This window comes from Topomyia yanbarensis, chromosome 2 (genome assembly GCF_030247195.1).
Source record: "Topomyia yanbarensis strain Yona2022 chromosome 2, ASM3024719v1, whole genome shotgun sequence".
NCBI lineage: Eukaryota > Metazoa > Arthropoda > Insecta > Diptera > Culicidae > Topomyia > Topomyia yanbarensis.
In genome coordinates this window covers 25,267,878-25,389,773 of record NC_080671.1, presented here as the reverse complement: position 1 = coordinate 25,389,773, position 121,896 = coordinate 25,267,878, and the positions used below count along the sequence as shown (strand labels likewise).

At 38.2% G+C, this 121,896-nt stretch overlaps 4 protein-coding genes across 4 annotated transcripts; 2 read left to right on the top strand and 2 right to left on the bottom strand.

Moving 5' to 3' along the window:
• Positions 1 to 3,162: 3,162 nt before the first annotated feature.
• On the top strand, positions 3,163 to 73,239 carry LOC131678906 (ATP-binding cassette subfamily G member 4-like). The gene is made up of 7 exons (XM_058959336.1): positions 3,163 to 4,378; positions 51,006 to 51,120; positions 70,731 to 70,920; positions 71,147 to 71,531; positions 71,592 to 72,089; positions 72,328 to 72,584; positions 72,640 to 73,239. Exons 1-7 carry the CDS (start codon positions 4,057 to 4,059, stop codon positions 72,982 to 72,984), a joined length of 2,112 nt encoding a protein of 703 aa, XP_058815319.1. The 5' UTR covers positions 3,163 to 4,056; the 3' UTR covers positions 72,985 to 73,239.
• A 5,101-nt stretch (positions 73,240 to 78,340) lies between these two features.
• Positions 78,341 to 78,769, bottom strand: LOC131679363 (uncharacterized protein K02A2.6-like). Its single transcript, XM_058960076.1, has one exon. The coding sequence runs from the start codon at positions 78,767 to 78,769 to the stop codon at positions 78,341 to 78,343; it is 429 nt and encodes a 142-aa protein (XP_058816059.1).
• A 24,430-nt stretch (positions 78,770 to 103,199) lies between these two features.
• LOC131682977 (ATP-binding cassette sub-family G member 4-like) lies at positions 103,200 to 105,484 on the bottom strand. Its single transcript, XM_058964806.1, has 6 exons — positions 105,240 to 105,484; positions 105,063 to 105,186; positions 104,432 to 105,006; positions 104,133 to 104,374; positions 103,905 to 104,073; positions 103,200 to 103,840 (listed from the first exon to the last, which is right to left on the bottom strand). The coding sequence occupies exons 1-6, from the start codon at positions 105,451 to 105,453 to the stop codon at positions 103,239 to 103,241; spliced, it is 1,926 nt and encodes a 641-aa protein (XP_058820789.1). The 5' UTR covers positions 105,454 to 105,484; the 3' UTR covers positions 103,200 to 103,238.
• Positions 105,485 to 114,419: 8,935 nt separating this feature from the next.
• LOC131679278 (ATP-binding cassette sub-family G member 4-like) lies at positions 114,420 to 116,668 on the top strand. Its single transcript, XM_058959983.1, has 5 exons — positions 114,420 to 114,753; positions 114,817 to 115,115; positions 115,173 to 115,766; positions 115,826 to 115,991; positions 116,046 to 116,668. The coding sequence occupies exons 1-5, from the start codon at positions 114,657 to 114,659 to the stop codon at positions 116,645 to 116,647; spliced, it is 1,758 nt and encodes a 585-aa protein (XP_058815966.1). The 5' UTR covers positions 114,420 to 114,656; the 3' UTR covers positions 116,648 to 116,668.
• The last annotated feature ends 5,228 nt before the right edge of the window (positions 116,669 to 121,896 follow it).

Here is a 121,896-nt window from a genome sequence, read left to right as displayed (position 1 = left end):
TAGGCTGTTAATACAAATGCTACAGTTTTGACTATTTTCTGATCGGTTGTATTAAAACAAGTTATTTCGTTATTTCTAATGGAAACACCGAAATATCGGTACACGTACATCGAAATCTTAAATATTCGAACATATTTATCCTCATATGGTAACCCTGAAATGAGCATTTAATGAAAGTGAAACAATTCATTTGGAAACAGTAGAGAATCGGATGTCCTTGTACCGTTATTTCGCTATTTCCTTTAGATATGCCAAAATGACATATTTCAATAAAACCTTTCAGAAATCAGTAAAAATTGCAGCATTCGTATTAACAGCCTACAGTGTATGCTACTTCATTACGGTAATGTCACTGACTAGGGTTCGTCGCGGTGCGGATGTGGGCGGTAAATGGATTGTGCGCACCGCAACCGCAAAAAAAAATAATAAAACCGCACCGCTTACCGCAACCGCACTTTATTTACCGCACCGTACCGCGCGGTAATGCGGTAAAATTTTGATATTTTTAAAAATAGTGTTGAAAAAATGTATATTTGTGTAACTATATTTAATAAACTGTTATTCTTATTCACACGAAATTTAACTTTAAGAGACTCCTCAGAATGTAATGTTTATGAAAAAAATCAACTTTTGCATTTTCTATTAATAAAATTCCGTGCATTTTAAGGGCAAACATTATACATTCAAAAACGTTCTACTGCAGTAATAGGAAAACTTTTATTTTAGCAACCCTTCAGTTAATTGAAAAATGTAAAATAAAAATGTAATAAGAAATGAAGTTGCATATTTTTTTCTTCAAATTTTCATATTTTCATTGTTTCTGACATATGAAAATGAAATGGATGATTTTCGCATTTACGTGGTAAATCACCTTTCATTCTTAAAGGAATTTCACAAAAAAAATAAAGTCGAAATACCAGTACTTCTATATAGTAGCGCATATATTCCAATACAGTGAAATAAAAACATATTGTATTTCATCAATAAGAACGACGCCATTTCATCTAATCAGGAGTCCGGTCTCAACCGGTACAGCATTATTGAACATTGGAAAAACTGCAAACAATGTATGATTTGTAGCATACAGCAGAAATGATTTTTAAAAATAGGGGGTTTTACGGACAAAATATCTCAAAACTCTAACTTCCGCGTTCATCGAGAAACAGATGTATTATCATTCAAAAACTAAGATTGCTCCCTTTAAAAATGTATGAAGTGTAATTTTCTAAAGGCTAGTTCGAAAGTTCTAGCATTTAATGTATTTTCATGTAATATTTTCACAAAGAGCCAATGGCAAAAACTTCAATTGAAGTTAACGGGAGTCAAACTATGTGGTATTTGGCAAAAAAAAATCTTAAAAAAGGCTACAAAATAGTCTTAATTGAAAAATATTAGGACTTAATTTGGTTTAAAATTATAGTAAATTCAAATGGAAGTAAGCGAATGATTTCCAGTCATTCGTCCAATAAAATTGACTGCAGAAAAATTCACATTGAATTTTCACAGCAATCAAAGAAGATAGAAATACGATGAACGAATGATAGAATAATCATCCTAATTTGGACACCTTATTTTGGACGCTTTCATACATTGGTATCATTTACTGCCAATAGGGATCCTTAGGGGTGTGCGGATTAAGGCATTTTCTGATACAGATTAGTACCGTGAGTTAATATCTCAGTCCTTTTTCAATCTTTTGGCCCGAAACTATTGAAAAAACATTTTTTAGTTTGTTTCCTTTTAGGACAATAACACATCCAAACCCATGAGACTTGCACGACTCCATAGGTTGCCTTATCAGATCTACCATAGTTTGCAGATTGAACTTAGGATGGCAGGCTGCTAGCGGATTGACAAAGTTCCAGATAATGTTGTGTGGGGTGCTGTCCCGGTTAACAATGAGGCGAACGAGATATTAGCAGATACGTCATTTAGTAGGACAACTGTCAGTTTGCTGGTTGAATTTAATTTGTTTTTTTTTTTAATTTAAAAATCACTAAAGAATAATTAAGGTTTAAGAATGATATGAGTGTACTCGTAAGGACACTCGCTACCAATACATATGAAAAACTGGCACAATTTTTTCAAATTAAAGATCCCTATTACTCCAAATTCGTTTGGTTTGATGAAGATAATTATATTCTTTGGGTAAACACAACCCAGTCCCAGCATAATTAGTTCATCTCTAATTCCTTTAAATTAGTCAAAATTTACAGTTGAAAAATTGATATCGAAAACGATTCATAATTCCACGATTTCCAACAGAAATCGAGAGAAGTGATATACTTTTAAATTGGATTTAAGAGTAAAAATTTATTGTTTTCAAATGATCTAATAATTTTGTCTCTATTTGAATCTTGCATTTTATGTATTTGAAATGGTTAGTTTGTGAAGTTTTTCTTAGAAGTATAAAATAACTAGTCCAAAATATGTCGTAAAAAAATAGCGTCAAAATATTTCGGAAACAACTAGATTTTCTTTCGTAATAGCTGTTTATAAATTTAGAATAATCAAAATTATCACTTAATCATTTTTTTTTGCGGTGCGGTTGCGGTAAAACCGCGCGGTAAAAGCTCTTTCCCGCACCGCATCTGCGGGAAAAAGTTTCTTACCGCACCGCAGATTTTGCGGTGCGGGTGCGGTAAATATCGCGCGGTTGCGGTAATTACCGCAACCGCGACGAGCCCTATCTCTGACATTACCTATCCATATTTCTAATCCAAAACAGAAAAATTGTTCTGGAACCTAATAAATGCATAACCTAAAGCGCTTTAAAGCAACACTTTTGTGAAATCCCGACAAAAAACAAAATTACGTCTTTGTCCAACGAGCTTTCTGTCTCGTTGTGATACTAAATTTTTCCATTGTGAATAATAATTATTATTAAAAAACGCAGTACTAATCAATGAAAGCGAAACGTAACGACACCCTACCCCAGTCACTCAGGCCAAACCCATTTTTGAGTACCAGCTGATAATCCGCACTCACTTTGTTTCTTCTTTGTTCTATGGCAGCAAATGTTCAACAGTTTGCTACGATCACCGCACATCTGCCGTGAACATTACAAGCACAAACCAATACAGTGCAACGGATGGACGGACGGTATCTGTACGGGTTTGTGTTGAGACTAAGCAGCCAACAACCGTCAACCGCAGCAGGCTCATTCAGTATTCATCGTGAGTCGGCAGTGAGTGGATCGTGCGGAAGTTGCGCGCGCGTGGTTTGTCTCTTAAGAAGCACGGTCGCCTCTCCTATCTAGGAAGACCCTTCTTGTTTTTTTTTGTGTCGTCTGTTGTCTGCATGTGCATCGTTGCATCGACCACCCGTCAGGGCCGTACAGATGGGTGCGCAATTGAATAAGTAATTAATAAATGTGTGCGACTTTCTTTTGTTTATCCGGTGCAGTGATTGGTTGATTGACATATGTCTCTAAACGTCATCACCGAAGGGTGCTAAGAGTTTGTGTAATGTCCTGAATCGCAAGCGTGTAGTTCTAATCAAACAATTTCTTATCGCTCGCTTTGAATCGAATAGAGTGCAATCAAATTCGTTCAGTCGCGCAAGGTCAATCATCTACAGCTGTGACCTAGTTCGAGTGTGATGTTTCCTGTGTGTAGAAGATCGGAGGCGATGAAAAAGAGAGAAGCCTTCGTACAGCCCCACGGTACCGGTTTTCAACAATCGTAAGCGTGGGTTTAGCGAGTTACCGACCGACCGCGACCGCGGGATCAGGTTTCTAATCCGTGAATCGAGTGACTTCGCGCTGTGTACGTGAAAGTAGTATTCGTAGGAAAAAACCGCCCAAGAACGAAGCGATAAGATATTGAGTTGTTTTCAGTCTACTACATTTCGTATTCAACCGTAAAGCGAAGGGTTGTACTGAATAAAAAAGGGGCGAGATTGTTTGAGTGAGGGAAGCAGTGTTTAGTGAAGACCGGAGGATCTATTTTTAGAATCCGAAGCCGTGTCATGCGGTGAGAAAATTTCGTCGCGCATGTTTTTGCCATTAGAGAAAACGAACGAGTGAAAGTTCAACATCCGCGCGTACGCCTCGACATGGCTGAAGCGTACGAGATGAACAGTGGCACTGTTAGTAGCAGCAGTCCGAGCCAAAGCAGCCAAAAGGATACTCCGTTAGAGGCGGATGAACATCCGCGCGATAAGGAACTTCATCTGATGGAATCGGGAACGTTGGTCCAGAAACGTCCACATACTCTCCAGCTGACACCGTTGAAGATTCCCACACAGTCACAGTGTAGTCCTGGTTTGGGTGGTTCATCGACAGCATCCTCCCTGGTGGCGGCTAGACTGTTCAAACCGGTTACCATCAGTTTCAAGGATTTATCGTATTCGGTACGAACCGGTATCTTCCGGAAAGGTAGGTATCGGTAGCGGGCCGTGGCGTCGTAGGTGGGGGCGGGTTTTAAAGCGGGTGGTTCTTTCAAGGGGATTAACAATCTCCACAACGTATAAAGCTTCACTTATCCGAGAAATTCAAACTATTGAGGTAGATCTTTTTCAGTCCAATAGTGTCCAATACAAATTACTAACTACGTTCAGTATGTTCGAGAAAATGCCATTACTCTATTATAGGCAAATTGTGTTTCTCTATGCGCATAATTATATTCATATGAGTTACTGTATAGTAGGCGTGAAGTCTAACCGTGATTTATGGCTAGACAGTTGCGGTGGGAATTATGTTTTTGACTGTTACTGAAAACGACTGCATTCGAAGCGCAGCAGTATTAAGTATCGATTTTGTTTGAATATTGTAAAACCTTCCGACAGCTGATGGATCGATTATCAGTCATTCAATCAAGCTGACATTTTCGAAATAAACTTCGTTGTCGATAGTAATGCATTCTAAATAATTTTTTGCCTGCCGGAAAATAGTTTCGAAATTTGCTCAACTCAGTTACTACGAGGTAACATCGAACTTCTAGCTGCTAAATGGGTTGAGTTTTTGGTACAATCTTTCTTTAAAGTCGGATGAATTTTACCTAATCGTGGTACTCTTGATTTGAGACAATAATTTTGGTTCTAATTTCAAGGATGAATGCTTGGTGGTCGCTTGTCTTTGAGTATGATCCACCCAGATTGACTTGCTAATCAAATTTCTGAATCAATCACCAGAAAACAGTCGAAAAATAAGTAAATGCTTCGCTTTTTTAAATTTGCCTATTGAAATCAATCAATTGACAAATTATTTTTCATCATTTTTGAATCAAAAGGCTTTCCGTGTATTCTTTTTAAGAAGGATTTAGCGCCATCTCGTTAATTACTTGGTCCGTTACTAATGAGATGCACATTAGTGGATGTAATTATCTTCTATTTAATGCCAAGAAAGAAAAATTACATCATAACAGTATCCGGTGGCGTAGCAAAATGTTTGAGTTGGTGGGGGTCGGTTTAGATTTGTTTGATCGTTTTGAAGTAGATGCTCATTTAAACATTTTTGGTCGTGTGGCGTTCGGCGGATTTAAGTATGCCACAAGAGGTGACAGAAGTTTCAAAGCCATTGTGTATCTCCGTACCGATGACTGAATGATTGTAGAGTCTACAAGTATCACGAGTCTTGCCCGTGTCAAAGAACACTCTCTTTCACGCATAGTGTACATTTTTCTTATCGCAAACCGGGCAAGTCAATTTGCTGGTAATGCCTGTTACATCTGTCAGAGTTCGCTATAAGCGATTATAAAAATATCTGTTGGGTTCCTTCTAGATTATTTGCGTGAGATGAAACGTGTACTGATATCCTCAATTAATAGAGCAGCACAAATTCTTCAGCATAAAGCTAAAGTAACTATGAGTCTAATTCGTGATCTGCAGGAAGGAAAAACTCCCGAAGATTTGGTTCAAGAACTTCGTCGATGAAAAATTGTTAATCCCTATGTCTCGTACATGCTTACCTGCGAATAATTTAATTGACGCATGGTTGGGTAAAACAACCTCACAATTCACGAAATTTGTGCTGTCGCAGTCACTATGAAAAACGCATTTTTACCGCATGTTGAAGCATACTCTTTTGATGTTTTTGAAAGGATAGCATCTAACAGTGGGAGAAAGGGACTTTTACTCCTAATCGAAAGTGACGTAAATGCACATCACATAATTTGGGGCAGTTGATATATCCATTTAACACTCAATAATCCCAAAAATCCATATAATCAATCCGGATAACACCCTAAATTGGCACGGTGTGAAAATTTAGGGTGAAAATTTAGGGCGTTTTTCTTTTTGTTCAGACAGTATTACGTACGAGTTAACAAATTACCTGATGTCGAACCTCGTCGTACTTTAATATTTACATGTTTCACTACATACCGGCTCATACCATAAATCCACATCTAGTTTTGCAATGATCAACTGACAGTACTACAAGAACGTAGAGATTTCGAGAAGCTCCTTGAATTAGTGATATCACTGGTCTAGCGTGCAGCAACCCAGCTGCTGTTGACACCACGACTATTTCTCTCCGGATAATGCCAGGGAGGGTATATGTTCCCCCGAAGCTACACTCGATACTGCGCCCCCGTAAAATTTCCGTTTCCGGTCAAACGACGGACAGCATAGCTCCAATTTCGTTACCGCCACACATCTAGCGATCAGCAACCCAGACCCTGATGACACCACGATATTTCCCTCAGAGCTAGGAATGTACTATCAGAATGTAAGAGGACTACGAACAAAAATTGACGAGTTGTTCGTGGCTGCATCTGTTCTGAGTTTATTGTTCTGACTGAAACTGACTGAACGACGATATAAACTCGCAAGAATCGTTCGGTTGGACACATACGGTATATCGCAACGAACGCAAAAAGATTACTTCATGAAAAAAGTAGGTGGTGGAGTGTTAATAGCAGTTTCTAATCGTTTGGCATCGAAACAAAAATAAAATTACAACAGTCTGGAACAACTCCGGGTAAACATCAATAGTCATGGTACTATAATCTGTGTAGGTATTGTGTATCTTCCTCCTGACTCCAACTGATTCAGATAACATAAACATTATTCAGAAGTATATCGATGCTGCACTTGATATTGCAAAATAACTCCCCAAGCTTATCATATTCTATTTAGCGATTCTAATCCACTTGGTATTGCATGAAAAAAAATTTCATCCCGGTTGTGCTTATGTCGACCCCTCTGACTCAGTTTTATAGAGCCTAAGTCCTGCTCTACTAGACGGAATGTTTCTTCTGAATATGCTGTAAATGTGCATGGTAACAAACCATCGAAATCGAAACCTTAGACCTTGTGTTAATTAATGAAGAAGTATCGATGAACTGTCACGTACATCTGGCGGATAATCTGCTATTTGGCAATGACTCACATCCCCCTCCTCTTCTTGTTTGACTGACATGCTCACAGCATATTCTTTTCGATGAAATGTTAGAAGATTTCAGCTTCAGCTTCAACAAAACTGATTTTGCCGGACTTAACCACTCACTGCAAACTATTGGCTGGGTGACCATTAGAGTGGCTCGACATATCTTGAGCGTTTTTTCAAAACGTCATATCTGCAATGAGTTACTCTCCAGTCATACACGATTGTGGTCACAAATGGTTAGATGGGGTGAAGATATTCTTGCTCCCAGCGGTATTACACTCACTTGTAGTTTTCCTTACAGGACATTCCATGTGAAGATTCCCTCTCGAGAGGAGTGGTTGTCTGGCTTTATGGAAAGACAACAACAAACGCAAGTGGTTTGTTACACTGATGGTTCTCTGATGGAGGGACGTGCTGGTGCTGGTGTCTACTGTCGTGAAATGAGATTGGAACAATCTCACTCACTAGGTAGATACTGTACTGTATTCCAAGCAGAAATCTTTGCGATTATGTGCGGGGTGCAATCGGCCCTTCAACTGCGTTTGTCCGGCAGAGTTATAAACTTCTGCTCCGATAGTCAGGCTGCAATCAAGGCCCTTAGCTCAGACAAATCCCGGTCCAAGCTAGTGATCGCGTGCCGAACCCAAATCGAAGAACTAAGCATTGTCAACACTATCTACCTTGTCTGGGTGCCCGGACATTGCGGTATTACTGGAAATGAATGGGCTGACGAATTGGCCAGGGCAGGTTCAGCGATTGACTTCGTTGGTTCTGAGCCCGCGCTGCCAATTTCGACAAGTTGGGTAAGGGAAAAAAATACGGTCCTGGGCTTCGTCCGAGCACCGCAATTATTGGAGAAATCTACAAACGTGTCGACAAACAAAGGCGTTTCTAGAACAACCATGCCCAGTGGTTTCGAAAAATCTCTTACATTTTTCGAAGCTCCACTGCGGCATGCTGACCAGGGCTATAACCGGCCACTGCAAACTCAATTATCACATGGCAACTATTCAGCGCGCTGAGTCTTTTTCATGTGATCTTTGTGAATCCGACTACGGAACCTCATATCATCTGATATGCAACTGTCCAGCGGTAGCGCAATTGCGATTTCGAGTCTTCAGCCGTCCTTATATAGACGAAACCATGTTTGGTCGACTGAAACTCAGAGACATACTAAAGTTTCTTATCCAATGTGGTAAAGAGCTTTAGGCTTATTCGCAGGCAAGTTGAACTACTTGTGAGTTTAACTTATCTGTTGTTTATTTTTGTTTTGTGCTGTTATTTTTCCCACCCTTCCAATTCTACTTCCCCACACCTCATTGTCCTTTCCTTCCGCTCAGGAAATGATGAAAACACACGGCAAGGCACAAATCCCCGACTATGTACGGGGAACGTGCCATTTGAGCCAATATATTCTGATTCCTGATTCTGATAGATCTTGACGTTTGATGACATCCTAAGACAGTTTGCATCAAAAATACGAATTCGATTTTTGAATATTCCAAGTGTCTTTGGTGTTTTGCCACAGGTAAAATTGTTTGTACTTGGGCCGCTTTGCGCAACCCCTTAACATGTCTGATTGAGCCAAAATTTGGAAGGTTATAATGCTTTGGAGGTGTGTCTGTTTATGAAATTCCTATACATGCCATAGGCACCCTCATATACAGTCTCCTAAATAGATGCTCGCTTCGTCGCCTTCAAGCAACTAGCGTCAATCGTTTTTTATGAATATATAGTTCAAGATTTGCTGCTAGAATTTACGTGATATGAACGACTTTTATACAACGAACGGGCTTCGGTCGAATCTCTTGAAAATAGGGTTGGTCTGTATTTTCCTACCAAAGGAACAAACATTCTAATAAATTCTTCGGATTGTTGTGTGATAGAAGCGAGTTGAATTCCCTATTAAATCATCAGTTCAGTAGACCGATCTGCACAGCTTTTCCGTCAATCTTCAATTTGCAATTTTAGTTCCTTTTTGAGTCAACTTAATAATTTAATTGTATTCTGATAAATTTATTTTAAATGGGAAACTGTTGTTAGTGTGTGCTTACAATATTGTAGGAAATAATAGTGTTTGCTTCTTATTTGAAGAATCGGTAACGATTTGACAGCACTTGGCATACTAGAAACCGGAGAGACCGTTGCCTACATTCTATAGTTTTAGATAAAGTTGATTCGTATCGTACGCAATGAGATTTTTTTTTCTTTTTGCACAGAGAACAGATGGTTTATCATATATCGTAACACTTAGTTGCGGCTTGAATGGAGTGTGTTAAAAAAATACTCTTATCTTGTGGTCCTACTACCCAATTCTCAAACGATTATAGATATCGGACCATAGGCGGCTCCAGCTGGCTGACAAAGGAGGGGCACGCCTTTCTGACAAAATATTATTTATAGACCATTTAAAAAATAAATACATTTAGAAACTTCGAATTTTAGAATAATTTCTTAAAACAGTTCATATTTCGGGATTGGCGACTAGTGAATCAAACACCATCCTTGAATGAAATAACTATTTTTTATAACTCATTTATTCGACACGGCTCATTGCGGTGACTTAACGAAGCCGATGGTCTTTTATATATTTACAAAATGTAACCAAAAACAAAACCAAATGTTATTGAGTGTTCGTCGGATTTAGTACGTGCTATACTTACTATAGCTTCTTTCGCGGCGGGGACACACGTGTCTTGTCGCCTGCTGCATCATGAGGTTCATTTACTTTTCTCTTATCATTCAAGTAAAGATGGGAAATCTGTTCGCGAGCGGTTCAGGAGAACTGGTTCTTTAAATATAAAGAGTGAACGGGAGTTCCTTTCCAAAGCACAGTAGTAATTATTTAATTTACTTCGACATGAATTGGCCAGTTCGCCTAGAGCAGGTCGCCAAATTAAAGGGATTAATTTTAAGGCGAACGAATGACAATGAACTGACCTACCGTCTCGCAAACTGTCATAGATGCTATTTTGTGGAAATTGGAAATTGAAGAATAACGACATTCAAGAAGAATAGAAAAATCCCTCTCACTCCCAATTTCTGTCATTTCATCATACACAACTGGGCAACGAATATATGTAACAGCACTGAGAACTGACATACAAGTAAAGCTTTCAACTTGTGTAAGAAATAAAACTGTCGCTTTGAAATGACATCAGCGAGTAGCAACTTGCCACTGGTCGGCGCTTCGATCGGCCAACAATCGCTATACGGGACTTGTGTGCAAACTTGGATACAATGGTGACTCACGCATGCGAACCTGTATGCGATTGTGATTTTCAACATATTTTCATTTAAATATTTACACAGGTTTTTCGGGAAAGTTTGTTCTAACTTATATGTCTGTTCTCTGTGGTAACAGTTCGATTGGCAAACGCTCAAAGAGAGTTTTCGCTCCAAAATTATTCTGCATATGCCTTCCGGCCTTTCCAGATCAGACTTTCGACAATCATTCGCTATGTACAATTAAAAATACAACTGAACGGGAAAATGGTTCATGCGATCTAGTTCTTTTTAAAGAACTATTCTGCCCATCTCTAATCGGTAATGCCGCGTTCGTGCTCACGATAAAATTTTTTCGTTGCTTTTTGCACTTACAGGTCACAAAAGCCGCGCTGAAGACGCTGGCTGTTGATGTTGGGGTGCTTGATGCTGTGTTTTCAGTTGAACAGTAGCCACAAATTTGGCAACCCGGTAATTGTAGTTGGATTGATTTGCCATAAATGTATTGGCAATTGGTTGTGATGTATTCATCTGACTATCTTCCGCTTAAAATTTTTACATTATGTCCCGTTTAATACACAGTACTTGCACATAGAAATTAGACATATTCAGGAAAAAGTTTCAAGTATCAGGTGAAACGGATTCTACATCTCAAAATTATGACGTGTATTTTTTATTCGGTTTAAAGGGGTAAGCGTTGATAGCTCATATAACTGTACCTCTAAACTGTCATTTTCCATATACATGGGAATCTTAATTCCAATACTGTAACTTTCAGCCACGTATTTTAAGTTGTTCTGAATTGAATAGGCATTGTTGGACAGGTGAAGTAAGGTGACATTCATAAGCCTAAGCTCAATTTTCACTTCTAGAAAATATTCTGAAATATGTTAATGTCAGTTTTTGTACTTTTACTCTCTGCGTTTTCCAAAAGAAATTCTTGTTTTTCATTTTCTTGGGAAAACAATTAAATTGAGTACTTATTTTGTTATCATCGAAATATCTCAACAGTTTTTTAAATATTTGCTCTCACAGTGCACTGGTAGCAGATCTGTTTAATGACAAAGAACAATTCCTTGCTCTCGATTTTGATCTTTTAGTCGTTCACAACATCAAGTTTAGTTTTCAATTTGCTATCAGATTTTACTCAAGTACGCCTACAATATCAAATATAAATTCTGAATTTCCAAATAACAGTGTGTACACTGTACAGTTATGTTACTATATTGCTTCCGTGTATGAATCCTGATATACTGTTTAACTAATAAAAAGGTACAAGACCCATCTATTCAAATTTGAGTCACTTTAAATTATTAGCCTTGGAATTCCATTGATTTTGGGCAGATTCCTCGTTCAACGGAATGCAGATACGCGAGAAACTAGAATTTTTGTGCTCATCTCGGCAAGCTTTTAAAAGCCTTCTATTGTTTGTTTACACTTTTGCTTGGTTATTTATTTCACAGTTTTAAACCAACATGGTACCGAGTTATTCCTCATCTAGGAAAAGAAAACAAAAATAACTGTGAATAGTTGCTCGAAAAACCTTCAGTTTCGACTCGGGAACTTAAATTATCCTGAAAGTACTGTGGCTCGAGTGATTAGAAGTACAAAGAAACCCTCACTACTGCCATCCATTCTTGTCAACTGTGGTTGAAGGTCATTCGGAAAATCAAACCTGATCTCAATAGCTTGAATTATGGTTTGGCGAAAAAATCGACGATGAAGTCTATGGAAATTTCAAACAAATTGGGGTTTAAACAAGGCTCCTGCTCACTGCAAGGTTCCTAGGAGATGCAAGTTTTTTTTTCGTGGGTAAGTTCACGAAAAAAAAAGATTTGGCGATGGATCTGTACCTTTAGCAAGAAAACCGGCTATTTTGTGACGGATTAGACTGTGAATTTGGTAATATTTAAAAGGGAGTGCTCCAATAAACGGGTTTTACGCTTCATTATTTTCATGATGGTCCAGTCATAGTCACCTGCCATAACAGTAAGGACGTGCTACCAGTCCCGTGCGCCGGAAATTCTCAAAGGAAGGTAGGGTTTTACGTTTCTTATAAAAGAAAAATACGAAAGACCCACGGCTCCGTGAAGCTAACGCCTTGAGCTGTGCCAATTAAACGAATTAAAAAAAAGAAAGGTACAGAAGTTCTTCAACTCTAAAGATTATTTCCGAGCCGTGGAGGGCCGAGTTTTGCGTACCAATCGATTCAGCTCAACAAATTGAGCCAACAAACATCGCTGCCTGATAGCTTGTGGTAGTATCGAATTTTTACTGCAGTAGTTTGTAGTAGTTCAGTCTGCCAACTTAACCTAAACCTCTTGTTTACCCTAATCCGCATCCCCCGGATCCATCGTTAGGTGTTACTTCAGGATGGATTGTGCTCCTGCTCTTTTTATTTTATCGTTCATTGCGATTTTTTCTAATTCTTCTTGGGGCGACTCGTACCTATTTATATGCTAGCTGGCGCTGAGAATTTCTCGGCGGCGGTATTTCTCTCGATATCGATGCCCATTTTCGTGAGCCATATAGCTCTCAACAACTGCGACGCAGATATCATCGGCAGTGAAATTTCTCTTGACAACGGTAACCCAATCTTCTACGACTTCATGTGGCTCGTTCGTGTTTTTCCTTATCTCCCGTTGCTAGTTCGCTGACCAACCTTTGCTGTGTCTACTCACAACTATTGATATTATCGCATCTTGTCGAAACAGGAACCGATTCGGAGATGCCGATCAGTTTGACTTACATCCCTTTCCAGTTACCCTGGTAATATTTTTTCCTTGATTTCTTCAACGGCTTGTTTCTAGAGTGTATAAACTCAAATGACATTTTATGATTCAAACGGCTTGCAGTATTGTTTACTGTTAAGACATTTTTAAAGGTGATTATTCTAAATCCTCGTAGGATGGGTTTGAGCCCCCAAAACCTTTCCAGTGCGCACGGGTTGCGTGCTACAATTGTTCAACAGCATAGGAGTCATTTCATCTCAAACTAGCGAAATCCGCAAAATTGTTACCTTAATAGAAAAATCTTGAGCGATAATGAAACTCGATCTGAAGATTAAAGGAGCAGTCACCAGCGACATCGGACAGATGGAGAATTGATGGAGTCGGTTAGCCGAGGCAGTGACTAAAAGAAGGTGTGCACTGACTGATGTCAATGAAAAATGAATGCATATTTTTAAGAAACAGACTAATTGTTTCAGTTATTCCCTTGAGATAAGCTCTAATTCTTTATGTTCCAACCTTAGATACCATCAAACTTCCAACTATCAATTTTTATATGAAGCTGATAAAATCAGGGGCTGATAAAATCGGGTCTCCACTGTATTACGTCAACATTTCCTACCCTAAGAAGATGGTCGTGGTCGGCAAGGGCGATTCTCATGCTATTGGTTTACTGTACTCAAAAGAGATAAGTTCATTCCCATGTATTCTACGAATAGCACCGTGCTTCGCAATGCAATGCAGTTCAGTAGACCGATCTACGCATACAGTCTTCCAGGCCAATATTTTGTTCGTCGCCTTCAAATACCAAAGGTCAACTGATTTCACAGTCTCCCGAAAAAAAATTCTCTGTCTGTCATCTTCAAACACCTGACTTTGAATGATATTACGGACAAATCTGCAGCGATCTTATATTTCAAATTTCACAAAAATATACGTAGTGTTCTGTTGATGCTCCATATCGTTGGCATTGTCCGAAATAGGCCGAAAAGTTTTCTGACACTTAACTCTACAAAAAAAATTGAAATGAACTGGGTAATAGTTGCAAAACTCGAAGATTTGCGAAATTGATTAATAACCGGATCGTGTAAAAATCCTGGACCATTTCAATATAAACTGAAACGTTGGCATCGCTGGTCGTGAGAATGAGTGTTACAATTGAAATACCCAAGGTAGTCTACGAGCTGCCACGTGTTGTGTTCGAATCGAAAGGATGTTGAAAGCAGATGGTTAAATAAACCATTACAAGAATTCTTATTCATACACACCTGCATCCGAGATCGCCATTTTATTCAATATGATGCTTATGGGTCATTCCACGCTAAGTGATCAAGGCATGTGTAATCGACCTTCACGGATTTGAACCAAATTTGGTGAAATTGTTCATCTAGGGCCAATATATAAAACCCAAATTTTTGTGTCAATTGAACCATCCCTCGGCTCATGAGAGGACCCCCCTTTTGACAAATTGCCAAATCTCTTGATTTTCTTTTGATCATATCTCTGGTTCTATTTAATCTAGAATCAAACCGCAAGTTGGCTTTTGAAGAAAATTATTCAAGGAGTCTAGAAAAAATACTAATTTTTGGCGGCAGTGCTGCCAACTATGCGATTTTTTCAGTTAAATATTAAAGATTAATTTTTCTCCCTATACATAGGGTAAGGTGGGGCAAATCCGACCGTTGGGTAAACCCGACCCCCCTCTGTTACCAAAAATCAGAAGCACTACGCGAACTAATATCAATGTTGTCGTGTAGAGTATCGAAAATGATCATAATGGTGGTATGACAGTATTTTATTAATCTACATTGAGATGCTCATACGACAAAAAGTGTGTTTTTACAACTCTTGATTTGACTTTTGTGCATCATTGACTACAGGATATTTCTGATTGTTAAAGTGATTGCATAATAAATGTAAGTGGATTTAAATTCTTTGATTTAAGTCCTACAAAGTGCATAGATGAATTTAGTTCAACCTTTTTCATATATTTTTTAATGGAATCGTAATGAAAAATGACGCGGTGGGGTAAATCCGACCGCTTTTTTGCTAAGAAAATTTTTATTTATCAAATTGAAATATATTTTTATTGTTATTTATTATTTTTGTGCAAAATGGTTCATAATTACAAACGAAAGACACAAAAACGTGATGATTATAGTATTCGTCGAGCAATTGCTCCGATGCAAATGGGAATATCATTACGTGCTACTGCTCGTGATTTTAGCATTCCAAGATTGATATTGAGCTCCATTCTCTCCATGTTACAATTCAATAACACAACATTCATTGATATATCATTGAAAAACCATAAAATTTGAGTAATATCTGCACTAAATCAACCAAAAACATAGGGGGTCGGGTTTACCCCATCATTTTTAAAAACAGCAAAAATGAACATTTTTGTAAAGCGCTTGTATCTCAAGATATTCCGAAGATCCAAATAAAATGCTATATACTGAAAGTTGCCCAGGGGTCTAACCTTTAATTTGGTATATAAAACGACTTGATTCGATGTAAAATGAGCATTTTACATCCATAACCATTTACTAGGTCGGATTTGCCCCACCTTACCCTATATTTTAATTTTTAAAATTCTAATGCTATCGTGTTCCTCAGACATTTTTACATAAGAAACACTTATAATCTCAATATAATCTACCGTTTCGGTGGCAATTAACTGACCTTATTCAATTGAGCTGATCGTCTAATTGAAAAGATTTGGCCTTCGATGGACACGTTCCAGGTCGATCATGTCGAAATGGTAAACAACGCTTTTGCTAGATTAATATCTGTTTACCGAGCTTCGATCTGTAGGTTTCTATCTCAGTGAACCCGATCGATCAAGGCTTTTCGGAACGGTCGTTGTTCAACGTTTGCTCGACCAACCAACGTAAACAAGACTCCTCGTCTTTCCGCATTCGCAAGTCAGTCCTCGCACGTTCCTCGCACATGTGTGCCTTCTCACCAAGCGCTTAAAACGAAAACCCTGTCCCTCTTCTAGCCGAGGTAATGAAAAGTTAAAACCGCCACCAGCGAGTGCGCGTGCCGAATGAGCAAATATGTCAGTTTTGTTCACATTGACGACGAACGGAAATTCGAGTCATTCTGAGGGTTACTATTGAAATCATATCGCTTCAGAAGGTACTCGACACTTCGTATCAGATTGGAGCAAATGAAGAGAGATACTCATCTTTGGGCCTGACCCACTTTCAGCTGGTAAGACCAGCACACTGACACTACCTTTGAAGTGGTCCAAGGCTCAAAAGTAAAGTGCGCTGAAGTCACGTGTCGTGCGGGTTGGTTTGAACCGGTTCTAAGACGGTGCTAACTGCGAGATCAACCGCTTTCCCAATTGCGCCACTTGTTTTGTATATTTACATATATGAAAATGTATTGTACACGTACGTCTCTAAAGAGTCTAGTAAACAAAAAGGGGTAGGTGTCTGATGAATCGATAAACACGTATCTGATTTCAGCTGTTTTGTTTCATTTTGAATTAAATTTATTTTCAAAGTAAGAATGAAGAGTTTATTTCAGAAATTATATCAGCTGCGATGATCTCGTAATACTATGTTCACACTACAGAGTTAAAATACGTTATAATAATTAGCAAAAAAATGTCATCAAGATAGTGTTAAAACATGTTTTAACTCGCAGTGTGAACGTAGTATAAGACGTTACTGATCAGAAAATTTGTTGGTTGTTTCTTCTTTCTGATTTGTCGATTCGGTCCAACGCCAACTGTGATTTGTCAAACAAACGTCTCATGGAAAAACTTATACTATCCGGTTTTAGTGTATCCCGCTTATTACATATCATAACAGCGGTCAATATCGTCCAAGATTTTGACAAAGGGTTGTTCACACCATCTATCCAGCAAGGGGATGCCATCCTGCGTTAGATCAATGCGATGGGCGTCTGTTCAATGAACACCAACACTCCTGTCATGCTGGCGTCTAAAACTATTGCCAAAATATAGAATGTCTGAGATGATAAACTTAATAATTTTTCGCTAGATTGTTTGTATTTGATATCTGTGCCAGTATTGGCCTTGGTTCACTATAAACAAATGCCCATAGTTTTGTTTCATCTTGTGCATGTGTGTATAATGCTTGAATGAAGGGGAATGAAGCCAAATCTATTTTTTATTTCATTCAAAGATTTCGATATTCAACACCATTATATGTTTGTCTGCAATGGGAAGCAATGCCACAACTACCAGAACTAAAACCAACGTATGCCTCAGTGCTCTTCTAACCGCATGAAGGCAGCTTGATCACATCAAACAGCTTCGATGATCGTTTAGGCGGGAATTGCGACATACATAGTTTGTTTTGCTCCAAATTCAAACGTCAATACGGGCTCAATTCAAACAACACTGACACATACGGAGAAATCAAATTGAAACGATTTGGTGCACAGATGGAACATATAGTAGGCCATGTCAATAAAATATATAAACTTCCGGCAACAGCTGATTTGTAAAGACAAACTATGATGCCGTCTGGTAAGATCATTACGATGAATGAGTAACGGCAGTCTACTTTCCTGGTTTGAGATGAAGCAACGCCTACTTGTTTTAAAATTGACAAATTCTAGCACTCGTAATTATTTTTTGTTTCACCCAAACTCGCTCGGTTTGAATGTATTTGCTACATAACACAGTAACAGTATTGTCGCTACCAAATAAAAACTTCTCTATTCAGGGCAATGTGCCTATTTTAGTCTCATTCCTATTAACACTCTACTCATTTAAAGTTGTAAAAAAAAGCAAAAAAGCGATTTTTCGGAACTTTCGGCACTAAATTTTTTTACGCGGTCATTTTTCAACCGATTTTAAATAGTTTGAGTGTTTTGAAAAGAAGAAGAAATGATCTTTCCAACGATATGCTATGTTATGTTGTTTTGTTAAACGTATACAAAATCCGACGAGTATGTTTCTATTACTTTTGGGTAAGATTCTATTGTCTTTTCGGTAACAGACCATGCAATTGCGCATTGAGGTATTAAACTCATATTTCCGCAAAGGTAGTAAACGGTGGAATGAAGAATTTCGGTTGCTGTTCATGTATGTGCATCACACAATCAAACACTTTTTCAGTATGTGTCAACCTCGGCTCTGTTCGCATGTATAATAATTCGGTCGATTTCTAAGATAGTATTAGTACCGAGTCAAACCAACCGGAATCCTGGCGGATATCCAACCAAATTCAGGCTGGAATCTACCCCAATATTGGCAGAACCAGCCCGAATTACGGATTTTTTTACTGGGTAGGTTGGATAGCGAAAAAAAATTTTTTAGGCAGTTTCCGGAACCGGCCTAGTTGCCAGATCCGACAGTTTCCGATCCGGACCAGTTCTCGGATCCAGACCAGTTTCCAAATCCGAACCTCCCGGATCCGGACCAGTTCCCGGATCTGGACCAGTAACCGGATCCGGACCAGCACCTGGATCTAACCCATATCCTTTTCCCCTTTCCAAGTCCGGACCTGAACCAGGCCCAGACTTGGTGCTTAGATCCAGACAAGTGTCTGGATCCGGACCCTCGGTTCGGACACATGGATCCAAACCATAGGTCTTGCTTCCCGTAAATGACGGAAAGGACTGTTCATGTTTTGTGCAGTTGCTATCTTGCTGTTAACGTCCGTGATAGAAAAGAAATTTCAATTTAACACAGGCCGAAGTACCCCACCACTATTCCGAGTCGCTATTTTCTGACTGTGCTTTGAAGCTAGCCGAGTGTGAGCCGATCTTCAAATACGGAATGTGTCGTGTAGAAAAATCAAACCTCGTCTTTATCCCCATTGTGTTTACTCCGCTTGAAGCGCAATACAATGACAAGCGAAGTGCTACACACTTCCAGACAATCCGACGCGTTAATATTTATTGAATAAGAATTGATGAAACATGAGTGCGACGCAGAGAAGATTTGAATGTGTTGGTATTGCTGTTTAGGGAATTTTTTGTTGGGACCGTTTTAGCATGAAATGTCTTGCTATTAGAGCAATTTTTTCTTATTACCGTAAAAGTATTACGGCCGAGTTTTGGGTGTACTAAGCGGTTTTGGAACAACAATATGAAAGTTACCATTAATTTGCTATTCTTTCATTAAAAATATGAAAATTGCTCAACATTTTTATTAGAAAGCGTCTTCGTTTTAATTAAATTTAAGGAGATCAATTAATTCCGGTTCCAACGATTTATTTATGATCAAAATCGTTTGAAAAATGGCAGTTATTATTTTTTTTCCAAATTAGAAACTTGCTCGCAGGATCTTTTAAGGGGACTGTCTCATATAAAATTTTCAAAAAACGATTTTTTTGCTCGATTACTCAAATGTATGTGTGTGAACTTTGAACATGAAATTGGAGAAAAAACCGAAGGTATAATTATAGCATCTTATAGTGCGAGACAATACCTCACCAACCCCTTAAGAGTTCATGCGAGTAGGTTTCTAATTTGGAAAAAAAATAATAAATCGATTTTGATCAAGCATAGATCATTGGATGCTTAACTAAATGTTCTCCTAAAATTTTTACTAGAACAAAGAGGTTTCCTAATAAAAATGTTGGATAATTTTTATATTTTAAATTAAAAAAATAGCAAAATAATGGTATCTTTCATGTTGTTGTCCCAAAACTGCATAGTACTTTTAACAAGAGAACATAACATAGCATACCGTTGCGTTGGAAAGGTAAATTCTTCTTCTTGCCAAAACACTCAAAAAATTAAAAATCGGTTGGAAAATGATCGCGTAAATTTTTTTTTTTGCGATAAATCAAGATTTTGAGGGCAAAAAAAAAGAAAAGGACAAAATCACTGTAGCACCGTGTAATGAATGTACTATTTCTCAAAAAATATTAAGAAAGTTCACTTCAAACACAAAATAATGTGTTAGTTCACTTCAAAGTACAATTTTTCACAGCGTTGATGTATTTACCACTTTGATTATGCGTTGCGTTCAACCGTGAGATAGATGTTAGATTATATATGAATACACAGATCACCAAATAATCCACCAAATAGTGAGATAATAGATTTCTCATATAACTCAAATTCATATTTTATTGCTGGCATCACCGACAGCAGCTACATTGCTTTCTTCTTATTCATTTTGTTCGTTTGATTTCATTTTATCTATTTTATTCGTTTCAATCTTACGATTCATTCTGATCAGTTTGTTCCTTTCATACAATTTATTGATATAATTTATTTAACTTATTTTGTGCACTGTTTTCATTTTATGCATTTTATTGACTTTTTGCATTCCAATAATCTGACATTTTTTTTCAGTCATTCAATTTATTCATTTCACGCAAATAATTAATTTCACACAATTTTATTTATTTTATATTTTTTATAACTTTTTAATGTCGTTTTTTATGATTTAGTCATGTATATTTCTTTTATTCTTTTTATTCATTAAATTTATTTTGTTTAATTTATTCATTATATTCAATATATTGATTTTATTAATTTTATTCATATAATCAATTTTATTCGTTTCATTTCATTTGTTTTGTTTTATTTATTTTATTTGTGGTATTTATTTTATTCACTTTATTCGTTTCATATATTTATTACTGTATTCATTTCATACAATTCTTTCATTTCATTTAGTTTATTCATTTTATGGTTTTTCCCCAGTTTATGCATTTTATGCAGTTTCTTCATATTATTTATTGCAACCCTCTTGTTAGCTTGCAACAAATTTTATGCAATTAATTTTATAACTTTTTAATATTGTCAAATTTTGCATTTAGTGAGCTGAACTAGTTTGATTAATTTATTTTTAAATTTTGAATTTTATTAATCGTTCTACTCATTGTATGAACTTGAAACCTTTTTTACTTTTTTTGCCTTATTAATTTTTTAATTTCATTTGTTTTATTCACGACAAACATATTATTACGGCTGAAAAACCAACTGTCAAAATTCTCTTTGAAAGGAAATTTCAGACAAACAGTTACTCCAGGGGCGACGCGTGGTTCCATCGTCAACCTGTTCAATATACCACGAAGACCCTTAAAACGTTACAATCGTCTCTATGAGACGTTTCTGTTCAGCTGATTCTTTCGTCGTCGATTTCATCCAACATCCAACGAATAGGACCAATGAAAAAATGTTCGTTGACAGAAAATTTCGCTGGAGCTGACCAAAACAAATTTATTGTCAAATCCCACCAGTGAATTGTGAATTGTGTAGAATGTTTAATTTACCGTAGAAAAAGAACAAAAAATATATAACATATCCGAGAAGGTTGCCACTTAATTAGAATTGAAAAAGATTTCTTAACAGAAACATAAGCAATACAACCATGTATAACCTTCCGACAGTTGCGCTAGTGCACTGAGTGCACGCTGCTCTGAAAATCTAGCGAAATCGTCTTAGAGCACCTGGGGCTGCCCGTTCAGTGAGACGTTTGCGCGACAGGCATTTAACATCCACACGTTCATGATTAGAACAACGCCTGATTTGACTTTTTCTGTTTTACACATTCACTAAATATATTTTTAGCATGTGAATGCAAAGATCAAGCGATTTCTTTGACGCAAAAGTGGGCGGTTCATTAATATAGTTGAACCAACCAAATACATACGCGCTTGTAACTAGTATGTCCCAGGGGCAGAAACATCTTGTTAGGCTACCCAAGAAAAAAAAGCGTTCGACCAACAGCTATGAACGTACGGCGCAAGGTGTTCGAAAATTATAAAGCGTTTTGCACACAGCTCCAACGCCCATATGTACATCGCAGCAATGCACGCTGATTCAATATTTGATTTGAACCGGTGCAAAAGAGAATAGAAAGAGCCTCACCCATGACGCTCACGCTGCTATTCCAGCCGTCGCTCATGCAACTGCTCCCTCTAGAGCATGCGGTGAGCGTACGAGATGCGTGCATATTTGTGATTGAACCGGTCATAGGAAAGCACTGCTGGAGACGCTAGGTTGATTTATCGTTCAGATCAAATTATCGAACTTCAAAGTTCGAATATTATTACTTTCATTAAAAATAGTTTACGTGCTACTGCTTTAATGTTAACGCAAATTTGGTTTTGGGTCGTCTGATTGTTCCTACCTGTTCAGTGAACAGGTTGAACGTACCGACGCGTCGCCTCTGAGTTACTCACCAATCACAGATGTTGGTAGTAGACGAAAGAGAAAAGTTTTCTCTTTCATTAATTGCTATGAACTGTGTTTAGCCAGTAACGGTTTGTCCGGAATATCCTTTCAAAGAGAGTTTTGACAGTTGGCTTTTAAGCCGTAATCATATGTTTGTCGAGTATTGATTTTCTATAATTCATTCAGTTTGACGTTTTATTAGTGCAGGACTCGAAACTGTGTTCATCCCACCTGTGGTTGGGTACCTATTTCGCATAAGGTCTGCAAACTAAGGAACGATCCAACAATGATATGCGTAAGAAATGTCTCATCTTACTGCTAGGAGGATTAAATCGGATTTTTTTTAACTAAAAGCAGTAAACCTTCAAACTTTCGCCCTGTCGAGAAAAATTGAGCTATCTTGGAGCCTTCAAATCCCAAATTTTTGAAAGTAAAATAACACCATAAAACTACAAAATTCATTCTTTTTGTCACTAAAAATATTTTACGAGAAATCTTTACGGCCAGTTTGTGTGAAACGATGAACGCAAAGACAAATTATGAGCCACTTCCCTTACGAACAAAGGCTTGAGTTTTTCATCTTAGAAAATCCCAATGACCTCGACTGGGATTAGACCTAGAAACACTGGGGTAAACAGCAGTTAGGCTTATTATTTAACCTCCGGTAACTTAAGTAGGTGGATTATTAACATTATTCAAAATGTATTATTTAGTTTATTTGCTACGTCTTCCCGAGCCGGTCCTAATAAACGAGTATACAAAACGTCAATTATTTAAATTCCATAATAAAAACCCACATCAAAAAACTAAATACGTACGAAATGGGATAAATAATAACAAAGAACCGTTACATCTATTCCTACTACGAGGATGAAACATTAGTGAACCTCAAGGCGATATAATCACACATAACCAACATTATATCGATTGATTTTAAGATTCGGCGAAGTGGAATGTTTATTGAAAGAGAACATGTGGCTATTTTCGAAGCAGGATGTCGACTCCATGCAGTTTCATCACATCAGAAATGTTGTTCTGCGCACAATCAAGAAGTTCCAAAAATAAGTCTAAACGGGACAATGTCACTGCGTACTATTCTATCTCCCCTGGTTCATTAACTAGCGAAGTTAAGATGGCTGTCATACGCTGATGAGGAAAATTCAACACGTTAAACCCAACTTATAATGCATAGTCAAACGGTGTACTTGAACGAATCCTTGACAAATGTATTTCCAATTCTAGTTAGCTTAGTTTGACGCAAAACATAGCATTTATGGCATCTTCTACATTCTTTAGCTTCAGTGCTATTGAAAGAACTCCGAAAAATTTAATAACGATTCAAACGAGCAACGGTCAAAATCAACAACAAATTATTGATTCTACATTTTGCCAGCATTGTGAAACTTTTTACACATAAGAAACTTCACGCTTAGTTTACGAAAATCACCTTAAACACATAATGCAATACGACGATTTTTTTTCTAGTCTAGAAAACGTTCAAGAGATGGACGGTAAACCTGCCCTACTTCATCATTCCTCTTAGGCCGGGGCGTTCTTCATTCTTAAACAACGTTATGCAACTATGAAGATCGGATTACCACATGTTAATTCTGTCAGGTTACTACCACATTATGCAAATGTTATTAAGAGAAGCCCCACGCAACATCTATTATTTCTAACCTTCAAATGTCCTGCTATCTTTCCAATTGCCATTATAATAAGTCCCTTTTGAAAATGTTGGTGTCTAATGCAAATCTTCTCTGCGCTATGCTGCTTTATCATTTCAATCGCTAGTGACTCTACCTCAGAGTGCGCGGGAATTATTTTTTAGGGAATTTTTGATCAACTCAAATTATTATCTTGCGCGTGTAATGCCACCTGGTGGCGCTATCTATAACTAGGTGTAATCTCCATATATTTTGATGCTGTTTTCCATACAAAGCTAATTGCTGCTCAATATGCCTCAATTTAGAAAGAGCCTTATGTCGTTTTCGTTTTTGACAGTGGTCTACACCGGTGTAGTCGGTCATTCAAACTTAGGTGTAATCAGTCTGTCTCTTTTTTGCACTACACCACTGGTGTAGCACCAGATAAAAACGAAAACGCTATTAGAGTGGCATGGGGAACAATACTCTATAATGCAGTGCAGAAAAAATTTGGTAAAAACTATTTTTTCTCCATTAGGGGAACATGGGGAGACTTTACCAAGCGTAAAATTCTATTTTTGGGTACGGCGTCTTCTAATCGGTTCTTAAAAAAATTTCAAAAATATTTTTATAGTTGTTTCGATCTTTTAAGGCAATTTTAAAAGATTGGAATGAAAAATCCTTTCCTCATAGAAAATATTCCGTAATTAATAAATTTGCATTAAATGATGTAATTTTTTATCAAACTTTGTATGGACATATCTACTCGACTAATTACTATTAAAGTACTCATATATCATCTTATTCCTCATGAAGCAGTGAAATGATTTTACATAGATTGGAACATTGGTATAGTTATTACTAAAATTTACATGAAAATGACTTGACCAATATTTTATAGCGAGACTTGACCAAGAGACAATAAGCTAAAGAAAGATGGGAAATTCCTGATATTTACTATGCTTTGGTATCTACTGATAATGTTAATCACGCCACAAAAAAAATCCCACATTAAACATAAGTCTTTAGGGACCATCCATAAATGACGTAGCATTATATGGGGGAGGGGGGAGTTTTGTATTTTGTGATGATGAGTGACGACAGGGGGGTAGGGGATCATGTCATGCTACGTAGCTTTGTTAAAGGGGAATAGGGGTTGATCTGATGTCACGAAAACCTTACCCGTTTCATCTAACTAACATCTTTTTTTTCAATATATACGCGAACGGAGGTCTTAGTGGAATGTACGTAATGTTTCAAAGATTTTCTTCCATTTAATTCCACTATGTTTTAATAAATTTATTATGCTCACTTGGCTTGGTTGCCATTTTCACAATATATACGCGAACGGAGGTCTTAGTGGAATTAAATGGAAGAAAATCTTTGAAACATTATCTTTTTTTTATTTTTTTTTTATTTTTTACGGTGACAACAGGGGGAAGGTTTCACCATGAAGCTACGTAATTACCAAGGGGGGTATTTAGAGTTATGTGACGAAATGCTACGATGGAGGAGGGGGGTCTTAAAAATCACTCAAAAAAATGCTACGTCTTTTATGGATGATCCCTTTATATTTCAGTATTAATAAACAAAGTTAGAAGTAATATGACTGATTTCGTGACGTGTGAACATGCAATGTAAGCAGTTAATCATTTAAAAATAAATGTGTTAAAAAAATTCAAAATTTATGAAATGCAACCCTTCTATATTTTTAACTGGTTCCCAAGGATCTCGACAATATGGAAAAAGAAATTACAGTATGTTTTATGTCATTATTCTTTGTTGTGATTTTTCTAAATTCTCTTGGTCAGGTCCCCGCAGAGGGGAGACTTGACCAAAAAACGGTCACAGAAAAACTTTTACAACTTTTGAAAAATTAAATTTAAAAATTCTGCAAAATATCATAGGCACGCACAATAACTTTGCACATTATATCTCAATGATTTTTGAGGGATTGGAGGCTTTTTTTAGAGATTTATGCAGGTTTAGCTGAAAACCTGGTCAAGTCTCCCCATGTTCCTCTAAGTACAAAATCGTTTAAAACCATCTTCACATGAAGAGCACAAAACATATAACACCCGTTAAATGATAGGGGCCCCTTAGTTCAACAGTGCCCAAAGGCCCCGAGTGGTCCTAAGACGTCCCTGAGGAGACAAAATAACGAACGAACAGCACGAACTCAGAGAAAATCAGGGTATAATTGCCTAGAGAACTAAATGGCTCACGAAAACGGGCATCGGTATAGGGAGAAATTCCGCCGCCGGAAAACTCTCAGCACCGGCTGGTTGATAATTTGGAACGAGTATCGTGAAGAAGGATAAGAAATCCTGCGAATATGGTGGTAAAGACAAGTAGTCCGTAATGTTCGGCATCCCTGGATTGGTTCGTGTCTCGACAGGTAACGATATTTGAAACTGACCTGAGTAGGTCAGTTATACCATAAAGGTTGGACAGCAAGCAAGAAACAGAATTAATGGAAAAGACACGAATGATTAACACAAAATAAATAGAGCAAGAGCACAATCCTGCTTGAAATAATACCTCGGAAAGATAAGGATTGGGAGGACCAAGGGGTTTAGGTTTAGTCGGTAGGCTTACTTCAAACCACCACTGTATGACTGCGACACTATCATGAGCCAGCAGGCGGTGGTATCTGATCGATATTCCATCTCGATAACAGACGTTGTCCCAATTTGTTGAGCCAAGTCAACACAAGACTTAGCCCTCCGGGGCTCGTAAAAAATCTTCATCGTTTGAGGGTTTCTATATCTTTCAAAAAATCAAAACCCTTCCCTTAAGAATTTTCTGCCCACGTACCTGCAAGTATTTCACAATTTTCAAGCATTTCTGTTAAACTAATTTTTAGGAATACAGCAAATACTAATTTATATGCATTCCATCTATTGTAGACTGAGTAATTATCGAAACAATTTGAGACAAAAGAGGTTTGTTACCCTATGCTCAAAATTACGAGATCAAAAATCATCTCGTCTATTCAAAAAGATTGTGAGTTCCAACACTCCCAACCCACACTCCGAACCAACCAACTGTCCGTAATTAACCCATCTGCCGTTTCGCAACACTGTTTTTTTTTGCGCTTTTCTGTTCATTTTGGTTCATAATTCAATTCTCTGCCTAAATCTAATCTTTTCGTGACGGTGCTATTTTGGGGCGCTCCTGCTACAGTTTAGCGCGCTGCGCACCAAACGCGTCTTAGCAGTATGTATTGTCAACACTCGCGAACACGCGCGGTGACTGGCGTGGCGGCGCGAATGCATTACCATTTTAACCTACGGCAGAGCGCCAGAATGAGTGACTCGCGGGTGAACGACCTTTTGATTAGGGTAGCGCGTTTTCAAAAGTTTCCAAATGTTGTTGGGGCTGGGTGTGTTCAATGTAAATATTGGAACAGCGGAAGTTTTTTTGGTTTTGTTCTCGTATATATAATGTGTGGGCCGAATAATAACATGATGGCATCCTGGGTAAGTTTTTTCGTAAAAAAATATCGCACGATCAACGATCATTTCGCACATGTGGTTAGCTGCCTTCTGAGTAACTCTGGTTCATAAGTTAAACTATTAGCAACAGATAGACACTATGAGCTAGCTGAGTTAGCGTGTATGCAAATGATTTGACTGAATGAATAAGCTACCCTTTGAAAAATCGTGGGACTAGCAACAACTAGACAAATAAATCTCAAATATTGTGATTAAAAATTCAGTCTGTTATTATCAAGCGCAAATGTAATAAAAATATGAGAAAGGGAAAACGCTAAGAGGCCCTCTACAAATGAGGTTTCAAAAAATCTATTTTTTCGCATGTTTTACGCAATTAGTTTAGTTTTCCGGGAGCTTTGAAAAGGGCTGCGCGCTGTCTCCTATAACTCGTCTCCGCAGGTTTCCCAAACATCGTGATTGGAATGATATCTCAGAGAATAATTTATCAATCGACTTGGAAGCACTTGAGAACCGCTATCGTCTGGCATGAGGCTTTTTTTTTTTCAATTTTGCATTTTTATAAAACTTAGTTTTTTCTAACCAAAAACACGCGAAATTATTTTTTGCTTTAAACTAGAACTTGAAGCCTTTGGTCAATATTTAAAAGAAATTATTTACAAACAAATGGCAAAGAATGTTTTATCGAGCAAAAAAATGATTTCAAGATTTAATTCATTTTTTAATTTTTTTTGTTAGTTTGAAAATGAATCAACCTGTATTTATTTATCTAGTCGGTATTTACACATAAATTCACATCATTTCAAACATATCCTATTTTAACAAGGAACAAACATTTTCTTTTGAACACATTCACATTAGTTTCGTCCATAATATCTCTTGGCAGTGTATTGTGTATTTTGACACTTTGAATAATAATGAATATTGTATGGATGCTTGTTAACGAACAAGAAGCTGCCCTTATGTCATTTGCAGTTCGAGTGTCATACTGGTGAAGGTCTCTACCCTGTACAATTCGTGATTGCAGCTATTCTGGTGCTAACCTTCTTACCACTTTATGAATTAGAAGTAGGGTGAGAAGTGTAACACGTTGCCTCACCGAAAGCCATTGCACTGCATCTAACATGGTTCGAATTAATGCTCTTCTGTTGCATCGTAGAACACATCACTATGTTTTGCAATTTCTGGTTTATTGGCAAGGAATATTATGGAAGGACAAATATCAAAATGTGGTGATATCAATGTTTTGTACAAATAAATCAAATTCCACTGCAATCATTCTTTGCATAACCGACACAGAACTCTTTAATAGTGTAGCCGAGGTGTTTTTTGAATTTAAGATTTTCATCCACTATCCCTCCTAATTTCACTGACATGGTCAACCACATTAGTATTCAGTTTAACATTAACACATTCACTGTTTGATGATATTTCCCCAATCAACAAGTTTGTATTTTGTTTTCAACACGTTCAGTTTCAGTTTTTTTTAAATTTTAGTCATGAACTCAAACTTTATAGATCACTATTAAGTTTTTCAGTAGCAGCAAAAGCATTTCCTTGTTCAATAAATAGCATTGTATCATCCGCAAACAAGTTTATATTACACTGCTTTCGAGCTCTCTCCATGTCGTTAATGTATAAAATAAATAACCAGGCGCCCAACACGCTTACTTGTGGGACACCTACTGAGGTTTTCTTAGCGACATATAGTACAAAATTTTACTTGATTTTTTAGTTTCGTGGATCCAAATAGAACGAGATTCCATACTTTCTCAGAGTATCCACCAATCTCTTTCGTGAAATCGTTTCAAACGTTCCTATTAAATCTAGAAAAACAGTAAAAAGTATTTTCTTTAGGCATTCTTTCCACTTATCCAAAACAATATTCAAAGCCGTTTCACTACAACGGTTTTTTCTGTAATCCGGACAAACGAAATTTAATAGGTGTTCCTTAGCAATTAATTTCCACGATTTTTCGTAAAGAAGAAAGCATGTCTTTGGCCTAAATTTTTGAGAAATGGGTTTGACGGTATTGCAAACATCATCAAGCATATTTCGTGTATCAGTGCTAAAGAACCTCTGACAAACGTAAGATTTTCTGGCAGACGTACATATTCTTGGAAGCGCCATTCTGAAACATTAATTTTGACAGAGGAATCTGCAGTTTTTCAGAAAGGAAATACAACCTGTTTTATATTTTGGCTATCCTCAACACAAAAAAACATTATAATGGAAAAAAAACAGGATTAAAGTAACAAACAAAATGACAGGTATGTATTTTGGAAAACTTGAGGCTTCCATGGTTTTAGTTTGGGTAAAAACACAGATATTTAACAAATTCCTGACCAATAACCAAAATGTTTTTGCCTTTCTCAATAGAAAGGTATTGCAATTGCTCTGAAAACCGACTTTTTAACGGAGGCCCGGAGGGCCGAGTGACATATACCATTCGATTCAGTTCGTCGAGTTCGGCAAATGTCTGTGTGTGTATGTATGTGTGTGTATGTATGTGTGTGTGTATGTATGTGTGTGTGTATGTGCGTCTGTGTGTGTGTGTACGCGAACACAATCTCACTCACTTTTCTCAGAGATGGATGAACCGATTTTTACAAACTTAGTCCCAAATGAAAGGTGCAACGTTCCCATAGGCTGCTATTGAATTTCTAATGGATCCGACTTCCGGTTCCGGAATTACAGGGTGATGAGTACGATCACGCAGAAAATGTCGATTTTAAGAAATTCTGCAATGAATGTATAATGGTGAAAATGTTTCCAAAATGTGACCACAACTGCTTCAATTTGTAGTACTAGGTCATTAACAGCCATTCAAAGTCTCTTTGATCACATTGGCCACCATCATCGGTTCCGGAAGCCCCGGCGGAAGTATCCAAATTCAGACTAACAGTCACATCGGTTTCTCGGAGGTGGCTAGACCGAATCAACCAAACTTAGTCTCAAATGAAAGATGTTGCGTCCTCGTAAATGGCTATTAAATTTTATCCCCAACCGACTTCCGGTTCCGGAGTTACGGATTGTGGCGTGCGATCACATAGCAAATTGTGATTCAAACCGATACCCCGATGGAAGCAAAAAAGGTAAAAATTTCGCTAAAATGTCTCTCAAATAACTTAACTTTGCAGTTCTAGGTCACCGACGGCCAAACAAACTTTCGTTGACTACATTGACCACCATAGACGGTTCCGGAAGTGCCCGGGAAAAGCGGCCATCTTTCAAAATGTACGAACTCACATCAGTTTCCCTGAAATGGTTGGGCTGATTTTCACAAACTTAGTCCCAAATGATAGCTATAATATCCCCACAGAAACGTCGAGATTTTATGTTATCTCGAAATTTTTTATTTTTTTTATAAAAATCGACTTTTTGGGACTTTGCCGATTTCGCACCTTTTTTCAGTTCAATATTACCGTGGCTGTTTTTTCTTTTTCAAAATTTTAGAACTCGAATAATTATATATTTTCCTGTATATAGTTGTCATGTGATGTATAATAATAAAAAGTAATATATGCATTTAAAAGTTTCTAATGAATATAAACAACGCACACATTCTCGTGATTCATGATTGAGAAAGGCACAATTGCACCGCTAGGTGGATTAAAATAGGTTTTTTCCGAGTGTTTATTTCGTCATATTTTTTTACATACCTAAAAGCCTACTGTATAACGTGGCAAAATAAAGAGTATGTTAAAAATCGTTTAAGAATTTTTGCATGGATGCAAAACGGTGGTATTTTAATCAATATTGCACTTCGTTTAAAGATGGCGGAGTTTAGTGACTTTTGAAATCAGTTGGTGATATTTCGATTCTAAGCGAGCTCTTGAGATCCATTCATTTTGTTAGCAAGAATTTCAGTTTCTGCCGGAATAGAAATAATGGTTGTTTTTAAATATTTTCACAATTTGCACGAAGTGTTGGTGAGGTAAATTTTGGTAGTGTTTAATACCTTAGTTGGCACGTGAAGAATGTTTAAAATTGTTTTCAATACGAAAGATAAATAGTTACTCGAATCTATCAATATGACCGGCACAATAATTTCAATACCAGGAATGTTAAACAGTCGAAATATAAAAGATGCCTGTAGCGCATACCCTCAAATTCACACCCATTTTCCGTGATTAATTTAATTAAATCTAGGGTAAGGCTATGGTTGATACGTGTAACCATTTTCACAAGGGCATTTTTAACTTCTTTTTAATATTTTCCGAGCGTATGTCTTCAATAAGTTTTAAATTGTTTTGATAGGGCGGAGTGTAGAGCAAAAACAACATTATTCGTTCTATGCCAGTCAAAAACTTACCAGGTACAGTGAGACATGCCAAATCCGGCCAAAAAGTGTCGAATCTTGATAAGATCTTAAGAAGTCACGTTTGGAGGCTTCCAAGTGGATTTGTCCGTTGACAGATCCAGATGTGGCAAAAATAATTAACCTTCCGGAAGTCGCGCTAGTGCACGGAGTGCACGCTGCTCTGAAAATCTAGCGAAATCGTCTTAGGGCACCAGCGGCTGCACGTTCAGTGAGCCATAAGCGCGACTTCCGCAGGGTTAATATTTTGCCACATCCGCAGATCTCTTGCAAAACAAGGTTAGTCCGTTACCATTGAAACTTTGTATATGTGTTGCACCAAAAATGTCTTTGTTTTGTTAAATATAAATTGATACATGAATCGAAATGTTGGATTGACGTTTGAATTGATTCAATAGTTATGCAGTGCCTTATTTCCTGCCGCTGTCATGCTCTTTAACAGCTTGATTCCATGAGATACGGTGCAATGGGCGACTTCAAGCTGCTACCGATCAAATATTACCCACACAAAAAGAAATTATGAACGGTTGAGTGCGACTATTCTTTAAAGCGTATAGTGTATATCTTTATAGTGAATAGAATGTATTCATATTCATCCTAAGGGGCCATTAATAAATGACGTAGCATTTTTTGAGTGATTTTTAACCCTCCCTCCCACATCGTAACATTTCGTCACAAACCTCTGAATAGCCCCTAGTAATTACGTAGCGTGACGGTAACTCTTCCCCCCCCCCCTTGTCTCCATAAAAAATTGAAAAAAATGAAGAACGATGTTAGTTAGATGACACGGGTACCCCCCTACTCCCCCAGTCATCACACTTCATCACAAAATACAAAACTCCCCCCTCCCCCATATAATGCTATGTCCTTTATGGATGGTTCGTAAGTGCCCAAAATCGAGGGGCCCCTGGCCCTGGCCCAGTGTGCCCGTGCATAAAGACGGTACTGCTATGAATGAAATGTTTGGTTCGTTTACCTCGTCATTCGTTCTCCCGACACAGCGCATTCAGGTTCGGATTGCTTTGGTTGATGAAGGAATTTATGTTTCCTCTGCACTCAAGCATTCGATACTGCATGAAATTTTAGTCAGTTGGACAGTTAATGACACGGTGTGTTTGGTAGAACAAGTTGATTCGAAAAAATCGGCATCTCTAAAACTTCAGTTTGTGATAGAATCCCTCTTTCATTTGCAACCAAATGTAAACTAATCGGTCGGGGGCTCCAGAACAACTTTTTATTTTAAAGACTTTTTGTTTGAAAACTTAGGTTTCGCAATAAAACTGTTAAGTATAGCTATAGACATTCAAATATTACTAAAATTAAGAATATGATGGGCAATTTTAAATCGATATTTTAGAAAAAAAACTACAAGGGGCAGCCCTATGGGGTTGCACGAACTGTAGACGTAGGACTATACTACTTAATGTAAAATATTTATTTTCTTAGTACATAGTGTGTGGGAAAAAACACCTGGACCGGTGAAGAAAAATCAAAGTTTAGACAACATAATCACATCTCTTGTGTAGACCAAGCTTTCTAGTTGCTCTCAAACAGATCCTAAAAGTTTAAACACCCATGGATAACCCCAAGCAGCCCTGCGTTATGCAACACTTTGTGCAGGTTGATTATACCAGTTGCAAGTGGGGCCAAATTCACCAAGTTCCGTAAAATTTCTTTTAAATTACAGAATTGATAAAATTGCTTAGATGAGCTAAACTAATTTTTCAAATCCTGTTTTAAAAACTGTCCTTGCGTTTAAATTAAAATGGGAAGCTTATTATTACCACTACATTACTTAATTTCAAGCGCAAATAGCAAATACATGTGCTAGTTAAACCAATAATTTACTGGCAACATTACAGCGGCATTTAGGACACAGTTGGAGCGGTCGCCTGTTGGACGACACAGGGTAGCGTCCCTCCACAGCAGGCACGTAGCCAGAGGGGGGGCTAGGGGGCTAAAGCCCCTCCCGAAATTTTTCAAAAATAACTTTTAACAAAATTTGTAGTTCATTTGGTTTGAACAAATTATTGAGAAAAAGTTGAAGAACGCTATTTCTAACCACCAAAGGCAATGGTCACGAAATTCAATGTGCTTTATGCTTTTGCTCGTTCCAGTGCGAAGCGAACGACAAAAATAGTAACTTTTATATTTTGTGCCTTGTCTGAAGAATAAAAGAAACTGTTACTGTAATTGTAATTGTAATCTGTCGAGATCAGTGAGTAGCAGAAGCTAAAAGTGGTGCTCCAGCCAAATACGGTGATTATAAAATTATTGATGATTCGCATAGAACCGAGCATCCATCATGTGTGGTACATTTCCTGAAGGTGTAAATGGAGGTTAGACTTTCGGAAGCCGCCTTTATCGAGTTCTATCATGTCAGGCATTTAGTGTTCCACAATTTAGCGCAGATGAAACCATTAATTTCGAACAACTTAAAACACATGGTTGTGTGTGACAATGCTATAATTAAGATCCTCCTGTATATGGACGATGAGAAAATGAATGTTCCGCTACAAGATCGGATACCGCTTACTCGCAGATTAATGTCACATTTGGGAGAAATGGAATCTATTTGGAAGGGCAATTATTGAGGTCGAAAAGCAAGGAAGATATTCTCGAACATAAAGTAGTTACTAACTACGATGATGACACGGAAATGTACAATAGCGAGATAGAAATGAACAACTCCCCCCCCCCCCCCCCCCAAGACATAGTTGGTGAGGAAAAAAATATTTCCTCGCCTCGTAAACAGGTTTCCACGTGCAATGGCTAAGCGCTTGCGACTCACGACCGCGTTTGTTATTTTTAAATGATAAGTTTTTGAATTGCACGCAATTTTGAATTTCTGTATTAGGTCAGTGCACATTGTGCACTCTGTACTGTGCTACACAAAAAGTATTTCAATTTGTCTGAGAACGATTCAGCCGAGAAGACAGTTTTTGTTTCGTGTCATTTTAACGCAATACCATTTTTATTGACGCTTCATTTCATTTTTACGAGGAATTCGTTCCGTACTAATACACTGTTAATCCGTAAATCCGTGATATCTGCAACAAATGTGTGATAGAAAATTCTTTTTAAAGTGGTAAAACAATAGGCAGTCACGAAGCGCGGCTAAAATGTTGGGACTGATTGAATCTATAAGCCAATAAGTTGGGATAAGTGTTTCGATTTTATGTCTTTAGTATGTGACAGTCTTTCGTTCTGTTTTTGCTCGTCATGGAATAAAATGAGAGAGATAACGTTAAATAAGAGAGAAAAGAGACGAAAAAAAAACGAAATCGACTCAAGATCACGCTTTTATCTTTTCTATACACTCAACACGAGTGCTTTCGGAATCGCGCTCTGATCTTCTCATTTCGTCTTCGTTATCCGTACACCTTTGATGCGTTAGGTGCAACAACTTTAATTGAAACTTTTTCCCAAATAGTGGTAAATCAAACTTGTAATCAGACAAACATTACAACTTTTTTCAAGAAGTCATACATCTCTTCCAATCTTGATGATGATTGTAAAAAAATCAAGAGCTAATTATTTTTATTCAAAAACAAACCAATTACTGAGCAGATTAGTGTCCACATATTTGTTTAACGAATTGACGAAAAGTTTTGCAAAAGTTTCACAGGAAACAGATAATTTGCTGTAATTTAAAAACAGACAACTCTGAAAGAAAGCCTCTTCGGCAAATTAGATGTGTTGCGGCACAGCATCATTTACGGCCGCTCTATTCGTTCATCGTTCATCATCATCAACCGATCCAGGCCGGCAGTGAGCACTGTCTCACTTACAAAGATGGGAGAAAATGAGAATGAGATCCAACCGAGTTGCCAGTCGTCGTGTTTTCTATAATTATAAATGAAATGAATATTGTATGAACAAAAATGTATTTGATTAGAGAAGCAAATCGACCCCCGCCGTAGGCGGCCGGTCTTCTGGTGGTGATCAAATAAATAAGTAGTAAGGAAAACGGACCGCAAGTTTTTATTTGTTATAGCCGTTTTAACGTTTTCGAACGGATTGTCATTTCTTCGGTCTTGCGGTAATTAGCGGTCTTAGTAGCAACCTAATATTCGACGAAATTTTCAGTCTATATGCCCGATCAAAAGACTAACCAGGGAAGCCCAACGTAGGTCCTAGTTGCTGACGAAACAAGATGTAAGTGCGATGTGTTCTCTTCCATGTGCTTGCTTTCAGCAAGTGATGCTGAAATTATTAAGCTCACCTATGTTTATAGTTTCTAGTTATTTTGGTAGTGTCATCAATGTTATATTTACCAAATTTAACGTAAATTAGAAGCATCAACTAATCAGTGCTAAGTAATTTACTTTCGATTAATGAACAAGTTCTGAGCAGTTTTGCTCAGTAGATTAAATTCTGGGTAGTTTCCATTAGTAGATTAAATAATTGAAATATATATTTTACATTGTCCAAAAACCCATGAATTCCGAAATAAAACCTTCAAATGTTCAAATATAATATTTACTTAAACTAGGTAATCTTCTCAAGTTCCAACAGTTTTGCAAGATTGCTGAAAGTCAATAGAGCTAAGGTTCTTATTCTTGCTTTGTAGTGAAATCAGTTGTTTTTTGCACTCACTTTACATTTTGACTTTTACTATAGTTTCAGGGATCTAGGAAAATCAGTCTACGACATTTTTAATTCGTATGTCCAATGATATAAAAAGCATTTAAAAAGAATCTGTTTAAATAGATAAATAGATAGTTATTCTCAGTTGCCTGATAATATTGTCTAAGATAGTCTTTAACCCATTTCCCACGAGAGTCAAATGAAAAAAATGCGTTTTTCTCAGGATTGGTATGAATACGACATGATCAGTAACATTTAAATTGAAAATTTTATAAAGTTGAGTTAACGCAAATTTCGGATGAAGTCACAGAACTAGTAATAGTAACAAGACGCCTGATCATGAAAATAGGAGTTGAACCTATTTTCCGCATCTACAAATCGCCTGCCTTATCAGAAGATTTGAAGCAAATTTCGACATTCACTTTGTTCGGATATTCTTTGCAACGGTAAACTTGGATTTCACACTGATATATTTCTATCCATGGAGACAACCTTGACGTTGGTTTCGTTCTTCTGATTAGCAAATGCGTGGAAAGTTTCGTGAGACTGGTTTTTGGATATTTTTCTACTCATTCTAATTTTGCGTCGTCTACACCTTGTAGACGTGTAGTCTAGAATGCATAGCATTTTAAAGCAGCCCTAAATACTTTTAACATTCATTTTTGCAACTAGAGAAATTTCTAACTTGTAAATTAATAATAATCAAATTTAGTTTTTCGATGCACTATAGCTTTTCTTGTAATTGACAACATATTTTTAGGATTTTTAGTGTCCATTGTCTTAGTTTTGGAATTGTTTTCACTAAGGACTTTTCATAATTACATTCAGTTTCCAGTGACTATCTCAAGTCAACAGAATTAGTACATTTATGCAATATTTTTTAAGCCCCTCCCGAAGCCAGGATTTGGCTACGGGCCTGCTCCACAGCCAGTGTAACGGACTTCTAACTCAGCTACACTGGCTGTAAAAAACACAGCGCAGCGATCTGCTTCGCCAGCCGTTCAACAGGGAACTGAGCGTGTCTGGCCAAGTCCGTTCTTTAAATAGTCGATGATGACGTCATTCACAGAAGCGTTGCGCGCTAGGTACACCAATCCGTCGTACAGGGCTTGGGAAGCGCTATCTTCTGTCTGTTAATGCGCGATATTTTGACAAGGTTGTATATTATTTAATTTTTTAATGCTATGATATCAAAAATCTTTGGGTTTATCTATTGGAATCTATTCTTAGAAGTATTTCGGGGCGATCTGTGCAAAAAATTTGAAAATTTATCGTGAGATGGCTGAATTATATGCGTTTAAAATTGGACCACTTTTCGTTACATACCATTTTTGTAGAATTTGCAGAGTGCACCCCCATATCGAAAACAAAGACGTAGTCCTACGTCAAAAGTTCTTAAAATTTTGTCTAAGTTTTAGATTTGTTACTATGTCTTAATTGCTGCAAGGTTCTACTGTATCGATTTTGTTGGCTATTTTCGGCAAATTTAAGAAGGAAACGAAAGCAGTGAAATTGGAAAACGGATAGGTATTCTATAGCGAATCAGTTATAAACTTAGAAAGGAAAACTAAATTTATTTCTTCTTTTCATTTCTGCCATCGTTCTGGAGGATGGCTGATATAACCTTAAATCAACCTCCTTTTCCATCAACATCTTGTAAGATAGCGTTTGCTTAAATTTAATCCTTTATATTTGAACAAAGTCGATTAGATATTTAGTCATTTGAGAATCCTGGTTGACCGATTCAAAATTAGTATAAAAATGATGGATAAAAATATAACTCTATGATATTTAGGTTCAAGTTTGTTAGCTTTTTGGAAAAATTGGATGATTTCTGTTTGTCGAACGATATACCAACAAGGCTTTTCTTGTACTCCAGTCACAGTTTCGCTTTAAAAGGAACAATTTTCACATAACCTTGGAACGAGGTGTCAAAGCGTATTGTCATAATTATCTTTAAAAGGAAATTCCGGAATCGCTATACGCTGAACAGAAATTGAAATAGTCAATGAGAAATAAAAGTTTTGTTTATTGTACGAAAATAGGCAACTCAACATAAAAGTAGATATTGAAAATACCAGCTTTACCCGAAAGAGGTGTTGCTATAACTGTCTCCAGATTCTGGATAAAGTTTTCAGTTTTCCTGGTATACGGTCTCCGCTCATGACTTATATTATGCGAGAAATCTTCAATAAACAAACTTAAATTATTAGGATAATTTACTGAATGTATGGTTCAGCGCAATGCTTTCTTGTTCGTTCACTGTTGTGATCCGTGTTCTGCGAGTAACGCTTCCGGAATTTCTTCTTAAAGGGAATTATGAAACTTGGTTTCGATGCCATTTACTTAAACTTTGTGATATGTGTTTCTTTTGGAAATAAAATGCGATTTGAGTGCAAGCGAAACCCTGCATATTTACATTCTGATGAATAGAATCTGCCCCAAAAGCTATTAACCCTTTATAAGGCAGTGGCAACTATATTGCCACCTATTCGTTTCGTTCACAATGCAGGAATATGAAGTGAGAAGTATTCCAATCTTATGAACTCTACTTTTTTTTTATTCATTTCGTTTATTTGATAGGCACAAATGCGTTAGCTTGGCGGTGCCAAATTCTTTTGTTTTTACATTTTGAATATTTTAAAACTAGGAGGTCAAAATGTTGAAATATTTTTTTTTAAATAGAAAAAAATTACAGCTATCTTAAGACTAGAAATAAGATTCTATATACAAGAGAGGGGACAAAAGATTTTTTTATGAAAAATTTTAAAACAAGGAATTCAATAGTAATAGTTTTTTAGGAAATATTTACAGTTATCTTAAAACTAACAATATAGTTTGGTACACAAAAGGGGGAACAAATATTTATGTAAAATTGCACCGGTGTTTTAAAACTAGGGATACCATTCTATTTACAAGATGGGGGACAATAGTTTTAACTAAGCGGTAAAATTACAACTATCTTAAAACTAGAAATACGGAATACAAATTTGATTTTTTATCGGAGACTTATGCTTGGTCAAGATATTCAGAGGGGGGCTTATTTCCAAAATCGGTGTAGAAGCAGTTGTATCAAGGACAGGGGAGAGAAGGCGTAGATGGTGACCAGGAGAGAAGAGCAAAACTTGCAACTTTCGGACAAACGGGAGATCAGCGAAACAAATTAGCGTCTCAGTCTAGTAAGTCGTCGAGTATCGGATTGGCGGATGGTATTCTTCGGACCCGCGGGGAATCCTTCAAAAGTCATCGGACCTCGAGTCGCTCTCGCTTGAGTTTCCGTAGTGGTAAGGGCGACGGCGGTTACATAGTGGCAGTCTGGAGCTGATCGGTTCCACACGGCAGGAGGAAACTTCCAAAAACGAGAAATAAAAAGAGAGGGGCTAAATTGGGATATTTATCGTTTTTATGAAAGTATAAATAACGGACATATAGGGGAAATCACGATTTGCCAGCATATCTCGGACTGGGACATTGGGTGGTCTACCTCGGGCCCGAAGGGAATACTTTAACTGAGACCTGGCGTCCAAATACCCGGCGCATACCCAGACAACGTGCTCGATGTCGTGATAGCCCTCGTCACAAGCGCACAGACTACTCTCCGCAAGCCCAATACGCCGCAAATGCGCATCTAAGGTGTAGTGGTTGGACATAAGTCGGGACATTACACGAATAAAATCCCGATCCACATCCATCCCCCTGAACCAAGGCTTCGTTGATACCTTTGGGATAATGGAATGTAGCCATCGTTCAAGTTCACCATTGCTCCACGAGGTTTGCCAGCTGTTGTGTGTCCTCTGACGACAAATACTAAAAAATTCGTTGAAGCGGATTGGTCTTTCGTATATGTCACCATTTAATGCGCCCACCTTTGTTAATGAGTCGGCCTTTTCATTGCCCGGGATAGAGCAATGAGAGGGAACCCAAGCAAAGGTAATCTGATAAGATTTTTCAGATATCGTACACAAGGACTCCCGTATCTTCCCCAGGAAATATGGGAATTGATTTTTGGGCTTCATCGAACGAAGAGCCTCGATAGAACTTAAGCTGTCCGAAATGATGAAGTAGTGAGCTGTGGGCAGAGTGTCGATGATCCCAAGGGTGTACTGAATTGCAGCTAACTCTGCGACGTAAACTGAAGCGGGATTATTGAGCTTGAATGAAGCGGTGATAGTATTGTTGAATATACCGAATCCAGTGGACCCATCGAGATTTGATCCGTCAGTGTAGAACATTTTGTCACAGTCGACTTCTCGGAATTTATTATAAAATATATTGGGGATCTCTTGTTATGAAATCTACTTGTTAGGAGTCTGGCAACTCTTGTTATTACTTTTTATTGAGACACACTGAAAAGTGCCAGATTCGTGAAGAATTTTTTGAAAAATACGGCGATTTCCTTTCGGACAATAACATTAGCTCGGTTTTGAAAAAATACTCTAGAACCATAAGTTGGTGATGCAAATTTATAAAAACAACTATTTTTAATCCGAAAATTTGGTTTATGAGTGGTACAAATTGCAAAGAAAAAAAAATGAATAAATAAACGTCTATAATCTGTGGTCTCATTTTTCAACTTAACCTCAGAATCCAGGGGTTATTTGCTGTTCATCAGGTAAAAACCAGTAAGCCACCTTAATTTCTTTTTGAATTTCTGATCCAGCTCGATATGTCTTTATATTTGCAACAATCTCGTTGGAAATACATCAAACATTACAAAGACTGACGTTTTCTAGCAGTATATTTTCAAACCGGTTTTTATCACGAAATAAATATAAATATATTCTAAACTAAGTGAGTGAACCGTGCTTCTATTAATATAACATTCATTAATAGCCCCAAACGCTGGGCCTTATTAGGGGGTAAACGTACATACCTACCACTCAAAGTTTTTTTCTTTTTCAATCATCTTTCTTTTAATATTGAAAAGGACTAACAAAATTTTCAATCACAAGTTGCAATGAAATCTGTCATTTGTTATAATGACTCTTATTATCTGATTAAGTTCATTCAAATAGAAAGTTTTGAATTCAAACCAGTTGTATTTTACCAGGCAGGATCTGATCAGGAAAGAAGGTAATTTTAGATTACAATAGACCTCCCCTATATTGAAAATAGATATTATAAAGAACACACGAATACATGATCGAAAAAATAAAATCTGTTTACTATTCTAATTAACAATTCTCTATACTTCCATGTTTATAAAATATTATCGGCACCCACGAACCGACAGAATCTAAAAATATACATTTTTCCGTTTAAATGGGACTTTGTAAATACTTAAATTCTTCTGAAAACACTGTTCAACTGAACCCATCAATTTTTTGTGAGTCCTTGCAATACGACTATTTAATCAGTAGGCCCCGTGCAAATCTAAAATCTGATCAAATGTTAATAACTTTCTCGAATGATTTTATATCAATTTATGTTATTCTACAAAGTTTTTGACAATGAAATTTTTCATCAGATTTTTGATTTTAGTATTATTTGAATGGCTATTGCACCACCTAGTCGCAAAAATGTGAACTAGTATCCTTGTATAACCTAAGTTTTCAAACAAAAAAACTTCAAAATGAAAAGTTGTTGACCGATTATTTTGCGATCGCTTGCAAATGAAAGGTAAAAGTCCATTCTGTTGTATCCTGAAGGATGCCGATTTTTTTAGAATAAAGTTGTTCGATGAAGACACCCTGAATGAATGAGGGAGGCGGTGAATCTGAATGTTGGTTTCGGTAGATATAAGCAGAAATAGGTATTTGATTTTGAATTTTCGCAGCACTTGACCATTTCTAAATAATGGAGCAAGGTTAGTTTAAATAGAAATATGTTATCTCAAAGTACACGCTATGACTTAATGGCAGTTTAAAAATTAGTATTGCTAGACAAACCGTGAACACACTGAAAATGAAAACAGCTACAGTGTAGAATCGCAACGAGACTAGAATTACATTGCCATGATAAGCAGATTATGTCTATTGGTTACGCAGAGATGACCTATAATCTACTGATAACATATATAAGATTCATGGAATTTACTAGAGAACAGACTCGCCATTTATACAATATTCAGCATTAAGACTGGTCTCAATTAGTGTACCGCATTATTACTTATTCTTTAATTCAAAGCTACTGTAAACGCCACAATGAAAGAATTGTGAAGTGTTTAGATTATGCTAAAATAGTAAAGGGAATTTTTACTATTCATTAACACCAAACTTTTAAACATTTACAATATCCGACTGAGCGATTCGGTGGCGATTTACTCACTTTTGCGTCCACTCTTCATCAGCTGGACCTACGAACGACCTTACGTCGGTCGTTGTAATTCAAATTCAGATTATCGTAGCGCTCAACAAGCACGGACGGTAGACGGCTAACTATATAAACGACGTAGGTAGATACTTCCCCGATCTCACTTGTTGAGTTGTATTCAAATTAGAGCTTCCTTCCTTCAATGGCAGCAGGGGCCTTTGCACGAAACATTCAAATAAGCTCCCGTCGTCAGCACTTGAACGAAATAAATGAATTCAAATGTATGTAAAACCATGTTTAATCGAATCAAATCAAAACCGATCGTGCCACACGGCAGGTCAAAACACCGAAAATCTAAATTGTGAGAAAGTGAATCAGATCTGTCAGTGTTCAATCAAGCGAATGGAATTCTTGATTGGAAGGTTCAAGCGTTCAAGAAAAAGGAATAGAAAATCCCTTTCCGAAATCAGGTTTCAAGTTTCGTTTTCCCTTCTCGTGTCTATCGTGGTCAGACGTTTTCGTTTTTTTTGTTATGTTATGTTTATTTGACCGCGTAACTAACCTTACCCAATCATGTTTACATTACAGCCTACCTACCTACCTACCCGCATGCCTACCTATGATTGTGGTGTTGGCGGATAGCTTTGTTGCATTTTAACTTATTTCGAAGCCATGCCTGCTGGGTTTAAATGAAGAAAAAGAAACACGACACGTCGACGTTTTATTGACCACCGGTTGCTGCACTTTGTAGAATGCATGGTGATTAGATTAATTTGTCGAGGGTAATTTATTGCTTTATTAGATTCGATTGGTTTGTGTAGATTTGCTACATTGTTGCAGATAGGATGAGTGTTTCGCTTCTACAATGTACCGAAAAAGGTTATCGGTTAATAAAAGAGACATTATCATTACATATCAGGGAATGTGCTCATAAGATATTTCTTGCGGTAAACTCTCATTTGATTGTAAAGCTATCTTTGATACGTTGCTGTGACAAAAATGAGAGAAGACGCAGTGATCTAATGGAGTCTAAAGTCTATTTTTCGCTGAAAATAACGAATGCTAGTAATTATACTGACTCAGTTTAGACTGAAACTAAAATCCAGGAACCTAAGACATATAACAAATTGACCAAACTACCAATATTTTGCTTGAACAGAAACATGGTAAATATCGTAAAATCGTTAGAACATCTACAGTTCAGCATTGACCATCAGCCAACCTAATTTTTACTTGGTTAACGCTTTCGCGTTCCGCACATGTCTTGTTAAAATTGTTATCAAAATTTAAACCAGTACGATTGTCATCCCAGACAAACCGATAAGAGACTTGGGTGTGCATAAATAACACGTACTCGAGTGCAAGCGATATGATGTGTGCGATAAGTGTTTGCGCTCAAACCCCTGGGGCCCCGCTATAAAGATCATGCCTATGGTCATTACCTAGAATTTAATATGTGAACTATTTATCAGTACACTATCCCGCAGGCTTGCCATATAGATTTATTGAAATAGTACTCTGGTTGTATTTGCCTGAATTTTAACTATAATGTTTGTTCCAGATGTCCGCAGAACAAACGTCTAAGTTAGCTAATTACGAATTTAAACTGACCAATAAATGTTTGCTTGCACGTGAATAAATATTTACGGTTGATAATAATGCCTTGGTTCAAGCCGCTAAAGTGCAGTGCCTCACCTAGGTGCTATCGGACCGGATCTGGCAAAAAGTGCACCACTGATAAAGTTAACGATGAAATGCAGAATTCAATACCGTTAAAACTAACGAACGTATCGATTCAATGGAAATAAGTTGCAAGTATTTCGTTGAATTCAACGTATTAAGTGATTGTATACCTTTGAACTTTTTTTCAAAAGGGCGCTACCAGCATTTGCATCATCCTACGAAGAAAAATCCTTCGCAAACTGCAAAGTAAATGTGAAATTCGCTAGCGTATTTCAGGTTGAACCGTCAAAAAGGAGTAACTAAACGTTTCATCACCTACAAGAAAGTTATTTTTACAGGTCACGCGTGCTCGTTTTGAATCATTCGATGCTCACTTGTCAAACAAGCAACCTGTTGACTGTATTGTCCAGATAGTACTAGCAGCGGTAGACGCTATGAATTTTCGGCAACATTGGAATATACACACACTCGCACCTAAATGACTCAATCAAATACGGGTAGTTCACAAATAGTGGTGCCGCGTGTCCGTTGTAATCATTCGTCGCTCGAATATTAAACGAGCAACATCATGACTATATCGTCCGGATGGTACAATCGTTCATGTACATGCAGGGTTTAGAATTGCACGGCAGGGTGGGAGTGCACGACAGACTGCACACAGCAGGGAAATGGAAGCAGCTTTACACGGTTTAACTGTGTGCGAGGTGATGCCGTCACTGCCGATAATACATAGCGTCTACCTCGACTATGAGGTACCGGCAGTGGTGGCATTGACTCATACACAGTTGGACCCTGTGGGGCTTACATGTTTTTGATTTGCAATGTTTTTGCCTTTCTCAATAGAAAGGTATTGCAATTGCTCTGAAAACCGACTTTTTAACGGAGGCCCGGAGCGCCGAGTGACATATACCATTCGATTCAGCTCGTCGAGTTCGGCAAATGTCTGTATGTGTATGTATGTGTGTGTATGTGCGTCTGTGTGTGTAAGCGAACACAATCTCACTCACTTTTGTCATAGATGGCTGAACCGATTTTCAACTGAACTTAGTCCCAAATGAAAGGTGCAATGTTCCCATAGGCTACTATAGAATTTCTTATGGATCCGACTTCCGGTTCCGGAATTACAGGGTGATGAGTACGATCACGCAGAAAATGTCGATTTTAATAAATTCTGCAATGAATGTATAATGGTGAAATTTTTTCCAAAATGTGACCACAACTGCTTCGATTTGTAGTACTAGGTCATTAACAGCCATTCAAAGTCTTTTTGGTCACATTGGCCACCATCATCGGTTCCGGAAGCCCCGGCGGAAGTATCTAATAACAGTCACATCGGTTTCTCGGAGATGGCTAGACCCAATCAACCAAACTTGGTCTCAAATGAAAGATGTTGTGTCCCCGTAAATGCCTATTAAATTTTATCCCTAACCGACTTCCGGTTCCGGAGTTGCGGGTTGTGGCGTGCGATCACATAGCAAATTGTGATTCAAACCGATACTTCGATGAAAGCAAAAAAAGTAAAAATTGCGTTAAAATGTCTCTCAAACAACTTAAATTTGCAGTTCTAGGTCACCGACGGCCAAACAAACTTTCGTTGACTACATTGACCACCATAGACGGTTCCGGAAGTGCCCGGGAAAAGCGGCCATCTTTCAAAACTAGCAAACTCATCAGTTTCTCGGAAATGGTTGGGCTGATTTTCACAAACTTAGTCCCAAATGATAGCTATATTATCCCCACAGATGTCTATAAAATTTCGCACGGATCGCTTATATGGTTCCGGAAATATAGAATGAACCGTCCGGTCACATATGAAATTCCCATATAAGCCGAAATTCATTTTTTTTCAAATTTCAGAAATCGAATTCATATTTTTGATGCCAAACATCTTTAAAATGCATTAAAAATGCGAGATTTTATGTTATCACGAAATTTTTTTTTTTTTTTGTAAAAATCGACTTTTTGGGACTTTGCCGATTTCGCACCTTTTTTCAGTTCAATATTACCGTGGCCGTTTTTTCTTTTGCAAAATTTTAGAACTCGAATAATGATTTCATTTCTTGTATATTTGTCATGCCATGTATAATAGTAAAATGTAATATATGAATTTGAAAGCTTTTAATGAATAAACAACGCAAACATTCTCGTGTTCATGATTGAGAAAGGCACAATTGCACCGCTAGATGGATTAAAACAGGTTTTTTTGGATTGAGTTCAACTCTGCAAGGCGCGACGTGTGTGTTGCGCTAGGATAAATTAATTTATTTTTCTGCTTGTGTGTGCGTTAGGTTGTTACATGTTTCAGCGGTTTGCAGGTGATGAGCCTATTGATCCTCAGGTTTTATTACTGAGGCATCTGATGACATGTTTCTGTAGAAAGATTTTGGTTGGCGATAAAAGTGAGCTATATTAGAGCAGTTTCAGTTTGTTTCATAAAGTTGTGAAGCTAATTGTAGCGATTCTTGGTAATCAGTCCAAGGGTGATGCCATCCGACCAAGATAAAGCACTGATTGGTTTTGAAGTAAAATAAGGTTTCAATATAGTTGCCCTGTTTCAACATTTTCGGCCGGAATTTTACCCGAGTTGACGTGACTATCTGCTGTTGTACTGAATTAAAACATTAGATATTTGCGCTATCTGATTGGAAATATGGATAACAATTTTGTAACTAATCCTGTACAATGTACATTTACTGAAAATAACAGAGATAATGGATTTTCTGAAAGCAGTTATTATCTGCTCGTACAATTCGATTATAAGCAAGCCAGACTAGCTCCACCTCTTTGACGATGGAAGTTAACTATTTTCGTTCGATGGCCGGCCCCTTTAGCTTTGAACGTAAACTGAACCATTTACAAAACCGTATGCAAGTGCGACATCATTCGTGTATTCAACACTCTTGCTGGCTACCCCAACACGTTTTGTCGGCCGAATCCATCGTTTGCTGAGAAAGGGTCACTGCGCCGAGCATGCACCCGTCTACCTGGCAGCAGTGATGGAATATCTCGCTGGCAAAATATTGAAGCTGGTAGTGAATACTGGCCGTGATAACAAGTAAACTAGGTTCTGCAGCTGGCCATTTGAAATGACGAAGAGCAGGCCATTCTGCTGCCTAAGAAAACCGAAAAGACACCGAAGAAATCGGCTACCACCGGAGAGAAGAACAAAAACGCTGCTGGTGGTGGCGAGAAGGAAAAAAGATGGGTAGTTGATATTAGAGACATAACCGGAGTGAAGTAGAATACACTAGGCTGTTAATATGAATGTTGCAATTTTTATTAAATTCCGAAATATCGGTACACGTACTTCAAAATCTAAAATATTCGAGCATATGGATTCTCATAACCCTGAAAAGTGCAGTTATTGAGAGTGAAACAATTCAGTTGGCAACAGTAGGAAATGGAATTAGCAAATTCCATTAGAAATATAGAAATCACTTATTTTACTAAAACCATTCAGAAGATAGATAAAATTGCAGCATTCGTATTAACAGCCTAAAGTGTATTCTAATTCATTTCAGTTATGTCTCTGACATTACCTACCCTTCTTTTTTTATAATGACGCTATGGTTATGTAATGTATGTTTTTTGTTACATTAGATTAATTTGACACGGCCAATAGCGGTAGCTTAACGCATCCGTTGATTTTTGTGATATTAACAATATTTAAAAAATAAAATACAAAAACAACAAATATTATTGATCTCGTGCCAAGGGGTGGGTCGCTTAGAACAAACCGAGTTGTGCTTGCAAATAAAGGGTGTGATAGCCTGTGCCACAGTGTGCCAGGATGTGCCACAACGTTCAATGATTTTTCCAGCATTTGGCAACATTTGTGTGTTGAACAACTGTCGATGACAGTTTATTTAGTTTATTCACCGATAATTTGACGAAGACGTTCATTTCAAAGCAAATATTAAATGCATCTGGTGGTATAATTGTCTCGAAAAAAGACACCTGTTGAAGCCGATGTTTGAAATATGGTGCGAAAAAGAGTAGCTACATTCCCGAGCAAACGATAAGCCCATAACACCCCCATTCCAAATTCATCCCCATTATATGGTATTTTGATAGTGTTTGTAATGGAATGAACCCATGAAAACAATATCGCCATGGTCCGGTAAATCCCTCGTAAAAATCATATTTTGGTGTATCTATGATTTATGCTGTTTTCATGGTTGTAAAATTTATAACGGACCATATTCATGATCTTTTTAAGGGGTTGTATGGTGCTTGACCCCATGAGAATTCGCTCGAGTTGATAGCTGCAGATAATTAATGTCGCATACCACATAAACCATTCGTCTCCATAGTGGAGTCCCATTGAAAACAATCTTTTTAAGGCCTTTCAGTCTTGCGCAATTTGGAATATTTGCAGTCTCATGGGTTTTCGGTAGAACGCAATTGAAATGAATAGTTACAATTAGTAAAATTTCTCTACTCACGACATTACTGACTTGCAGGTTGTTCGTTCTATATTCGCCTTCTAGTGGGGTCTACAAATGTTATAAAAAATATTTGGTTAAATAGGCGGGATTACTTACAATTTTTTATGCCTCCATCCTGTGTTATCATAGCTGATATAGTGTGCACTGATATAGTGTGCATGGTACATTGTTCTATGCGACTCACCCCTTGTCTCGTGCACACCTTCTTTAGCGACAGAGAACCATTTATCTTCTCGCCTACTGCGTCAATTAATTTTCTCCTGTCTTTCACGTTAAAGCTGTCTTGCTGCTCGCAATCAGATGTTCTTCCCTGCTCCCTACACTTACGGGCGATCAGTGTAAATTCGTAACTTCCTCGCCGATGTTACTTTCAGTTGATTTTGGGTTATTGGATGCCGCTTTTGCAGTTGTTGTTACAGGACTTGCACATAGCGGTTTGCCCTTCATGGATGTATAACGTGTTTTTATTTAATAGTAATTCCGTGAGTTTTTATTTTATAGTCAAGTCTTTGGATCCGCATCCTCCCCAAAAGAACACCTTTAGGAATACCAGAGCAAATGTTTCTGCAAGTATCAAGTGTATCGGATTCTACTTCACCGTATTGCAACATGCATTTTACGATTAGCTCTGACGGGGGACGCGGTTATAAGTCATGTAGTCTTTTCTACATACACGGGAATCTTAATTCCAACGTTGTCACTTTCAACCACGTTGCTTTAGTTGTCCTGCAAAACGAAACGTTCGGCTTGGACTGATGTATTGAATTATATCGTTACTATATTGCGAACATGTTACTGAAGATAAGCGACTTCGTTAAGCCTAAGCTCCATTTTCACATTCAGAACGTATTCCACTTCACGAGCTTTTTCATCAATTCTACTTATAATGACAAGAGGAAACGCAATGTTTCCTTTGTTTTCAAAATAATGCACACTAGATCGCTGTTGTGCTATCTTATGACAAACGACATTTTGTTGTGAACTGAGTTAGATATGCCGCATTACTTGTCTGAAAAATCTCTACTAAAGTAACGTTTTCAAAATTTTGAAATTCTACTTGGTTACGTAGATATAGCGAGAAACACGATGAGAAATTATGAGTTTTTTGCTTCAAATCACTGCATCTAGGGATCTAAGGAGTTCAAGTTATATTGAAGCTTTAGATGTTTTTATGTGTAAAAATGTCTGAGGAACACAATGTCATAAAAATTTTCACAAGAAAAATACACGAGTTGTGAGAAAAACACAGTTTAAGTTTTAAACTGGAAATATAGCATATTTGGCAACATTGTTACCAAAAATAACTATTTTTTCTAGATTTCCTGACTCATTTCCTTCAAAATGCATCTCCCCAATTGTTTGTAAACCAAAAGATATGAATAAAAATAAAAAATTGATGATTTTTTTCTATGGAAAATTTTCCATGCACTATTATGACACGTCATACAAATTTTGTCATCAATACACGACTATGACAAGTGTGAGGGCGACTTTTGTTTACATTCATAGTAAAAACTCGCAACATAGTCAACCGATTTTCGTGATATTTGAGAGTTTCATGCAGAATTGATAGAAGCATCAATTGTCTTCTTTGGATTGTTTATACCATTTATAAGTTTCAAGATATTCAATCTCAAACTTTAAAAATCGTTTTTCTCGAAATGTGCAAAATGGCGCTTGTCATAAGTTAGCACAACAGCGACGAGATGGAGAAGGTGTTATTTATGTAGTTGTCGTTCACTTGGTTCGATTTTGGGTCTGACTCAGGCGGAAGTTGAAAGTTGACTGATAACAACAGTGTGTGCAATTTGTTGGAATAAATGTTTTCATTAATCTTTAAACATTTCACTAGATGTACCTGAAGCTCAAGTCTATCTATAAATATAAAAGTCAATGTGTGTATGTATATGATTTATGGCCTTGCAAACGGCTCAACCGATTGCCGTAAAAATTTATACGTAGTAGACATTTTTTATGGAGCGTGTTTGTGTTCTATTGGTTAGGGATTATCTGCCCGCTAGATGGCGCTTCGGAACAAATTGTGTTTTGCTTCTACTTCGTTGAAAGTCGCAGCAACGCGCGACGGGTATTTGCTAGTATTTCATAAAAATGGACCATTTGGATCAATGTTTCCCCTTGTTTCTTGCAGGAATTACTCTAAAATTTTACAACCATTTCTACAATTTATGTTTACTTTCAGGCCGAGATATACTGAAAAACATCAATGGAGAATTTCGAGCCGGTGAGCTGACGGCCATAATGGGACCCTCTGGAGCGGGGAAAAGCACGTTGCTAGACATCCTTGCTGGTTATACGTAAGTCTCACATTTGATAGTAATAGAAATATGCTTCGAAATATCAACTTCAAATACGCGTCTTTGGAATGGTAATCGACTGTATCCACTTTAAGGTTGTGTTTTCGGCCATGCAGTCTCCGAAAATTACAAAACACTATTTTTCCTATATCCGACGTTTCGGTCCGTTGGAAACCTTTTTCAAGGCCTGGATAATTTGTGTTCTGTGGTCCAGTGTCTTGTTTTGCAAAAAAGCGTTTGTTTTTGCCTGTACAAACGTAGTCACTTCGACCGTGCCAACATGACTTTTCGGATCAAAACGATCGTCCTATTCTATCTCTGAATTTGGAACAACCATATTTCAAGCAGCTGATAAATTGTTTAAACTTTATCAGCTATTTATAATCAGTTTCAATACATGGTTTACCGTAGTGGGCTAGCTGAATATAGAAGTGGTACATATCAATCTGACCTTGGTAGATGCCCAGCGTTGTATGATTTGGGATAATGGAGTCAACGGAAATGGTCAGGTAGGGAGGACTAAGATGTGCCAGCCACACGAAATTTGTTGAAATAACCAGTAGAAGATTTTTCCAAGCAGCATTTCCAACGTTGTCTTGTTTGATGAAATTTTGCATATTGTTTTGTCTACTGAAGCTTTCTATCTTAGTTAACTCATGAAACGTTGTCAGGACAGCATTGCGCACATGGTGGAATTGCATTTTGGAGTTTTCCAGAAGCTTAAATCGTGCTCACTTTTAGTAATTGTTCATTCTCTCGATTCGTAGGTCTAACAACAGTTTGTTAGAAGTCAATCAAAGTGATCTTCTCCTGCAAGGCTTCTTCTTTTTTCTGTATCTCATTCATTTTCACGATAGGGCATCGCAATTTTTTTCAATTTTCGCAATAATCTCTCAACATTGCCCTGTATTTGCTTAGCACCAATATGAAAATATCCAATTGAAATTTCAAGAATTCAACATTGGTAGGTGGAAAAGTTTAAAGTCGTCGTCAAATGATGGTGTCGTATTTTTTTTTTAAATAATTAAGTCATCCAGGTAGAGTAAAAATAGGAAAGGATCTAGATGACTGCCCCGAGGAATTCATCGTTTCACCCCCTAACAGGTACGAATGAGGTCAGTTCAACAAAGAACTCCAAGCCTGTCTAGCTTCGAAACCGGTGGTTAATTTATTATATCAGTTTCGTTGGGCAGAAACATTAATTGTCACTTGAAATTTTGTTGTAGATCTACTGGAAGAACTCTGCGTCAAACCATGTAGAAATAGTAATAACCATATGGTGGTCTTTAGGGTAAATGCTATCATTAATTTCTCTGGACTCGAATAGTGGGCCAACATGTGGACTCGAATAGTGTGGCCAACAGTGCTTCGTCCAATTACACTCCACGCTTTCCGCACCAGTTTTGTTATTCTACTTCCTAGTAACGAAGTAACTTTATTGATACTAATTTACGCACAGTTAATCGAGTGAAGGCCGAGCAATTTATTATGCCCAATATGTTTAAAATAAGCAAATCACCCTGTTCAAAATCAAGTCAATGTTGAATTTGTGTGTGTTGGAACTCAGTCGGTGCTATCACACACAACTGCCTGATCGGTTACTCCGAGAGGCTTCATTCTTTTCTCCACTACCGTAAGCCTACGAGAAGCGTACAGATTCAGTGACTCATCACAGTAGGCAACATAATCTGCTACACTACTTACGGCAAACCCTGTTGCTTTGTTTATGTTCACTGCATGCTACGATTTATCGGCAGCGCTGTGCGTGTGCATGAATGCCAAAGTCCGCACCGATTGCGAACAAGTACGAACCACCACCTTGCGTGAATATTGGTGAGTACCCCATTCAACGCGAAATGGAAAGTAGGCAGGTACATGTGAACGGACTGGTCGGTACTCAAATGCACCGAAACAGCTGATTGCTGTATTTGAACGGAGTTTTTTTTTTTGCACAACTTTCAAGCTGTATGAGTCAACGTCGTTGGGTGGTTCATTTCAGTGCAACTGCACTGGAGGCCTCGTATCATTGTTCAAATCAACGAAAGAAAAACTCAATGAGGCTGATAAATGGAATTTTGCTTTAAACATTTCCCGATTGCAACCTGACAATCACTATGTCATTAGTGACAGATAGTACCGTTGATGTCTAATCTCGGATCAATACCAGGAAGAACACAGCGATAATGCCATTCTCACCACTATCATCAAGACCATTCGAGGATCGTTTCTTTGTTCTTCTCGTTTGGACAAGTTAGTCACGCGCAGTCCAGTTTGGGGTCTGCCAGTGTGAAGAACCTTGAATTCCCTGACTCATGCTATAAAGGCCAGATGACTGGACTGAGGTAAGTACTCTGTTTTGTTTACATGATATCCAACCTTTCTGCAGTCGAACAAGCAGTGAACAAGGCACAAAGAGATTGACTCCAGCAATCGAGCAGTCCATACTAATTGCTAACCGATCTACAACTACAGGGACTACGATTTAATGTGGCAACAGACAGATGAATGTTCTTTTTTTCTGGCACCACATCAGGAGCATGGAATGTTTATACTTACATACTGGGAAGCTCTTTGTGCAGTTATTCAACCTACATACAGATAGAAAAGTTCAACGATCACAAAGCGGCCCTGCTCCTGGAAATGTTTCTTAATCAATCATCGTCGTTTGTTTTTTTTTTAAAACACCGAGCAAAATGCTTCGTAGCTGCCTACAAACAACTCTCGTGCAGTTTAAGGTTACTGATTGTCGGACTGATTTTCTGACTTGGAACATTGCACATTTTTTTAAAACTAGAGCTGAACTTGTTTCTTTGAGAGTTTGCTTGACCTAGCCTAGCACATGAGCGTCGATTGTTTTGTTCGACTGAGGCACGAAGCTGCTCGAACGGGTCATTGCACTGAAATGCAATAGCAGAAACAACAAAAAAAGTTCAATAAACGACCAACGATTGGGCCAGTCAACAGCAAAGACGACGACGACGAATCGAGATAAATGAGCTGGGTGGTACATCAGCGCAAAGCTGATGATGTTCGACCTCAATGAGAAGCGTAGAGTGCTTATTTGATTGTCCTACGTAGGTTTTGTGTGATAGATGTTTAAATCTAATGTGAAGTAGTATGGGTGTTATAGTTATTTGCGGCGCCAGTATGGCATCCGAAGGGAGTTTTGCTTTACTTTTTGGTAGTTCTGAAAACAGAAAAACCCGGGGCTATTCGGACCTACCTAAGCCAATCGCCCTTTTAGGTGGATAGATATGAATAAAAAAAATTGCTCAAAGGGCCTAATTGTTAGTTTGAAACCTCAGCTACATTTTGGAGCCATAAAAATTCATTTGCACCTCTCCATGGCAGCGCTAGGCGACGATTTGCAAAACATTACGTTTTCCATCCTTTAACAATGTACGAGTAATTCGTTGTTTTCCTATTAAATATTTCTTAGGAAGCAGAAAATAAATAAATTACGTTACAAAAACATAATCTGGTTAGTCACAGCTGTCGATTGGAGCATCATGTATTTTCTTTGCTGTTACGTGTGTAATCATCTGCGTACCCGCGAACCGCTGAACGGTGTTTGATGGAATAAGGGCACAGTGGCTCAAAACAGCCTTTTGAGGTACTTAATTCATTGGAGTCAAAACTGTCCATATTAGCGATTTCACGTATTCTACAATGTTTGTGTGTGTAAAAAGCGCCATCTTTTGGTAATATTATTTTTTTTAAATTGATCATAGTAGGCTACGGAAAATTTAACTTTTGAACCGAAAGAGATAGCGCTTAGTTGTCGTCGACAAAGTTGTAGAGGAGAGTATTTTTATAAATTTTGCAGAAGACCTGTTGTCTCTGTCACTCATAGTAATCGAGTTATGAGAAGTTCTCTATGGTGAACTCCTTCATTTCCTATTTTTACTTATAACTTTTTTATTTCTGATTTCTCGCATTAACAATGTTCTAAGGTATTTTTTATCATCATAAAACACACAACTTTTCCGAATAGACCAGATAGTTGTGAATGCTGTGTAAAGACTTATAGCTGATTTTGATTTAATTTTGGCCTGTTTTTGAACCCGTGTAACTTCACTATCGGCAAAAATTGTAATTATACTAACAATTATTCTGATAGGACTAGGTTTCACCTACAAAACGAAGGTAAAATTGTTTGTCCATAAGCACCCGTTCAAAAGTTTAATACTTTTGAAAACTTTATGTCTGGCCCTCCTGAAGTCGCGTGAATGGCTCACTGAACGAGTAGGCGCTGGTGTTCAAAGACGCTTTCGCTTGATTTCCTGAGTGACGCGCACTCTGTGTACTAGCACGTCTGCCGGAGGGTTAACACTGATATTTAATGATTTTCCAATGGGTGATATACAATTTCATCTCGGTCCGATTTATACCGCATGAATTTTAGTTTCAGGATATGGATAAAGAAGTAAAAGATACACATTTTCAATATAATTGCTGCATTAACCGACTGGATATTTTCAAATATTTCAGACTTTGGGGCAATTTTATGCATCATCTTTTTTGCCCTGAAGCTAACATTCATACGATAATCTGGACCGAGATGAAATTGTATGTCACCCGTTGGAAAATTATTCAATATCAGTGTTAACCCTCCGGCAGACGTGCTAGTACACAGAGTGCGCGTCACTCAGGAAATCAAGCGAAAGCGTCTTTGCCGATTTTTGCCGATAGTGGAGTTACACGGGTTCAAAAACAGGCCAAAATTAAATCAAAATCAGCTATAAGTCTTTACATAGCATTCACAGCTATCTGGTCTCTTCGGAAAAGTTGTGTTTTATGATGATAAAAAATACCTTAGAACATTGTTAATGCGAAAAATCAGAAATAAAAAAGTTATAAATAAAAATAGGAAATGAAGGAGTTCACCATAGAGAACTTCTCATAACTCGATTACTATGAGTGACAGAGACAACAGGTCTTCTGCAACATTTATAAAAATACTCTTCTCTACAACTTTGTCGAAGACAGCCAAGCGCTATCTCTTTCGGTTCAAAAGTTAAATTTTCTGTAGCCTACTATGATCAATTAAAAAAAAAATAATATTACCAAAAGATGGCGCTTTTTACACACACAAACATTGTAGAATATGTGAAATCGTTAATATGGACAGTTTTGACTTTAATGAATTAAGTACCTCAAAACGCTGTTTTGAGCCACTGTGAAGGGGTCCGAATAGCCCCGTACGCTCATTTCGCACATAAGTAGTGAGCGTCTTAAAAATATCAGTGTTTTCAACCAAACAAAAATCATTCCATAAAATAGGAGCCTCAAGCTTTCCAAAATATGTGTTATTTTTTTTACTTTTATAGTTACGGTTTTACCATTATGGTGATTTTTGTTTTGAGGATGGCAAACAATAAAACACGGTGTATCTCCTTTCTAAAACAACAAAGAATTAGATTCAGCTGTCAAAATTAATGTTTTAGAATAGCGGTTCCACGAATATGCACGACAGTCAGGAAGTCTTACGATTTTCTGAGAAATCGAGACGGTCGGAATTACCCTATCGGTCTTAACCCTAGAACGTTGCACTGGGGTACAAATGGACCCCACGCCTTCTTTGGAGCGGTGTGAAAACGAGAATTAGGCATATACCGACCTGGGACCCTAACCATAATTCAATTTAGAGTTCCTGGTAAGAGTAGGAAAAGATGGTATAGCTAGTTTGCTTATAGCCTTCGTGGAAGCAGGTGTCAAAGTTGGCGTGGGGTACATTTGTACCCCAGTATACGGTTGCCGTTAGTGTTTCGTCAGGTTTCGTGCTGTCAGTGGAAATGTGTTTCGGGACAATACCAATTTAAATACTAGTTGTTTTACTACGTAAGCAACAATTAGTATTATATAATCGTTTTTAATCATTTATTTAATTAATTTAATTTAATTTTGAAGCGAAACAAAATATCGTTCTCATTTTTGCTGATTTTTATTGTTTTGTTCTTTATTTTTTATAGTTTTTCAAAGCGATGGCTCGCAAGTATAATTTGCGCACAATAACTGCTGTCACCGTAGCTTGTGTGATACCAATAACTGGTCCGAAATATTTTTTTCATTTCAATTTCCACCCCATTTCTTGGTATTTTCCAAAATCCGATTTTTAAACTTTTACTCTTTAAAATAATAGCACTTTTTCGAAAATATCGAAATTACATTTCATACCATTTCAAGATCATTCTTTCAACTTTTAGAATCATTTGATTTTTTTCAAATCGGTTGAAAATTCGCAAAGTTATAGTAGTTCTTGTGAAAAAAGTCAAAATCACGATTTTTTCGCTTTTTATTTTATTCAAACCAATTTGTGATCATTGACTCAATAAATTCCGTACTTTCACTTAAACAGCTGTTTTCAGAATTAAAAATGAAGAAAATGATGTATTGTACAATTCATTTGTTTCCATTTTCACCTACGAAAATTGCGATCAAACGCGTGGGGTACATTTGTATCCCAGTGCAACGTTCTAGGGTGGAAAACGCAAGTGCAACATTCTAGGGTTAATAGCCTCGGGTTCCCCTACCACTTTTAATGTTTTTTTCGCAATGATTTGGTGCTTTTTGTTTTGCTTGTTTGAATTAAGTACATTTTCTCGCTATTCGTCGTTATAATATTTCGAAAACGTATTGTTAGGCACCTAATAAGTCTCTTGGTGGCCGGACACCCAAAGGCTTCTAAAATCTTGAGCTATGTGAGAATTTCAGCCGGTACTATTGATCAATACACAACTTTGAATTACCAGGAGTTGTGGGAGGTTTTTCTGGCTACATGCTTGGCATTCTACTTTCTACCGTTTCTGATAGAGTTTATTTAACCGATCTATCCGTTAAGTCCTGCGACGTTCTGTCCTAGTTTTCCATGCTGAGTTAGTCCTAGTTTTCCGTTCTAAGTTTATAACTGGTTCGCTCTAGAATATCTATCCGTCTTTCAATTTCATTGCTTTCTTAGTCTTAAATTTGCCGAAAATAGCCAACAAAATCGATGCAGTCTACCTAGAATGCTCTTGTTTCACATGCGAGTGGAACAAAGGTTCTTTTAGACATTCTTCGAACTAGTTGCTTCAAATATCTAGTCAGACATCCTGCATAGATAGATGACCACATTATTACTTTACTGTCCTCTGACTTGTCTTTTAATTTATATCTTCCTTCGTATTTCTTCAGCTTTCAATTTGACTAATCTCTCCTAATAATACCCAGCTGATGTTAAAATGAATGTCGAACATGATCCGTCATCAAAGACTCCGACTTTCAATTTAAAATCAAGCACATTGAACTCGGTCGCACCATATCCGATCTTCTTTTGCATCAAACGTGACTATTCAGCTGCGGCTAATATCTCGAAAGTTCGCCCAGATAAACTCAGAATTGTGATATTTTGTCTAAAATTGACATTACTGGCGGCAACTTTCTATTAGGAACTACCGCGTCTACATGCCTGCTCACAAAGTTAACATTGACGGTGTAGTCATCGATTCGAACTTGTCATGTGTGTATCTAGTGAAGCACGGAGTGGGCTGTTTCAAGAATCGTTTGCTCCAGTGAGCGAAGGTTTTGAATGCCAGTGGTACTGGACGGAACAAATGGTATGTCTCTTCAAACTTGTATCAGGCTACCTTTAGCGGGACTGCTTTTTATTTAATTATGTCTTCTTCGACAAGGATCATCTGCCTGTTCGGCTGTTTATTATGCTTATTATGCATTGCAGTATTGCACTAGCTACAATGGATCTTTGCAGCAATAAGGCTCGGTGGGACAGTTGCGCAGAAATAAATATCTCTTGCATTAGATATTCTAAGAAGTGTACATTTTGTGGGGAGGGTTCATATGATCTATTATCACGCCCAGCGTATAAACAGCGCCAGTTCTCTTTTGCCGAAATACTAAAAAACTATCGTCGTCGAGGAAACTTCAATTCTCTCGGTACGGCATGGGGTTGTCTTCTCGATGGTAATTAATCTCGTTTACTTCACTGTACATGATCTGTTCTACCGTATTTATCTGAAACTGAGAAAACGAGTGATAAAATTTTGCAATAATTCTTGCTATTTTTTTAAATTTTGAGTCTTGGTAGTTAAGATTTTTGTATCGTACAATTCAAATACGTTCGTTGTTTGTTTTTTATCCACTTAACATTTGAGTATAATATCGTTTATTATGAATAAATCTTATTGGGACTGCCTGGGCCGTAGCGTGGTCATCGCGCACCTTTGGTGGAGTCTTAATTAAGTAAATACCAAAGAGGCGGTTGGTATTTACTTTCACTCTCTTTTTTCAGTTCGATATTCAAACAATTGTTTTGTGTGTACCTGAGAATGGCGCTCCAATCCTGACTTATTTTATGACTTATCTCCATTTATTTTATAAAGCAACTCAAGATTTCAGCGCCCCTCCTAAGGCTGACACCTTTGACGGGGGCTAACCCGACCAACCGCGCACTATGGGTCTGCATATGAGCACCAATCCTTGGTACCAAATTTAATCTATTTTTTGCGTTGATAAATTCAAGTAGCTGGTGGGGTTGGTAAAAAGATTTTAGTGAGCCACTAAAATCGGTACGAAAAACTAAAGTGTGTTTTATAATTTGCGATAAAAAACTCAATGTGTTTTGCTTTGCCATTTTCGAGAAAAAAATGTTTTCTTTTAAATGAGTTAGAAAACATGATAAAAACTTCAATGCCCCCTTAACATTATAATGGGGATGAGCCATCGAATTCCCCTCCCCTAGGTTGATGGGTTTTGACGGTATTGCAGATATCATTAAGCATATTTTGTGCATCAGTTTTAATGAACCTCTGACAGACAATTGCTTTAAGATGGTTATTACGTTACGCCTCTATAGTGGTGCATCGAAGAGACCGAGAGGGCTTATGGGGAGCCTTTTTATGTTTTGTGTTTTTTTTCATACTTTGCACCTGCCCAAACTAACGATCAACCATCAAAGGAATGTAAAAGTAGAAGCTCATTAGTGTTAATCTTTGTAGTAATAGTAGTCTCCATAGTCGAATGGGTGGAATGGAATCAGAACTAGCATATATGATAGTATAGTTGGTACTTTATTGTTTCGCATACAAATTTGTCTTTCTTAGGAATCGTTGGTCACTTTTGCGGTGTTCAATTCGATGAGATGCATTCGGAAAGATCGGATCAGATGCATTAAGTTTCGATTAATATACCGGCGCACGTGATCCGTCCATTCCCGGTCAGCATACTATGATAAAATTCCTGTGGAATGCAATTGTCGTTAATAGCAAATAAATATGATTTGCTACCATATTGATGTGTTTCCTAGACGGGTTGAAGAAGTTTGTTTGTATGTTACATGTGTTCTCTTTATTCACCTAATTAGTTTGGTTTTGTTGTATTTTTATTAGTTTGCTTTTCCACTACTCCTGTATACCAAAAATAAGTTCCTACTTTATCTCTGTGCATCTTTGTTTGGCATGTAATTTGTCTTTTTTTTCTATATCCTCAATTAGACTCATACTAACGCTCACTAACACAATCAATTGCATATTCTCTCATATAAACTCACAATCTCTCATTCCAAACGTACAAACGCTCGTGTTCATCGCGATAATACAAACCTGGTCATACACACGAACATGCAGTTTCGATCACCTACACATCCCTACGCGCACAATCTCGCAAATTATAAAACGCCCTGAAGTCAATGTGTTAGCACTTACGGATTTATAAACGCGGTCTCGAGTGCGAAAATATACTCCCGCTTCCACGCGACCATTTATCGGTTACGCTCGGAAGCCACTACTCTCGGTGGTAGGAACCTAGGTTCGTGTCTTTGGTTTGACCATGCTCAAAGAAATAAATGGCGCACCTATACACCAGACATGCCGGGATCTCTTGTGCTATGGTGGAACTCATTCTTTTCTAGCATCTGAACTGTACACTAATAATCAAGCATCAGAATCGCAGTTCGCGTATATATTTAAGAATTCACGCGAATATGTAAATAGCCACACACGAATTTATAGACTTGAAGTTACATATACCTTAGCACATGTGGCACGTGCAATTAAACACGGTAACATATAACGATGATACCCTTAGCGATCATCCACGCATACCTACGCCCGTGATCTCGCAAACACCCGTGCTCGCGCGATCATGAATCAGTAACGTTTAAAAGTCCTTAACTTGGTCCTACCAGCCTACAGGCTTCCACTTACAGGTACAGGTTTCCACTTGGGCCAATCTAATCACTCTTTTCTAGCATCTGAACCGCAAACTGAAGTACCTGATGCACGTTCCGCACGTTCATCCAAGAACATTTGCGAATGGCCACATGGTTATGAAATCGAGTTTTGGTGGGTGACATTTCCCATCTCGTCTGCAATTGTAGTGAGTGATGCTGACAGGGAGCCCTTCCGAGAACCCAGCTCTACAGCTCCAGTCGGGCAAATCTCAAAAGAAAAAGTAGGTATGAGTCATCGTATTTAATTTCTTTCTCGGTGACACTCGATAGCACAAGGGAATATACGTATGACCACACAGTTATAGAACCACATTAGTACAGGTTAAAATGCTAACGCTCCCGCCATAAAAACAATGCACACAAAAACATACAAACGCCCGGTTGTTTCTCCATAATTCAAACCCGGTCGCAAAAGGCGATCACCATCATAAAAATGGCCCGACGATAATGTCAACGTGCTATCATTTACGAATTTATAATCGCGGTATCAAGAGCTAACATAAAAACGCCCGCTCGCGCTATCGTATCAGTCGTAATCGACTGTGAGCTTCCAGTCTAAAATACGGAACTTATATACACTAGTGTCATGGTGCCTTCTTCCTTCATCTCAACCGTACATTCAAAATTAAACGCGAATTTGCAAACGACTGCACGGTTATATAGATGAAATCAAACACGCGAAGTTATACAATCGCTAGCAAGTGCGACATTGATACACCCACACGATCAAACAGGTTAACATAGAAATGTTTGTGCCCTTCTCGATACAACAAATCTGATCAAACGTGACCATCCGCGCAAACCTGCGCCAGAGATCTCGCATACTCAAAAGTGGTCCGATGAACAATAGAGTGACAGGAGAAAAAATGACCCCTATCGGCCCACCTCTGAGTCGATTCCTAGTCCCACCAGGAGTACTTGCACCAAATTTGAAGCAAATCGGACAAGTCTAACTACCGGACCAACGTGGCTGAAGTTTGTATGGGAATTTTCAACAATTTACATGGAGAAAACCCACTAGCTCGCATTTTCGCCACTAGGTAGCACTGTATGCATCGTATTATCACAGTAAGTGAAAATAAGAAAGATAATTTCATTGTCTACAACTATGTCGAAGACTGCTAGTCAATCCGGCATTGTTAAAAGAAGTTATTAAACTTTTAAAGAAGTGCTGTCTGAGTCAGTTTTGCATGGGGCCTAGCAGTGCATGGTTGTGTATCAGTACTCGAGTCACACGAACTAAACATTTTTGTGAAATAATCGTTAGGTTTAGCTCAATGGTATGTTTACAAGAATTATACTAAATAATACGAGTAACGCCTTGGTTAAAAAAATTAGTTCCACCTGTTACCGCATAGAGGGCACCAACACTAACTTTTCAACGGAGAAAGATAGAAATTTGGTGTCTTCTACAAAGTAGAAGACACCAAATTTCTATCAGGTATTTTTCAGTATTTTTCAGTATTTCATCCGAACATCTTGATACTCTATCTCTCTTCTATGAAAAGTTAGTGATGGCGCCCTCTATGCGGTCACAGGTAGAACTAAAATTTTCTAAGCAAAACATAGCCCTTATTGTTTAATACAATTATTGTAAACATACTATTCAGCTAAATCTAACCATTATTTAACAAAAATGTATAGTTCGCGGGACTCGAGTACTGATACACAACCATGCACTGCTAGGCCCCATGCAAAACTGACTCAGACATCACTTCGTTAAAAGTTTAAGAACTTCTTTTAACAATGCCGGATTTACTAGTAGTCTTCGACAAAGTTGTAGACAATTAAATTATCTTTCTAATTTTCACTTACTGTGATAATACGATGCATACAGTGCCACCTAGTGACGAAAATACGAACTAGGGAGTTTTCTCCATGTAAATTGTTGAAAAATTCCATACAAACTTCAAGCACGTTGGTCCGGTAGTAAGACTTGTCCGATTTGCTTCAAATTTGGTGCAAGTACTCCTGGTGGGACTAGGAATCGATTCAGGGGTGGGCCGATTGAGTTTTCAAAAATTCATCATTTTTCTGGGCAGTCTAATGAACAAGTTAATATGATAGCACTTACGAATTTATAAATGCGATCAGGAAACAGTTTCGTGCGGAAACCTCTATCTCTAATCCTAGCAGCCTAGGATTCCTTCAGTCTTTGTCTAAAAAACAACTCATGTATACCAGAGGTCTTTGAGCGCGGTGACCGGCTACTCTAGTGATATGAAGGAACTTGCTTCTTTCTAGATCTAAATGGTACACTCAAATTCGTGGTTATACAAACTAATTTCAACGAGCGAAATTACATACACGCGACACACACGCCTACGTGATCGAACCCGTTTAACATATTAACGCTCGAGCCCTGTACGATAACGCAAGCATAATTACAATCGCGAACATGCAATTTACACAAACCTACTTATGCGACATCGCAAACATAAAAGCGCCACTGTGATTGAGTGAACGTTTTAATATACACGAATGTACAAACGTGGTTTCAAGTGAGTATATACAAACGCACATTTCCATGAATCGGTCACGCCCGAAAGCCGCTATCCTCAGTCCTGACAGCCTAGGTCCATGCCTTCAGTTGGACCATTCTAAAAATTTTAATAAAACATGACGCTCATGTTTCATGGTGACATTGGTGATAATGCCGGCAACTCTAGTGATATGGAGAAATACATTCTCTTTTAGCATTTGAACCCTATACTCAAATTTAAACATCAGATTTAAACATGAATGCGAAATTACATACACACTAGCAAAACACATTAACAAACAAACGCTCGATGCTTTCGCGATCATCCACGCACATCTACGCCCGCGACCAACATTACAACGCACCGGTAATTAGGTGAGCGTTTTAGCTCTTATAAATTAAGCACTTAAAATTTAACCCTTTATAAGGCCCACCCGAGTAGAGTCTGATATCAAATTGAGAACTAAAATTAATGTTGTGATGTAGTGGGGAATGATTTCTCAGGTTGTTATCATTTTGGTCGTTTTAACGGTTAAAAGATCAAAATCGAAAGCAGAAAAATTGCACTATGACATCAAACAGAAAACTATTTATGCTATCAGTGAAAGCAAATTGAACACTAATTGAGATGGTGAAATATTTCATTGATAGCAAAATAAGTAATCAATGTGATGTTTGTCAAAGAAATAGAAACAAACATTTTTTTCTAAAAATGTAAGCACATTAAAATGAGATCAAAATATGATGTCATATCTGAAAAAGTTTAAACTGATATCAAAATAAGATTTCAATTTGATGCTTGATATCAAAATATGTTGTATATTTGCTGTAATTTTGATGTTGGACTTTGCTCGGGCAGAGTTTGAATGTTATAAACCGGATTGAAAATTGTTGGAAAGGAAATTTTTTTCAAAAAATTCCGCTAATCTGACACTTTTCACTGTATCTCAATAAAAGTAATAAGAAGAGTTGCCAGACTCCCAACAAGTAGATTTCATAAGATTGGAACACTTCTTACGTCACACAGTGGGACCAATCCAAAAATTGTGGGACAAAACCTGTTTGAGGCCTTAGATGTCATTTTAGAGCCAGCATTTCTTCGTAGGATATGTTCACAATATTATTCTGCAACTTTTTAAATAGAATATTTTTTGGTTTGACTAAAGTAGAGTACCCGAGCAAAAAAATGTTTTTCAAAAAAATGTTTTAGAGGGTCGATGTCTTCAACAAAGTTGTAGAATATTGTGTTTTGAATAACTTCTTCAAAGATACCACAAACATCAGACCTCATTTTTGAGGCAAAATTGTTGTTTTTTGTAAATATGACCAAAAAATTAGTTTTTCGATATTTCCATGCTAAAAACCTTAATTGATTAATTTAATCTGTTCTACAAACTTTCAGGTAACACTAAAATACAACTTTTTGTTGAAGAAACTAATACCCTAAAATTAATATTTTGCCTTCTAAAACTATTTTTCATATAAATTTACTCTATTTTCATCAAAGATTTCTGTTTTTAGGTGCACTTTTGTGCAGCCAAACTTTGGCTATTCCGATACTCTATTATTCTTAGAATAAAATTAATACTACATAGAAACAGGATGTAGTTGGACGCAACCATTCATGTACGACGGTTTATAACATAAAATGTGTTTATATTATTTTTAATTTATATGCATTATTAGCTATTAACTAAATCTTATATTTTTCAAGCACTAACAAGCATGTAGAACATATTGAGTCGATCAATTACGGTTGTGGAATGGAAATGGAAAAGTGAAAAAATAACATAAATTTTGAAGTTAAACTGCCAAAGAACGATTTCGGCTTAAAAAATAAATCTACAGTATGTATAAGGTATTTTCAACAAAAAATTTCGAAATTGAATATTATACAACTTTGCTGAAGTCCTCTACCATCTAAAAAAATAGAAATGATTGAATTATATTGTGAATATTTTTCCAAAGACACCTCAGGCCTCAAATAGATATTGTTCTACTTTTATGAATTTGTAGAACTAACCATATTGGTTAAACTAAAGTAGAAATCCCGAACTAAAAATATCAAATTTTGTTTAAATGGTTGAGGTCTTCAGCAAAGTTGTCAAATATTGTATTTGGAACAATTTTGTTGAAAATACCATTTATTTATTTATTTTTTGAGTTGAAATCGTTGTTGTTTGGCAGTTTAACTTCAAAATTTATGTTATTTTTTCACTTTTCCATATTGTTACCGTAATTGATCAACTCAAAATGTTCTACATGCTTGTAAGTGCTTGCAAAATATAAGATTTTATTAATAGCTAATAATGTATATAAATTAAATATAATATAAACATATTTTATGTTTTAAACCGTCCTACATGAATGGTCTCCTAAACAATGCGTCCAACTAAATCCTGTTTCTATGTAGTATTAATTTTATTCTACGAATAATACAGTATCGAAATAACCAAAGTTTGGCTGCACAAAAGTGTACCTAAAAACAGAAATCTTTGATGAAAATAGAGTAAATTTATATGAAAAATAGTTTTAGAAGCCATTTTGATTTAAGGTTATTAGTTTCTTCAACAAAAAGTTGTATTCTAGTGTTACCTGCAAGTTTGTAGAACATATTAAATTAATCAATAAGGATTTTTAGCATGGAAATATCGAAAAACTGATTTTTTGGTCATATTTACAAAAAACAACAATTTTGCCTCAAAAATGAGGTCTGATGTCTGTGGTATCTTAGAAGAAGTTATTCAAAACATAATATTCTACAACTTTGTCGAAAACATCAACCCTATAAAACAATTTTATGAAAAAAAAAAATTTTACTCGGGTACTCTACTTTAGTCCAACAAAAAAATATTCTATTTAAAAAGTTGCAGAATAATATTGTGAACGTATCCTACGAAGAAATGCTGGTTCTAAAATGACATCTAAGGCCTCAAATAGGTTTTGTCCCACCTTTTTTGGATTGGTCCCACTGTGCGTCATGTTCCTGCGTTATGAACGAAACGAAAAGGTGGCAATATAGTTGCCACCGCCTTATAAAGTGTTAAAGTTAGAATAAAACACCAAAGGGCGCAAAACTGGGCCTTTGTCAATGGCACCAGAAGACCGCGCTACGTTCCTGGGTAGTAATATAGTTTGGTCTTAAACAAAAGGATATGTTTTGAACTATTATCATATTTTTCTCGTTTAGATGATTTGGAACATGGAACAGATCTTATTGGAACAGCAGTTTAATAATGTAACCCGAGACAGTTGGAGCCGGAGCCTTAATCAATATTTAGCGGATGGCTTCAGCGCCACTCCCGAAGGAGACCATTCGCCTTGTTCGGTTTGCCCAGCTATTGAGACCCCTCCTACGGGCGGGTACCATTTGTTTCTGAGTACTGGCTCCAGAATGGTCCAACTGGACTCAGGTACCTTGATTACCAGTCTGAAAACATTCGCTAGAAATCAACAACAGTATACAAAGAAGGCCTCAGACCGGTATAATTAATTAGCTCTAACGCTTTTTATCATCACGGGCAAAGATCTACTCAAACACAAGGTCCCCAATCGTGGCCGATTTAGGAAAGGTGGAGTCGAAGGAAAAAGGAGTCAACTCTGCTCGCTAAAAAAACGGAAACGACCGAAAATCGTGAAACTACCTATACCAGAAAATACCAAAAAATAGTTTACTGCAAAAAAAACGGTTTAATCACTTCAACTCATAATTCGCTTACAAAAAATATTTATTTCACATTTCGGGTCTCGAACCCAGGCCTTTCAACTTGCTAGCTAATTTCCTCGCAGCGCGCTAACCCACATGGTCACTGCCTATCCTGTCTCTCTCCCTTCCCAAAGCATATCAAAAATCTAACTACCTAACGTGGTGTTCATCCGCAAATGAGTGGCTCAACTTACGGTGCGTGCATATACAGTCGGCGTGTTTGCGTGTAATACAGCGATTTCATCGCTGACCTAGGATTTTCACGGGGTGGGAAGAATATAACCGCCGAACAAACAACTGATAATCGGGTTTCGAACCCGGGCTTTTTGAGCTTGTCACGGAAACGCTGTCACTTAGCTCACTGAACCGGCATTTGCTGGTTTAAACAAAATTGATCATGCGCATGTCAAAAAAAGGAAATGAGTACTCACACTACCATGGTTTTACGTGGGTCGCTCGAAAATCCAGTCCGCTGGAGATGCTGATCCGGTTGCCACAAACGATTTGCCCGGTCGTTTGCTGGCAGAGTCTGACCTGATGGAGGTCACTGCATTACATGTTTCCCACGTGGGTTGATCGATAGTCGGTGCCCAGCCACTGGACGTATGCTGGCAACGACGCTGCTCCCTAGCTAGCGCGAATTTGACGGTCGTCGCTCTTCCGGATGGTTCACCGGGAACTTTGTAGCTAGATGGCGGGGTCAGAAGCGGTTTATGACGGATGATGATCGGTGTGACGGGATGCTGCAGCTTCAAACCTGCACGAAAAACACGCATCCAACGACAAGTTGGAATTAGGGCACGCACTGCACTGGCCACCATTTGCACCTTACCTTAATTCGGGAATACCGACTCTAAACCACTGCTTCGATATGCGGGAAGCCACTTAACTTGTACGAGTTAGAACTGGGAAGGGAAAACTAATTACTGGCAAAACTGATATAGAGAATCTCACGATTTTTATCTTTTACCTATAAAACCACACCGAGGCGCGAGAAAAAAACTAAACCACTCCTGCCTCTTCCACGATCCAGAACAAAGTGAAAAATCAGATCTTTGGAGTCCTCAGTTTAAAGCATGAGTCATATCTTCGTGACCGGAACTACGCAATCGTTCACGAAATTACGCAAGTTTCCCCGAAGCCTTTTTTGTATACGGCTTCAATTTCTTTTGAATATCCCCAGACCTCGATCCTCTACCACCAAATCCCGGGTGCTGCCGAATGGCTTTCAAAACCCAGAGACAAATAGTTTCCCCTCCACTATAGCTTATTCTGCGGTTAAAGGTCGCAGAAAGGGTTATCTCAAAGCGGGGCGACGCCTGCGTCGCGACCACCCGCCAAAAGTAACTCGACTCCAACCACGGCTGGATCCGGTGGGTGCTCAACCACTCATCTGACAGTTCATTCGAAGGAACTCCAACCAACCACTCACTCTCATTCACATTTCGGGAGAAATTACAGAAGCTTTTACCCATGCTGAGCGGACCAGTTATTCGAGGGGCCGCTCGATATTATTTACATTCATATCGTAGTACTACAATAACAACATAATATATATATATATATATATATATATATATATATATATATATATATATATATATATATATATATATATATATATATATATATATATATATATATATATATATATATATATATATATATATATATATATATATATATATATATATATATATATATATATATATATATATATATATATATATATATATATATATATATATATATATATATATATATATATATATATATATATATATATATATATATATATATATATATATATATATATATATATATATATATATATATATATATATATATATATATATATATATATATATATATATATATATATATATATATATATATATATATATATATATATATATATATATATATATATATATATATATATATATATATATATATATTGGATGTGGCAAATCAAGGAATCCCAATGCTAATGAATGAGAAAGGCCTAATTGCACCACTAGAATAATTAAATCAGGTTTTTCGACAAATCAAGCGGGAAACACTGGACCCTGATATTGCGTATGTCCGCGATTTTCCACCTTTTCTATCACGAATCTCTTCGAAATCATCTCGGGTTGTGGTGGATCTCCACGGTCACAATTTTAGCTTGCTCTTTTTAGGGTTAACAGCGTTATCAACACCTGGGAAGTAGTTTCGAAAGGTTACAAACCTAATGGACTCCACCAACATGAAGCTGGTAACGAGCTTATTGTAAAAGAGCTGTTACAAAACGTGTAGTCGTTCGTTGTGCTGCGGATTGTGAAGCACAGCAAAATTTCTTTCTTCGGTTAAACTATTGAATGTTATCCGCACAAAATTTTGTGTATGGTGCTACTGTATAAAAATGACTTATGTAAACTTAAGATTCGTTTTCAGCTTCAATAAATGTTCTATTTCGCAATCAGAAGGACACATACGGCAATATTAAAAATCAACGACCACTGTATAGTGGGCAAAAAGCGACCCCCAGAGGGAGTTGATTGGCCGCTGCGAGATTTCTATCATATTGTATGTTTTAAAAGTTTAAAAGGAATTCGATTAGAAATCAAACGCAAATGGTTTAGTTCACTGCTCGTATCTGTGGCCAAAGTTACGGGGGATTGAGTACTCCGGGTATTAGGCAAAAAGCAATACTCCGGGAACTCAAACCCCCGTAACTCTGGCCACAGATGGATGCAGTGAACTAAACCACTTGAGTTTGATTTCTTATCAAATTCCGTAACTTTTAATAAATAAATTATGATAAGAATCCCGCAGCGGCCAATTAACTGCCTCTGGGGGTCGCTTTTTGCCCACTGTACACTAGACTGCCCAGATAAATAATGAATTTTTGAAAACTTAATCGCTGACGCTGCATCACGACGTGAAGAGATGTTTCCACCAATTCACTTATCAATTAGCACAGAAACTAATAATCTGACAAGCAGTTTGCAGCTACAACAATGAACTAGGGAGCTTGCGATCAAGAGTACCTAGTAACGGCAGAGTGCGCCGTTCATTAAGGCACATAAAAACCTTGTAAATTTTAGTCCAGTTTTGGAAAACAACAGCCGGGACCCTCTCCTTTTTAATAATAATTTCCTTTGTGGACAGCAGGTGAACAAATCCCACTAATAAGTTTTTTTTTATCCTTCCAGCGAAAGCGATTTCACTGGTGAGATATTCATCAACAAGCAGCCGCGTGACTTGAAGCACTTCCGACGCCAGTCGGCCTACATCATGCAAGATCATAACCTTCAACCGCACCTGACCGTGCTGGAGGCGATGCACTTTTCGGCCAACCTCAAAATCGGTGCCGAGTTGAGCCCAGCCAGTAAAAAGATTAGAGTAAGTCCTTCAGTTTGAATCTGAACCGGAATTTATGATAGATAGCTTACACGCGTGCTGGAATTTCGTGCTTATTTGGCTTATCAAAGCACCGTCGTTATCTGATACGCGACGGGATGACGTTTTTTGGCGTGACGTTCCATTACGCGACGTGATATCGACACGTGGAATAAACCTCTTAACGCTTTATTGACTAGTTTTAATATAATTTTATCAAATATTTCAGATGAATGAAATCCTCTGTGCCATCGGTCTGCAGGACCACAAGAAAACGCGCACGGCGAAGCTATCGGGTGGGCAAAAGAAGCGGCTGGCCATTGCACTGGAGATCGTCAACAATCCGCCGGTGATGTTCTTTGACGAACCAACCAGCGGGTTGGATATTTCTACGTCCAAAAAATGTGTCGAACTGCTGAAACAACTCGCCCGGGAAGGTCGTACGATCATCTGCACAATCCACCAACCGTCGGCTCTGCTGTTGAACATGTTCGATCATCTGTTCACGATGGCCGAGGGCGAGTGCATCTTCACCGGTACGACCGGAAATATTGTGCCATTCTTGAAGGAGATGGATATAATCTGTCCGGAACACTACAGTCCGTCGGATTTTCGTAAGTGTTCCCTATTTATTATACTGCTAAAAATATTACTAATTTGATTTATCTTCACAGTTCTGGAGATAGCAACCAACGACTACGGACGACAGAACGATCAACTGATTGCCAAATCAGAAAATGGAAAAAGTACAGCCCACCGGAACCGGGAATTGTTAACTCCGTTCCTGTTGCCGATACTGGAGTCACCCGTTTCGGCGGACAACCCGCTACACCCACCGAAGGAAGATACTCAATCGCCGCTGGCGAAACCAAAGAAACTAGCCAAAAAATTGTCGTTTAATCCGGAAAAGTGGTGTGGGCGGGACGAAATTTACACTACCAGCTTCTGCCGGCAGTTCTATCTGTTGCTGTTGCGGACATTTCTGATTCTGAGCCGCGATCGATCGCTAATGACGATGCGGTTCGTCATCCACTGCACGATAGCAGCGCTGATAGGGATGCTGTACTTGGGCATCGGAAACCAGGCGTCTCACATTTTCAACAACTTCAACTATGTGTTTTTCTCGATTATGTTTCTGATGTTTACGGCGTTTAGCTCGATGACGATGGCATGTAAGTGCTAGTTTGGATTGATGGATTATTTGTTTGAGATAGTGGCACGTTCAACGGTTATGCTTTGTTTTGCAACGCATCAACTAACATCCAAGATAAGATTAGAATGAGGTTGAGACGTATTATACTTACTTTACTATATTGATTCAAATGGTCCTATTTTTGCATGCCTTAAATTTAAAATTAATTGAAAATGAATCATAGAAACTGTTCTAACAAATTACAAAACATTTTCCAGTCCCCCTTGAATTGCCAATTATCACCCGGGAACATTTCAACCGGTGGTACTCGCTGCGAGCCTACTACATTGCAATGACCGTGGCCGACATTCCGATTCAGGCCCTCTGCACGGTAACCTACATCGTCATCACGTACTACATGACCGGCCAACCTCCGGAAGCCTTCCGGATGGGTCTTTTCACCATCATCTGCCTAATGGTGGCGTGGGTTGCCCAAGGACTTGGGTTGCTGGTGGCTTCCCTTTTCGACGTCAAAGTAAGTTTCTTATTTTTAAAATTAACTTTAAAATAATTTTTTCTTTCTCTTTCAGAACGGTGCCATCTTCGGGCCCTTCTTCATCTGTCCGTTTCTGATCTTTTCCGGTTTCTTCATCCACCTGGACGACGCCCATCCGGTGATGCACTGGTTGTTCCACGTGTCCTTTCTCAAGTATGCCCTGCAGGGTGCGACGGTGGCCATCTTCGGCTATGATCGGCCCAAGCTGGACTGCGAGGAAACCTATTGCCATTTCGTGCTGCCAAAGAAGTTTCTCAAGGAGATCGACATGCTGAGTGCGGACTTCGTCGAGGCTGTGATTGCACTGATTGTGATATTTTTGGTGTTCCGAGTCGGTGCGTTCTACGTGATGCGGTACCGGTTGAAGAATAAGGTGTAACAGTTGTCCCCTTCCCTCCGAATTAGGCCAGTTGTATCCAGTTGCTAACGGTTAAATTATGTTAATAAGTAAAGCAATGTCGAGCCTACATTCCTTCCTCAAGCAGAAGTAGCTAGGTAGTAAAGTTCTAATTGAGAGTTATCGGCATGGGAGAGAGAGAGAGAGTATATATAGCGAAATTTTTTTCATTGTGATCAAAAGTTGTAATTATGACTAAGAAGTAAATCCGAATAAACGAGTTATTCTAAACAAACAGCTCTATAGAGTTTCAAAAGGCTGTAGTCCGAGCCCATGTTGATATGGTATTGGCTGGCATATCATGCAAAGAGCTGATGGATAAACCTAGAAATGCCCGATTATCTAAGAGACTCGGGGTATGTGAAAATGTGAAGATGAAAGCAGCCCACAAAAAAACCTTTTTTATGAAACTAATCGATTCCGGATCTCCAGCATCTTTTATCACCGACGTCTGTGTAAAGCACCCTGGGCCACGCCTGTGAATGGTACTGTGGAAAGCACTAGTGTCAACGGGAAGAAGCTCACCACTTAAGCGTATATTAAGGTGAAGTTGGCAGCAACCGTGCCGTGCCAACTATTTAGCGCATCGGAAGTGTCTTATTTTGATCCAAAATATAACAAACCAAGTTCAGTGGACGTCTTACTGGAATCAGATGGTATCCTATCTATACTGGAAACGGAATAAGTCGAGGACGACAGCGGTATTCATATGGTACAGCGTTCAATCTTCCGTTGGATGATCGCAGGAACAATCTAGAAGCAATGGTGTACACTGGCGAAAAAATGGTCATCGGAAAATACGATTCGAAGGAGGGATACTCCAAGTGTTGCAACATGATTTCCAGAGTTGCGCTCAACGACACGTACCGTTCTAACTCACTTATAGACAGGAATAAGGATGCTGTTCCGATCAAGTTTCCTGACGAACGAAATTCAATCAAGGCACTAGGAACAGAGCCTTAGCGTGGTCTTTAGGGGCCCTTGGCGGATTTTCAGTTCAGCTCAGTTTCAGGCGGGGGCAAACTCAGCTACTTGTACGCTAGGGGGCTGCGCAGGTGAAATAAAATTCTTGAAGTTGCTGGCATTGGCGGCTCCAGGGGTGGGTACGGGGGGGGGGGGGGGTGCCCCTCCTATTCGACCAGAAGCTGTTTTTGTAAAAAGATATTTGTATTTTCCTACTTCAACATCCTAATATTCTAGAAGTGATCAACAATCTGATCAGTTTGTTCTTTGTAACACTTTTTTAACCAATTAAAAATCAATTAAATTTGGTAACAAAAGTAACTTCTTGGTAACAAAAGTAATTTTTGCTAGTAACAAGCGAAGTATAGTTTCTACTAGGGTTGTGGTACCGGTAATACCGCTATCGAAAATCCGGGAATCCCGACGGGCTCGTTCTTTCCAGTCTACAGGACGTCGTGTCCTGTCTCGCGCACATCTCTGTGGACAAGAGTATTACTCGCAAATTAATGTTATCTCAGAACGCTTTGCACAGCGTTTGACGTCACGCTTAGTCAAAAATCATCATGTCATCGGTGGCATCGGAAAGGCCACCATAGTTTCTACTCATTCCGTTTTCGCTCGCATCCAATCGCACTGTTCGGACATCAGTGCTGATCTAAAGTTCCATGTTTTGAGGGAAATTACACACGAATTACTCTCTACCATTAACACCTCTGAATGGAATTGGTCATCAGATGTTGTCTTAGCTGATCCTAAATTCCACGAGCCAGCCTCTATTGACATGATCATAGGAGTAGAGATTTACTACGAACTTCTCCTCGATGGACTCATTCGATTGGGTCCCGGAAAACCAGTACTGCAGAATACAGCCCTGGGATGGGTAGTCTCAGGCAGAGTAGGAGTTCTACAATCCAACCAAACCGCACCCAGTATCGTTCACGTCTGCAGTACAGAAGCCTTAGAAGACCAGTTAGCCAGATTTTGGGAGCTGGAATCCTGTCAGTCGCCAAGCATCATGTCCGTTGAAGAAACTACTTGTGAAGCACACTTCGCTGCTACTACAAGTAGAATTCATACGAAATAGCCAAACGTCGTTTTCTTTCGGTGGAGCGTCGTCTTCAAGCTGAGCCAAATTTAAAAACCGCATATTCAACATTTATTCATGAATACCGTCTGCTGAATCATATGCAAGAAGTACCAGAAAGTTTGCAAACTAAGTCGCATCCTACGTACTATCTCCCACATCACTGCGTAGTACGCCCAGAAAGTGTGACCACTAAATTACGTGTTGTGTTCGATGCCTCTTGTGCCACCGACACCGGCATTTCGTTGAACGATGCACTCATGGTGGGACCGGCAGTGCAAGATGACCTCATCTCAATCACATTGCGGTTTCGGATGTCACGGTACGCCATTATCTCTGACGTGGAAAAAATGTACCGGCAAATGTGGGTCCATCAGTCGGACCATTCTCTACAGAGAATCCTATGGAGAAACGAACCGTTCCAACTGATTCGAACGAATGAGTTGACAACCGTCACTTATGGGACCTCTGCTGCACCGTATCTAGCGACCAAATGTCTTCAGGAACTCGCCACCCTGCAGCAGCATAAGTCTGGGACGAACATCGCACCCTGCAGCAGCATAAGTCGTTGCTAACGACTTTTATATGGACGATATGATCAGTGGTGTGAATAGTGTCGAAGAGGGGAAAATCCTGTGCACACAACACCTGCAGCTTTTCCAATCCGTCGGGTTTAGTCTTCGCAAATGGTCGACGAATTCCCTCGATATTTTAGCGCATATCCCAGCTGAACTCCGTGATGAACGTACTGTCTTAGATCTAGATCCGTCTTCAACGGTAAAAACTCTGGGGCTTAAATGGGAGCCTGCGTCCGACAGATTCCGCTTCCAAGTGCCGAAATGGAGTGAGGCTGTCGTGTATGTGGGAGTTTCTTATTCAATCGAAACGACGCGATTCAATTTCCGACCGAAACATTTATTATGCGCAAAAAATCGAGAAATTGCTTCCGCCTCTAACGTTGACCATATCAAACATGGCGAAGAACTAATAGTTTATTTTTTACATGTTCATATGTGCAGAATGCACTGAACCAAAAAGCAGCGTATAAAAAAAAGCAAATGCACAACATTTCTTCCCTTCTACGGGGAAAACTTCAGAGGTGGACGGCGTTGTCTTTCTGAACGGCGCACAGTGGGACGGAATCAAAAAAAGCCGGACATTGATATTTGCGACGAAACTATTGGTTATGGCACTTTGATGTCTTCGGAAAGGTTTCTTCATTTTTTAAGTAGTTTAATATAATGTTGGAAAATTTTTATTTAAGGGGGTATATACGCAGATAAAAAAAATAACTTTGCAAGTTGTTGCCAAAATTGATAGTCATGTATGGAAAGTTTGTAGACGAAATAATTTTATGAAACTTTGTTGAAGTAGCGAAATGGCTATCTGTTAAGCGAAAAAAGTTATTGGGTGAAATTGAAGTACATGTCGGAATACCCCCTTAAAATGTGTTTTTTCATTGTAACTTTTTTACTTGATTTTTTACAGTTTCTCGATGTTCTAGAAAGTTGTTGATGCTTTCAAAACACACCTTTTTGCGAAATAGATCAACTCGCTATCTCTTCGTTTTTAGGGTATATGTCTGTTTTTTTGGTTTTTCTGTGGTAACTTTAAGGGGCTATGGTTTGCAGAGTAGCAGGTAGTAGCAGCTAAATTTATTTTCTTGATGTTCAGCAAGAAATACCCTATTGATACATATATAACTCATAGCGGGATCTAATAGGACCCTTGGAATAATGCGGGGTAAAATAGACTAGCGTTTCAATAAATTATTGGTATTATGAAGCATGAAAAATAAACTATTATGCGAAATTAATAAACATTTGAAATATTATAGTTCATTCCATATATTCCGACATTCAAAGTTAATTTTTTGTTATTAACATGCTCATAAGTCATCAGTGTCCTGCCAATGATCTTCTTCGTCATTGGATGAACAAGGTATTTCGTTGCTTAAAATATTCGGTTATATTATTACCTTGTTCATCCAATGACGAAGAAGATCATTGGCAGGACACTGATGACTTATGAGCATGTTAATAACAAAAAATTAACTTTGAATGTCGGAATATATGGAATGAACTATAATATTTCAAATGTTTATTAATTTCGCATAATAGTTTATTTTTCATGCTTCATAATACCAATAATTTATTGAAACGCTAGTCTATTTTACCCCGCATTATTCCAAGGGTCCTATTAGATCCCGCTATGAATTATATATGTATCAATAGGGTATTTCTTGCTGAATATCAAAAAAATAAATTTAGCTGCTACTACCTGCTACTCTACAAACCATAGCCCCTTAAAGTTAGCCCAGAAAAACCAAAAAAACAGACATATACCCTAAAAACGAAGAGATAGCGAGTTGATCTATTTCGCAAAAAGGTGTGTTTTGAAAGCATCAACAACTTTGTAGAACATCGAGAAACTGTAAAAAATCAAGTGAAAAAGTTACAATGAAAGAACACTTTTTAAGGGGGTATTCCGACATGTACTTCAATTTCACCCAATAACTTTTTTCGCTTAACAGATAGCCATTTCGCTACTTCAACAAAGTTTCATAAAATTATTTCGTCTACAAACTTTCCATACATGACTATCAATTTTGGCAACAACTTGCAAAGTTATTTTTTTTATCTGCGTATATACCCCCTTAAATAAAATTTTTCCAACATTATATTAAACTACTTAAAAAATGAAGAAACCTTTCCGAAGACATCAAAGTGCCATAACTAATAGTTTCGTCGCAAATATCAATGTCCGGCTTTTTTTGATTCCGTCCCACTGTGCGGCGCAGAACAGTTACATCGGTGTGTCTAGTCTGCATTTCTGGACTGCTGCACGGTGTTGAGAAACATGCCTCTGGAGATCCGAGTGCCACAGAAAATTCTTCGCTGGCCATCGAATCAGATGACTGATTTTGTGACGTCATCACAGAATCATAGTGACGCACCCGCCGTGGAAACTCACCTTTTTCATCGGGTACGCGTGTTGCATGTTGTGGTGTGAGAAAAGTTGGCGAATCAAAGCACTCATTGCTCCTTTCCTTGTGGTGATAAAGCTGAATTTGATCGACATGACGTTTTACTTGTTTTTCGCGGTATTCAATTTTGTAGTGTAAATCTCCCAGCTGCTCTATAATAATTCCTGGAATCCACTTATCCATTCGTACATTACCAGAAAGAAAATATACTCTCTGTCCCGGAGTGAATGATCGGAATGACGTGTTAAAATTTGCTTTTTGTTTCTCCGTGATTCTTGTATTCGCATCAAGTGGTCTCACCAAATCTAGCCGAGTTCGAATATTGCGTCCCAGGAAGAGTTTGGCGGGTGATTTGATTTGTGTAATCCGTGGCGATCAATTCTGTGGCCCAGGCATTCGAGAGATGATGCTGCGAATACGCATTTCGATCGATTTAGACGTAGTCCATTTAGCCTCAATCTATCCAAGGTGACTGTTAGTGCTTGAAGAAGGCTGTCGAAGTCCTTAGCGAACACGATTATGTCATCGTAGAAACTGACGACTACATCGTCCAATCCTTGAAGGACCGACTCCATGCGGCGCTGCCAAATAGCTGAAATGTTTGCCGCTCCGTATACCGCCCGAGTTGGACGAATGAGCCCGTGCGTTGCCGTGTTCAGCGTTAGTGCATGACTAAACTGTCCGTCGATCGGAAGATGAGTATACGCATCGGTCACATCTAAATGGCAAAACATGCTAGCACCGTCTGAAAATCGTCTCAATCTTCGGTATGGGATGTTCGTCGACTATCATTCTCGGGTTGACGGTTGGTTTGTAGTTTCCGGTGATCCGCAAGTCGCCATTTTTCTTTACTACTATGTGAGTAGGTGATGCCCACTCGGAGTATTCCACCTTTTCGAAAAATCCTGATGCAAGTTTTTTGTCGATTTCGGCTGCGTATCGCTCTCGCAGTGCATATGGTACATCACGTGCTTTGGCGAATACCGGAGACACTTCTGGTTTCCAATGAACTTTGGCTGGCGGCACCACCAGCTTCCCGGGGATTTGACTGAAGACGTCTTCATATCCTCTCAGTAGTGTCGAAAGGCGTGCTGATTGAGTCGGAGTTTGTTCCGAAGAGTTAATAGAGGTGGTTGACGTATCTATAGAGAACAACCGATTCAGATTGATTTCGTTAACAAAATGAGAGATCCAATCGCGCCCAAACAGTGGATCTGATTCCCCAGACACGACGTACAAAATCAACCTGCGCGTCGCGGTTCCAAAGGATACATTTACCGGGATACGCCCTGGGCAATTAATGCGATGTCCGGTGTAGCTCGAAAATTGTCTGTCCGTTCTTAGTAACGAGTATTTAGGTTTAATGGTCCGCAGTGTGGATTCTGCAATTATACCACAGGGAGCTCCAGTGTCCAGTTCCATTTGTAGCGCACGACAGTCGATTTTTACATCGATCATCTTCTTTCCCGGGGATTTCATATCGTGTACTTGACTCAACGATTGGACTACGTCGATAACGGGTTGTGGTATTTCCTCTGAGTCCACTTGATCAGCCGATGACTCCTGGACCGGCGGCCTTCTTGATCTGCACACTTTCGAAATATGGCCTTTGATATTACAATTGTGACAACGAACATCACGGAAACGGCACTGACTTCGTAGATGTTGTCCACCACAACCTTTGCAGGTTTCACCGGTATATTGCTTGTTCGTTCGTTGATATTCGCCCTGGGAACTTTTCGGATGACTGAATGTTGGTTTCTTTCTGGTTCGAAGATTTTCGTATCCGAGCTTATGGGTTTCTTCAGGTATCGTGGATGCCGTCCCCGTGTTAACTTCCCGTGCTGTGTTGCGTGTGGTCTCAAGGGTGTATGCGATTTCATAGGCCCTTTTGAAGGTTTCTGGCATCTTTGCTATGATCTCGTCAACCATATCGCGAGCTTCCAGGCCATGCAGAAGTTGTTCTATCAACATTCGGTCTAGAAAGTCTTCATATTCACTATCTGCAGCCCCTTGCCTCAAACGAAGGACAAACTGTGCGACGGTCTCACCCTTCTGCTGAACGATCTGCCTAAATTTAATGGTTTCAACGTATTTGTTCTTTTTCCGATCGAAGTGATTGATCAGTATAGTCTGCAGCTCGTCAAAGTCCACTGCGGCTGGATCTTGAGGACTTATCAGAAACCTCAAAGCACTGTTTAATTCCGCGCCCATGTGAACTCTCGCGTAATTAGCATACTGGGGCTGAGGCATCTGACTCAGCTGCAATGCCCACTTAAACCGACTGAAATAATCGGCAACGGATGATCCTTCGGATGGACGGTACTCAGACATGGAAAAAACGAGGATTTTGGGCGACGGTTGAGCAGCGCCTCCGGTCGCATTTTGGAGTCCGGCATTAACTTGTTGAATGGCACTTCCAATGGATGACTTAAGTCCCTCCGCGATAATCGCTGATAGCGATTCTAGCAGTTCGGCATTGTCGTACGTCATTTTGTTTTTTCTGCTAGACGCGTTTTGTAACAACCAAACATCGATTTCCAACCGCGCGAGGGAAATCAGACGATCCCACTTCTGACACCAAATTTGTCGTGTATGTGGGAGTTTCTTATTCAATCGAAACGACGCGATTCAATTTCCGACCGAAACATTTATTATGCGCAAAAAATCGAGAAATTGCTTCCGCCTCTAACGTTGACTATATCAAACATGGCGAAGAACTAATAGTTTATTTTTTACATATTCATATGTGCAGAATGCACTGAACCAAAAAGCAACGTATAAAAAAAAGCAAATACACAACAGAGGCGACTACCATTACAAAGCGGATAGCTCTCTCCGACTCCGTACTCCTCACTTCGAAGTCAAAAGTCGCCCCTCTCGGCGACAGTAAAAAGCAGAAAAAGATCTGCTTGCCTCGCTTAGAGCTCTCGTCAGCGTTGTTACTCAGCCACCTCTACCAGAAGGTTCAGCAAAGCTTAAAGCTACAATTGAAATCCTTTTTTTTTGACCGATTCCACGATTGCACTATATTGATTATCAGCGAACCCGTCCCGGTGGAAAACTTTCGTCGCTAACCGGGTTTCTGAAATCCAACATCTAACGAAGGATGCAATAAGCCACGTGCCAGGGATCGAAAACTCCGCCGACATAACCTACCGTCGGATGCTACCTGCCCAGCTGATGGAGACTACTGCATGGTGGGAAGGCCCCCATGGCTGAAACGGTTTCGGCCACCACTAGTTCGGTCAACCCACGAAGACTTCCCTACTGAATATTTGGAGGAAAAATTGGTAGTTATGTCCGCTCAAGTGAAAGCACCTTGTTTCATTTTCAGTGCACGATCATCTTATAATGCTCTCTGCTGCACACTGGGCCAGAGCCAGGGGCCCCGGGCTTTTAGAGGCCCCCAACTTAGGATGAATATAGAATCATAGTTCCAAAAATAGTAGCACTTAATTGTTTATAACTCTTTAGCGTGCGGGGTAACAATGGATCAGTTGCTCGGATTCACACATTGCACCTTATCCCATGTGATTTTTAGAGAGCATCAGACAATCAACCGGAGCGATGGTAGCGATAGGGAACGATGTACCAGATTATCAGGATGGTATTGGACCAATTCAAACATCAATCCAGCATTTTGATTCAAGTTTCAAATTATTTTGAGCCAAAACAATGAATTATTTTCTACAATGCTAGTTTAGTCTAGTCTACAAATACACAGCCGATACATGTAGGAATCTTGGAAAATTGCAGACTTTCACGTACAATTTTTGTTGTCAGTATTAATGTTTTTGGCACATATGGCATGTGACACAATCATTAAAACGGCAAGGTCAACTGTGCAGCGTACAGAATGAAGATGATTTAAAAGTATACGGCAATCAAATTATTCATTTAATGAAGAATTCAATCAACGAATAACTTTGAACCTTGAATAAGGAAGAAACGTGGACAACCGTACCGACCGTTTCAATTTAATGGGGATTTCGTAAATCGTTGGGAGTGATTTGTGATAATGTCACTCCTTTGGTCCCAAGCTCCTGGGATGGGACAGAGGTATTTAGTCCTGCCCTGGCTAATGAACCTAGATTATAGCGCCTTTACTTGCTCCAATGAAATGTTTTCTACAATACGTACCGTAAACCGGGGTGACATTGATCACTTTTCGAAGTGATCATTACGTATTTTTCGACGCTACACATTTTTTCAAGTTTAACATTTTTTAACAATGTACTGATGTATGGTGAAGAAGATTTGATGGTTTTACCTCAAATTGTTCGTTGATAATTATTTGTCGAAAAAGGATTTCAATTTCAAGTCCGCTTTCGTATTCCGGGGTGACTTTGATAACCTGCATGTTCACCCACATTGATTTCTTGATGTCAATATTTTTCATTCAAATGTTTGTTTAGACTAATTCTGAAAAGATATTCAATTATTAAATATTAAAAATAGATGTTAATTGGTATTGTACAAAGTATTCCAATCTACTGTAGAATTCGAGTGACCAAAATTCGTATAATTTGAGCCCAACTAGAATAAAAGAATCTGAAAACATTTTCAACTGCTCCACTTGTTTTATTTCAGTAGTTTATCAATGTACAAAGAGTTTCGTCCATTTTTACGCTATGAAGTATTGAATATACAAAAATATTGCAAATTATAGCTGGAGATAATCTGAAATTATTTCCAATTAGTTTTACAAAAAATTGTTTTCAAAATAAGCGACTTTTAAAAATAAATTTGGCGCATCCCACTCTAAAGAAAAATTAAAACTCACTTAGAATTTATTACTCTTGTTAAAATCTAAGCTTTATTTGTTTTATAAAAAATAGACACTATACGAAGCTTCGTAAAATAAGGTAAAGTAAAATTTCGGTTTTTTGAGGTTTTTGTACCCAAAAACGGAACAATATACTCCAAAAATATAACAAATCAGTATTTAATAAGTTTTAGAGCAAAACTCATTTCAAATTTTAAGGATTCGGTAGACTATTCTGGCCAAATAAGCAATCTACGAGAAAAGTTTCGAGTGATCAAAGTCACGGTATATAAAGTTCGAAAGGCACCAGGAGCGGCAACAAGGTGACAAAATTTGCACAAGGAAGCTGTACAGAAAGTGGAAGAAGATGTCGAAATTTGGTACACAGTCCTTGTTTGCCAAGCATGTGGAAAATTTTGAATTTTTTCATCACATCAGGGATTGTAAATGGACAAATCTTCATGAAAACCTCTAAAAATGACTCCTGGACTTTTTATTTTTTTTCAGTTCGTTTATTTGATAGGCACAAATGCGTTAGCTTGGCGGTGCCAAACTCGTTTGTTTTTACATTTTGGATATCTTAAAACTAGGAGGTTACAACGTTGAAATATTTTTTTATAAAAGAGGATTTTTTTTACAGCTATTTTAAAACTAGACATTCAATGCTATATACAACAGTGGATTACAATAGTCTGTTTAATTTTTTTTACAGCTATCTCAAAACTAGGATTCCAGTTTAATTCTCCTCCTGGACTTCTTGAGATTTCACGATACTTTCGCGGCCAGATTAGGCATTTTCCACTGTGCCGTCGTAGTCTGGTACAGAATCAATTATGTTATTTTTGTACGACACCCCGCCTTATCAAAAATATTTTAAGCCGTCAGAATCAGGAATCAGTAGTCGAGAATTTGTGCCTCACGGTCACGTGCATTCGATGTGTTTTCTATTTCAAGTGTTTTACATTACTGATATTGAAATGAATTTTTTGTGACTTAAATTTTTATTCAATTATGTTTGGGTTTACATTTTGTATAATTTTGCAGTCAAAGTGATATAGCATTTGCTTTTCGTATTTAATGAGCTTCGTTGGTAGATGGTTGCATTTCTGTTTGTGGCTGATTATGAATGAACTGCTAATAGTTGTGGTAGTGAATTGTTGAAATGAATTGTGTTGTTCATATTAATAGGTTCGAGTAATTTCGAATGTTGAAGAGGCTAAACATTGTTATTATTTTTTTTCTTTCTGCCTCCTTCTGCACTGAGTGCTTATCACCGACATCAGAGAAGCGACTCTACCATCAAAACCCTAGACTTGCCACTTAACTACCGGCGCCGTCTTTAAGATACTAATTCGTTGAATATGAAAATACGTATTTGTTTCCTATCTTCGTTTCTCCGAATACACTATTTCAAAGAATCCTGCAGCGAAAAATACGAATATCTAAAAAGAATGAACCTCGAATCGCGCACTTAAATTCGACAAAATATCGATTACAACAATGAAGATCAGATTATATCACATGAGGTGGGAATAGCGCAGCTGGTAAGTCCATTACACTGTACGCAGCTCACCTGAGTTCGAACTCCCATAGCCGCATATAGTGTGTTATGCTCTTTGTCACTTTCGGTAAGATTGGTCAGAAATGCTATATCTTTTTAAGATCCATCAAAATCATCTTCTGTTTTTCGACGGTACCTGGACATTTACAAGGCCACCTATAGTGATGGAAATCTAAAATTTTTTCCTCGATATATTTTGATACCTAGAGTATTTTTAATACTTTCACATGGTTGAATGATTTGGCTTAAATTTGAAAAATATAAAATATATCTCAAGGTGGCATAGATGACTCCCTGATGCTGGGGATCATTTTTTGATCATCCTACTCTACAGCAGTATATGCCTGTTCAATTATAGGGGCCCCTCAACTCAGTTGTGCCCAGGGGCCCCGAGTGGTTTTAAGACGGCTCTGCCCACAACTGCAACCCGGCACATCGGTCAGACCGTAAGGTCGGTTTTCTATCAACTAGTGAGATCAACGAAGCTGTAAACGTTTTGGTTGAAAATTTCGCAGAATGAATGTTTTGCTGAAGAAATTCAGTTGCATTAAATGCATTCGTTGTAAGTCTACTATCTTAGAGCAGCTTATGGGAGAACTGCCTCCTGAACGAGTAATGCCAACCTTCCCGTTTCTGACCACTGGTGTCGATCTGTGTGGACCCTTTTTTCACCGCCATGCCGGTCGCAAATCATCTCCTACCAAAAGCTTCGTCGCAATATTTGTGTGCCTCGTAACAAAGGCGGTGCACATTGAATTGGTAGCCGACCTCTCAGCAACTCTCTCTATGTCGATATTGAAGGGACCATCGACATAGGGCGAGATCGACATATAGAACACAATGATTTTCTTTGAGACAACTTTTCCTTCAGGACATCATAATGCATACCGGGAAATGAAGATAGATGCTAGTATTGGGGGGAGTAGGGTAGTAGACGATGAGGTAAAGTGCACTTGCACTTAGGGTTCGTCGCGGTGCGGATGTGGGCGGTAAATGGATAGTCCGCACCGCAAGCGCAAAAAAATTATAAAACCGCACCGCTTACCGCAACCGCACTGCATTTACCGTACCGCACCGCGCGGTAATGCGGTAAATGCGGTAAAATTTTGTATTTTTGAAAAGTGTGTTGCAAAATTATTAATTTATTTGTATAACTACATATAATAAAAAAATATTTCCTATTTACACGAACATTAACTTTGACAGACTCTTCAGAATGTAACGTTTATTAAAAAATATCAGCTTTGCAAGTTTTATTAATAAAATGCCGTACATCTTGAGATAAATACGTTCGAAGCAAGGTAAATTTTAGCATAGCACTGAAGTCATATGAAATGTAGCTGTATTTCATCATTATACATACACGCAGCAAAAAGATTTGTAGGTTCAATAAAAATATGGATTAAATTCAATAAATAAAATTATTGGTGGTGAGACAATAAATTTATTTATTGAATTCAATAAAATTTATTTATTGTTTCAATAAAAAAGTTTATTGTTTTGCTTTCTTATAATTTTTTTTATTGAAAATAAAAGAAAATTATTAAAATTAAAAACGTTTTTATTGAAAGCAAAAATACATTGTTTTTCTAATAAAAAACCTATTTTAATCCACCTAGCGATGCAATTGTGCCTTTCTCAATCATGAACACGTGAATGTTTGCGTTGTTTATATTCATTAAAAGCTTTCAAATGAATATATTACATTTTATTATTATACATGACATGACAAATATACAAGAAAAAATCACTATTCGAGTTTTAAAAGTTTGTAAAAGAAAAAACAGCTACATTAATATTAAATTGAAAAACCTATTTTAATCCACCTAGCGGTGCAATTGTGCCTTTCTCAATCATGAATCACGAGAATGTGTGCGTTGTTTATATTCATTAAAAGCTTTTATATGCATATATTACATTTTATTATTATACATCACATGACAACAATATACAAGAAAATAAATCATTATTCGAGTTCTAAAATTTTGAAAAAGAAAAAACAGCCACGGTAATATTGAACTGAAAAACCTATTTTAATCCACCTAGCGGTGCAATTGTGCCTTTCTCAATCATGAATCACGAGAATGTGTGCGTTGTTTATATTCATTAAAAGAGTTCGAGTTCTAAAATTTTGAAAAAAAAACAGCCACGGTAATATTGAACTGAAAAAAGGTGCGAAATCGGCAAAGTCCCAAAAAGTCGATTTTTACAAAAAAAAAATTTTTCGAGATAACATAAAATCTCGACGTTTCATGCATTTTAAAGATGTTTGGCATCAAAAATACGAATTCGATTTCTGAAATTTCATGGGGTCCCCCCTTTGAAAAAAAAATTTGAGTTCTGGCTTATATGGGAATTTCATATGTGACCGGACGATTTAGTCTATATTTCCGGACCCATATAAGCGATCCGTACGAAATTTTATAGACATCTGTGGGGATATTATAGCTATCATTTGGACCTAAGTTTGTGAAAATCGGCCCAACCATTTCAGGGAAACTGATGTGAGTTCGTAAATTTTGAAAGATGGCCGCTTTTCCCGGGCACTTCCGGAACCGTCTATGGTGGTCAATGTAGTCAACGAAAGTTTGGTTGGCCGTCGGTGACCTAGAACAACAAATTTAAGTTGTTTGAGAGACATTTTAGCGAAATTTTTACCTTTTTTGCTTTCATCGGAGTATCGGTTTGAATCACAATTTGCTAAGTGATCGCACGCCACAACCTGTAACTCCGGAACCGGAAGTCAGATCGGGATGAAATTAAATAGCCATTTACGGGGACGCAATACCTTTCATTTGAGGCCAAGTTTAGTCGAATCGGTCTAGCCATCTCCGAGAAACCGATGTGACTGTTATTCTGAATTTAGATACTTCCGCCGGGGCTTCCGGAACCGAGGATGGTGGCCAATGTGGCCAAATAGACTTTGAATGGATGTTAGTGACCTAATACTACAAATCGAAGCAGTTGTGGTCATATTTTGGAAAATTTTTCACCTTTATACATTCATTGCAGAATTTATTAAAATCGACATTTTCTGCGTGTTCGTACTTATCACCCTGTAATTCCGGAACCGGCAGTCGGATCCATTAGAAATTCAATAGCAGCCTATGGGAATGTTGCACCTTTCATTTGAGACTAAGTTTGTCAAAATCGGTTCAGCCATCTCTGAGAAAAATGAGTGACATTTTTGGTCACATACACACACACATACACACACACATACATACATACACACATACATACACACACAGACATTTGCCGAACTCGACGAACTGAATCGAACGGTATATGTCACTCGGCCCTCCGGGCCTCCGTTAAAAAGTCGGTTTTCAGAGCAATTGCAATACCTTTCTATTGAGAAAGGCAAAAAGGTGCGAAATCGGCAAAGTCCCAAAAAGTCGATTTTTATAAAAAAAATTTTTTCGAGATAACATAAAATCTCGACGTTTCATGCATTTTAAAGATGTTTGGCATCAAAAATACGAATTCGATTTTTGAAATTTCATGGGGTCCCCCCTTTGAAAAAAAATTTGAGTTACGGCTTATATGGGAATTTCATGTGTGACCGGACCGTTCAGTCTATATTTCCGGAACCATACAAGCGATCCGTGCGAAATTTTACAGACATCTGTGGGGATAATAGAGCTATCATTTGGGACTAAGTTTGTGAAAATCGGCCCAACCATTTCCGAGAAACTGATATGAGTTTGCTAGTTATGAAAGATGGCCGCTTTTCCCGGGCACTTCCGGAACCGTCTATGGTGGTCAATGTAGTCAACGAAAGTTTGTTTGGCCGTCGGTGACCTAGAACTGCAAAGTTAAGTTATTTGAGAGACATTTTAGCGAAATTTTTACCTTTTTTGCTTCCATCGGGGTATCGGTTTGAATCACAATTTGCTATGTGATCGCACGCCACAACCCGTAACTCCGGAACCGGAGGTCGGTTGGGGATAAAATTTAATAGCCATTTACGGGGACGCAATACCTTTCATTTGAGACTAAGTTTAGTCGAATCGGTCTAGCCATCTCCGAAAAACCGATGTGACTGTTACTCTGAATTTGGATACTTCCGCCGGGGCTTCCGGAACCGATGATGGTGGCCAATGTGACCAAAGAGACTTTGAATGGCTGTTAATGACCTAGTACTACAAATCGAAGCAGTTGTGGTCACATTTTGGAAAATTTTTCACCATTATACATTCATTGCAGAATTTCTTAAAATCGACGTTTTCTGCGTGATCGTACTCATCACCCTGTAATTCCGGAACCGAAAGTCGGATCCATTAGAAATTCAATAGCAGCCTATGGGAACGTTGCACCTTTCATTTGGGACTAAGTTTGTAAAAATCGGTTTATCCATCTCTGAGAAAAGTGAGTGAGATTGTGTTCGCGTACACACACACAGACGCACATACACACACACATACATACACACACACATACATACACACACAGACATTTGCCGAACTCGACGAACTGAATCGAATGGTATATGTCACTCGGCCCTCCGGGCCTCCGTTAAAAAGTCGGTTTTCAGAGCAATTGCAATACCTTTCTATTGAGAAAGGCAAAAAGGTGCAAAATCGGCAAAGTCCCAAAAAGTCGATTTCCAAAAAAAAAAAATTCGTGATAACATAAAATCTCGACGTTTCATGCATTTTAAAGATGTTTGGCATCAAAAATACGAATTCGATTTCTGAAATTGCATGGGGTCCCCCCTTTGAAAAAAATTTTGAGTTCCGGCTTATATGGGAATTTCATGTGTGACCGGATCGTTCAGTCTATATTTCCGGAACCATACAAGCGGTCCGTGCGAAATGTTACAGACATCTGTGGGGATAATATAGCTATCATTTGGGACTAAGTTTGTGAAAATCGGCCCAACCATTTCCGAGAAACTGATATGAGTTTGCTAGTTATGAAAGATGGCCGCTTTTCCCGGGCACTTCCGGAACCGTCTATGGTGGTCAATGTAGTCAACGAAAGTTTGTTTGGCCGTCGGTGACCTAGAACTGCAAAGTTAAGTTATTTGAGAGACATTTTAGCGAAATTTTTACCTTTTTTGCTTCCATCGGGGTATCGGTTTGAATCACAATTTGCTATGTGATCGCACGCCACAACCCGTAACTCCGGAACCGGAGGTCGGTTGGGGATAAAATTTAATAGCCATTTACGGGGACGCAATACCTTTCATTTGAGACTAAGTTTAGTCGAATCGGTCTAGCCATCTCCGAAAAACCGATGTGACTGTTACTCTGAATTTGGATACTTCCGCCGGGGCTTCCGGAACCGATGATGGTGGCCAATGTGACCAAAGAGACTTTGAATGGCTGTTAATGACCTAGTACTACAAATCGAAGCAGTTGTGGTCACATTTTGGAAAAATTTTCACCATTATACATTCATTGCAGAATTTCTTAAAATCGACGTTTTCTGCGTGATCGTACTCATCACCCTGTAATTCCGGAACCGGAAGTCGGATCCATTAGAAATTCAATAGCAGCCTATGGGAACGTTGCACCTTTCATTTGGGACTAAGTTTGTAAAAATCGGTTTATCCATCTCTGAGAAAAGTGAGTGAGATTGTGTTCGCGTACACACACACAGACGCACATACACACATACATACATACATACACACACACAGACATTTGCCGAACTCGACGAACTGAATCGAATGGTATATGTCACTCGGCCCTCCGGGCCTCCGTTAAAAAGTCGGTTTTCAGAGCAATTGCAATACCTTTCTATTGAGAAAGGCAAAAAGGTGCGAAATCGGCAGTCCCAAAAAGTCGATTTTCATAAAAAAAAAATTTTCGAGATAACATAAAATCTCGACGTTTCATGCATTTTAAAGATGTTTGGCATCAAAAACGAATTTGATTTCTGAAATTTCATGGGGTCCCCCCTTTGAAAAAAAATTTAGTTCCGGCTTATATGGGAATTTCATATGTGACCGGATGGATTAGTCTATATTTCCGGACGCATCCAAGCGATCCGTACGAAATTTTATAGACATCTATGGGGATACTATAGCTATCATTTGGGACAGTGTTTGTGAAAATCGGCCCAACCATTTCCGGGAAACTGATGTGAGTACGTCAATTTTGAAAGATGGCCGCTTTTCCCGGGCACTTCCGGAACCGTCTATGGTGGTCAATGTAGTCAACGAAAGTTTGGTTGACCGTCGATGACCTAGAACAGCAAATTTAAGTTGTTTGAGAGACATTTTAGCGAAATTTTTACCTTTTTTGCTTTCATAGGAGTATCGGTTTGAATCGCAATTTGCTATGTGATCGCACGCCACAACCTGTAACTCCGGAACCGGAAGTCAGATCGGGATGAAATTAAATACCCATTTACGAAGGCGCAACACCTTTCATTTGAGACTAAGTTTGGTTGAATCGGTCTAGCCATCTCCGGGAAACCGATGTGACTGTTATTCTGAATTTGGATACTTCCGCCGGGGCTTCCAGAACCGATGATGGTGGCCAATGGGGCCAAAAAGACTTTCAATGGATGTTAGTGACCTAATACTACAAATCGAAGCAGTTGTGGTCATATTTTGGAAAAATTTTCACCTTTATACATTCATTGCAGAATTTATTAAAATCGACATTTTCTGCGTGATCGTGCTCACCACCCTGTAATTCCGGAACCGGAAGTCGGATCCATCAGAAATTCAATAGCAGCCTATGGGAACGTTGTATCTTTCATTTGAGACTAAGTTTGTCAAAATCGGTTCAGCCAGCTCTGAGAAAAATGAGTGACATTTTTGGTCACATACACACACACAGACACACATACACACACATACATACATACACACATACATACACACGCTCAGACATTTGCCGAGCTCGACGAACTGAATCGAATGGTATATGCCACTCGGCCCTCCGGGCCTCCGTTAAAAAGTCGGTTTTCAGAGCAATTGCAATACCTTTCTATTGAGAAAGGCAAAAATTTTACCTTTTTACATTCATCGCAGAATTCGTTAGAATCGAGATTTGCTGCGTGATCGTACGTATCACCCTGTAATTCAGGAACCAGAACTCGGATCCACACAAAATTCAACAGCAGCTGATGGACCTTCCATTTAAAATCAAGTTTGTCAAAATCGGTTCAGAAAATTCCGAGAAACCGATGTGGACAAATCAACAAATTTTGTTTTGTAACCATACTCTTCAACTCGTAATCCGGAACAAGATGTCGGTTGAAAATGAAATTCAATAGCAACCTATGAGAATAGTATACCTTTCATTTGAATCTTAGTTTCTAAAAATCGGTTCAACCATCTCCGAGAAACCGATGTGGACATTTTGTTAACAAATCCGCACATACACACACATACATACATACATACATACATACATACATACATACATACATACATACATACATACATACATACATACAAACACACATACATACACACAGATATTTTGCGATCTCGGCGAACTGAGTCGAATGTTATATGAGACTCGGCCCTCCGGGCTTCGGTTAGGAAGTCGGTTTTTGGAGCAATTGCATAACCTTTCTATATGAGAAAGGCAAAAGAATAGTATTTAATTACCTTAATCAGCATGAGTTCAATGTTATCTTCATGTAATTATATTTTGAAATGTTGGTGGAATGGGTTTGAAAGTGGAGGGAATGGGGGGTTAGTAGAATGAGAGTGGAGGATGCGTCAGAAATCCTTCATCTTATTTCGGTATACGGGGTGGATGAAGGAAATGCGGGCGTGAGGGTGGTCCAAGGGGAGGGGAGTGATGAAGGAGGGAGGTGTAAGGGCAAGGCGGGGGTAGGAGGGGCGGCGACGTAATACTCAACTGCATATTTTGCCTTCCATTTGAGACTTGGTTTGAGAAAATCGGTTCAGTCATCACCGAAGAACCGATGTGACTTTAATTGTGGAATATGCTCGGAATTCCGGACTTCCGGAATCGTCGATAGTGGACAATATATTCAAAGAATGTTTGATTGGCAATCGGTGATCTAGATCTGCGATTAGAAGTAATTTGGTGACCATTTCAATAGTTTTTAGCCTCTGAGGTATTACGATTGTACCGATTTATATGGGAAATTCCAGTGTATCCTTACTAACACCCCTGTAACTCCGGAAGCAAGAGTCAGAACAGAATGAAATTCAGCAGCAGTCAATGGCATTACTGTATCTTTCATTTGAAATCAAGTTTGTAAAAATCGGTAGAGAATTCGTTGGGGAATGGGTGTGATATTAGCTTAGGAACTTGGCGGGTTCCCCGGGGGCGTCATGAACCGTCATAGGTGGCCAATGTGGTCAAAGCTGCTTTGATTGATCATTAGTGATCCAGACCCGCAAACTAGAGTAATGTTACATCAATTTTAATATGTTTTACATCATTTGAACATCATGGTGGTACCAGTTTATATGGGAATTTGCTGTGTGACCGCACTCTTCAACCCGTAACTCCGGAACCGGAAGTCGGATCAACTAAAAATTCAATAGCAGCTTATGGGAGCGTTATACCTTTCAGATGAAACTAAGTTTGCGAAAATCGGTTCAGCCATCTCTGAGAAAATTGTGTGAGTTTAAATGACACACACACACACATACACACACACACATACACACACACACATACATACACACACATACATTTGCCGATCTCGACGAACTGAATCGAATGGTGTATGACACTCGGCCCTCCGGGCCTCGGTTAAAAAGTCGATTTTTACAGTGATTGCATAGCCTTTCTTTATATGAGAAAGGCAAAAATATTGTGAAATTAATAATTTTGTTGGTTAAAGTGATAAACAATAATTGATTGAATTCAATAACACATATTTTTGGTTTAAATATGATATATTATTCTACGTGTACAAAAACGTTCTTCCGCAGCAATTAATAGGAAAACTTTTGATTTAATTATCAGAAACCGTTCTACACATAACATAACAGGTATCCATCCCATCTCAACCGGTACAGAGTTGTTGAAGGATATTTGAAAACTGCAAAAGATGTATGATTTACAGCATACAGCAGAAATGTTTTTTCAAATAGGGGATTTTAACAAAATACGTCAAAATACTTACTTTGTATTGTTCAAGAAATGGATGTATTCTTATTTAAACTCTAAGATTGCTCGCTTAAAATTGTATGAGTTGTAATTTTCTAATAGCTAGTTCGAAAGTTCTACCTTTTTATGTATTTTTCCTAATATTTTTCCATAATGCCAATGGCAAAAACTTCAATTGAAGTTGGTAGGGGTCAAAAAATTTCCTGTGCAAAATTTGGTATCTGGGCTAACTTTGACACTTGTCGCAATATGAAAAGAGGCTTTGAGAAACACTATAAAATCCAAATACCCTATACTTACTTCGAAAGCTTTAATTTCAAAAAGTTACAAAATACTCCTAACTGAAAAATATTAGTTGTTAATTTGGTAGAAAATATTCCCAGTTGGACGAACAATGGACGTATGCGAGAAAAAGTTATGTAGAAGGAGTTTTAAAAACGAATTGCAGGAAAATTCATTGCGAATTTACACAGAAACCAAAAGAGATAGAAATACGATATTGAAGAACGAATGATAAGGTTATCAGCCTAATTTGGACCCCTGCTTATTTTGGACGCTCTTCAAACATTTGTCTCCCTTACTGCTGATTCCTCCAAATTCGTTTGTTTTGATGACGATAATTTCATTCTTTGGGATGTTTTTAAGTCTTAAGACTTTTTTAAGTTCATCTTTAAGTTCTCCAAATTAATCACAATTGAGAAAATGTCATCGTAAACAATTCATAATTTCACGATTGCCAAGAGGAATCGGGAGAAATGATGCATTTTTAAATTTCATTTGACAGTACAAATCAATTGTTTTTCAATGATTGAATTGTGCATTTTATGTATTTGAAAAGGTTCGTTTGTAAATTTTTCAAACTGTTCAAAATATGTCGTAAAAATAATTAATGCAAATTATATTGGAGACAGCTTATAGATTTTATTTCTTAATAATAGAATGTTTTACATTTCTTACAAAAGAAATGTATAGGATTCGCTCAAACTTTGAAAACTTTTTCCGAGGCCCGGAGGGCCGAGTCTCATATACCAATCGACTCAGCTCGACAAATTGAGACAATGTCTGTATGTGTGTGTGTATGTGTGTATGTATGTATGTACAAAATGTCATATAATTATCTCAGCAATGGCTGAACCGATCTTAATGAAATCAGTTTCAAATGAAAGGCCTAACGTTGCCATTTGACACTATTATTTTTGATTTTCGATTTGTTGTTTACTTTCTGAGATATGGGCGATTTCGTCAAAACGCAGCAGGTTTTTTCCAAATAACTTTCGAACAGTACAATATTGTCCCACAAACTGCACATAAATAGAAAGCTTGTAAAAATACCTTTCTAACAAGCTATAGATTGTCTAAATCCATGCACGAGCGGCGGAGATATTAGACATTTTGTATTTTTAGACCTCGCTTGCCAATTTCCACTAATTAAAAATGGGATTTTGTGAATTACCTTTATTTCTCAAAAATCAATATATAAGTTCACTTCAAAGACAAAATAATGTGTTGATAAAGAAACAGTGAGTTCTAGTATTTATTCCTTGGATTAGGCATTGCGTTCAATCATGAGGTAAATGTTCCATGTTATATCAATACACAGATCAACAAGTAATTCACCTAGTAGTGAGATAAAAGATTTCTTATATAATTATACTTGTGGCGTCACCGAAAGCAACTGTATGTTTGAAGCCCAAAAATCTAGCTAAAATTTAGCTCTTTTGCAAGATTTAGGTTATAGTGGTTATGGCGCAAAAATTACTACTTACATTATTTATGATAAGAATGTAAGAATCAATATATCATAATAATATACCTATAAAAATAATGTCACTGCATTAACCATCATTTGCCATTCCTCACACGCCCCCCCCCCATCTCTCTCTCTCTCTCTCTCTCTCTAACTCTTTCTCTCCTCTGTCTCTCTTCTATCGCATCTATCTCGCTATTTCTGTATCCATTTCTAAGTTGTGTGATAAGATCTTCTGCCAATCTGAAATATTTATTAATTGTAATTGCGAAGGTTTGAGAAAACAAAACTATTTTTTATCTGCTGCTACATCAACTCAACTTTAATTCAATTGTATTCAAAGCCTGTATCTACACTATAATTAAGGAAATTCATGGCTATATCAGAAAAATATTTGGCTTAACTGGGTAATATGAAAGTTTGAAGATGAAAATTTTCAAAAGAGACATTCCACGTGAAATATTTAAACTATTCGTATCTCTATTGAATTTTGAATGAAACATATGCTCAAAGACTGAAAGCTGAAGCCAGCAGGATTGGAATTGCCATCAACGTTTCGAAGACAAAATACATGAGAGGAAGAGGTTCTAGAGACGACAATGTGAACCTCCCACCCGAGTTCGGATTGACGGTGACGAAATCGAGATGGTCGACGAATTCATGTATTTGGGTTCACTGGCAACCGACGACAATCATAACAGCAGAGAAATTCAGAGACGGATCTTAGTGGGAAATCGTGCCTACTTTGGACTCTAGAGGACACTCCGGTCGAACAAAATTCGCCGGCGCACGAAGTTGATTATCTTCAAGACGCTGATTAGATCGGTGGTCCTCCACGGCCACGAGACCTGGACTATGCTCGTGGAGGACCAACGCGCCCTTGGAGTTTTCGAACGAAAGGTGTTGCGTACCATCTATGGTGGCGTGCAGATGGAAGACGGAACGTTGCGCAGACGAATGAACCATGAGTTGTATCAGCTGCACATTCGTTGTATTGGTACGAACTTTCATGAAAAATAACGGATCAAAGACCAAAAATATCCACAAATTAGATCCAGGAAAAGAAGTCTCCCAAAGTACCCACTCTCGATGGGGGATGCAACTACAATATGTCTTCTAACTTATCGTCGTCCATATTTGGATATACTGAGTAGTTTGAACCATTTCTTTTTCACAATATTGGTCTGTATAGGACTCATTTATCCATATTTCCTGCACGAGAATTCCGAACGAAACAATACAAACACGGCTTTTATGCAATCGACATAGCCTAGACATTTCACACTATTTACTTCAAATAAAAACTTTGAAATATCTACCTGTCTCATTCACGAATCGCATTCTTCCTCTGTCGTTCTCTGTTCAAGGAGCTTGAAAGCACATGTGACCTTGTCTCACTTTACTATATTCAATTGCGCGTTAAAACACTGGACCAGTAAATTATGTTCTGCACATAAATCTTTTTTCGGGAATATGTGACCAAAAAGTAAACTTCGAATTCGTCAAGTAAAGAAGCATGAAAACAAAAAGAATAAAACCAAAAAAAGATGGAAGCCCTAGAAAGTCCATTGCATATTTATTAGCCTTTTCTCAGAAGATGGGATTTTCAAAAACATTTCATAACTTTCTGATGCAATGGTTTTCAAATTCGTACAATCCGGTTTATTCTTTTTCTTTATTCAAAAATGTTTTTGTCTTCAAATATATGACCATTTAATTTTAATTAATTAATTCATTCCGCATTTATTCGTTTTGTTCATCTGCGTTCATTTTACTTATTTTATTCGTTTCATTCTTTGGATTCACTCTGATCAGTTTATTCTTTTTGTGCATTTTACTTATATCATTCATTGTTTTCATTGTATGCATTTTATTAATTTTTTCCAGTTTATTCATTTTGTTCAGTTTCTCCATTTTAATAATTTGACTACTTTTTCAGTTTTAATCATTTCATCCAAATAATTTATTTGATTCAATTTATTTCTTTATATTAATTTATAACCTTTTACTATTGTTCAATTTTTCATTTTAATCAATGCATTTAATTCTGCTCATTTTCTTCTTTTTATTCATTTTATCACTTCAGCTCATTTTGTTTATTTGATTCGTTTGTTTTATTTATGCATTTCATTTATTTTTTACTTTATTCATTTTGTTCATCCATTCTTTTTATTCATTTGATCCATTTCATAATTTGATTCATTGTATTCACTGGATGAATTAAATCAATTTGAGTCATTTAATTCATTTGATTCATTTAATTAATTTGATTCATGTGATTCATGTGATTCATTTGATTCATTTGATTTATTTGATTGATTTGATTCATTTGATTGATTTGATTCATTTGATTAATTTGATAAATTTGATTCATTTGATTCATTTGATTTATTTGATTTATTTGATTAATTTGATTCATTTGATTCATTTTCTTTATTTTTGTTTTACTTATTTATAATCAATTAATATCAACAGACACAGTGTGGTCCTAATGATAATTTCTTAATCTATTTAAAAAGTCAAATTGTAATCTGCTACGTGGAATGTGAAGATCGAACTCGGATGACACTCTGTTGAAGGTCCGCTGCAAACCAATGATGGAACCGTTTACTCCATAGTTAGTCCGGCGAAGAGGTAATCGGAGGAGTAAATTATTGCGAAGGGCGCGAGGGCGAACGTTCATATTTATCGCACTGAGAAGCTCGGGGCAGTCAATTCGATCTTGCAAAATATCCGAAATCGTCATAGCACGGAATAGATCCCGTCGCACTTGCAATGTATCGAGTCCAATAAGCAAACTCCGGCTTTCATAACTTGGCAGCTGGTGAGGGTTGCTCCAAGGCAATCGACGAAGGGCAAACCGAACAAATCTGCGCTGTACTGTCTCAATTCGATGGACACCGTTGAGATAATGAGGGTTCCACACAACTGAACAATATTCCAGAGTTGATCGAACGAGTGAGCAGTAGAGAGATTTCAAGCAGTAAATATCTGAAAAGTGCTTAGATATTCTCATTATGAACCCCAAACAGCGTGATGCCTTTGCGACAATATAGCTGATATGCTGTTTAAACGTCAGTTGTTCATCGAGAAAAACTCCGAGATTTTTGAAGCAATTCGCTCTGTCAATTGTGGATTCGGCTAGACAGTAATTGAATCGAATTGGCGTTTTTTTCCTCGAGAACGTAATGACCGTACATTTCTTGGGGTTTAGGGTCATTCGGTTGATCTCGCACCATTCCGCAAAGGTTTCCAGTTGGCGTTGAAGGAAAGATGCATCATCAGTATTCCGTATTCTATGGTATAACTTGAGGTCGTCGGCGAAAGACAACCGTGGTCCTTCTAAACAAGAGTTAACGTCGTTGAAATACAGAAGAAAAATCAATGGACCGAGATGGCTGCCTTGCGGAATACCAGATGAAGCAAAGAACTCTTCGGATACACAATCACCTATCTTGACTGCTAGACGACGATCACTGAGATACGATTGCATCCAACGGAGAATATCAGTACCAAAGCCAAGTCTATCCAATTTTGCCATTGCAATAGCGTGATTTATCTTGTCAAAAGCAGCTGAAAGGTCCGTGTAGATAACGTCAGTTTGAAGGCCGTCCGACATAGCATCTGTAACATATGTTGTGAACGACAGAAGATTCGTAGATGTTGAATGTTTGATTAATTTGATTCATTTGATTCATTTGATTCATTTGATTCATTTGATTCATTTGATTCATTTGATTCATTTGATTCATTTGATTCATTTGATTCATTTGATTCATGTGATTCATGTGATTTATTTGATTCATTTGATTCATTTAATTCATTTGATTCATTTGATTCATTTGATTCATTTGATTCATTTGATTCATTTGATTCGTTTGATTCATATGATTCATTTGATTCATTTAATTCATTTTGTTCATATCTTTAATTTTATTCATTTCAGGTTCAGTCATTCCATTTATTTATTTCATTCAATTTGTTAGTTTGAGTCAATTCATTCTATTAATCTTATACTTATTTCTAAATATAGTCTAAATTTTCATTAATTAAGCTAATATAATTTGTTTCGTGTATTTTATAATTTTGATTTACTACTTCGCATGAGTTCTGCAAACTAATGAATGATCCAACAGTGATATGTGTAAGAAATGTCTCATCTCACTGCTAGGTGGATTAAATCGGTTTTATCATATTAGAATAAACAAATTGTAAAAAATCAAGTAACGAGAGGTCGAATACAGATTATATTCGGATTTCTTTTCAAATCATTGTCAAGTCCATGGAAATTAGTGCAATTTAATGTTTATTATGTTTCCCTATTGTAAGGTAATAATTTGCGTCGTTCTTAAATGGTAAAAGTCAAAGTTCACTTTTTAATGCAGACTGCAGACTTTATCAATTATTTTTTTAAGCGCGTTTGCTGTAATACCACGCGGTAAAAGCTTATTTCCCGCACCGCATCCGCGAGAAAAAGTGTCTCCCCGCACCGCAGTTTTTGCGGTGCGGGTGCGGTAAATACCGCAACCGCGACGGACCCTACTTGCACTGCAAAACATCAAGTTTGCTGTTTGAGAAGGAATCCCTTATCTGCAGTATATAATTCTGCTCCACATATAGGGGAACATGGGGAGACTTGACCAGGTTTTCAGCTGCATAAATCTCTAAAAGAGTTTTCAATCCTTCCAAAGTCATTGAGATATAATATAAAAAAGTATTATTCGCGTTCATAATTTTTGCGGAATTTTTATTTACTTTTTCAAAAGTTATAAAAGTTTGAGATCGTTTTCGGGAGAAATGACCAAGGCCTGGGGAGACTTGACAAAGAGAATTTTGAAAAATCCGAACTAAAAATAGTGACATAAATAATACTGTAATCCTTTTTTCCATATTGTCGAGGCCATCAGGTAGCAGTAAAAAATATACAAGGGTTGCATTTCATAAATTTCGACTGTGTTTAATGCATTTCCTTTTAAGGATTAACTGTACTGCTTACATTGCATATTAACATGTCACAAAATCAGCCATATTACTACTAACTTTGTTTGCTAGTACAAAATGGTATAGACTGATGTTTGATGTGGGATTTTTTTGTGACGTGATTAACACTAACAGTAGGTACGATAGCATAGTAAATATCAGTAAAATTTTATCTTTCTTCGGCTTGATGCCACTTGATCATGTCTCCCCATTATTAGGCGAGTAGATATGTCCATACAAAGTTTGATACAAAATTACATCATTTAACGCAAATTTATTAAATACGGAATCTTTTCTATAAGGAAAGAATTTTTCATTTCAAACTTTAAAAATTACCGTAAAATGGGGGAACATTGATAATTTTTTCAACAGATTTTCGAATAACTATATTCAATTCAAGTAGATGTAACTGTTTGCATTTTTAAAACAAGTACTGGTACCCATACATTGAAAACATTCAAATTGTTGGGTATTTTATTTCGTTTCACTATAAAAATAAAATTACTTTGTTGTAAATTTCCATTCGTTGGTTTCGGGGTAACTTTGATCAGCAAAATATGTGTATCGAAATGGAAGATAACGCACGAAATGTCGTGTGAATTGCATACCGGTAGGCAATTTAATGGCCCGATATTGTGTCGTATCGTAAGAAAACAAAATTCCCTAGAAGGATACAGCCGACTTTTAACTAACTTTTTCGGGAAAATAGTCAAAATTAAATAGTTAACAACTAAAATCTCGGATTTTTAAAATGAATTATTAGACAAAAATATTCACGGTTTCTAGAAAAGTGATCAGTTCAGCTGAAGTTGATTGATTTCATTAATATACGAGGAATTGTTTAAACAGATTGAAACGATGCACGAGAGTTGCATCATTTTCAATTTGAATTTGTGTTCATAAATAGTACATTAAATGACGAAATAATCGTAGCCGATAGATGCTCAACATGTTATGAATAAGGTTTGTATTTTCTTTCGATGATTTTGTTAGAGGGATTAATCTTATCGTACGCTACAGAAAAAAGTCTCATTTGATCAAATTTACCCCGGTGATCAAAGATGCCCCGTTTTACGGTACCTTGACAGACCGAAACTATTTTTGAATTTTTTTGAGAACCTAATAGAATACGTCATAGCCAATAAAAGAATTCTGCGCTTGGTCAAGTCTCTCCATGTTCCCCTAATTGAAAATGTTTTGCTCACGAAGAATGATTTCCGTGCTACAGATGGCTGCATTTTAAATATTTTTATAGAACCTTATAGTTAAAATTTTGAACCTAAAAATGCATAATTTCTAGAAAACCTCGATATATGCAGATTAAGATGAACTCGTTTTACAAAGTCTCATAGGAAAACATATTGAATATCCACTTTACCCCAAATCATGTCTTTACGGCCCGTACATGCAGAATATTGATATAGGACTTAGTACCCTGATCGCCAATTTTCATTTCGTTATGTATATGCTTTGTGATGTCCTGAGAGAAAAAAAAACACATAGAAAGAGAATAATGCAGGCAAATATAAAGCTAGGTATATCGAGATAGGGAGATATCGAGATAGAGAAAATATCGACATAGAGGAGTTTTTATACGTGCGATCTGAAAGGACCTACGAAATAATCGAGATAGAGAAAAATATCGACATAGATAATATCGACATAGAGAGAGTTAGCTGTAGTATTTTTAACCACTCACTCACATAGTGCGTTCGCTGACCGTTCGGATTACACATACATGGTGGTGGAGAGAGGATTCATCGCTTTCTCTCATGGTTCGTTGCTCCATGCTCACTATGCTGATTGTGTGCGGCTGAACCAAGGATGAATGGCTATCAGATGGAATCAAACGAATGAGTGAATTTTCTCATGCCTGGCCAAGACAAGTTTCGGCTTCACTGTGTCTCATCGGCATAAACAGAACTTCTGCTCGGACGGGACATCACGTTTGATCAATCGTTCGATTGAAACACAGTTTGTTTTAGTTTTTAGGGATTTGCATCAAGCCGGCGCTAATCTATTCCGACAAAAAGTTAATGTCGGTTTCTGATGAGGCGAAGCCGAAACGCAAACATGTAACGATTTTTCAGTTTTCGTTTAAAAAAAACCAGCAAATTCAAAGAAGAGGGCATTTTGCCTCCGATGGAGCAGATATAAATTTAGCAAAAAGTGGATTATTTAGTAAATTTTTCATATGTAGTGCGACAGAATAATGAATAACGGTATAAATAGAACTGGAATGCTTTGATATAATAGTAAAACAGCATTTATAAGTGCTGAAAATGTTTGTTGCACGATCCACAATAATTACATGAGAAGAGCACGTTATTGTTTATTTCTCGAGCTGCTATTGATATAAGATTATATATTATAAATGACGACGTCACACTTTTCGATCGGTGAAATCGACGTCGCAGATGTAAGGGAACACACTAAAGCCCACTATGTCTCTATTGTCTGTCAACAGCGTAAAAAAATTCTTCTTACCACTACTTTTAAAATCGTCGACACAAAGTCGCCAATTATTTTTCTTCATAAGATTCATTTTTGAAAAATTTTCGAATGTCTTCTAAATTTCAATAAGAGCTGTGATTGCGATGTTTGCGAGGAGGAATGCCTTTGGGACGGTAGAAGATCGTATAAATTTGGGTCTAAGAACAATATCTGCGGTCGTTGTGCAATTTTCGCAGGAGGAATGGTACACTTTCCACAGAGCTGAGGAAGACGGTATACTCGAATTGCAACCAGGCTATGGTGGTGTTGTCACTAGAAGAATGCATGGAGTCACTCCATGAAGAGGTTTAATTTCTTCAATTTTGAAACGTACTATGTTTACCTTAATCCATACTTGTTAAGAGAATTAGCTGTAACAGCAGTAATTATTCGGGCATTGTTGAAATATTTCACGCTGGCTTAATTTACCGTGGGATAGATAGCAGGTTAACAGCCCGTTGAGCACATGCTAATAAAACTCTAATTAATTGTTATCAAGTAATCGTTCTTATTTGCATCACGGCAGTCATCTAGCCACAGCACAATACGCCAGTTGTTTATTAGCACAGACTTTATTCATCAGCAAGTGCAGTCACTGAAATATTTTCAACCGCCGTCGCAACGAAATGTACAATAAAACCTGAAACAGTACAATGAAACCCACTAGCGCAGCCATGTTCAGCTCAATTCCCTCCTCCGGTGTATCCATAAACTTGAGATATTTTCCCGGTCGATTGTAGTAGCACATGATCTGAGAGCACGGGAAATCCGTCCGGTTGTAGCCGTAAATAGCCTGCATCGATCCCTGCATGCTGTAGCGAAAAAACGACACGTACGACAGAGGCCGTAGAAACTCCAACATTTCGTAAGACTTAACGAAGAACCCGGAAAACAGTAGCGCCGGAATGCTCAGGCACGGCACGAAGAACGTCGCCATCTGGATGTCGAAGGCCGCTCCAGATAGTAGGCCTACCGTTTGAGCGAAAATTCCTAACAGCAGGCACATGGTCCAGAACATTGCGAAGCGGAACGGTTCCAACGGTTGCCCGGTTAGGTAGTAGGAAATCAGCACGAACAGGGTTGGACAGATGAACTGTAGGGGCAGATCGGCGAAAATCTTCGATAGATAGTAGGCTTCCAGTGAGTACCAGTTGTTGAGGTGTTCGCGAACGAATACTTTGGTTTCCTGGGGGACTGCAGGGGGATTGAGTACAAACATAGTATAGCAGGCTATGAGTTGTTAGAATAAAATACTTACACGTTATTGTGCAGGGCATGGAGTTACCGTAAAATATGAAGATGTGGAAGAAAAAGATACCGGCAGTGTTTGTCATAACGGAGGAAGCGTCCTTTCCGGCATTGTAGAAGACGATGCCCAACAGGAAACCTACGATTACATGAGCGATCACTCGAAGTTGGGCGAAGAACTGGAAATAGAACTATGTTTTGGAACAGTGAAAAGAAAAATGTATTCATTTGCACCTACAAAATCTCTTATGGTGGAGCGCAGCGATCGACTCAGGAGAATTTCGAATTGCTTCCACTGCGGAACGGCATATTTTCGTCGAGATTTTACCGCTAGACAAGTGTTTCGGTAAGGTGTTCCAATATTGTTTCTCCCGCTAAATTCACCGTCCATGGATGTTCTTACGTACGCATCGGAATTGTTGTATTTCAGAGCAAGCAGTTCGAGTCCAGGGCTGTTCAGCATTGAGGCAACTTCCAGGGCTGAAAAATAAAATTTTTGATGAAAACGGTTCATTGGCCAAAAAATACTAACCTTACCGAAATCAGCCCGATTATAGTACTTGGGACAATGGAATCCTGCTTCAGCAAAGCTACTAACCATCCCGTCAATCGGACCACTGTAGATACACTTGCCAGCGGACAGCAAAAATAAGTCATCAAAGTGTTTAAATAAACTGGATGCCGGTTGATGAATCACACTAACAATCGTACGTCCTTCCTCGGCAAGCGACTTGATATAGCTAACTAATTGAAGTGCGGAAACACTATCCAATCCACTGGTTGGCTCGTCTAGCAGAATGATTGGCGGATTAGTGATTAATTCCATTCCAATCGATAGTCGTTTTTTCTCTCCTCCGGACAAGTTTTTCACCAGTGTTGCCATGCTGCGCCTTAGACCCAGCACGTCGAGGATGTCGTTTACCTTCTTCTTACGTACCATCCGAGAACTGGAGTTGGTCATTTTCAATTCGGCCGCGTAATCCAGAATCTCCATCACCGTCAGAAGTTCCAGCAAATCGAAGTCCTGTGGAATGTAGACGCACTTGTTTCGGAAGGCTTCGTCGCTAAGTGTCTCACCGTTTACCATGACGGAACCGATAACGCCATGTTTTCTAGATTGAAAACCCCATTAGTTTGAAATACGAATAATAATAGACATGCAACCTACTTGAATCCAGATAAGATGTTAAGCAGGGAAGATTTTCCCGCCCCGGAAGGCCCCAATATCGCCGTCAACCGTCCCGGTGAAAAGCGACCGGAAACGTTGTCCAGAATGATCTTACGCTTATCACCTACGATTAAAGATCAAGTTTAGTGACGAAATTTTCAACGCATGAAAACTTACCCTTCAGCTCTCCCTTGAAGCTAATGTTAGTAAACTCCAACGCCATTCGTGTCAGTAGTTTCTCCTGAACAGTTCCATCCTCGATTTGTACAAGCTCGGTCGCCGCCATGATTGACACGAAGCAAGCATTCGTCACTGTGCGCACGTTGAAGTCACTCATGCAACTGCAGGAATGCTGCATTTGCCGCGTTTCGCGGGTGCACAGCTGAGGCATTCCGAAAGCGGTTGCAGTCGCAAGCTTCTAGACGGTGCGCCATGCTATGAGTTTTTATTGAATAAAATTAGAAAAAAAGTTTATCGGCAGCGTTAAGAATCTGTGATGAATCCATAATTCAAACAAATTGTTTCTTTTCTCACCAACCGCTTGTTCGGTGCACCGTGCGACATCCATTAGGGGATGATGAAAACTTGCTCCGCCGAGTGAGTGTCAGCGGCAGTTATCAAACTATTCGTGACTGATTTCCATTTCCATTCGCAGGGTAGGTATTTTGACTGACGCCATTCGAAAGCTTCTGAGAGACTACGCTGCTGTTGTTGTTAGTCGTCGGTGGCAGCTCGTCATAGAGGGCAATTCATTACGTTTATCGGTGTACGTAATTGTTACCCTGAGGGCTGCCCGTTGCGCCTATTTCTGGCGCCCTTTTCCGTCATTATGGGCTGGTTTTTCCGCAAAGGGCATCACCGATGATAGGTTTGATTCCACACTATTGCTATTGCTGATTTTCAGTTCGCCTGGATCAGATCGACATAGGGTGAGATTTATTGCAAGATGCGGCTTTGAGGGATTGCGTGTTCGTGCATCAACGGAAGAAAATGACTCATCTTTGGAAGTGAACACATAATAACTAAATTATGGGTGTGAAGTTAGTTTATGGAAATATTAAACTTTTTACACCCAAAACTTTTTCCAAATGCAAAAAATTGCCTTACATTTATTTGTTTATAGCCTGAATAAAAATCGTTATTATTATGCGTTATAATGTAAGTTTATTTATGTCGTGACCAATGACTAAACATTTCGTAAAAACAGGAGAGTAAGTATAGTAGTGCTAGTAATTGTTATTGGAATTGTCAGTCGGAAACATGTGCACAAAATAACAAAGCATGTATGCAGGCCCGTAGAATTTTGCTTCGGAAGGGAGTAAAATAATTGAATGCGCCATAAAATAAGTTACTATGACTTCAGTTGACCCAGTACTGTCTTTGCTCATGGGCACTAGGGTGAAACTAAAAGTACTATTTTTGAAGTCACTAATGTACATCCTTAGCGTCGTTCTAAATCATGAAAAAAATGACACTGTCCAGATTTGAGCGAAATCGGTTAACACTAACCCCTCCCCCAAAGAGCTTAAAGTTTGTATGGGTTTTTTTTTGGCCAAAATGTATTTTTTTCCAACAGGTTTCTTGAACAGAATAGTGAAAGTTATCGCCATTTCAAAGACGGGAAACAGCCCCGATCATAACATTGAACTATTTAAACATTAACAGTTTATTCAGCCTATTTAAAATCCAGTATTCGCCAGTTAAAACTAGGCTGAACTATACTGCTAATAAATGTAATAGCGACAATATTAAAGCTTTTATTCAACCATCTTAATTAGACTGAATTGTGAGTTGAATAAACGATGATGTTACCAATGGTATTACCTTTAATCATTAAGCTGCACTACATGTCTTCAAAGAGTTGTTTCTACCTTTACATTTGCCGTTATACCACCTTTGACTTTTAGCTGAATTATGTGTTTAACAAAGGTAATTGTAACTACTATAAAAATTGGCGCGATTAGCAAATCATGAGGAATGGCAACCGACCTGGGTTCGAGTCCCAATACACACACAATATTTTTTTAGTATTAAGTGAGGGATTTTTTATTATTTCGGTAGATTCCAAATGAGATGTTTTGCATACATTACAGTTAAGGAGCAATGGATCAATAAATGAATAAATAAAGAAAGAAAGTTTATTTAGTTTTTTATATCTACTGAGTTTTCACCACGGGAAATACACAATTTACAGTTTTTCAATGTGCAAGCTTACCAAATCACACGCGCCCTCGTTTATGTAAATTTACCTTTTAATTCGAAACGATCTGTTTACTTGTGAAACATGAACATTCTCATATTGAACACAAGATAAACTTTTTGTTCCAACGTTGCTATAAATTTTTGACACCAGCATTGTTACCACGATTGTTTTCTATCCATCGACTTGCAAACAAAGGTACAATGAAATGATTATTCACGCTGGCGAACTCAATTGATATAAATAAATAAACTATTGAGTTCGAACAGCGACTTCCGCTTACCAAAAAAAATCACAATGCAAAGAAAATCATTTGGCAGGGAGTGGTAAATAAATTGAGGAGATTGCCACCTTAGAATTATAAATGACTTCAATCCATCATTCAGTTACCACCACTTTCATATAACACCCATTTTTACTTATCTAAATGTTTTGTGACAACCATAAATCCTCACCTTGGAAACAAAAACGACTATAATCATCATTTTTGAAATAAATTATCTAATTTAAAATTCACGAATGTTCTAAAAATTATTAATTAAAAAAATTGAAATAAAAAAATTATCGAAGGTTGGGATTCGAACCCAAGCCAACTAGGTTCACTCAAATCTATAGAAGGCTACTGTAGCCTTTGTACAGACTTTATTCAGCAGCCTAGACTTGTCGGTACATCGGTGAAATCTTAAGCATTCGATGTATGCAAGATTGGTGCAAACAGTAAGGTAAGTGCTTAGTATTCAACAGGTCGCTGGTTCGGATCCAGGTACGTTATATGATATCCAACAAGGTAATACAATTTTTCTCTAACTGTAGCGTAACACTAATAAAAGAATATGGCTTCCAAAGAGATTGATGGCGTGTGTAACTTGAAATAAATGTCTTTTTTAACAATTTTCCTATGATAATTCTCTCAGCTGAATAGCGGTAACAAAAAGGTTTATTGATAAAGCTGAACTGTTGTTTTCTTCAGGCTGTATACGTGCTGAAGAATTGTTCTTTCATGTGTCTTAATCAGACAAGCTGAATAAATTCTCCAAATCCCGGATGTTTAAGGGTGGAATAAACGATATATGATTACACGTATACTTCCAATGTTCAGCTAGAGCTGAATAAAGCAGCTGTTAAAACGTTTATAAAACCACGAAATGTTTGTTGGGCTGCGCATACCAACGCTAAACCACTGGTCTATGCGCTGTGTCGTGGCCTACTGGCGGATCGACGTAGACTGACTTTTGCTGTGTGCCATGTTTAATATTGTTCTATTGGTGGTATTCGTGGACGGGGCTCACGGAGGGAGTCATTGTGTGTCCATTTATCGGTCGACTTCGTCATCGTGCATATACTAATTAAATTAATTAAATAAAGTAGAATAAGTAGAAACCTATTAGTTGTAGCTTTGTGATAATCGTAGTTTTTCGTACTAGTGTACAACTGTTATGTGCTAGTCGTATGTCTATCTATGTAGTATTTATGACAGTTGGGTCAGGGAATGGATGCAGAACTGACGTATATGATAGAATAGTGGCTAATACTTCTGGTGATCAATCTGAGCATTTAGTTCTATTCATTCGGAAAATTCGGGTTGGATAAATTAGGGTACAATGAATTTACCGACCTACGTGAGTCATTCATTCCCGGCCAGCATAGCATGATGAAAGCCTAACAGCAAGCAATTGTCGTTAATATAATAATATTTGCTGCATTTAGATGAGTTTGATTCCATGTTGTATGTGTTTTTCTATTCTACTCTTCATTAGTCTGTTTCTTTTGTACATCTATTAGTTTGCTTTTGCATTATTTATGTATACCAGAATAGTATTGTTCAAGTTATACCCTTCTAATCAAGCTCTTTGCATCTTTTTTTCTTTGTTCGGCATGTTATGATTCCTTTTATTAGTATATCTCTACTATACGCAATCTATACTCATATAGATACGGACGCTCGTGTCCTTCGCGATAACACAAATCTGGCCACAGGCGCGACCATGCAATTGCAATAATCCACGTACACTTGCGCCCGCGATTTCGCCTACATGAAGACTCCCCGGTAGTTAAGTAAACGTGGCATCTTTAAACTTCCAAATGTGGTCTCAAACATTAATCCACCACGCGCGCGATCATGAAACGGTCACGTCCGAAAGTTTTATCAGTCTGGACTAATGCTTTCAGTTGAACCAATCAAAAAAGTAACGCTCATATTCACCACGTTCCATGGAGACATGACCTGGAACTCAAGTTTCTCCATAGGGAAACGGACTACCATCTGTACCATACACTAAAAATTAAGCTTCATATTCATGGTCCGCGCGCGATCAAACAAGAATACACGCTACATCATTATAAAATCAAAATTATGCACGCGAAATCACGTGACAAGCACGTTAATATACAAATGCTTGAGCCCTTCGCGACCATCCCCGGCACCTACACCCGCGATCTCGTAAACATGATAACATCCCGGTAATAAAGTGTATGTCTCAGCTCCTATAAATTTGCAAACGCAGTCTAAAGCGTGAACCTAAAAACTCCCGCACTCGCACGATCATGAATCGGTCACTTCCGGATGTTTCTATCCTTGATATCAACAGACTAGGTCCACGCCTTCAATTTGATCAATTAAAAAAAGAAAGCTCTCATATCCACTGGACACCACGTTACATGGCGACATGACTGAGGACTCTAGTGATATGGGGTAACTTACTCCCTGTCAGAATGTGAATTGTACACCAAAAACTATCAGAATGAAGGCCCGTGTGACCATCCAAGATCGCGCAAACTTCATAACACCCCGGTAGTAAGGAGAACGTTTTAGCACTCACGAAGTTTCAAACGCTGTCTCAAACACGAACCTACAAACGTCCGTTTTCGCGCGCTCATGAATCGGTCACGTCCGGAAACCATTACTCTCTGTCCTAATAACTTAGGTCCATACATTCAGTAGGACCAATCAAAAAATAAAGCACATATCCACCAGACAATACGATCCATGGCGACATCACCGGGCACTTTAGTGATATGGAAGATCTCACACTCTTTTAGCATCTTAGGGGCCATACACTAATTACGTAAGGGCATATGGGGGGAGCGGGAGTTTCAAAATATCTTACAAATTCTTATCTGAGGGAGAGGGGGGGGGGGGGGGGTTTGGCCTTTCTTACGTAATATCATAAAACAAGTTTAAAAAATTAAATCCATAAGGAATATATTCTTTTTAATAAGAAAAAGGAACTATTTTCATTTGTACCATATAATCCTTGTATATCAAGAAATATGAGTAATTTTTTGGCTCTTGGTTGTACATTGCTCTGTTTGGGAACTGGAGTCACAATATGCCTTACAAGTTATGAAGTGTTGATACCCTTCGTGTCGTTAGACCGACTTTGTCCTTTTCAAACGTTCGATTAAAACCCGCAAGGTATCTGGAAAATGTTCTAACATGCGATTTTCAAAGATATTCAAGAAAATTCGAAGATGGTTAACTCGGAGCTATGCGTACGATAAGCGTCACAGCTGGAACTCAGAATAAATTCATGCCAGAAGAGGTTATAAACTCTTCTAAATTCTACATCACAAGAAAATAGATGCAAAGGAAGTGGAGTATAGCACATAGATCTAAATACTGGTCGCAGTGGTGCGTCTCCAACAAAAAATGTGGAATATAGCAAAGCAGATCATGTGGACCAAATTGGAGTTACTGAAAATCTGACAAGAGTGATTCCTTCTACTGGTCAAGATTGGTATGCAATTAAAATTCTGCAGATGATTACAGTTAAATTTTATCATGAGTTTTCTTGTAATGATTCTATACATATCGCTTTTGCTATCTTATTATTTGATGTTTTAACAATTCGATTTTTTAATTACGATAATCATGATCTTATCTTATTCTTATGTAGGGGGAGGGGGAGTTCACCAGAATCTTACGAACTCTTATCTGGGGGGAGGGGGAGGTTGAAAAGCTCTAAAAAATCCTTACGTAATTAGTGTACGGCCCCTTAGCAACAAAAAATAAAGTATTAGACTCACGGTCCGCGCGCGATTATCCAAGAACACATGCGAATATGCGAAAGGCACACGGTTATAAAATAGAATTTATACACGCGAAGTTACATACACGTTAGCACACGAGACATACAAACGCACACGCGATCGAACACGTTAACTACAAATGCTCGAGCTCTTCGCGATGATACACGCGATCGCGAGTCCCTACGCCCGCACATACCTGAACCGTACAATGAATATCACATTCAGAATCACGGCCCGCTACAATTGGCTTAATGCAGTGTTTTAGTGGGCGACATTGCCTGTCTCGTCTGCAAATTGTAGTATGTGATTCTGGGAGCCCTTCCGAGAACCTAGCTCTACAGCTCCAGTAGGACAACCAAGGATGCAAAATGCCTACCTTTTCTGCGGCTGTAATTTTTCTGCCTACATTCTCATTTCTCTCTCGATGCTGCTGTCATTCGCTAGTGCAGGACGCCCAGCGCTGTACGGCTGCCTGTGTGCAAAGCAGTAACATGACAAAAAACTACTGTCCCCAGTACAGCCACCAGACGCGAGAGGTACAGCTTCTCTTTCTTTATTTTACATTTTTTAATATTTTCAATCTTTTTAATATTTTTATTCAAAAATTACGACAATGAATGCGGCTCATTTACGCCACGGCCGGCATCAACGCTTTCGTGTGCGGGCCTCTCCCTTTGACTATGCAGAGAAAAATGTACAAAGCGAGAGAACAAACTTTACTACGCCACACTCTCACCGAGCAGTCGGAGTACAGCAGTAAAACAAAAATGTATTCTACTGCTGTACGGGAAAATGTACTCGGTTTGGCTATCGTTCTGGCAAGAGCTGTAGTGATGCGTCGCTGTAGCGGGCTGTACGGCTTGTAAAAATGTAAATATACCGAAAAAAATGTAGTTTATCGGTACCGTTGGCATCCCTGAGGACAACTCTCGAAAAAATTGCTCAAAATTAGCAATTTTTAAATGAGTTTTGTAATTATTATAATTATTAATCAACAAAATTTGCAGTTGATATTGTTCACTTGATGTCCGTTAACATTGCCTATAACTTGTCATTTGATATTTTAGTGAACCTTAACATGACGTCACCACAAATGTAGAGGGTTCTAAATCGTTGTGTCTGCATATGAAATGATGTGATAGTAATAATTTGGCGCCGAAACGAGAAGAGACAATTGAATGGAGTCAAAGAAAGAAATTTAGACCTTGCTCAGGTGCATTATTTCGATGATAATAATGGTATCTAATGTTTATTATTTACTACTTTAACCCTTCGGAAGTCGCGCTTATGGCACACTGAACGAGCAGCCGCTGGTGCCCTAAGACGATTTCGCTAGATTTGAAGAGCAGCGTTCACTCAGTGCACTAGGTTTTTCCCAATAACAAGAAAAATTTAAACTTTACCACTATGAATCCAAATACTGGTCGCAGTGGTTCGTCTCCAGCAAAAAAAAAATAGATTTAAACCTATTGAGTTGGTTTGACGTGACTTTGTCAGAAAATAAACATCAAACACAGCCTTTGTTTACGTGCTTCCTGGAGAGTAATACAGCAAAATACATCTAATTGCATTTTTGCAGAACCTTTGTGCTTGCGGGACATCATCCGCAGCCAGTTATTTGCTTGGGATCACAAGTAGTATAAGGTATAAGTGATGTGCCATTCATGCCCAAAATAATTTCTGTCCAGTTTTCTTTATAGGAAATAGTTGGGCAAAGAAATAGTAATTTCTTGAAATTTAATGTACAAAAAGTTATTATCCATTATTGCGGGTTATCCACAACACTAGTAAGAATGCTTCTTCCTAGTATTGTGGAGCGTCACTAATTGTAGATCATGTATAAGTGATTCAGAACCGCAAAAAATGGATTTAGAACAGCACTCCTGGGTTCTAATTATACGTAGCCAAAAAGAGATCTACTACGACAATAACTCGACGTCAACATTTCATAAGGCATTATATACAATATGCTCATGTTGAGAAAATGGCGTCTGAAAAATTACCTCGTACTTTATATTCCCATTTATGAACAGGAGCTTGATTTAAGGACCAAACAACTCAATGCCATGTTAAATTAACCATTTTTTCCGAATAGTACACCAGATTTTATTAAAAAATTGTATTTTGAACGATTTTTGCAGATAAATTTTTTGGTCCCTTTTGAAATATCGTACTGGTTTTGTGCCCTCTCTTATAATCCCTTTTCGGCGAGACGATAGCTTATAGTGCGTGCGGGTGAGCCCTTTTGTTTACAGCAAATGATTATGTGACGTTTATTTTGATCCCTTTCTTGGTGTTGCGATGTTTTTGTTCCATTTTCAAGTATAGTCTTTTTCATTAAGAAAAGGGCCCATAAGCAAATTTTCCCGTTTTGTTGTTTGGTGTATATGAACCGTTAATTTTTGAGGGGAAGTGAAAGGGAACATAATCAAAACAAGTTATTTTGCTTATGTGCCTTTTCGATAATCTATTATTTCGCCAACAGCCAGGCTTCAGAACCGGCTTATTTAAGGTGTGTTTAAAGCTTTGTTAGTGTCTATTTGAAGTAAGTATTAACCGGAATTGTTTACGTTTTGTTTATCGGCCCATTTGAAATGTTCTCGTCGAACTATGCCTTTCGATAAGCTGCGTAGATTACCAACTAGAAGACAATCACCAGTTTCAATACTAGACGAGCGATGAAAGGTATCTTTGACAGACCAAAAAGCTATTCTAGATTAATATTTCAAGTTTGCAATATCTGTTACGTTGAGATGAACACTGTTGGACTTTATTCGCTCGTCATTAAATTACAATTCCATTCACTGGAAACGTATGAACTGTTAGCGCTAACGCTAAAACATACATCCCAGCGATGATTTAATGACCACCTGTTTTCCCATTCGTCATCGGCCGAACAGCGGCGATCATCGGTTGTCAGCGGGTGCAGTTGCACTTGCGCATTCAGCGATTTGTTTGGTGGCGGAAAAACTGCACCCCCCCCCCCCCCCCCGTTTGCCATTGGATTTTGTTTGTAGACAGGTGATCGTTGCTCGCTGCAGGTATGAGTGAGTGCCTAGTAGTGGATTCACTAGTGATAAATCGATTTGCTCCGATTCAGTCGTTATGAACAAGTGCATCGAGTTGAACGTTTCAAATTGTTTTTGATATTAAATAGATTAGTTTCTAGTTCTTAACGCTTGTTAAGTGGTTATTAAAGTTAGAACTGTTTAAGATAAAAGTGATATTTTCAAAATTGATGTTCAAAATTAAACACCTGCAATCATGTGACGATTATTGCGATGCAAGTTACGAAACATGAATTATGCTTAGTGCTAAAGTGTAATTGCTAGTTATAATTGAAATAGTACAGATCAAACGATAAAATGCAAGCTAGTGAGGAGTTCGAGCTGACCTCGACGCCGCTGCTCAACTTTGTACCTTCAACATTGAAGTTTCAGAGTGTATACTACTCAGTTGATGGTTTGCAACAACGATGTTTAGTATGTAGGAATTAGTATTTATTAATTGGTTGACTCATTGCAGGGAAAAATATTCTAACGAATCTCTCCGGCAAGTTCAAGCATGGCCGATTAGTGGCACTGATGGGACCGTCCGGTGCTGGGAAGTCATCCTTGCTGAATGTCCTAGCTGGGATGAATCTCTACGGACTAGTTGGATCGATCGTCATAAATGATGAACCAGTGGAGGAAAATGATCCTCGAAGTGTTTACGTGGAACAGGACTGTCCTTTGCTCAACTATCTTACCGTTCGGGGAACGATGACCTACGCCGTTGATATGAAAATGCCCCGGAAAACGTCAACCAAAGAAAAGAGAAATAAGGTATTCTGTGATTGATTTGATTTGAATCACTAACACTAATTTTTAATCGTTCTTTAGATCAGCGAAATCCTGCAACTGCTAGGACTAGACAAAAGCGCTACCACCCTGGTCAAAAACCTTTCTGGAGGGGAGCAAAATAGGCTGTCAGTCGCTGTAGAACTGATCACTAACCCCGCGGTTATGCTACTAGACGAACCAACCAGCGGTCTGGACAGTGTCGCTTCCATGCAGCTCATATCGCATCTCAAGTCCTTAGCAATGGCTGGTCGAACGATCGTTTGTACCATCCATCAACCCGCCTCCAGTCTATTTCAGCTATTCGACGATGTCTTCCTACTGGTTAAAGGTCGCTGTCTTTACTCCGGATCGGTCGAAGGAATGATACCGAAATTGGACTCTGCCGGTTTCCGTTGTCCAGAGTACTACAATCCAGCAGATTTCGCGATCGAGGTTCTCACGTCCGATAATGAGGCGGCGAGGGAAGCTATGATCGCTCAAACCGTCACTGAAATGAGGCTTTTGTTTGATGGGGTTCCTGCTAGTCCCACGTTGGATCGTGGGAATGTGGTTGTTAAACGGTATCAGACCCCATTCTGGTATCAGTTTTTAGTTTTGCTCAAAAGATGTGCGATCTCAAGTGCTCGGGATGAGGTGGGTCACTTTTGTTTTCGCAATAATTGCGAATGATTAACTTTTTTTTTGTTTTGCAGTTCTTCCTAAAAATTCGGCTCGGTCTGTATTTCGCCCTAGGAGTAGTTTATGGAATAGTTCACTACAACGTTGGAAACGATGCTACCAAAGTGGTAGCGAACGTGGGCTGCTTTTTTCAGCTTTTCGCGATCGTTTACTTTGCCAATGCAACAGCTGTGATCAACTGTAATCTCATTAAAAACTGTGCTTAACTAGTGAAATAATCTAATTTTCCTACAGACTCGGAGGAAGCGAATGTTACCATCAAGGAGATCGCCAACAACTGGTACTCTCGGGAGGCGTACTTCTTCTCCAAATTGCTCAGCGATATTCCGCTACAGATCGCATGCCCGACGGTGATGCTTCCGATGATGTACTACCTCAGTGATCAACCGTGGGATCCGATGCGCTTCGTCATGGTTTGGGCCATGTTCCTGGTCGGTGGCATCATTGGTCAGTGTATTGGACTGATCGCGGGAATTTGCTTCGATTCAAAAACGCGGAACTTTGTTCTGGCGAATGCTTGCATCGTACCGATTCTGTTTTCGGGATTTCTAGTCAATGCCAAAGATTTGGTGCCGTATTTGAAGCCGTTCAGTGATGTGTCGTTTTTTAGGTATCAATTTCATGGGGTGCTACAAGCGTTGTACGGATTCGGGAGGGATAATCTTGACTGTTCGCAGATCTATTGCTACTTCAAGAAGCCGGCCAGTATTTTGGAGCAGTTCGATGTTGAGCCGGATGGGTACGGCAGGAATTTGGTGGTGCTGGGAGTAATGGTTGTGATTTTCCAATTTTTTATTTACTGTGCATTTGTGGTTAGATTAAGGCGAATAAAGTGAAGTTAATTTGTTGAATGTTGTTGATTTTTTCATGCATACTTAAATTAGTCATGAAATTTGAGTTTCGACTTCGTTTCATCAGAATATAGCACTAACTTAGTGACAATTAAGCTAGTGTCAAGCTCCAGAAATGAAAATGTTTTTTTTTGTGTTTCTGAGCAAACCTCCCTGCGTGATGTCCCACAAGTAAAGGTGTTCTGATTGAGCTGATGAGAATTAATGAGATCGCAATATGTTGTTGGCGGCTGTTGTGATCGATATTGTTGTAGTCAAATGATGAAAGCAGTTTGCGAGACTGCTTGGATTGCCACTATCCAGTAACGTCGTGTTCATAACCGTAGTGGAGGAAAGCAAAACAGTAGCAACTGTTGATAGACTTCGGTGGGTTGAACATAACTTGTGGTTCGATCCCTGGCATTCATGACTACAAGTTGCTAGCTGTCAAATGTGTGATTTGAAGATTATACTCCCAATAAAATAGATTGACAGATGGATTCAGTATATACGGCTAACAAAATTAATAATTTTCTGGGGTAGGTGATGCTCTATCATCTCAAATCGGAAGAACGTATACTGTAGAGATTCCTCTCTCATACAAATTGCAACGGCACGGATGGTGCCGTTAAATGATGCTTGAGACTCGAGCCAGTCACCATTTTAGTGGCGGTAGATTGTCTTCTTTTATAAGAGCCACGATGACTTCAAAAATGTTGTCCTGTTGGCGAGTCTATTTTGTTCCGAAAGATATTGCGTAGATTTTTTCCAAATGATCAAAGACATCCTACCACCTCTGTCAAATGCTTTGCCGAATTTCTAGAACGTCCTCTAGGCTCAGCTCGGGAACTGCTGTTAATGGCCGCTGGCTCAGGAAGTGACCGGGATCTAGAACCTCGAAATCTGATGTGTTGTTAATAATTGGAGTTAGTGGTGAAAAGTTGAGAATCTCCTCGAGCTTTGTAACTACCGTTTGCATCTCATCTTACTGCAAAACGCGGTTACCGATCGTGCGCTTCATATGCCCCTAAAATAATTTGCTTTACAAATTTGCGACAAACTATTTTCTGTTTTTTTTTGCTTTGTAAATCCAAAGTATTTTCTGTCCTTCGGATGAGGTAAATTACCTGAAACGACCCGCAATAGTCGACGTGTATCTGTAGAAACAGTGGTACAGCAGTAAGTCGCTCAGATGTTATGGGGAGGTTCTCATTAAAAATTTCAAAAATTTGATTTTTTTCTTTGCATTTTTTGAAAATGTCTACCACATTGTGATGAATGGAGTTTTCGATCCGTGCATTAAGCCGACATGGGACGCTCTCGGCTCGAGATGTAGAAACCTTTTCGTGGCATTATGAACGTTTCCAGAATGCCGCGCACTGTACATGTGTACATGTCTCGAGAACGTATTTCAAGGACTTGATCTGTAGCCGGCGCCACTGCTGCCACAGCTGAACTACGTCTGCTTGTAGTCAGACTTCCCAAATGAACATTGAACACCATGTTCGCTCTAGTTCTGTTCTCATGTTAAACCCACATTTCGTGTGCAAACTCGAACGCGCTAATGCGTACCAAAACACGTACACATGTTCGTCTGCACAACCGAACCCCATGTACGTACGCGGTGTTCGCACACACAGGTTCTTGACACTAGTTTTCTTTTTCTATCACTCATCATCACTATTGTTGAATCATTCTGTGTACGTCATTCGGTGTACGTACACGGTGTTCAAACCTAAGTTTGTACATCGTTCGCTTGGGTTCGGTGTTCGAGGCGAACCTGTACACAAAGGCAAAGTAAGTTTGAGGTTGAACGCGTGCACGAAATTTTGTGCACAGGTGCAAACTTATCGATGTTCATGGGAAGACTGCTTGTAGTTTATCTGAAGTTAGTATTCCGGTGCTATCCTTGCAAGCTTGTTAGGTGTGTGACGCTTTACTTCTCTTGTAAACATGCCGAATTTGTTAAAGAAGGGCACTCACGGCTACAGCGGTGCACTGGAGGAAATACCCAGAATTCCAATGAATGTTTCAACGAAGACAATTGCATCCATAAATAGTGTCATTTATGAAAATTGCTGACATTTATAAGTATAAAACATAGTAGAAATAACAATTTCCATAGAACAGTCTTATGAAATTCATTACAATGTTCGAATGAATGCCATAAGTTTTTTATTTATGGATATTATTGTGCATTTATATAAAAAAGAATATGGCTGACATTTCTCGAGCATTTTTAGTAGACAAAAAATCAACAGTAAAACTCAACCTTTATTAGGTTTTACACCAACCGACATAACCCCACAAAATGAGCCGGATGAACTTCGATTAATAATTCTCGGTGGTTTGTTTACATGGGAGTTACGTGAGTTTGAATGTAACTGATGGCCACCCGTTGCACTCCAACTCACGCAACTGACAAAGTAAACAAATCACTGAGAATTGTCAAACATGAACGTCATTCCTCATGAGTTCATTCGTGTAGTCATCTTGTAGAACTCAATTCGGGACAAATTAACCGCCAAGTATAGATCCCTTCAGAAGATTGAAGAGAAAACTCTCCTTAAATATTAAAATTTGTACATAATGAGCAACGCTTCGTCAATATTTCTTGGGAAACTGGGCTTAGACAACTGAATGATAATTATTGTTACTTCTCAAATGATTTTGATTATTATAAAATACGCGTCAGACACTAATTATATGCACAACTTATTTCATTTCAAATAATCGGATATCTTCTGTAAAAATCATAACCATGTAAACAGATTTAATGCTCACAGTAATTTATTCAATAACATAAAAACAATTTAAAATTGTTGCAATTTGACTGAAAATCTCACTTCTTTTGTTTCAAACAGCGGTAATCAAAAAGTGCTGAAACTATTAACTCCTGATCGGCCGTCCAGGCCAGTACTGAATTCATAAGAAACAATTATGAACTTTTCACAAAAGTGACGTTTATGAAAAACAAAACACAATTTTATAGAATCAATAACAGATCTCATATGGGTTTCATGAGAAAAACTTATGAAATTCTTAAAGGTATATTGGAGCGAAGTCATAAGACTGTTTTATGAAATACATTGAGAGGCTGAGAGTAAGAGTGGGTTAAAATTTTGTTCAGAGCAAAAGTGGGTTAAAATATTCTGTTAGATCAGAAATGGTATAGTCATCACACCTCAGGCAAAAGTGGATCAAATATTAATTCGCGCAAAAATGGTTCGACAAAATTTTCAGGGCAAGACTGGTATAGAATATTAACCCATTTTTGCGCTAAGAAAAGAATCAGAATTTTCTTATTCGGACTTGTGGGAAATGAAATTTTATTAAATTTTTCGATGCCTTAGAAATCGTATAATATAGGATCCGTATAGGTCAATAGGCATCGGAAATTGACGATTGCCGCCATTTTGAAATCCAAGATGGCGACTTCCGGTTACCATAAAATAGGGAGAACCACCATCAATATGGGTGTCATTTGAAAGAGGATGGTGAGCAGACATCGAAAATTGACCTTCACCGCCATTTTGAAATCCAAGATGACGACTTCCGGTTACCACAAAATAGTGAGAATCACCATCAATATGGGTGTCATTTGAAAGGGGATGGTGAGCAGACATCGAAAATTGACCTTCACCGCCATTTTGAAATCCAAGATGGCGACTTCCGGTTACCACAAAATAGTGAGAACCACCATCAATATGGGTGTCATTTGAAAGAGGATGGTGAGCAGACATCGAAAATTGACCTTCACCGCCATTTTGAAATCCAAGATGACGACTTCCGGTTACCACAAAATAGTGAGAATCACCATCAATATGGGTGTCATTTGAAAGGGGATGGTGAGCAGACATCGAAAATTGACCTTCACCGCCATTTTGAAATCCAAGATGGCGACTTCCGGTTACCACAAAATAGTGAGAACCACCATCAATATGGGTGTCATTTGAAAGGGGATGGTGAGCAGACACCGAAAATTGACCTTCACCGCCATTTTGAAATCCAAGATGGCGACTTCCGGTTACCACAAAATAGTGAAAATCACCATCAATATGGGTGCCATTTGAAAGGGAATAGTGAGCAGACATCGAAAATTGACTTTCACCGCCATTTTGAAATCCAAGATGGCGACTTCCGGTTACCACAAAATAGTGAGAATCACCATCAATATGGGTGTCATTTGAAAGAGGATGGTGAGCAGACATCGAAAATTGACCTTCACCGCCATTTTGAAATCCAAGATGACGACTTCCGGTTACCACAAAATAGTGAGAATCACCATCAATATGGGTGTCATTTGAAAGGGGATGGTGAGCAGACATCGAAAATTGACCTTCACCGCCATTTTGAAATCCAAGATGGCGACTTCCGGTTACCACAAAATAGTGAGAACCACCATCAACATGGGTGTCATTTGAAAGGGGATGGTGAGCAGACACCGAAAATTGACCTTCACCGCCATTTTGAAATCCAAGATGGCGACTTCCGGTTACCACAAAATAGTGAAAATCACCATCAATATGGGTGCCATTTGAAAGGGAATAGTGAGCAGACATCGAAAATTGACTTTCACCGCCATTTTGAAATCCAAGATGGCGACATCCGGTTACCACAAAATAGTGAAAACCACCATCAATATGGGTGTCATTTGAAAGGGAATGCTGAGCAGACATCGAAAATTGACTTTCACCGCCATTTTGAAATCCAAGATGGCGACTTCCGGTTACCACAAAATAGTGAGAACCACCATCAATATGGGTGTCATTTGAAAGGGAATGGTGAGCAGACATCGAAAATTGACTTTCACCGCCATTTTGAAATCCAAGATGGCGACTTCCGGTTACCACAAAATAGTGAGAACCACCATCAATATGGGTGTCATTTGAAAGAGGATGGTGAGCAGACATCGAAAATTGACCTTCACCGCCATTTTGAAATCCAAGATGGCGACTTCCGGTTACCACAAAATAGTGAGAACCACCATCAATATGGGTGTCATTTGAAAGAGGATGGTGAGCAGACATCGAAAATTGACCTTCACCGCCATTTTGAAATCCAAGATGACGACTTCCGGTTACCACAAAATAGTGAGAATCACCATCAATATGGGTGTCATTTGAAAGGGGATGGTGAGCAGACATCGAAAATTGACCTTCACCGCCATTTTGAAATCCAAGATGGCGACTTCCGGTTACCACAAAATAGTGAGAACCACCATCAATATGGGTGTCATTTGAAAGGGGATGGTG

Bases quoted from the DNA above. Each gene is read 5' to 3' on its own strand.
- LOC131678906 (XM_058959336.1), top strand. From the start codon at position 4,057: ATGGCTGAAGCGTACGAGATGAACAGTGGCACTGTTAGTAGCAGCAGT. The intron at 70,921-71,146 runs GTAAGTCCTTCA...CAAATATTTCAG, and splicing joins CAGCCAGTAAAAAGATTAGA to ATGAATGAAATCCTCTGTGC. The intron at 72,585-72,639 runs GTAAGTTTCTTA...TTTCTCTTTCAG, and splicing joins CTTCCCTTTTCGACGTCAAA to AACGGTGCCATCTTCGGGCC.
- LOC131679363 (XM_058960076.1), bottom strand. From the start codon at position 78,769: ATGTTTTGCCATTTAGATGTGACCGATGCGTATACTCATCTTCCGATC.
- LOC131679278 (XM_058959983.1), top strand. From the start codon at position 114,657: ATGCAAGCTAGTGAGGAGTTCGAGCTGACCTCGACGCCGCTGCTCAAC. The intron at 115,767-115,825 runs GTGGGTCACTTT...TTTGTTTTGCAG, and splicing joins TCTCAAGTGCTCGGGATGAG to TTCTTCCTAAAAATTCGGCT. The intron at 115,992-116,045 runs GTAATCTCATTA...ATTTTCCTACAG, and splicing joins TGCAACAGCTGTGATCAACT to ACTCGGAGGAAGCGAATGTT.
- LOC131682977 (XM_058964806.1), bottom strand. From the start codon at position 105,453: ATGCCTCAGCTGTGCACCCGCGAAACGCGGCAAATGCAGCATTCCTGC. The intron at 105,187-105,239 runs GTAAGTTTTCAT...CTTTAATCGTAG, and splicing joins CTTCAAGGGAGAGCTGAAGG to GTGATAAGCGTAAGATCATT. The intron at 103,841-103,904 runs GTAAGTATTTTA...ATCCCCCTGCAG, and splicing joins CATGCCCTGCACAATAACGT to TCCCCCAGGAAACCAAAGTA.